The sequence below is a fragment of the Anas acuta genome, chromosome 3 (assembly GCF_963932015.1).
Source record: "Anas acuta chromosome 3, bAnaAcu1.1, whole genome shotgun sequence".
Taxonomy (NCBI): Eukaryota; Metazoa; Chordata; class Aves; order Anseriformes; family Anatidae; genus Anas; species Anas acuta.
In genome coordinates, this window is record NC_088981.1 from 44,335,904 (window position 1) to 44,480,082 (window position 144,179).

Below are 144,179 nucleotides of genomic sequence, written 5' to 3' on the forward strand. Positions count from 1 at the left end.
GTTTGGCTATAGGTAGACAGCTGGTAGACAAGCGATTCTCCCGAGTGCGGAAGGCTGCTCTGCTCAGCCCTGTCCGAGTGTGCCCTGCCCTGACTGATGTGCCACACCCTGTTTGCCCGTCCTGGTCAGCAGTCACCTCGGCGAGGATGAGGATCATCACGTGATTCTCCTCTACAGTTTTATTTCCCTTTGCAATTCACTTAGAAAACTGAACTAGGCATAGGAACTAGTAAGTAAAAGTAAAATACAGCCTTTAGCTTCTTACATTTTTCTTCACGCTCTCCTACCATTGTTTCTCTAGGGAGCAGTCACACAGCTGCAAGAAAAACTTGCTGATACTTCCAGTAAGCTGTGGAAGGCAAAAACATCACTGCTTGTTTCTACGTACACATGCCGTTACCTGGAGGAAGAAAACTCGAAATTGCAAGAGGACTTGGACAAGGCTAATGCTAAGGTATACACCATCTGTGAACAGCTTATTAGAGGTGAAGCTGTTCTTTTCTTCTAAATACTACAAGAGAAGAAATAAGCTGAGAACAAATGCAAGACAGATTTGTTTGAAGATGTTAAAAGTTACATTGTCATTAACACTCATTTTCCACTACAGCAAGCTTTTATCTGAAACATCAACAAAGCCAACAGGCTTCAGTCACGCGTAGGAGGCGATACCGTGCTTCCACAGCAGAGTGGAAGCCCTACTACTACTACTAGTACTACTACTCAGTACTACTACCCTACTATTCAGGCCCTAGAGTAGTGTTCCAGTGATCTCCTTTCTCCTCTTCCCTTCTCCCCTTTTGCCTTGCAAAACAAATGGCTCTTCAGGAAGCTCATCCTGAGACTTAGGGACAAGGCTGTGGGTCGGGAGTAGCATCTGGAGGAGTAAGAACGAAGCAGCTTGTGCTCCTTCAAGACTCGCTGTTGTTCCAATGATCTCATCCGCTGGCTGTTCTGTGATATTGCAAGGCACGCTCTGCACAACGTCTCTGGGCTTGCTTTATTTGCAAGTTATTTCTCTCTCAGTCTCGGCACAAAGATGAAGACCTCATTCTCTGTTAGTGGAGTTCTTGAGAAACAGAAGTAACCTTTTGTTTCCTGCAGCCTGGTAAGGCATGGCTTGCTATCCCTTTAGGTAAGGATGAGGCAAGGCCTCGAGCCTCTTGTGTCTTCTCCCCACGCTGGGAGGACATTCTCGCACAGGTGTGTATGAATGAGAATCATTGTGTTTCACAGGCACGGAAGTTGTATAATGATGTAGAAGGAGTTGAGTGCCTTTGCCATGAGGCCTTTCTAGAAAGAAAGGAAGAATGGAAACCGGAGCACTCTTGTCAGCAAGGGTTTGAAAGTTGTGCTTACTTTAGATGTCCTTTCCTTGGCTGAAATACAACCTGGGTGGATTTCAGCTCTGACTGCCATTAATACATCTGTCTAAGTTTCCCATAACGTAGAGATCTTAGAGCCCTCTGATTAAGGGAGATTGTTTTTCTACTGCATACAGGGACGTGATCTTTCTGCGGAGCTGGAAGTGCAACATGAACTGTTGCTGCAGCTTGAAGATGATAAACAGAAGCTGCAAGAGCAGGTGGCTTCCCTTAAGCTTCAATTAGAGACTGCTAGGGTGCCTGAGAGAATACACCATCAAAGATGGAGTAAAGAAAGAACCCAAGAAATGAGACAGAAGCAAGAACTCAGTCATCTTTTTCCGGTAAATTCATGTACTGTTTGGATCTGTATCAACATTGCATTCATTTGTTGTTGTTAGGTATTTTATTTTAGGCAGATAGTTCTCATTGGTAATGCAGTAACTTTGGCTTCCCTATAGGGAAGCTAGAGAGCTGAAAATAGGTGCATGAAAGTGCCTCCGGGTGCATCGCATGATCTGTGTGCATGAGAAATATGCTGCCTTTTCCTCACCCCCTTCAATACAGAGATGGGAAAGTCTGTTCATACTAGCTTTCACCTAAAAATAAGAGGAAGAACACTGTTTCTTCTGAAGTAAAATAAAGGAAAAACATTTAGTTGTTTCCGACACTGTTGTTGGTCGGGAGGAGGCATGCTTCCTTCACTGAGTGGGGCTCTCTTTTTTCCATTGGGTATGGGAACTGGCTGTGTGGCGTGGACATGTCGGGGCGGCAATGCCGTTCTCTTCCTGGTTCTTGAAGTTGCATTATATGTTTCAGATGCCGGCAGTCTCTCAAGCCAAATCAGAGCAAATCAACATCCAAGAAATGGCTGTTAGAAAGCATCAGGAACAGCAAATCGCAGCTCTGAAATCAGAAGTGGAGAGAACACAAAGCTTGCAGCGGGAGACTCTGCTGCAACTAGCACGTGTAGAAGCAAAAATAGACAGGTCAGACAAAAAGTGTTTGACACAGAAGGACATTAGAAGATGCCTCACAAATAAGGTAAATAGGTGAGTACAAACATTTTGTTTGTTTGTTCATTTTTGTTTCAATCTTAAACTATACAGTATTTCTCTCTTCACTGCTATTCCATCCAACATCCCTGTTTTGGATCCAGTCCGCATGCTGGATGCACAGCAGTTCATGCATGCTTCTGTTGTTTTCCCAGAGCTAATAATTTGCTGCCAGATGTCAGTGCTGAAAGGCCTCAAGAGCACCTGCCAAGCAACTCCTCAGTTGCAAGACCAGCTCTGAGAAATGCCTTGAAAACAGGAGAAGACTTATTGGGCACAGGTAAGCAGCTTTACCTTCCATTTTTCAACAGCCAAGTCTTTCAGAGATGGGATTATTGGTTGGCTGCAAGCTCCAGAATTTCCATCGCAGGCTTTAAAAAGGCCTGATGGTCAAACATGAAAACTCTTGCTTTGTGTGTGTCCCTATCATCCGTTGTTTCCCTTTAGTTGGCTTCACGTCTCTCCAGATCTTTGCACTCTCCTGTCACACTACAGAGTTTTCCACTGATTTCTTACACTTGCTCTGCTCTCAAACTAACATCAGACCCCTTTTTTCCTCTTCCAGTCACCAGCGAGCGTGAACTCAGATCTGCTGGGACTTCTCAGATAACTCCTGGCAGATCTTTAAAAGTAAACCAAGTCCAGGTTGCCCCCTTCAAAACAACACAGTCATACCCCAGTGGTTTGAATAAAGAATTTTTAAACTGAAAAAAAGCCCTCGTGACTGTGATTTTTTTTTTTTTCACCCAGCCTGCCCGGTTTTCCCATTGCTGTGCCTTCCTGAGCAACAACAGCGTTTGTCTCTTCAAGGTTTAGTGGCTGGAGAAAGTTAAGGCCTTGGAAAGCTCCTGTCCTCTTCCTCCACACTGAGGGCTAGATACAGACAGGAGAGCTCTGAGGTTCCACGTGGTTGTCAAAAGGACAAGACACCCTATGGGATGCAGGGTTCCCGCCTGCCTTGGAGGGCTCAGGGCACTTCCCATCTCTCTGCATCCAGGTCACTCTGAATCCCCTCTGCTTGGTGAGATATCCCTTCAAGGGGTGTGGGGCACACTCCTGGAGGACCAGGAGACCATGGCCGATGCTAGTGTCATTTGCCTCCAGCACCAGTGCAGAGAGACAGATGGAGATGCAATATCCCCCAAACTCCTGAGAGAGTTCCAGGCCGTGCTGGGCCTGCGAGGGGCCTGGTGTGGGCAGAAGGAGACTTGCTGGAAGCTTTGCAACACCTTCTGCCTGAGAAAGCCCCAGGACAAATTGCTGAGGACGCGGGGACATTTTTCACTGCTCTGAACGTTCCCCTGACACACTGTGCTCAGTGGGACACCAGCCCCCTGGCAGCTGGGGCTGGTCCATGCTGCAGGGAGACGGTAGGCCCATCTGGTGGCTGGGGGTAACACGCTGTGTTGGGAGGCTGGACATTGCCTGCCAGGGCCCTGGGGGGCTGTGAAGGCTCCTGGGACTCTCCTTGCCTCCAACTGGGCTGCAGAGGTGCCATCAAGGCAGCTGGCTCCAGCGCCCTTGCTTATGGGTGAGAGTACAAAATGAGGAGGTTTTGTGGCTGCATGGTCACCGGCTGCTCCCCACAGCCCTGCTCAGCCCCATGCACTGCTGGGGACGTTCCTATCCCTGCAGGCAGGCCTGTGCAGTTCCCTAGTGTGCAGCGGCTCTCAGGCTTGGCTCCAATGCCACGGGCCTCCGCAGGGCTGTTCTCCCAGGGCTTCCTCCTCAGGGTTTCTCAGACCTACATGTAGGTGCTGTGGGCTCTTGCAGCCATCACAGCTCTGTGGATGCTGACATGTCCACAGGGACACTCCTCACCCACACAGTGCCATGGGCCAGGCCCTCACCCCGCCACCTGCTGCCGGGCTGGGGGCAGATCTGTAGAAAGCCCAGGCCTGGCCCTTGCGGAGGGTCCCTGGGGGCTCTCCCCGGCACTAGGGCAGCGTGACCCTGCCCAGGCTGCTGCACCCGGCAGAGGGGTCTTGGCCCCAGCCTCGGCTGGAAGGGTTGGAACGGTTTCAACGGATACAGGCCTGGCTGGGGGCCTGCCCTCCTCAGAGGGCTTGGGCAACTCCACGTCATCCCTCCTGAGCTTCCTCTTCTCCAGGCTGAACAGCCCCAGCTCTCACAGCCTCTCCGGGCAGGAGAGGTGCTCCTGCAGCATCTTGGTGGCTCTGCCTTGGACTCCTTCAGTCTCTCCATGTCTCTCTCATGCTGGGGGGCCCAGAACTGGGCACTGTGCTCTAGGTGCAGTTTGCCCAGTGCTGCCTAGAAGAGAAAGTTCACCTCTTTTGGCCTGCTGGCAGCAGAAAGGTTCATGAACATCCCAAATCACACTCTGAGTGTCCAGTAGCCTCAGAGAGACACGGTGTGGGTGTCCAGACGCCCTCCTTTATGTCTCCAGGAACAATATGGAGTCACAGAATCACAGAATCACAGAATTTCTAGGTTGGAAGAGACCTCAAGATCGAGTCCCACCTCTGACCTAACGCTAACAGTCCCCACTAAACCATATCCCTAAGCTCTACATCTAAACTTCTTTTAAAGACTTCCAGGGATGGTGACTCCACCACTTCCCTGGGCAGCCCATTCCAATGCCTAACAGCCCTTTCAGTAAAGAAGTTCTTCCTAAGATCCAACCTAAACCTCCCCTGGCGCAACTTTAGCCCATTCCCCCTCGTCCTGTCACCAGGCACGTGGGAGAACAGACCAACCCCCACCTCGCTACAGCCTCCTTTAAGGTACTTATACAGAGCAATAAGGTCGCCCTTGAGCCTCCTTTTCTCCAGGCTGAACAAGCCCAGCTCCCTTAGCCACTCCTCGTAGGACTTGTTCTCCAGGCCCCTCACCAGCTTCGTCGCCCTTCTCTGGACCCGCTCAAGCACCTCGATGTCCTTCTTGTAGCGAGGGGCCCAAAACTGAACCAGTACTCGAGGTGCGGCCTCACCAGAGCCGAGTACAGGGGGACGATCACCTCCTTAGCCCTGCTGGCCACACTGTTTCTTATGCAAGCCAGGATGCCGTTGGCCTTCTTGGCCACCTGAGCACACTGCTGGCTCATATTCAGCCGACTATCCACCATCACTCCCAGGTCCTTCTCTGCCTGGCAGCTCTCCAACCACTCCTCTCCCAGCCTGTAGCTCTGCTTGGGGTTGTTGCACCCTAGGTGGAGGACCTGGCACTTGACCTTGTTAAATTTCATGCAGTTGACCTCAGCCCATTGGTGCAGCCTATCCAGATCCTCCTGCAGAGCCTTCCTACCCTCAAAGCAGAGGATATGTTTCTTCCAAGTAATCACTTTGCTGTACCAGGAACGCAAATATCGAGTTACCATTCAGGGTTGCAGCCCTCCCATCTTTTCAAAACTTCCCTTCAGCATCTGCTTCCTTCCTAACTCCACATCAAACAACTTCAGTCTGTTGACTATTCATAACCTAACACAGAGTCAGCCTCAGTGAACTAAAGGTTCACAACACTCAACATAGACTCATAAACTCTCAACCCTTCCAGTTAGCACCATGTGCTCTCTCTCTACACAGTCATTTGTGGGTTCAGACCCACACCACAAATGCAAGTCAAGCCCACTGTGTCCTGGGAGGAAGGTCCCTGTGGAGACTCCTCTCCCTTACCATTGAGCACTGCATCAGCCTCCCTCACAGTCTCAGGCTGTGAGGCAGCCACAACGAAACCACCAGATGGGTGCTATGATGCCCATGCACCATCTCTCTCCTGGAAGGATGTCAGGCACTCACTGAAGAAATGCGCTCATTTTATTTGCTTGCATTAAGCAACAGCCAGGCTCCAGGCACAGCACAAGCCCAAGAATTACAGTCCAAATGTTTAGAGGTGCCAGGTCGATCTCTGAGGGTTTCCTCTTTTCTCATGGTGACCGGCCACTATTGGAGAATCATTTTTGGGGAAGAAGTTGCTGCTCTTCTGCTCATTTTCAGGCCTTGCAGTACACATTGTATTTAATCTTTGCTGCCAGCTTTGTTCTCCCTATGGAGTCTTCAAATTTTCGGTCCATTTCTTCATTCTGAGCTTTAGAGAAGAGGTCTCTCCAGCTTCCAACAATGCCTGTGTACAACAAGAAGCAACAAGGACTGAAGGTGGCTATTCCTGAGAGAGAATAACACAACAGTGATGCAGACTCACTGCACATTGAGGCAAGAAGCGTCTGTTTTATGCCCCTAAGAGGGCTAATTGCCTAGGAGAGGCAAGGTCACAAAGATAAGAAAATAAAGTCTGGAGCGAGGCCACAGAGAGGCGTGCTGCCTGCACGCCTTCCCTCACACCTCCCCCACGCCAGAGGGCATTTCCAAGGTGGTTTCATGCAGAGTTTACACTGAAAAGAGATGAACCTGTTTTTGTCACAAGGGAATATGCATTTGTGAATGCTTCCTTCTGAAAAGTCAAGTTATATGGGGAAATGGAGTGAGTGGTGGAGAGATCAGTTAAATCCTTCTTCCTCCAAGGGGTTGGAATGGGAAGGGGCTAAAGCAAGCCCATGTCCACAGCAGTCAGAAATCAGAGACTCCTGAGCACTGGGGAGCAACTGGGCTACAAGAGCCCGGGCCCTGGCCCCAGGTCTATAAGTGATCACCACTATTGGCACACCTGTTGAGAGAAACCATGTTGAGACTATTTCTCATCTCCTGGTGAGGACATAATAATGTGATGCCCAGGAGGCCAACACAGCACTGAGTATGATGTTCCTGAGACCCTTGTCCCATTAGCACACCTCCTCCAAAAGAGAATTTGTATGAAGTGACACGTAAAGTCAGAAATGTCAAAAAGCCTACTTGAAATTCAACTCCAAAGACAGAAACAGCCTTTCTCCACGTCACACCAACCCATTGTTCTTCCCCTCCAGATCAACCATCAGCCTCATTGCACAACTCCTGGGCAAAGGCCACACCAGCAGACAACCATAAAGACAAACCACACAGCCCAAGCAGATTTAGTGCATAATTGCTGGTATACATGTAACCTACGTAATGTTAGCCTCCACCTCTACACCTCACTTGCCTAATTGACCAGCGTTGCCACAGGGGAAGAGAGCAACATGGAAGCAATGGCTGAGGACCATGGATAGCTGAGGCACTCCAGTATGCTACTCACAAACAGCCCCAAAATCTCACCAATGGCAGAAGCTTTCTGTACAGGATGCTACAGAAGACACCTCACCCATACCTGCCATTCACAACAAGCCTAGCAAGCTCATGGCTCAGTGACTCTCAGAAGACAACTTTAGAAGGCAGATTTTTCATTTGCAAAGACTTACCCTTACGGAAGAGGATGTCCCCAAATTTACCATGGGTTTCCTTGGATTTCTCCTTCATGGCTTGGAAACTGGTCTTCTTGGCAATTCTGTGAAAATCTTCCTCATCCAGGGAGAACTCAAAGAAGGCAGCAATCTTTTTCATTCCCAGTATTGGGTTCTGGCCAAAGGAACACAGCACAAAGGTGAAGTCAAAAGACTGGGCACCATGGCTAGGTTACAAAGCCAGCATCCAGTGATGTCACCAAGGAATTCTAAGGTCTCTCATAGAGGGGGAATCTATACGTGGTGGCCTCCGGTTCAAGGCCTTTTCTTCTCCCTAAAAGCAACTGAGTGAGATGAGACTCCCTCCACAAATAGACAAGCCTGCTCTCCTCCTAAGCCCCCATGGGCCAACCCAGGAGCAAAAGAGAGTAGCTCAGGAAAGCGTGCTCTTCTAAAGGGACAGACAGGCCTGACCCAATAGTTTCTACTTCCCCATAGTCCCCACGCGTATAAGGACAGTTGCACAGTGCATCCATCAAGGAAGAACTGGCTGAGGTACCACACCTCTTTCAGTTCCTCATAGCTTATCATCATGATCTTCTCATGGTCAATGTATTGGTTCCATTCCACTAACTGGTCAAAGTAGGATCCCCAGGTCACTGCAGACAAAGAAAAGAGAAATAGCTGTGCAGGATATATGTGAAAACAGCCTTTACCAAATTAGAGGAGTCAGCCCATACAGCTATCTAAACATGGCACCAGAATGGAGAAGTGGGGACTAGGTAATGTCTGTTGTTTCGGCTGAGGTCAATGAAGGATCCCCCAGTTCTTGTCACTAGGTTGCACTGAACCACCAGCTCTATTACGGGAATAGAAAGATTCAGGCTTTGCCACAATCTCTCCATTCTAAGTTAGAGACAAAAGTAACACTAGTTCTCTGTTACTCCGCTATTCATCCATAACATGGGCCCATCTGCCCATGACTGCCTTGGGAAGATATGCTGGGGTAAGATTCCCAAGCCCAGAATCCTGTATATGCACTCTAGGTGGAAAGAAATCCCAGAAAACACAGGGAAAAGTACATTTCCCATTCATGAAAGCTGTAAAGTACTCATCCCAGGAGGCAAAGGATGGCAGCACTGGCATGTTGTTGTAGAAGTGGTAATAGGAGACAGCCGTGTCTTTGGGGTTCCGAAGTAGCACAAGGACCTGGAGGAGGAATATTCATGATTTGGTTGTGATATGGTGACTGAGCAAGACACCATCTTCTCAACACATCACAAGTCCACAAACACCCACCAGACAATGACATGCCAGTCTAATTCCTTTGGTTTAGTAAGAAGTCAGAGCCTTGGCAGTCCACTTGCTGGCAGCTTCAAGGTGAAAAGAGATACCTTTTCAGTGATGCCCTTGGGACACAGCTGTGAACTAGCACCAATCCAAAGAAATGAGCTCAAGCGCTACAGACCAGAAGATCTACAAACAGGCTGTGGGTGCACCCATGCTTCTGTCTTAAGCAGTTCTCATCAATGATCATCTTATCTCCTGAGGCCCTGCTGGGCTTTCGACAAGTACTGGTCTTAGAGGCAAGTCCAAGCCTCTAAGCTTATCCAAACAGGGTAACTGCTTGCCATGCTCAGTTTTCTGACACAAAAATCTGGAAGCATCTTTCTGAGATCTTAGGGGCTACTAGCCCACCGAGAGAAATTAGAGTCAGCAGAGCTACTGCTGCCGGGAGAGGATGCTTATTCACAACTTCAGCACACAGCACTCTGCCTCTTCACCCTTGGAAATGTGCCTATGCATTGAACAGCACAGGTGAAAGTGCAAAAAGACATCTCACACGGGCAGAGGAAAGCTAGCTTGAGGTGGAAATGCTTTTGCAGTGTGACACAAAGAGAAGACTCACCTTAGCCTTTCCTTGGAGGATGGAGAAGGGCAGGAGATGAGGATGCAGATGGGTTGAAATGATTCTTCGGGAAGGCAGTTTCTTCATCCTCTTTAAGGAAGGTGGGAGAAATAGGACAGAAGTAGTTTATTCAGTGAAGTGAGCCTTTTCAGGAGTCATGGGTAACAGGAAAATTTAAGACCAGACAAGAGGTATCTTATCCCTTGGGAAATCCCAGGCACTGGAGGCATACATGTAGGCTTCTGCTAGCCTCTGCCACAGAGCATCACTTCACATGAGACAGGTCTGAGGACAGGACACCCACAAGAACAGTCTTACAGATCCAACCAACTGGCTCCAGGCCTGGAGCCCCCAGGCCTCCAACGCTGGCTGGTGTTCTGAGACCCTTGCACTGGGACACCAGGGGCAATAGGACATGCTGTTTGCACTGACCCTAACACTTGTTACTACTCTGAAGTCGTCTATTGCTCCTGAGATTAGACATTGTCTTTCAACCGTTACTACCTGTAGCAAGAGTATTGCCAATATTTCGAAACCCTGCCCACCTCATATATTCCAGGATCTCCAAACTCTAGACGTGGAAACATCTGTAGCTCCTTTTCAGCATTTATTCTCTCTTTCATTTCTTCTTCCGTATATTTAGCATCTGCTGATTCCAGCTCCCTCACCATTTCTTCAAGCCAGTTGGTTCCTGAAATGATAAAGATAGCAGGAGATCGTCCGTCCTGGGCCGCACATCTCCACCTTTTCCTGTCAGCCTGGCTGAGAGGAGCTTCAGTTTTCAGCCTTTTATTGGTCAGCAGAGTTTGGTCTCATACCCAGCCCCCAGCTAGGCTCCCATAACAAACTGAAGAAGGGTTCTTCAACCAAACCAAAAGACTGTCAAACTCTGACAGCATCTTTGCACCAGGCTCAGCTGTCTTGGCTTCTGCGACCTGCCACAGCTGGTATGTGAGGCACTGGGCTCAAAGAACCAATTCTCAGTTTTCATCTAACCTCTTCTGGGACGTGTAGGTGGACCCTCACACCTCTAAACTATTTCTGCCCATGCACAGCTCTGCAGGCTGCACTCAAAGTCAATGTAATAAGAATCACCAACTCCTCTTTCTGTATATGACCTGTTAATGTATCTCTCCAAAGTGATTAGAGACAAATGTGAAGGAATCCAAAATGTCCACGTGAAAGGGAACAACTTAAGAGTCCTGGTAGCATTCCTTTTTCCTCCAGTTAGGTGCATGGGAATTACTTGCATTGTGCAATGTAGTAGATCTGTGGAAACACTGCTATTCTGCCCTCGTTAGTAGGAAACAGTCCCTGTATTACCCTTGCAGCAAGTAGGGTAACAACATATTTTCCTGTACTAACAAGACTGTGTTCGGAAAGTCAAGGGATGTGATTATTGTGCTTTATCCAACACTGGTGATTTCACCACTTGCACACAGCATGCAGTTCATGCACCGAAGCACAAGAAGTTTTGAGAATCAGAGGAGGGTCCTGCTGAAAGCCCCTGAAACCACTGCGAGCTGCAGCAAGTGAAACACATGGAAAGGCTTGGGTTGCTCAGGCTGGGGAAGAAAAAAAAAAAAAAAAGGCATGGAGGAGAAGGAGGTTGGGTTAGAAGACCTCCAGAGATGCCTTACAACTTAATTTCATGATCCTATGGAGAATGGTGTCACCATAAGCTTTTCTCATGTATTATTGCTGCGTTAAATGAAGGCACATGCTTCTGGATTGTAGCATTGCATGTTTGACTATTTATCCAGTGAACACTCACCTGTTTTAGGATAGCCTGCTAGAATCACATCGTCGCTCCTGATTTCAAGGGATTTCAGAGCTTCCAAAGTTTCTGGGCTGCTAAATGCAGTAGGATACAAAATACCTTTGTAAGTAAACAGCATATCTTCTGGGGAAGTCTTTTCATTCTCTGAAAAGCAACTTTCCACTGCTTCAATGACTCTTTCTCTATTTCTGCTCATGCTTGTATCCCTGTGGAATTCTTTTCAAGCAGAGATACAGACTGTCTTTCCACAATGCAGAAGAACTTTATACAGTGTGTTAGGAAATCAGAAAGGGCATTCACTCAGAGATTAAGATACATGTCACTGATTAACTCCATTTGTACTCTGTTACCTCCTTTCGAAACTGCAGGACAGGAGACTCACAGTAGTGACATGGAGTCTCTCTGCCATGCCTGATACCAGCACCAGTAGTCTGTTCTCTGCAAAGCATTGCTGTTGGGACAGCAATTCCAGTTAATACTGCTAGCATTCAAAATATTGCATGAAATCAGGGAGAGACTTATAAGTGTTGTAAGATACTACTTTAAATATTTTTAACTGCTGAGCTACATAGTGCAATTTGCAAACTAGATAACCAGCATAACCATGAGGGCAGTGGATCTCAGCCTACTTTGGTATTGACTTCACCAATGGATGGATACCCAAGGGTCCAACTTTGTTTCAGGTGCCAGTGCTATCTTCAGCCCATTATTGTAATATTATCACTCCAGGTAATATATTCAGCACTAAGGACTTGTACCATCTAAGCCATACTTCTCATGACTGAATACTCACATTCAAGACCTTCTACTTCACCATATCCTCCAGAAGCACTGATTTCATGTGAAACTCTAATACTTAGGTTCTGCATTAACATGAATCAAGTTCACCTGTATCACATTACTTCTTTTTGTGTCTATACTTGGCCATAATTTAATCTTTGGGTGAAAACGTTCTTAGTGGGGGAGTTATTGATATTCTGGCTGCTGCCTTTTCAGAAGATAAGTAGTACTAAGATGGAGAAATATGTATCTCGACAAGTTATATCATTGCAAAAAGTCCCATTGTCCACATTCATTGCCCAACATGGCTGCTTGCCTTCTCTGTCTTCCCCTCACACACATCCTTACCCTGTTGAATGCACAGGCCCACAGAGCATCTCTAATGAAGCAAAAGCACCTGAAGTGTTACTGCTATAAAATAGATAGGGTGAGATTTTAAGGGCAGACAGTAATTGAACCCCTAACCTTGGGATAACACAGGAGAGGATAAACTACATAAACAGGTCATTGGCTGGTTTTCCATCAGATAAGCAAGGGCATGTCTACAATTTATTTCAGACCAGGTGCTTTCAAATTAGTTTTAATCTAATTAGTTTAACAGAGTAGCAGCTATACAGCATCCCTTGCGAGCACTGTAGCATCCAGTCTTTGCAGAGATTGTTCCCAGAGCCTGTGAGGCTCAATAACAACCACATACGTAATCTCTCATCCAATAGTGCTGCAATGGTAATACTATTTGAAGCTCAACTGCTTCCCCTTACTAAGTAAATGTGATACTTACATTTACTTCTCAAATCCCGGTGTGCTTGGAAAGTCTCAGTGCAAATCAAGGCTCTTGTGCAGTATCTGTCTGAAAACTCCAAAGCTGCCATTAAACTACAGTAAGATTCAGCCAGTGAGAATGAGGAAGGTAACTCTAAAATCTGGTGTGGGTACAACTGAGGAAAAAAAGTCACAAAAGGAAGCCAGACTTGATAGAGTTTTGCCAGCTCCGTGAACTATAGTGTTCAGTGCTGATTTAATTAATGCAAGAATAATTAACACAAACAAGGTCCTGGGTGCTTTTGTTCAGGGCATCAGTAAGAACATGAATAGCTAATCTGCTGTACATCGAAATACCCAGAAGTATAGATGTGGAAGGGACTTGATCTGACTTTCTAGTCCTACACCTGCATATCTGATTTATTGAGTATGCCAATCTTCTCCCCACTAGATGATTGTTTAAAACTTTTCATGGCCTCCCTAAGCAGCAGCATTCTCAAGTTTAGAATGACCTGCAACCAGTGGCTTTAACAATTACTGTCTGTGTTATGTATGAACCTCCTTTTACTGTAAACCAGAATAAGATTTGACTTTCCCCCCCCCCCCAGCACTTTCACCAAATTAATCCTTGCTGAGTGTGATTCTTCAAGTCTTTTCTCACAATTCACTCTTACTGGCTTTCCCCCATTAAGTACTTCAGCCTTTGGTTTGTTTGTATTTTCACACTTACCTTTACTGAACTTTATGTTTTCCAACCTTCTTCTTAATTTGTCATGATCTTTTGAATTGTTTCCCCATTTTCCCCAATACTGTCTGATTTCTGTTCTGGTCCCAGACCTAAATGTCAAATAACTTAAATTCATATACTATACATATACTAGTTTGTCCACAAGAGTGTTAAAATAATGTTGAATACAACCAGGCCTCTCCACTAAAGGATATTGCTTTAACTGTCCTCCCAGTTTTGTACTGATCCGGTTTACAAAGTTGTACCTTGAACAAACTATTGCAATTAGTTTCATAACAGCCATGTAAACAAGTGGAAATTCCTGCAAGTGTTGCTGCCTTTAGATGCATTTTATGACTGTTGTTTGGATTTCTAGGAACTCAAATCTACTCTCAGTACTTTAATCACATTACATAACCCATTTAAGTTGCTATCTCTACATATGAAGCTGTTGATCTAAGTTGCTTCTCTTTTGGTGTAATTTCAGAACCTGTCTGATGCCAGAATTACACAAATATTAACATCACAATTTTGCTTTTTACTAACCTTTATACAGATAGAAACATTGGTTTCAGTGAAGCAAGTACAAATTTATATATGAGAAAAAAAAAATAGGGATTTTTTTTCTGTTCCACAGAGATAATTATTTGTGGTCATATGTAAAACCAGTGCCTATGATTGGATCATGGCTGTTAATACCAGTCTGTAATTTGAATTCCAGATTGAAATTCTGCATTCAAAGACATTAAAATACTTAAAAACGCTGATCTCCATGCTTCTTTATTCTATTTCTTCTAGCTTTCATCGCGTTTGTCCTGAAGTCACAGGAAAGATATCCTTTGTCATTACTTAAGGTTGCATCAGATCCATATTTTGCTAGTTATCTTAATCATGAAGATGTTGCCTAACTTGAGGAAGTTTTGGAAAAAAAAATAAATCTCCATATACTAAATAATTTCTAAATAGTCTAGAATGACTGTTTGGCTGGAAACACAAAAGGACCATTTCCTTCCAGTGATAGCTACTGAAACAAGGCTGTCAGGATTATTTGAATATAGTTAGTTATCATTGTATTCAGCAAATAAACGTAGCCAAAGTAAGCCAAAGATCTCACATTAAAAGAAAAATAAACAAACAAACAAAAGAAAAAAACGAACAACAACAAAACAACTATTCATCACTCTCGCTGTAAAGGCTGCTGCAGTGTGATTAATGTGATTATTACAATAATTCCAAGATTCTTGGATCATTCCAGCTATCTAATATATGTTATTCAGATGATCTGAAAGTGCAGTGGAAAGCTCTTCCTATAACCACATTTAATCGCTCTTCAGGCTTTGCAGTACACGTCATACTTTAACTTCATCCCCAGTTTAGTTCCTGCTATATGTTCTTCAAATGCTTTGTCCATTTTCTCATTCTGATCTTCATTGAAAAGACTCTTCCAGTCACTTACACCACCTTCAAAGAAGCAAAGAAATTATTGGAGAAAAAAAGAAAAAACAGCACAAGGTCCTATTTTTCTGCAGCTCTTTACTCCAGAGTCAATTATGACTGACAAAATGGAAGATCAGGAAGGACTGATTAAGAATCGTCTGTCTGGAGGCAGAACTGGGTTTGTGCTCCCTTGTCAGCTTCTGATTTTATTCAGTGACTCCTTTAATGTCAAATGTAGAAATAGATTCTGACAACCAAGTTAGCCCTCTCACATCTGCATCACCTACACTGCACTACAAAAGTAGTCTTCTACTATCTTGCTTCTCTCTATTACCAATTCTTGGATCCTTGTCTTTTCTCTAACTTGTTAGCATGAACAAGGGGTTGACAGTGGCCCTTTCAGGGCACTTACACTCTCCCAAAAATTTAGGCTGAGTTTTGGCCCCTTTCTTTTAAAACGCCTGCCCTCCCCAGGTAAGCATCTGGTGGCTGAAGAAGACTCAGTGAGGAAGACTCTTGGCCCATAGAGGGAAAGTAATTCAGACACAAGACTACTCCTTCCTGCCAGCCATCTGTGGGCCTCTAAAATTTGCTGTGTGCTGTTGCTTCTCCCATGATGGCTGCAGTCCCTTCCTCACGAATGCTCCCTGACTAGTTCTTGACAGCGTGATGTTTCTGCCTCTGGGCCTCTTGGAGCTCCCTACCTTTGCGAAAGAGAATGCTGCCCAGCGCCCCGTGGGTCTTCACTGAGTTCTCCTTCATGGACTGGAAGCTGCTCCTCTCCACCACACCCTGAAGCTCTTCCTCAGTCAGAGAAATCCCAAAGAAAGCAGCGATATTTTTCACTCCCAGGGCCCGATTCTGAAAAGAGGAAGGCAACATACCACATGACATTCAAACAGCTTACATTTCTTTTTTTTTTCAAGATGTTTTCATGGCCCTGCATGCCTCTGTTAGCTGCATATATAGAGTATTCAGAGTTTATCAAGACTGGAATGGTGTCTAGTGTTTTTATTCTCCGTTACTTTTTCAGATAAGATATGAGCTGTATTCTTATATATTACAGAAGGCTGTGTATAATTTACAGTTGAGACAAATCTACACCATTTGGAGCTATAAAAGCTCCAAAAAATAATTACTGAGGATTTTGATTTACAATGATTTGGGCTGATGCTGCAGCTAAAGAGAAAACAAGAATCATGTTCGTGCACACACACAAATATATATAAAAAAGTTTTTAAGCTGGAATTTCATCTTACCCTCTCCTAAAACAATAATCTGTCTCATACTGTATGTATCATGCAGTTTGAATACACTATATGAATATAATGGTTTATTGGTTAGGAACAATTGTTCTTTGAAGTATAAAATACTTGTTACCTCAAGAGGTAACCTCACCTCTTTTAGTTCTTCATAAGTTATTGTCATAACATTTTCATCAGCAGCATACTTGTTCCATTCAGAAAGATAATTAAAGTAGGATCCCCAGGGCACTAAATAAAACAAAATAATCCTAAGATGAAGAATAAAATAATATTAGACAAGCTCCTTATTATATTAAACATTTTTTTGTCCTTGGGTTGATCCTTCCACTGTAGCCATTATGTTTATGCCTGAGTTTACCCCCTTCTGGGATAAACCCCATAAATCCCTCTTTATGGTATCTATGGGGTTTTGCTCCAGACTGTTCCAATCTCTGTCATAGTGTCTGGACCAAAGCTAGTCCAGTGTGGCTCTGAAGGATCTGCCTTCACACCAGGGCCAGCAAGGGAGCTGGGGGTCTGGCTCAGAACCTCTGCAAACACCTCCACAGAAACGCTCCTCTCTACTGTGGCTGGTTTTAAGCAAATCCTACCTTGTCTGCTTCTTTCCATTTCTGTGCAACAAAATTTCTGTGCATTTCTGTGCAACACAAAAACTGGAGAATTTATGCAGTTTTAAACTAGTGGGGTTATTTTATTCTTTTTTGCCAGTTTGGCAAGCTGGTGTTCAGATGTCTGTGTGAGCACAGGATAATGGACAGTGGAGAGGAGAAGGGGTGAAGGGGATCCAAGAGCAAGATAAAGAGGAACTGCTTCTTCCAGCAAAAATAACAGTTTGTGCAAATTAAAGCAGTTTGTGTAAGTGCAGTTCTGATGAATATCTGTCTTCAGTCAGTAAGACAAATACTGTAAAATTCACTTCAAATTTCTCACTTTGTTTCCTTAATCACTGCTCTGTTTGCTGTAAACTAAAAAAATGCAAGTGACTCTGATTTACAAAATGCAAGGTTTTTAGACAAAGTCAAAACATTGGATAATTTACATAAAAGAATATACTGTACTTTTCTCTGTCATGAAAGCTATGAAGAAATCGTCCCAGGTCTCATAGGAAGGAAGAAGAGACATGCCATTGGAAAAATGATAAAAAGATGTAGCCACATCTTTTGGATTGCGAATCAACAGCAATATCTACAAAATAAAAACATTTTATTTCTACAGTGAAAAATAACAAGCCATAGTATTAAAAAAAAAAAAATACTCTTCTTTAGAACTGCAGTCTGAGGAATTTCTAGTATGTCATACGCTATTTGCAGTAGTAAGAATTCTTTTCTAAATCCAGTAAGTGAAGTATTTTGCTTCACTTCAGTACCTTGTGAGTATGATTGCCTATAGCTATCAAAATATCTTTTCCAGATTAATCAAATTAATTATGCAGAATCTAAGTATGATTTGCCCAATACGAGTATTATTCATCATTTAGATAGAGAGGAAAAAATCACACAAATACATATTCTCTCCAGAACTTAATGCATTTGTAACAACATTGTGGAAAGCCTTCCATAGGAAGTTGTATACAAATACATTTTTTTACTGCTGGAGGTTTTGTTTTCCCCCACACCTGACTTGTGGATACTGAAACAAATGTGTCTGTGAGGATGAACTGAGACTTACTGAGATAAAGGGTAGCTATCAGTCAAGTAAAAATGGTCAGGCTAAACACTATGTAAGTATAAGAATGATTTTGAAATTTGGCCTAAAAGCACTAAATTAGCTTTCAAAAGCATTTGTAGGAGTGTTTGCTTACAAAACATTCAAATCATCACCCACCTTGGCTTTACTTTTGAAGATAGACCTGGGAAGATTGTCAGGAAGGAGATGAGTAAATATAACTCTTCGAGAAGGTAACTTGTTCATTCGCTTTATTAAGAATTGGAAGGAAGAAAGTAGACAGTTCAATTACTACAAGTATTCTGTTCCATTGGCCTGTGATAAAACATTAATTTGCTAAATTTATCAACAATTTTTGGCTGATCAGAAACACTTATGCTTTATGAGTGTTATCCTGGGATCTTAGCAGACTACCCTGAGTAGCAATAATCTTCAAAAGCCCCTGAGAATGAACATTTGGAAGGAAGATTAGCCATTACTAATTCTCTTTAGTGATAATGAATTTAATATGTTCTGCTAGACAAGGTATGAAACTGAAAGGTAATATCCAGAATCTAACCGGGAGCATGGGAAAGCTGAATAATCCCAAGAGATAAGGGGGGATAAAGAAGAGGTAGTAGAAAAGACAAAAGTCATTCTTTCAATATTTAACTTTTCATGAAACTCTTCATAAATACAGAAAATGCTACGCCAAATTTCTGTAGTGCTTGTATTTCTAATGAGTATGTGCTCCTCTCAGGCCCTGTAGAGTGTCCCTTTATCCCTCAGCATTTTGCAACATAAATGAGTTTCAGCCTGGCCAGATGCAGCCTACAGAGACATGGAAGAGTTCTTATCAAAGAGTGGAGTATTTCACATGCCATATATTCAGTGTTTGAAGCACCAAATTTTTACAATTTTAATAAGTATTCTGTACCCACCTCAAATTTCCCAGCATCTCCAACTTCAAGGTAGGGGAATTCTTCTAGGTCTTCAGCATTAACACTTTCTTCACCCTGCGTTTTCTTTTCAAATGTGGCTACCAGATCACTTAAGATCTGACCCACCCAGTTTGTACCTGGAAGGGGAAAAATACAGAATTGCTTGTAAAGCCTTGAGAAAAAAGCAGAAATGGATCTGCCAGCAGCCAGGAGGTAGGTAGTACTAGCAGGTGAGTTGCCTGGTCTTCTTTCTTGTGATACAATATCACAGCTGACTGTCTGGACAATCACCTCTCAGGGCCCTACCTTTGTGCCTTTGAAGGTTACACTTCTCCAACTTAGATGGCTAAATACATCATAAATTAACTTGTAACTTGTAAAATAACTAATTAAGGAGAAAAACCACTGCATGCACTAAACATGCATTAATGTAATAATTTTAAATTGTTACAAGTGGGAATAGGGGTGATGAACCTGTACCTCAAAACCTAGTAAATTACAAATGTTTTCTGATGGAAGGACAGGTCACAGAACTTTAGCATAGTTGCAGTACTAGATCCAAAAATTGTGCTTTGTATGCTCATTTTCTTTACCAATATGTAGTATATAAAAAAAAGTCTGAAATGTTTCATATATATATATGATATATTTTTTTCACAATGTAAAAGAGAACCCGTAGAGAACTCTCATGTTTAGTTTACTATTCCCTGACCTGTGGACACTGGGTTACTATGTCTTTGTCATTAGAGTTTAAGAACTGCATTTTAGTGTACAACATTTCTTCAAACAGAAAACATGCTAAAAAAATAGCAAAAACTTTAGAAACCTGTCAGCTCTGGCTATCTGCTGTAAGGCACTGTGAATCCTATTGCTAAAGGAGAAAAATAGCTATATTAAAATGGATATGTAACACATCCAAGAGCCAGCGTAGAGTGCTTTCAGGGAGATGCAGCAAAGATGTAGGGTAAACTAGCAACCCCAGAAAAGAACTGCTCTCAATCTCCCAATAAAAATCCATGTGGCCACTGCCACGTGTTGCAAAATAATTTTTGGTAGTCATGGATTTTACATATTCTATACATTTATGAGAAAAAAAAAAAAAAATATATATATATATATATATGCAGCACTGCATGTGAAGGTACCAATGGGTTCATTCTGTGTAGAAATACAAAGCTACTGTCTTTACAAACATAACTGCAAGAGCAGATCCTGCAACATCAGGAAATCTAGTTGCCTCCAGTTTGAGAATTACATTTTTATTCTTTTCAATTTGTGCATATAAATTCATAACTACAAAAATTAAAGATAACAAAAGCTTTACACTCTATAGCTAAGAAAATCAGGTGTTTGTCAGTCATTTGCAAAATTCCTATATAATGTCCTCATAACTAGCTTTGTTGTGTTTTGTTTTGTTTTGTTTTGTTTTTTAGAAAAAAAATGTTCTACTTTTTCTTTTTTCTCTAAAAACTGTAAGTAGAATCTACTTATTTGATATCACACAAATTCATTTACAAAGAAAGCAAGTTATATTCACCAGATTTAGGGTATCCTGCTAAAATGACATCATCACTTCTGGCTTCAAGGGACTCCATAGCTTTAAACACTTCGGGACTGCAAACAGTAACAGGGTAGAGAATCCCCTTGTAAGAAAAAAGCAGTTCATCACGATCCATTGTGCTAGCAGCAACCATTGCCTTATCTACCACATCAATAAATTTCTTCCTGGGCTTTTCCATTCTTCTCTGCCTCACACACAGGCTCCGTCACAGTGAGAAATGCTACATGGAAAGAGAGCCACAGTGTGCCTTTTAATAGGGCTTTTACTTTTTTGGGTTTTGGGGAGGAGGAGGTGTGTGTGGGGGGGTGGACCTTGTAAGCAATAATTAACTACTCTTTTTGAAACTGAAAAAAAAAAAAAAACTAACTGCAGACAAAGACCTTAAGTCACTTGAACCCTTTGATATCAACAGAATATGGATGTAATTGAACAAGAAAAACAAGCAAATGTAATTGCATCCTGGGTTAAAGGGTTTATCTAACTCAAAAACATCATATGCCAAAAATATGCAAATAATCACAGCACAGAATTTATAAACAAAGTACATCAAGATAGAAGAAGGACATGATTACAGGCTAGGGTTTAACTGGCATAAGCACATTCCTTGTGGCTGTTCTGCTCTTTTCAGCATTCATTCTGCTGGGATATTTTCTTATACAACTCCTTTTTTTTTTTTTTCCCAAAAAAAAGTAAGATAAAATGCACTGGGACTGGGAGAGTGTTTAGTGCATTATTGGCTGTCCTGTAATGGTGGCCAACTTCTCCCTCCAGCTGGTGCCCAGGAGGGCAGAAGGACCAACATGCTCTTTGATCATTGTTCTTCTCTGTTTGGATTGCAACAGAAAGGTCTGGCTTTCTGATGAAAATTACTATTTTTACATGTTCTTCCCTTAATGAGCTCAATCATTGCTTAACAGCTGATCAATGATCACTGACTTAGTAAAAATATAGCCTCAGTTATAATGATTATTATTTATAACGGACTTTAATTTATGAACTTCAGACTGCACTGATCTCAGTACAAAAATTAAAGTAATGCCCAGGTTTAACATTAACATCTTTGACAAGAGGATGGATCACAAGGCAGAGAGGAAGTAGAAAATAGTTCCTCATTCTCCCCACAAAAAAATAAAAATAAAATAAAAAATAAATTGTGCCAAGTGTCTAAATGCCATTCTTTCCCATCTCCATCTTTGAAAGCTGCCTATTGGGCAGCTCAATCAGGAGGTCCACCGATGGCTTGCCCTGGGGAATTCACACCCAGGCACTGAGGCACCCTGCAGCACTCACAGGATCACCTGGCCCTACAGCTCTTGCATTTTGATGCAAATATTGTTCAGTCTATGGAAATCTTTTGCTTTTACCTTCATCACTTCTTTTCTGTAAAAATTTGTCAGTATACATGTATAAAGCCTACCTGTGAGCAGGCATCAGCTGAACCAAGTGGACACCACGTGACTCCTGCTCAGTCCATTTCCTGAATCAGAGCTTGCACCAAAGCACATCCAATTGGCACCGTCTGCATCGCTTCACTTACATTAGCTAGAAATTACTGTACCATGAAATAGAGTCTTTGCTGATTCTTAACATGTAACCAGCTATTCTAGCAAAGCACAAAAGCTGCTTGCCTTATTTTTTTTCCTTTAGTTGGTGTTTTCATAATAGAAGCACATAATTCATTCCCATACTTCAATCTTCGCAGAACAGTCTGGAGAAAATTTGAGAGTGAAAAACCATTGGATTTCTGGTGTATATTTGCCAGAGGAGGCAGTCAGGGCACTTATTCATTGGAGGCATGTATTATACTTAGGAACTGAGCACCCCCCAAAAAAAAAAAAATAATAATTAAAAAACAGTATTACTGAAGAAAAACCAATTAGAAGACGTAAGTCATAAGGAGGGATTTGGACGGGAATTAAATTTCTTGAGTGAGAAAAAAAAAAAAAAAGGATCAAGATTTCGTAACGTGAGCCTTTGATACAGCCATCAGCCAGGACACTGTAGCTGGGAGAGGGGGGATAAACCTCACACGGTACGTCTTGCATAAGAAAGACTCTGATCCTGCCAAACGCTGAAACAGGAGACTGACGGAAAACATTAGTTGGTTTAAAGTTTCTAAAAAGCAGCTTTAAAAACATGGAGATTAAAAACAGATTAAAGGATTTGGTAATCTCCAGATTAATGGTGTTTGTTGTTTAAACCACCACTGTGCCTCTAAAGGTTTCTGACTTCCCATAGATATCAGACTTGGTCTTTCCTGATTGTGGAGTTTTGCAGAAAGAGTCTGGTGACCTTTGCTGTGATAGCTACAGGACTCTGTCAGCTGACAGTTACCCAATGAGCTGATCTGCTTGTGCAGAGCCATTCCCTGTTAAATAAAACAACAACACAATCCCCAAACGTACCCTCAAAACTTAAGGGAATGTGCTCTCAGTTAGTAGGTAAGAAGAGGTGGGTTTCCATAACTGTTCCTGTGATCTGCATTTATCTCATTCAGACTCTAGAAAAGGCTTCAATAAATCAGCCTTCCAAAATGACCTAAAAGGGATCTTGGTCCACTTATGAAGGTACCCCCCTAAACTCCTTCTGACCATGAATATGACAAAAAAAAAAAAAAAAAATCAAGACCTCAAGAGGGGAATGTTTCCTGGGATCCTATTAATCAGTCCATGAAAATTTGGGCCCCACGTAGAATTTGCTCTACAATGGAAACACCATTTGTGTCATTTTTTTTCATTTGAATAATCCAGTGTGTGCCAGATCTGAGGGGAGTCAAAGTCTCCACACAGCGACTGGGGTGGTAGGATGTTTTAGGTTATGTGGTAAAAGCTTGTCTGCCTGTCCACAAAGAAGCACAGAGACAATGGCAGGCAGGGGTGGGCAGCCCAAATAATGCCCTGTCGAGCTACTCCCAGGGCCATGACAGCAGCCATCAGCTCATCACCACCACAAGCACAGAGGAGCACACAAAGGCAGTCCAAGTCCAGGGCTCAGATGGTGCTGGGTGGGCTGCTGCCTGGGGACATAGGCACGTTAAGGGTTGTGAGGGAAGAAGGTTTCATCATGGGACAGGATTCATCAGGGGATGTTTATAAGGACCAGAGGTAGGGAAAGGAAGGGATTTAGGCAATTTGGGGAGGATCAGTGAGGGAAAATAGAGGGATGAGTGGTAAAAAAGGGACAGCTACATGTAAATTGTTGGCTGGTCAGAATGCTTGTCTGCTTTGCCCTGTACCTGACCATCACAGTATGTCCTGTCTTCTAATTAATTTCCTTTCCATCTTTTTGTCTGGGCAAGGGACTCTATTAAATGTGTACATGTGTGTAGGGCAGTCTGAGCACCAGCAGCAGGGGTCAGATCCTGTGTGGAAGGGCATCCGTGTCTGAGCGCCAGCATCTGGATTGAGTGCATCCAAATTAAGTGGGCTGGGACCATGAGCCAGAGCACCCATGTGCATGGGTGCCAGCAACTGGGGAGACCCAAGTGGCACCAAGTGCCAGTCCCTGAGCTGGGACCAGGGCTCAGAGCCTTTATGCACCTGGAGCAAGTGCAGGTGCATGAGCGTGGGTCTGAATGCTAGCAAAGGCCAAGACGGATGTGCCAGTTAAATCACCTCGAGGCATGTGTGCCTCTAACAGTAAGATTGCAGAGTGCTGCATGCCTTCTGATAAGCTGATTGTTGAGACTACCACAAGAATAAACCACTTTTTACTCATTCAGTAAAACAGATAACATTTCCTGTTAAAATCAGCCATCCTTACTCAACTGCACTTCTAGACGCACAATCTCCAGACATGCAGTCCTGGCTGAAAGTGCATATTTGTCAGTGTGCCTTGAAGGTCTGGTCAACTACCATGAAGAAAAATGCACAGCTCTACATGTCCACTCAAAAAGAGCAGGGTCCCTGAAGGCATTTTTACCTGGGTGTGAGTATCTTATTCTAGCAACTGCATGATATTTTTGCTGCTCTTGTGCTATGTACAAGTGCTATTCTGTTAATCCCCTAATAATCTTCTATGTATTAGGTGTAGAATTAGATAAAAATTAGCTTATGAAGTTTGTATAGATCTCCTTATCTCAATATTTATCAGTTCTGGTGATTTGAAAGATTATTATGCCTTACAGTTTTATGGGATTCCAGAAACATTCTTCATCTCCAGATGCATGTTTGCCATACCCTCTCTTTTAAAATCCAGGAATTATGGGTCAGTGGTATGCCCATGTGAACCCTTTTGCTGAATTCTTGATCTTGTCAACAGTTTACACCTATATTCTCCCAAAACATGAACCGGCTGGATATTTTGGGTAACTGTATCACTCCTCAGGAATACAAGACACATGTGAACAGACACAAAACAGGCTATTTACCAGACTGCATGACACTATCGCTATTTACTTAAAAATACAGGAAAATACTGAAACAGAGATGAAAAAGAATTAATCCTCAGTACAGGATCCAGGTTTGTTTTCTTCAGTACTCTACAAAGCTGTTTGAGCTGGGGTGTTATCCTCTGTAAAATTATCTAGGATCCACCTTCATCTTTTGTTTTCTTCCTGAATTGTAGTCTTCTTTGTGACAGTTACCTTTCCTCAACAGAGCAAAGCTCGTCTCACCACCAGGTTAGACAATAGTTCCTAGTCTACAAAAGTATACCCAGCCCTATCTTTCCCCTACCCAAACTTTCCCATGTGTCTCTTTTAAGCTTTCCTCTCACAGCTTTTTTTCAGCCTCGGCTTTGCTGTCTCTGGAGAGTTTCCACTCTCTAATCCCTTCTCTGGAACAAGGTAGGAAATAAGCAATTTTCCACAGCTTTCATCATCTTTATTAATTCATGGGCTAGTTGCCAAAGTACAGATGCAAAGGTTAACTATTCCCTCCATCCTGTTAATACTCCACTAGGTAAGAAGAAAGAACATCTCAGGACACACAATTCTGGAGAAATCATCTTTTTACACTAATCTAAATATAAAAGGTCTATGTTAACAGAGTCCACAAACCACCACCAGAAGAGGTTTACTCTGTTTTGTCTGATCTTTCCCATTGATATTGGTGAAGTTAACTTAAAATACATAAGTAAACAATGAAAAGTAGGAGAACTTTGACTACAGCTCTGTTACCAAGTAAATGTGTAGAAGGGAGAGTCAAGTCAATGACCTGATTCACACACAAATACACACACACACACACAAAAGTAACTCATTACATCCTAGTCTACCCATACAACTTGACATTAAAAGTAAGAGAACAAGGGGAAGAAGTGGGCAGAAGGGGATAAAGAAGAATATCAAAGACTTACAGAACATTACCTGATGTTTTGGAGGACTTTCTTATTTTGGGTAATACACTAAATATCCTACTTCCTGCAAACCTTTTATAAATCCCGCTATGGTCTACGCCTATGAAGTAGTCAAATTTCTGGAAACTTTAGTACAGAACGAATTATGTCATACAAACAAAGTGTGATGTGGCAATACAAATGAAGCCAAATATATAATGCAGAAGTAATAGATGTGAAATAAAGCTGATTAAAGATGTATATTGAAACAGGTTATTCAGATGCACACAAAAACAATCCTTTAAAAAAAATCACAGTTTTAATTTTCAGTTTATGAATTCTAATATACAAATCAGGATATTAAAGCAAACATAAATTAATTTGAATCATAGTTGGATGAGAGATTAAATATGCAGAAATCATTCTCCTAAGAAGTGGCCTGAATTGATACAGTTTCTGTGTGTCAAATACCCCTTTAGCCTTCTAGAGAGACCCGAGAGAATTTGACAATAAAAGGGAAAATATAATATTTCTTTAAGACAGCATCTTGTGAAGCAGGGACCTTAGATTACTCTGTATGAGATTAATTAAAATGCCACCCAGTAAATGAACACTCTTAGTATGCCAAAAGTCTTATGTTTAACGTTAAAATCTGACATATACTGCAATCACTGTAAAGACAGTTGTAGTATGAATATTATAACACTTATTTGCAACATTGATTTTTCTCCTGTACATCACACAACTGCTCTCCTGATCAGAGTTCAGAAACTGATTGCTTTAACAGCTCTATTTATCTCTCAGGCTTTGCAACACACATCATATTTTAACCTTATTCTGAAAGTGTTTGCTGCAAACTGTCTCTTGTACATTTTGTCGATTTACCAACCATGCTTTTCCTTAAAAAAAAAAATTCTTCCAGTCACTAGCACCAAAGAAGCAGTATTGACACTACAAGATGTAATGCACATGCTTTAATACACTATTCAGTGTATTTATTTTCTCAGGAAGCATCATATAAATCCTTCTACATGACAAGGAAGTGTTTTTCCTTGCTCTTTTAAATTATAATAAATTGGATTTCTTTTTAAACCTGAGGAGTTCTGCCAGTCTGCAGGGATCACTGGGTGAGGTGGTTGTCAACAGCTCTCCGCTTCACATATGCAATAGATGTCCCAGTCTTGGGGTACAGATGAGCAAATAGCCACAGACTAACTCCTGGGTTGTGACACAGGTGAAATAAAGTTAACTGGTCTGATTTTTGAACACTTTAATACACCAGGGGGACAGCAGTTGCACTTCACAAACTCTTCACTAGCTGCTTATTTATTCCTGCCATGACGGCTGTAACTGTAGGGTTACTCCAGTATTAGATGGCACTGACAGTCTGGAGAATAAGGCTTACAGATACTCATGGCCAGAAAAGAAAATCTTTCCAGAAAACCAATGGGCCCTCAAAAAGCTCCCAAATCTTTTTCAAAACAAAAGCAAATGCCACCTTTGAAGAAGGACTCAGTGGTCTTAATAGCTGGACAGTCCCTGTCATGCTGTCATCTACTATCTGCTGTTTCTGCAGGGGGATAAGATCTCATTCTTTTAGCCTCAGAGGGGGAAAGAAATCGTTACCATATCACCAGCTCCCTTGCTCTTCCCATCTCAGGTAAGCAGAATTAGGCAAATCAGATGCATACTGTTTCAAAAGAGTAAAGGTGTCCAAAAAAATGTGTGCTAAACCAGTTGTAAGACAGTCATTATATAACCCTTCAAGTTAGGAAATCTATTGGATTCTTCAACATTGTACATTGTGAATAGTCAGTTAATATTTATGAAAGGAAAATTAAATTTCTCTGTTCTTTTATTTGACAGGAATGCTAAGAATAGTGTTTTCAGAATGGCTAGAAAATTCACCTGTATGCAAGAGAACATCACTAAATACCACTTAGAGATCTTCATAGATTGGAAGCTACTCCCCAGTACAACAGCATGAATGTCTTTTTAATTCAAAGGGAATCAAATATATGTATCACTCTTAAATATGTATTTCAGTTGGAAAAAAAAAGTAGCATAGTAGACATTATCCAATGAAACACAGCATTTCCTCCTCATAGCCTTCCCAGGGTGTCTCTTCTTGCACCACATTGATGACAAAGTGATGAACACAGCTGTTCCCAGGACTAATTCAACAAATTACTCAAATCAGGCTGTGTATATTTAAAGTCCTATAATAATGAGCAAAGCTCATTTACAGAAACATCGACAAAAGCATGCGCTTCATTCAAAGACAGTGAAAATTGCACCCCCACAGCACTGGATGAAAATAAAGCAGATAATTGCACAATGAAATATTAGTGAAGGCTGAGTACATGGTTTCCAATCTAGAACCCACATGAAAACTACGGAAGGAACTCCTTTCCAAGTAAAATCATGCCCTTGTTCCACAAGAAAAGGCTTTAGAAGTTGTCTCCTCACTACCTAGGAAATGCACCTGGAATGATTAGCCTTGGCCATTTTACTACAAAATACCCATGTACATTTCATCCACTGGATAATTTCTTTTCAAAATAAATATTGCATATTAACCATAACATAGTTAGACATACAGATATTTACAGTTTATCTGAGTTTTTATTATCACTACTCTCTTATTCTTAAACATGCTATCATTAAATGCCAGTATTACTCTCAAAATTGGAAATAAGGTTTGGATAACTTTTAATAACCAAGAGCAATGGTGACTAGTGAAGACTCCCTTACTGACTCTGGAGTTTTCCCAAAGGTATGCCTTCAGTGCTCAGCTGAGCCAGATGAACTGCAGGAGGTCCTCAGAACTGGTCAATCTGAGAGCATCCTCATATGATGTCAGATGGTCTGAACATACGCTGCACTGCCACAATTTTATCATTCCGGCTGTTAAACAAATGAAGAATTTCCATGCTGGAAGTTTAGTAGCCACAGGTCTTGATTCATCTTCAAAGTATCTAAGCAGCTAACGCAAAGCCCTGCTGTAGGATGCTGTGATGCTGAAAGATGAGAAGCTTTCCATCAAGCTCATGGAAGAGAAGTTCTCCAGCACTGTTCTTCCAGATTCAAGATGTCCTTAGGTCACCGACCATTGGAGACTGGGAAACTATTTTGAGGAATTATCATTATATGCTGAATATTCCCTCATTATTCTTGTTATATTCTCTCAGCCACTTCTGTACATAGGATGAAGTTAAATGCACCTTTGGCCTGTTCTAGGATGGGACGCTAGGGTCTCATATTCTTTAAAGACTTCATTTTAACTTGGACTCCCCTCACTGGAGGCTGGCCAGAACCAATATTTATCATGTAATGGACAAATAAAATATCTAATCTAAAATATGTCTTCGGCTTCAATATATGTTATGTTATGCAATGTTTGTTTAAAGTGCACTGTTAAGCTCTTTCTCAGGTTGCAGTTGGTGAAAGGATCAATTTTCAGTTTTTATTTCATGGTTCTGTTTGCTTAGCTGACAATTATACTTAAAAACAGAGGATTTTAGCCATACATACTGATGTATGTACTTGTAGGGTCTGTGAATATGGTTTCATATTATTTTACGTAGAATGAATCGTGTCAATACTGTCAATCATCCCAAAGACTTACAGGTTAAGAATTTGACTTGTTGCCAAAGGCTATATTTTTATGAGAATTTAAGTGAAAATGATCTTGCCACTTTTGAGTATGAGAAAAATGGTTAGGAAAATAGTTTCTTTCTTCCTTAATATGGCCATTATGACTAGATATTCAGTGCTGTAGTCATGACTCAAGCCTTGCCCTAGTTAGGGCTTTAACAGGCATAGTATAAATCACTGTTGCCTTACCTGCCTAGGTAGCTGAGCTGAAGTACATTACTGGAGTAAGGAGTAGAAACTTGACCCCATTATTTGCCATCAGACATAGAGCATTGCATGAAAGCATTGAGCACTGCAGAGCACGGGAGCAGCCAAGAGCAGAACTGCTGAGCACTGCCCCCTGGCAATGTTGGGCACAGTTACAATCCAATCAGACATTAAATTTCTCATCTCACACTTAGTTCTTAAGGAAAATGAGTCCTTATTTCAATGTTCATCTGCAAGAAAAAACAGCTAGAAGCAATAAGGGAGCACTGACACAGTGTTTTTGTTAAGGTAGGTATTTAAACCCATTCAAGAGAAAAGATTTTCTTTAGCTAGTCTTGTCCACTCTCTATCACAGTAACAGCCTAGCTGAGGTTTGGGGCGGCCTCTGAAGAACATCTGGTCCAACTCCATTGCTTAAAGCAGTCGACTAGAGGAGGTTGCTGAAGACCATGTCCAGTTGGGTTTTGAATATCTCCAAGGAGGGAGACTCCACAACCTCTCTGAGCAACCTATTCCAGTGTTGGACCACCTAAAACAAAACAAAACAAAACAAAAACAAAAACAAAAAAAAAGTATGTATCTTTATGAAAACCCAGCTTACTTGAAAACTTTTCATCATCTGAATTACTAAGAACAGAACGGAACAGAATTGAAAGGAAAGCAAAGGGAAAAACAGATTATGGATCACATGTGAATCTTTTATTCTGAAAGAGCAGATCTGTTTGCTCCATACCTGCTCCTGTCCTTCATAGTGAAGACTATGAGGTTGAAGAAAGTTTCAGGCACTTTGAATTTAAAAAGTAAACTGGTATAAGATTGAGAATACTGCCTGGACCCAAAGACAAAATTCTGATGAAAGCATCTTGACAGAAAGTGAATAATTTTATTAGACCTTGCTGATGTAAGTAGGCTAAAAAACCTTTCACTGACTGCACTGCATTCTGGAAAATAATTCAGTTGAATGATTTTGTTTGACCTCATTATTGCCCTGAAGCCAATATTGAGGAACAATGAAGACAAAATATTTATGAAACATAAAACTCCATCATTAACTAAAAAAAAAAAAAAAAAAAAAAAAAAAAAAAAGATTTCAGTTTCTTTTCTTTCTTAGTTTTCATCATTTTTTCCCTCTGGCCAAAAGTTTATCCATCATAAGGATATCCAGTAAAATATTACCTTTCTTCTTACAAATATTCTTCATCTTCATTTATATAGATGACACCATAATAACAAGACTACTACTAGTGTTTTTAAAATTCCACATCTTTGAAATAAATCCTGTCCCAAAAACTTTATTTTTATTAACATCTTCATGGTTAATATCACATGTTCAAGAAGACAGTTACATACTGGTATGTATCACCAGATACATACTGGTATGTATTGCCAGTTGTATCTTTGGGAATTTGTGTTTGCAGAAGAGAGAGTATATTCATACTCTCTTTGGCTTTTCTCAACATTTTTTCCTAGTCCAGACGTTATTATTTTCAGCAATAGTCTGAATATATTTCCTTTTTATTAAGAACACCCTGAAAAATCAACTATTTTTTGACCCCCAGAATCTGTTTCTAAAAAGTAACAGGTGATACACTGAAAGTTGTTGGCATTGAACATATTTTTTTTTCCCTTGGTATTTGGACCAGTCTGATGCCAGAAATATCTTTAACAGAGTTATGGGAAATTCAAGTATACTTTCCAAAACATTTTAAAGTAGTTTGAATGTTCTCATTTCATATCCCTGTTTTCACTGTGAAAACAGAAGCTCCAAGATATTAACCAGACTGGAGCTCAGAAATGCTGAGCACACAGAGTGTTTGTTTGCTTTACTGGAAATCACAGAGAGCCAGTACACTTCTCACAAATGTCTCATGAATGACAGGATTCTGGCAAGATCAACACTATCTTTACATCATATAAAGTCCCTTCTAACTAGTTGCTTGTCCACTATCTTTTTTTTTTCTTTTTTTTTTTTTTTCTTTTTTTTTTCTTTTTTTTTTCTTTTTTTTTTTTGACTAAAGGAGCCATTGAGCCATTCAGGAATTTTCAAAGCTAATCACATCTTACTCCATCCTTTTCAGAAACAAACCCAGGTTTTCCATCAGCAGAGGAAGACCAGAAAAAAAACATATACTTGATGTCCAGAGAAACTTTGGTTTCTTCTTTCTTCAAGTAAATAAATTAAGACTTCCCCCTTTTTCGTCTTTCTTGGTATCATCTGTGTTAGATGTATGAAAATGGAGCCTCTTTGCAAGGCCTGGGTTGGTCTCAGAGTTAAGAGACTGAAGAGAATAACTGTATCTGTGAAACTGAACTCAATGCCCAAGGGAAGGAAGAGAATAGCTGATGCTAGAGAGACAGAGATGATGAGTTTTCATGAGGAGTCTGAGAAAACAGATATTGGTGTCTGGCGACAGTGCAGTCGTCTAGGGTGGTCACTGCAGGAAGGAAGAAATGGAACTGGGTCAGTGAAGCAACCTCTTAATAAATATTTTGTTATCATCAGAATTCTATATATTCATCTATAGGATACATCCATCTTCTGTCTCAACAAAGACTAGTAGCTTAGAGTTCACACAGAATGTCGGGTGACTGGAACTAAGTGACTCCTTTATTTCATGCATATCTTCTCCTCCAGCTGGGGCTACTCACAACAAGAAAATCGCTTACAGCTTTGTCATCTGGATGACACGAGGTAGATAAACCATTGTGTGTCTTTGTCCAGTTTGGACAACCATAAACAATTTACATTTGGGTAGAGCAGGCCAGGCAAGGAAAAGCAAGCAAAAGACATCCTAACTGATAAGTGTTCTCTTTGCCCAGAGAAGCTATGGATGCCCCATCCCTGGAAGTGTTCAAGGCCAGGCTGGATGGGGCTTTGAACAACCTGGTCTGGTGGGAGGTGTCCCTGCCCACAGCAGGGGGATTGGAATTAGTTGTTTTTTAAGGTTTCTTCTAACCTAAATCATTCTGTGACTCTATCATTCTGCCGTTCTAATCATCAAATAGTCAGTGGTAGAAAGGATTAAAGGTTGAGATCACCACATCTGATACCCTGCTTAAGATCAGCCACAGAATTCCACCTGGTAGTTCTTGTGCCCTGACATCTATCTTATATTTCAGTGTATCTGTTAAAAATCCCATATGCCACACATGTCCTTCAGCAGGAACAAGCAGCTCCTCACCACGGGAATTGTGTGGCGAACTGCTTTCAAATAGAGCGGAGGGAGGGGATGGACGTTTTTTTCTTCCAAAAGCATAAATGGTTCTTTAGCGCATAACTCTCCATGACAAAGACATCCATCTTTTTAAAAATTGCCCTGTAGTTATTCAAAGCTCTTCTGGTCACTAGTATTTTTCTTTGTCACTTTAACATTAATCAAAAGAAGATAATTAGGAAAAATTTAGAAAACAAATCATTTGCAATAAAAGACAAAGCATCTCTTATGGAGCGCTAGCCTAACATTTTTCAGTGCTTCCTAATTGATGGCCATAATACTTTTTCTATATGTGTTTCTATATCTGTTACATTCAGTTGCATGACTATAGTAAAAATATGACTGAAGGAAAGGAAAAGAAGTGTATCTGATTAGTTACTACTGCTGTATCTGACAATCTATGAGCAAATGACTGTATTTCCTTTGAGCTATGAAACTTTTGATAGGCCAGAACTGACACATGCGTATGTTTTCCCTCCACAGTGAGTTAAACTTAGGGCTTTCTTTGTATAATAAAGTTTCTATTTATACCATCTTTAAGATGCGGGCACAAAGATTAATTTCAGTAGATATCATTATGAAGAGTTATAGCATAGCTACAATTCTATATGTTAATTTTCTAAGGACTCCATTACAGTCTGATGTGACCGATGTGATGTTACCAGTGCCACCTAGTCTAGCTGGTGGCCAGCACACATTACAAGCACAACTCCGAAACTCAGCCAAGGTCACCTGATGGGCCATTCATTGATGTAAGAAATAAATTGTGTTCCTATGTAAATGCATCTTTACTTCAGTACAACCTCTTTGTCTAGCAGCAATCAATATTGTCCTACTTCTTAGTCTATGAATATGAAATGAAGTCAGAGAAGTTCCTGAAGACTCATCTATCTCAAGATGAACAGCTTTTCCAAAGTTCAGCTTGTAGATGTTTGAGGGAGGGAAGCGCTGTGAGGAAAATCTGCTATAAAAAGTTAACAAAATTTAAAGCAAAATAGGCAAGAAATTTTAATGTTACAGTTTTCTTGCAAGTAAATTCAGTTTTGAAACCAAATTTGTTTTAAACATTATTATTTATTTTAGGATTATTTATAAACTATAGTTAAATAACATTGAATATTGTATTATAACTTTAAAAAATATTCTCAGCTTTTCTTTGTTCAAAACTTCTTACAGGTCATATAATGTACAGATTGGCTTACAGATTGGCTATATAATCTATGGTAATACTTGTGACTGCTGAAAGAAAGTTTCTTCCTGCTGTGGAGGACAGGTACATGTTAGTACCTGGTAGAACACTTCCTCTTTTCCTGTATTAATCAATCCTAGTTCCTATCAGTGAAGTTTTCATACTGTACCGAACACACAGGGAGACTGAATATTGTATTGTTAACATTGATGTTTCTATATGATAGAGGAGAACATGATTATGCAGATATTTTCAATGATAAGCCATCTGTTTTCTCAAATACAGAATGTCTTAGAAGACAATGATGTACATTAAAGTTACTTTTTTTTTTCATTATTATATCTACTTTAGTATTTCCCATCTTATTCCTCTGAGTTTTTGGCTATACACAGTGCCCTGGCTAACATCACATTTCTGTATCTGCTGCTGCCCCCAATGGAGAGCTGTTTCTGGTCTTTCCCCTTCTTGACAAGTCCTTCATATGTAAGAAGAATTATTTAAAAAATAAATAAACCAAAAAATAGACATAATAAATAAGATTTCCAAAGTGACATGTTCATATGTTCCATGTTCTCAGCATGGGTATTATGGTACAAGCTGACAATCACAAAATGTCACTCAGAGCTCTAAGACTGACTGTTACAATTGCATCAACCCCCAACTCATATCTTTTACGTCTCAAAGCTCTCATTATCTTTAAGCCTGGAATACAAAGCTATATATATATTTTTTCAACTTCACATACGGACACCAGCCAAATATCTAGGGGCTGTTATTTTGATGTTCAGATGTGCATTGTGCTTTAAGCATACTGATATTCTGTATAATCAGCACACACCCAACATTTCCTCTTCAGATGGTAATGGGAAAAACCCTAAAACAACTGCAGTTAGTTACCTCATTCATTGCTTGTTTTGGAAGACAGTTAATTATCATGCCAAGAGGCATGCCATGAGACCCAAAAATGATGTCCTGTTCCTTTTGTGGACAACTGAAGCTATAAAAGAATCTCAGAATAAATAACAATAATAATAATTATATATATATATATATATATATATATATATATAAAAGAAAACCCCAAGGAAATACAGTAGAACACTTCTGAAAAAATGTGTGAAACGTGTATCTCCCATTCTGTGAACTACACTCACTTCTCCATTTATGTGTATGTTTTATAAAGGGAGTTATTTTTACTATTGGACTCACCTATTCCTTTCTTAACTCCTTTAGGTGTAAAATTTCATAATTGCAGCATTATACTACTAAAGTTGTTTTTTGTTTTTTTCTTTGACAGGGATGGGGTGGAGAAAGAAATAGAGAAAGACATATCTGATTGGCTACATGGCTTTCTCTGTATTTTGTTTTAAAACCCTTTGTCCTTCTAGTTTTATACTACACTGAATAATATATATTTTATCCTTTGTGAATACCTGGCATCTTGGTGTTTGTTTTTTCCCAACAAGGAAGAAGACCATTTATGTTTGTGCTGTACCAAACAATCTGTGTAAAATATTTTTTATATTCATTTTAAAGAAGTATTATCATTAAATTATAGGCTTTAAAACCTTAAAGATCATCTACATCTAACCTCTCTGCCATGGGCAGGGGCACCTCCCACTAGACCAGGTTGCTCAAAGCCCCATCCAACCTGGCCTCAAACACTCCCAGGGATGGGGCATCCACAGCACTTGATTTCCTCCCAGACCTTCCACTGCTGGAGGTACTCATTATTTCTCCTAGTCTCTACTGAGTCTATTTATTTCTACAGAGACTTCCTGTTCATATAATCCTGAAATATCCTGAGCAGGAAGGGACCCACAAGTCCAACTTGTGACCCATTGAGTCCAACTCTTGGCTCCACAAAGGACAACCCAAAAATCAACCCACATGTCTGAGAGCATTGTCTAGACACATTGTGAACTCCTTCAGGCTCGGTGCCATGACCACTGCCCTGGGGACCTGTCCCAGTGCCTGACCACCCTCTGGGTGCAGAACCTTTCCCTAACCCCCAGCCTGACCCTCCCCTGTCCCAGCTCCATGCCGTTCCCTCGGGTCCTGTCGCTGTCCCCAGAGAGCAGAGCTCAGTGCCTGCCCCTCCGCTCCCCTCGTGAGGGAGCTGCAGGCCGCCATGAGGCCTCCCCTCAGCCTGCTCTGCTCGGGGCTGAGCAAACCAAGGGACCTCAGCTGCTCCTCAGGCATCGTCCCCTCCAGGCCCTTCACTATCTTTGTAACCCTCCTTTGGACACTCTCTAATAGCTTTATGTCCTTTTTATAGTGTTGTGTGCACAAAACTGCACACAGTATCTGAGGTGAGGCTGCAGCAGCACAGAGAAGAGCAGGACAATCCCTTCCCTCAACTGGCTTAGCAATGCCGTGCCTGATGCACCCCAGAATATGGTTGGCCCTCCTGCCTGCCAGGTACACTGTTGATTTATATTCAACTTGCTGTCAACCAAGACCTCCAGATCCTTTTCTACACAACGAATCTAGTCTCAGTAGTATATAAAACTCATGCATTTCTCTTAAGTCCAAAAGGAACAGTTCAGTATCTGGTCTGATCACCTATACAGACTGGGGAATTTTACCTAGTGTCTTTTGTTAAGACCAACAACTTGCTGTGGACTGGACTTCTGACAGTGGTCACCTAGTTCTCTAATTTTATTTCACCAAGATGTAGTTTGAAAGATTTGTTGCTGGAGTAAACCATGAGGATCTCTGACACAAACCATGGGGAAGCAACTGTCTCAAGGTGATATCTCAGTACCCTACACTCACAGCCCACAGCAATGTTCTCCTCAGTGGCCATACCCTTCACACCTCTTTCAATCCATAACTCTTTTTTCTGTATGGCTGTGTGAGCCTGTGCTAGCAGTGGCATAAAGGGGCACTTTGGCTAGCTGTTTCTCAACGAGTAAGTTAAAATAAAAATAATAATAATTAAAAAAAAAAAAAAAAAAGTCTTATATGTTTATAAATCAACTATGGATAATTCTAAGGACTTGCAACAAGTTCAAATGATTTTGACCCCTGTAGCCAGAGTACAGGCAATGACACAACCCTTATCCTGATACTGGTTGGATGTACTGCATCCATGCAAACAGCTGTCAGCAAACACTGAGCAGGAGATCCACCTCACACTGTGAAGGAGGCCGCAGTGATTCCTTGGTCAGCTGTGTAAGCATGAAAGCCAAAGCGTGGATTTATTACCTCAGATATGATCCTGCACCAACGATTTTGGCAACCTGTTGTCTCTGCACATCATCACAGTGTATCAGGTAGATGCACTAGCTTGGGTTAATGATAGCTCTAGTGTTTGTCCATGGAGCTACATTACCCACATCTCTACAATGATAGTTCCAGGAGCTGGAGACAGGCTGTAATGCCACCCTTGGCATCCCACAAAAAAACAGAGGAATGCCACACTGCTCTGAAAAATGCCAGGAGAGTTTTTGTTGGGAAATTCTGGATCACCATAAATTTTCACAAAGATTCACTTGCTGCAACAAAACATTGACACATAATTTTTGTTAGGGAAAGTTTCTCAGCTCCAGAATTAAACATTTAAAAAGGAAAGACACAAAGAGACCTGCCCATCTTGAACAGGCTAATGATTAGGACATCCAAGGTATAGAACCTGAAAAAAGGACATGGGAAATCAGACACAAAGGAGTTAAGCATAGTCTCTCTTATAGCTTGGGTGTCACGTAATACTGGCATGGTAATTTATTGCTTTCTGGAAGGCTGCAAAGGCTTTGTTTTATCTCAGGGTAGAGTGAGAAAAGTCTGAACTTGAAGGACATGACAGCTACAAAAATCACACTGAAAAAAGTTACAAAGGTCTAGGTGGGAGCAGAATGTTTGTAAAACACTGGAATCTACTTTAGTAGATAGCATATGCAAACTTCACTTCGGAGTTGCAAATGCATCAGTATAAATAGCATTTCCTTCATTTCTTCCCACACACAATCCCTGCTGGATTTTGAGCAATAAAGCTGAGGCTTTTTTGCTCTTATCCTACTCGCCCTAAAACTCTTTGGAGTCTTATCCCTAATCTGAAAGAAAACCAAGATGTTTTCTTACATCTTTGCGCCATCTACTGTCTTCCACAGATCTTAGCATCCAACTCAATTTTATTTTTTTTTTGCTTGCTGCTGCTTAGATGTTTTTATGGAAATGTGGATTATAATTGCATGACCTCGTTCCTGAGAGGTAACAGTCAGCTCAGAACCCCACTTTTTTCTACATGCGATGGAAGGTGCCATTATCACAGCCAGACTGACCTCCAGTAGGTTACAGCCTATTCAGAATTTCCCTGAACTATTTTCAGCCCTTCAATAGGTGAACTCTCTTTGGTTTTAAAATGTTCTAATGCTTAATTATCCCAGCTTCCAAAAAGTATGCCTTGTTGCTAATGACTTCTGTCCCCAAATAGCATACTGTTTTTCTCTGAGATGGAAAAGTCTTTAAGGAAGCAAACACAATGAAAAAATAACATTCTTTGTTTTTCCACAGAGACCCTACAAAGTAGTCAATGCATTCCCAGGCTACTTCCTGGATGTGAAATGATATATAATTAAACACCTTCCTTAGAGCTGAAGAAAGGACCAGTGTCTAAAACTGTAGGCCTCCAGCTGCTGGATACCAAATGCTTTGTTAAAGAAAGGCTCCTTGCCTGAAGGGTAGAGATGTTCAGCTGAAAGCCCCTTCTGAGAACAATCAATACACAGTGACAGGAAGCTTGAGATGAACAAAAACATTACATTTCCAGATTTGCTTGCTTAATAATCATACAGGACACTGGATATTAGCTTAAAGTGATGCAGCCATAATGGTAACTCATTTACCTTTAAAACTGCAGCCCACTTGTATGTTGATAACGATAAACAAGTGCTTTTCCAATCTGAATTAAAATACTTAATATTCAATACTTTAAAAAAAATGCTTTATGGGGAGGAAAAAAAAAAAAAAAAACTATCACAACAGCCATAGGGGAGAGAGCAAAAGTGCAACTAGCTGAAATAGATTTCTGTCTGTAACTAATACTGGATGCTAAGTGAAAAAACATATGAAATGGTGCAATCAGAGAGTAATGCTTTCCCCAGTTTATACTCTCATTCCTCAGCCATCAGCAGCTCTGGCTTCCTGAGATGATGGATGCACTCCAGGTACATTTAACAGCCACCAGTGAACAAATCTTTCATGACTTTTCTAATTCTCTTTTGTCTAAGTATTTGAACTTTTGTCTCCACAGCATCCTGTAGCAATGAGATCCTAAATTAAATTTTGTATTGTACAAAAAGGATTTTTTTATACTGCTTCTTCACTACCACAAGCACGATAGTATTTCCATCACCTTATAAAGACTTCTAGGCAGAAGGGTAGCTAGAAACTCAACTTTCTAATGTAAAATCCAATAAAGAAAATAATTGAAAATAATATATATGCCTTTTACAAATCTATTTTTAAAAGGCAACATTTAATTCCTTTATCATGAATTCAGAAAGCTAAAGAATGACAGGAAAAACATGCTACCAGCACGTCATGATTAAAGGGATGCAAAACACACCAAAGCCACCTTGTCCCTGGCTTCACCATATGCTGCTCAGCCTTCTTAAGGATGGAACCAAAGTGAATTACTATGCACATGCATAGTAATGTGCATAAAGTGTTTTTAGGTGAGGTTTTGTTTTATGGATTCAGGGCAGACTTGAAAACTTACCTTAAAACTTACCTTACTGTGTGTGCTCTAATGCCTCTTAGGCATTGACAGTCTTTAAGTGTACTATGTACAGCCTACTAACTGCTTTCTGTATCAATATACAAACATATATCAGATAGCCATATATGCAAATACATATAATACTAAATTTTTCCTTTTAATTTTGTAGTTCTGAAACTATTCTCAATGCAATATCATTCAATGCCCATTACTGCAAATCAAAATCATTCATTTCAAGGTAAACAGATAAACTGCTATTTCCCTAAAAAGTCAGCTCTAACAATTCCACAGATTTTCTTGCTATTGTTATCCCATATTTAGAACTATGCATTTTAAATGCCAGCCTCCTACACTTGAACACAGCACATAAAGTATATTTCTTGCAACATTAATCATGCAAAGGTGCCTTTACTGGTGCCTATAACTGAATTTATACAGTATATGCAAATGTATTTTTATGTTGGTAAGACTTGCCAGATTTACAGTTTTCATAGTACAAAACAACGATGCCACAACACAGCACTGAATGGTTGAAAATGGAATATCTTTTATTAGAATATGCTGTTTTCTTCAAAACAAACTGTATTGAAGGACCCTGGCAATTTTGATAAAAGCAGTTATATATACTTTATGTTTACTCAAAACATAATATTTGGATTGACTCGTTTCTGGAATATTGCCCTGACTTAGTCCTTTCATATTGTTTAAACTCACTGGTAGTTCATTAAGATAGCATATGTGTAAACTCACTGATAGTTCATTAAGATAACATATGTGAAATACATTTGTACAGGCAACTTAATTTTGTTACTTCCTAACTTTAGATTACTTAATTTACCAGCTTTATTCAGGTAATAAATATTGAAGTATGGCTACAAATGGAACATTATAGTTTAGTTTAATATAATCTATTTTTTTTCCACCCCTGACTAAATTTACCTTGCCCTTGTCACTACATAAATGATAGGCAACTATGGCTTTTTGCCCACTTACCTCTGGTTAGATGTGGTGCTGTCTGCTACTGTGCCATTAGATGTCACTCTGGACCATGCAAAAGACCAAGTACATGAACTAGCATCAGCAGCAGAAATAAACGGTTTCAAAATAGGAAATACATCTTCCAAGGCTGCACCTTATCCATGGACCCTCTCCAGTACATACACCTTCACCTCCACCTTCACGTTCCTCTGTGACTACTGGCTGAGCTGACACAACAGCATGTACTGGAAAGCCAGTTAGGCCTCACCTAGCACAAACTTGGTACTGTGCTCCTTTCATTCCACAAAGTGACAATTTCTAAGGGCCAGAGTTTTCAATCACACAGGGGTAGAGAACCATAAGAAAACACAGCCGTGGGATGCTTCTTGGAGGGATGAAGGGCAATGCCAAGCATGGTGTCTGAGCCTAGGGCAAATAATCCAGCAAATGGGATGTTTGGTAGATTGGATCTGAAGCCAACTGATTAACTGCTCTATTCTTGCATCGCTTCTTATGAGTTCATCTTCCTTTCGTCTTTTTGGTTTGTTTGTTTGCTGTTTTATCTTGACTGAGTTGTTACCAGCAAAGCAGTTCATCAGTTTGTTGCTACTCCCCCAGGGGAAGTGAGGAGTTATGGTAACTTTGATCTTGGAGGAGAGATAACAGTGGTGAGGTAAAGCACTCCCACATCAGTGGGGTGGATTCTGCTGATGCTGAAATCCAGAGAAACACTCCCCACACACACTGACTTCTTGTGGCAGCATGATCACAGTCTTAGTGCCTTTACAGCTTTTATTATGTTCCCAGCTCTCTGGTCTAGGGCACCATGACATTTTATGCAGAGCTGCCACGTGAAAACAGGACAAATTCAAACTATCCCCAGGTTTTCTGCTGACACAGACAGCTGTGGCATTTGTGGTCCATCCTGGAATTTCAGCCAAAGGGAGAAGTCCTGCTTGGGATAACACTTTGCCCATTGCCATGTACTTCCACTCATTCTAAGCAGTTCACAAACAGCTCAAGGTGGGGCATCTTTTAAGTCCCTTGTAATCTAACCATATTTATATGTTTTTAGGCAGAGTACTTGTTATGTCTCAGCAAGACAGGATGGATTAATTTAAAATTAAATGAAACAGAGAATTATAAAAAAACATATTACACTCTGCTTTCTGACAGCAGCAGCATTTAATCTTCTAAGAAACCAGACTACACACACAGGTGAAAAGCCAAAAGAAAGGGGGTTCTGGGCATGAGCCCTGTGTGTAAGGGAGAAGCACAGCACTACCAGGTTGAGAGTTCACAGACCAGAAATGAAAGCCTTCATTGGAGAACTTAGCCCAGAAACCATGAAAGCAACTCTTTATCTCTCCTCCAGAGATAGGTATGCAGAGATCAAGCTCCTAGGGTTCACACCACATGGTTGTTTTGGGGGGTTCCCAATACATCTGAGAAAGATGAAGTGACAAACCTGAACACAAACACCAAGGATGGAGCAGAGCTGAGAAAATTACTGATGTGTTCCAAGCCTAGTCTGGTGTGTAAATACTGACCTGAGACCAGCATCACGTGAGAAGTGGTCTTTGGGGTACAAGTAAAGCTGTTGCATTTCATTGGTGGGATACCAATACTCTTCAGCTTCTGACTGCCCACCACCTTCACCATTACAAGGGGCAAGCTGCTGCTCTACATGATGCAAAAAGGATGGCTGAAGTTGCACCACTGCTGTTCTTCAGAAAACCTGCTGTATGATTCAGCTGGTGTCCTTACAGGGTTTGTCTGAAACAGCTGTCTTCTCAGCTTGCAAGAGAGCAAACGGGTTTTTGTCCCATTTTCCCTCTCTTCAGCAATGTTAGAAAGAGAAGTGAGCATCTCCTCCTCCATAACATCCTCATCAGTCTCATATTTCCTCAGTTTCCCACATTAATCCAAGGAACAACCAGAACTTGATCCCAGCCTCTGTTATGGCACCACAAAATAACACCTGCCATCTCTGCATGTCACCTTACATGGTGGGGAGAGCAGAAAATGCCATTCATTTCAACATTGCTTCCAGAGGACAATAAAGACAAAAACTGCCTGTTGCTACCTTAATTCGATTTCCTGGGAGGGGTGGATTACTGTCTGCTAGCCAGGATGGATTTGCAATGGAATACGCTCATTAGCAAACAGAAAATGTACACAAAGCAAATCTAGTCTTCCAAATTTTCTCTAGGAACAGCTTTACAGGATTTACACAAGAATTTGCTTGCAGGAAAGGAGATTTGAGCATCTAATTTAAAACATCCTGTTCTGTGAAGTATTTCTTTGGGTGCCCACACATGTGGAGATACTTTGTTTTTTGCAAATGTTTCTGTGTTTGTCCTTAATCTGTACTGCAGCTGGTAGATCAGTGTTGTTTTACAGGTATTAAAAACATCCAGCAGGGTAGCTGCTAGCTAAGGTTTCAGGCTCCTGATAAGAGATGGCAGATGTTCTTCATCGTAACAATGAGGATAGCAGCTGCCCCTGTTTTGCAAGAGAGAGTAGAGAAAACTTGATCCACACTGATGCTTGGACAGAGGGCTGATTTTAGGTCTTCTGGCATACTTAATGAGGTTTAGAAAATAAATAAATAAGCACTAGTGTATCACTTAAGGTCAGAGAAATAGGGAAAAAAGAAATCTACCATGCTTCAGAGAAATAGGGAAAAAAAGAAATCTACCATGCTGTGGGGCTGGGCACTAACTTCTCCAGCTTTGCAAGGTAAATTTTGGATTTCTGCATTGAGACCATGCATCTGCTTTGCTGAGAAAGAGCTTTTAAAAATGGCTCTATACAGAAAAGAGAGGAAATTTGTCAGTGTTGCAGGGAAGGAGAATCTGAGAAACAGGAATGGAAACAACCAGATGGATAATTTCAGCTCAGCAAAAGTGATGAAAAGAGCCTCTGCCTCTTGATTACGCTTTAATCTACAGCTGCTGCAGAATGTATAGAGGTAAGAAAGCTAGAGTGTCCTTCAGGCAGGCTTGCACAATGAACTCAGGGGATGCCCAAGCTATGATGCAGGGCCATGAGCTAGCACCACAGTACCAAACAACGTGGGCTAGAATGGTGCTGCAGCACAAACGGGCTCAGGGACACCATTGCAGTGACACTCACACAGTCCTGCCAGAACCTGAAGGAGCATCTCTGCACATATAATGGCATCGGTGTAGCAGCTCATTCCATGTCTCCAGAACGGCACAGGAATGCCATGGTCAGTAAGACCAGAAACGTGCCCATTGCAATAACACACAATTCCCTTTGTCAGTGGAAGAAGAGCAGTAGAAACTCTTGCAATTGCGCTGCTCCCACTCCTAATGGAAGCATGTCTGACGTCCAGAAAACCTGTTACCAGTCATAGGAGACTGTTTTACAGGCAATAGGTCAAGCTCAGACCCAACTTAGTTGCCTGGACATTTTTCAAGCTGGATTCAGGTGTACTCAAAGTGAACCTGGCTTGAAGCTTTAATAGACAAGATAACTAATATGAAGGAAATACTGAGTCATTACCACACAACATTTTCCAGCCATGACTGGAAATGCACTCTAGTATTATTTGTGCTTCTCCAGGATTTAGAGAGGGGCATCCCGTGGGAGAACTTCTCTGCTTTATCAGTTTTGATGCAGATTTATATTGGCATTCACTTCACATAGTCCCTCCTCAGTTTTGTGAGCTTCTCAATACCTGTCCACTCAAGCAAGTCCTGCACAACACCTCTGAAGCTGAGTATAAGAACATTCAGCAGGAGGTAAGACTCAAGGTGCTTATTTCCTAGCCTGGCACAGGTGGGAAGAAGGAATACCTTGTATCACTGCAGCCAAAAGGACAGTAAGGCAAGTAAGAGATGCCTTGTAAGCTCATGTTCTTACATCAGAAAGGCACGTGGAAAGGTCGTATGAGTCTGCTGTGGTAAGGGAGAATACATCATGTACTGTAGTATGTATTTTACATCAGATCATCTCATGCACAATTAACTGGTACTGTTTTGTCTCTTTGTTTGCTGATATTGACATCTGCTACTTTGAGTGATTTTAAGAACCTAGTATTTTATAAAATGCTCTGGTTACAAATTGCTGTCTTCTTTCTTCCCCAGGTGTGCATATGGCAATGTACTTTGCAATCAAATCAGTCTAAAAAAAATGCAATTAAGAACATAAACAAGGAATCCTCTTGGGCACCTGACAATAAATACAAATTTGCTGAAGAGCAGTAAGTTGAAGTGAGGACGACATGGTGAAGTCAGAGGGCATAGATAACATATGTGCATGTGTGTGCTCTTTCACATCCTGTTCACAGAAAAATTTGTGAGCAGCAATGTTAAACAAAGCACAAACGCCACAGCCTCAGTAGCAGAGGAATTAGAGATCAGCTATGTGTCTCCCATTCTTCTTTTCTGTCCTGGAATGTGCAATATGTGCTTTAGCCCATCCCATTGCTGAGCACACAGCCGCTATCTCAGCATGCTTGTAAGTTTTCCATTTGTTTTTCACAGTTCACTAATGACTTATAACTGCCCCTGATCACCACCCTGCTGCAAATGATGAATTTAGCAGACTCCACATGTGAATGGCAAAGCATGAGAGACGATGTCAGTACTGGTATGCAACCAAGAGTTTTGCAAACCTGCTGGTGTTGCATGGTATGCTGAAAAAATAGATACACACAATAAGCACCACCTTCCTGCCAGCACAGCTCTTCTTCAAATGACAGGAGCTGCAATATCCTATGAACAAAGAACCATTGTCTGTAAAATAATTCAATTTTATTAAGTAGCTAGGTTTAGTTAACCTTTATAGGAAATAAAAAAGTGAAAGAATCATAATTTTTTAGTTTGCTACTGCCCTATTTAGTCATGAAAAGTGAAGCAAAGGCTTTGTTGATGAAAAAGGTTTCCATAATATTGCTCCACAGATGCATTCAGCAATACTGCAGTGATGTGATGTACACCAGTAACTTTTGCCCATTTACAATGCTGAAGTAATTTCTGCCGTGGTTTTATTACTGACCTACCTACCAGAAAATGGAGATGCAATTGAAGCTCTGTGAATTATTCTTTCAGGGTAGACTCAGCAGAAAAGCATGCTCCCCAAGGCATGTTTCGCACAGTGGGTCTCCTTCTTATAAATAGAGGCTAAGTAATGGCTGAAACAGAGGATTCAGTATGTGGGTTTCCATACAGTTCCATCCTAGTGGAATTAGGATTTAACATCATTGGAATGAAGCAAGGAATTTGATAAGGCTTTTTCTCACATCTCATTGACTTGCTTCTATGGGGATACACAGAACTGCATTTTTAATAGAAGTCATTTAAGTGAAAACATTTCCCAGTTGCCACAATGCTCAGTATGACTCTTACACACCATCATATCAATCTTGTTAGCTTACAAAACTCACAAACATATTCCCACTAACTATACATGTCAGAGAAGCAAACTGGGTCCGTCCAATTTGCTCTTTCCTAGAAAAAAGAAGGCATTTCAAAGGATGCCCAATGAAATTCGCAGCCCTCACAAGTCAGCAGGCTGTTGGCTTTTGTTGTTGTTGTTTGTTTTTTATTGTTGAAAGAATCCAAACGGAGCAGACCTTTTAGCATCCAGCAAGCTAAGAGTGCATTATCTGAATGCGTTCAATTCCTGTTAGTCAATAAAAGTACATTAGCATGTCATCCTCTGCATTGCAGTCTAACCTCCATTACCTGCACAGATCTCCAATGCAAATAAATAGAAACATCAGCTATATCAGCATGCTGTAAAACTCTAAGATGAATTCATTTTTCTTTCTTTCTTTGTTCCTCCTGGAAATCTTTAAGATAGCGGATCTATTTTTAACAAAAGACATTTCATTCTGTATGCTGTGATCCAGAATGTGCAGAAGCATTTGGCAAGATTAAAAGTAGTGAGTCTTAGGCTTCAGTTTAGCAAGATATTACAGCATTTGCCTGACTTTAAGCACAGAAGTAGCACTATTGACTTCAGTGGGACCACTCACCTATTTTGAGGTAGATGAGTGTGTAAGCATCCTGCTGAATTGGTGCTTTTCTAACCATACGTCTTGAAAATTTTTGCCATCCTTAAGTATGCTTGTCAATACATTACTATGAAAGGACCCAGCTTTTCTGTTTTTGTTTTTTCTTCTTCTTCCCTGGCATTGAGCTTTATTCATGCTGGGAAAAAAAAAAAAAAAAAAAAAAAAAAAAAAAAGATTATTTTGCAACAAACAAACTTTAAATTTTCATCTGCCCTGAAAAAATAGGTAGTGCCCTTCATTTATAGGACTTCAGAGTAGAATTCTGCAGTAGGGCAGAAGGAATATTTATACTGCAGAACTGCACGTTGATGTTCAGTTTTTCCTGTTGGAGATACATTCCTTTTTCAAAGAAGTAAAGTAAGAAGTAGGCTAAGGAAGTAGGCTAAGGCCTTGCACACAGCTGTTTTTGCTTTGTTTTTCAGAAAAGTATGGAAGTTTGAAAACAGCAAGATCATAGATCACACACACAAACAAAATGGTGAAAAGATAAATCCATATGCAAATGCTAGTTAAAAATCTGATGTGATGTGTCCAGTGTGAAATATGAAGCAATGGAACACAATTCTCATATTGGTATAACTTTAAAGGCTTTGATTGTTCCATTTATTCTGAATGCTGGACAAGTGAAAGGAGAAAATTGGGGTCCCTTGGACTAGAAGAAAATGAGAATAACAAATGATTAAAACAACATAATAGCATAGATTCAAAATATTTTTAGAAGGCACCTTTTCAGTCCAGAAGTACTCAATATTATATTATTATACAATTATATTATATAAAAACATATTATTATATAATATTTTATATTATATTATGTAATATTAATGTACTAAATATTAGCAGAAAGACCCATAAATGAAGCTTATAAGGATGGGAGCAGACCCTCCAATGATGAATCATGTGTAACTTGGAATAACTAGGCATACAAACAGAAAAGATGTCAGTTTGGATACACAAACATGGTCACCTATGCTGAAAAGCTGTTGAAGGGAAAGGAAGTAAAGGGAAAGTAAAAATGAAGAGCAAATGAATGGAATTCTCATTTATTATTAATGATCAGGAAAAGAGATTTTAACAATATTTTAACGAAATCTCCAGGTGATATGAAATTGCTAAGCATTATGAATGCTAATGAGGGCAGAAAAAAAATGCTGCAGGGCCTACAGAAATCAGGAGGACAGGAAGAAAATATGGTTCTGCTGGGAAAAAAAAGTAAAAGCTATGAATTTCTCCACACCAAAAGATGTGGAGAAATAATCATTATTCTCCTCAGCCAGCCTGACCCCTTCCATCAGACCACAGATGAGGTTTTGAAGTGATGGGGAAGGGCCACTGCTCCTCTCAGCAGCAAGTTACTTATAGCCCTTCTTCAAGAACTGCCCTACCCCAGCTCTGTGGGACAGTCTTCTGACCCAGCTCTCCACTCCATGGCAGAAGCACTCAGCAGCTGCTTTTGGTGTCTCAATCTTAAAGAAGCCAGATGAAAATCTTCACTTACTTCCAAAGAGCATTAATACCCATTTTGTGCCCAGTCCCGTGAGCAGGTGGACGTGCAGTGACTGAGCGCTGGCCCCAGCCCAACTGTACTTACCATATGCGCCCCGGGCACCTCTGGTTGCAGTCTGTTATAAACTTAGACCTTGGTAGTTGAAACAATTTCCTTGTGCTTCAGCTTCTTCTCGGTTAAATGATGGTAATGCTTTCAAGATCTCTGCCAAGAAGCCATGATAGTGACACAAAATCGTATCAATTTCTTCCTGGTTTCCATTCTCTATTATGCTCCCACACCTCCCATTCTTTCTGAATCTGTTTCCTGGCTTCACTCTCAAGCTTCTGGCCCCAGACTCATCCTAGCTATTCTGTGCCACTCCTTCTGCCTCCCTGGATTTCTGGTCCCCACCATCTTCTCCATTCTCCTGCATGCTCGTGCTTCCTGGGTCTGCATCTATGCAATAATTGCTCACGTTCTCCTGTTTGCCATCTATCCACAGATTTATGAACAAACAAACATTTTCACATGGTCCAAAACAAGGCCTTTTAGACAGGAATATTTAAATTGGAAGGCATAAACTGGAAAGAGGCGAGACTGAATGCTTTCATGCTTTCATGGTTTCCTGAGGGAAACCTCCTCCCATCCCTACAACCCCCACCACTGTGCTGGGAGCATCACAAGAGAGACTCAATCTGCAGCCTCACAAAAAATAAACAGAAATAATCACAAAAACAGATGGACATCTCCTAATCCCCAGTAGCTGAAGGCAGGATTTTACTCATGTTTTCAGAAGATTCCTCTCTCTAAAGACCACCATCAACTCAAATCTGTTTTTTGTAGCAGAAGATGTATGTCAGCTGCACTCTTGCTTCCTCTTTCCTATCCATTACCCTGTAAGCTATAGTTCAAAAAGTCATTTTTTCAATTCAAATCAAATTCTCTGAACTCTCTAGAAAGAGACCATCTCACCAGCGATTTGTTTCTTTCTAATTAAATAAAGTAATCCTTGAGATATCAGCCTTTAAGAAGAATGTTTTCAAAAGCAGCTGCTCTGCTAATTAGGCAAAATGCCTGGATGAATGCAATTTACTTACAGTCACCTCACAGAGGCACACACAATACTATGCATTCTCTGGCAAGCAGTGCCAGCACAGAACTAACACTGCCCAGCGTAGGCAACATGAGGGTTTAATCAACTTTCAGAATGCTCTTAATGCTGAAGTTAATGTTTCCAGAAAATGGCAAAAGGCTCCATCTCACTTCACGGCTGAACCCCATACTTCTGTGTGGTGCCTCAGTCCTTCTGCATTGAAGGATATGCTTAGCACACGCCTTCTTCGGTATGCAATGAGCAATGGTGACATACAAGAACTACACTTCCACATATCATGACTAGGATAGTGGCTTCTGTTAGTTTTGGCTCAATCCACGTCTGACTGCTCTGCATCCTCCAAATAACCTCTTCAGCATCTGCCAGATGTTAACAGCTTGGAAGATTCCTTTAGGCACTACCTCTCCATCAGACCTTTAGTGGAATCAATGGCAAGAGGTTTGCAGAGCATCTAGGAACAACAGGACAGAAAAGGGACAGAAAAGGGGATAGAAAGGCTGGTAGTGTGAGTGTGCTGGTGCACCCATTGAGTTTCCATCATGCCAAAAGATAGTCCTAAACAGCACTGGATTAATTTCTTCCTCAACTAATGCTACACGTGCTAGTGCCAACTCAGGCCAAAGTCACAGTTAAAAAATACACAGGCCAAACCTTATACAGAGAGACTCTGTCTCTTCACGTGGTAATATTGCCAAAAAGATTCTGAATGATTTTTCCAAACAAAACATAAGCAAATGTGGGAAACAAACTGTAGTTTCACTCTTGAAGCTGCCTGTTATTACCACTGTATTTTGTGTACTCTGGACTTCATCCAAAGTAAATATTCAACTATTTTCCTTTTAAACACATCTGGAGGTCAATACAAATTGTCTTACCATTAACATTAGTCCCACACAAACTGGCTAATATGCACCCACAAAACAGGGAGTGAAGTCATTTTTTGTGGTCAAATTAACGATGCAGCTTCACTTTCAAGTCCTACCACAGATTTCCTGTTCGATCCTTGGTTAAAGGGTTAACCTCTTTGTATATCTCCATCTGCAAAACAGGGTAAATAACACCTGCCTCCTTTCTGGTATTTTATGAGGCTCTGAGGGCATTTCTATACCACAGGTGCAAGGCACACCCAAGCTAGCTCCATATGAGGAGCACTAACTCTGTTCCTCATTTTTCTAGGGATTCAAATTCAAATTAAAATATGCAGTATTCAATTTACTAAAGTGCTGAGTGCTCAGAACTGCAACTGAAGTCAAAGGGAACTCTGCAATTTATATATATTGACAATACGATAGTAAGTACTCTGGAAAAATTGAACCAAAGGCATCTCCAATGGGCACCTAAAATGAGTAAGTATCTCTCAAATGAAACTTAGCACCTCAAGTCTCGTCCTAGAAAACAAAAACAACTTCACAGCTTTTGGGACATCATAAAGACATTATGAGTTCCAACTGTAAGGTACTTACAAGCTAAAATGCTAAGTACCATTACAAAAAAAAGAGAGAGAGAGAAAGAAATTCTGTCATTAGTGTACAGCTTCAGTAATCTGCAGTAAATAAGGCATGAGGTTGGAGCATGAGGGAAGAGGGTGTAGAGTAGTCACCCACTGAGTATGCATCTTACATTGTACACATCTTTCACACTGAATGAGAAATAGACCGGGGGAACAACATTGTGTAATCGTATCTTAAAAAAGAGGGTCCAAAGTAATATTATGTAGAATAATTGTTATTTTTTACTGGTTTGGTGTCTGATTTTGCAGCTACATAACTCCCTTACTACAGGTTTCTCTTCAAATGTAATTTATGCATGACCTCAGAATCCGTTGATGGAAAACAGAAGTGTCAATTTGACTCTCGTATAAATTGAGAATAATGTCTTTGAAATTAATGGAAACAAAGCAACATAAGTGAAAAGTCAAAACTTCTGGCTCCTGAAAAGTGCAAGTTACATTTCAGCATTTAGATTCACTGTACTAAAGCTAGGCAGCAAAATGGGCTGTTACCTGTACTCTTCTCCCCTTCTTTCAAGTCATTCCTAAAGTCTAGTGAAACTTCACAGAGCATCAGCATTGAACATTCTTCTCTGTCAGTCATCAAGAATTGTGGAAGTTTGATCATTTCCTACTATGAATCTTTCACCTTTATCACTACCATTGCCCCATATAATACCACAGCTTTAAAACTGGTGGCAATTCATACTTTTTACTCTTTCCACAACAAATCAGATAGCACAAGCTATTTGTGGAGTTATCTGAAAAGATTAAGTGACATCACATGGGTTCCGGGGAAGACTAATCAGTGCAACACAGGGGATAATCAGGAAGCTGATTAAAATAAAGATACTGCTGTGATATAGCCCATTTGGGATTTAATGCACAAAAAGATAAAAAGATGAAAGAAAAGGAAGAACAAAGTGCAAGGGATAACCGTTCCTTGCAAAGGAAAGGAGAAAAAGAAAGATATATGACCTTAGATTAACTAATTCTCCTAGGAAGTAGATACTAACTGGTATTTGTTTCGGTGACTTGCATTTGGTCATGTTAGAACACGGTTTGAATAAAATAAGGAGCAGTGTTGTATTGTCTGTTTTAACAAGTGCCAAGACAAGTGATTTACAAAAACGCTTCAGCTCCTCATACCTGCCATGGCATTTTGCAAGATTCTTGCCACATGCTGCACACTACTGGTTGTCTGCCACACTCCACCCAAGAGGTGACAGTATTTCATGCTGTCTTTTGTCAGCACCTTCAGGAGCATCTTAGTTTTTGAAGGCAGTTTTTCTTTCCACTTCATAGATTGAGCCCAGTCATCTTGGCTCTGAGGCATTGCTTTGCACAGGGAATTTTAGTGGGATGGATAGGAAAAGCAACAGCAGAAGTACATTCATCAAAAAAAAAAAAAAAAAAAAAAGCCTTAGATAATATTGTTCATATTGTACCCCTTACACACCTTAACCAATCACCGTGATCATTGGTCATACTGTTCCCGCAGTTCCATCTTATATGTGAATATTAGAACTGTGAATATTTGCATACAACTTGCCAGAACAGGATCTCTCTAGATCCCTTCTGATGTAGTTCATTTTTTTTCAGGGTAAATACAGTTCTGAAACCATTAAACTACATGATGAAGTCTGTGATATGGTGAAAGTAAGGCTTGGTCCTGCTGTTAAATAATGTGTTGTACCGGAGGTGGTGTACATGAATAACTTGGTGGACATGGTGGACATGAATAACTTGGCCTCCCAGCAGGTGCTGTTTTTGACATTACACTAGCGCATCTGGTACTCCTACAGGGGCCGCAGCCAGGAAAGCTAGGCTGGCTGCAGGCTTGGAGGCAGAAACAGCCACCCACACATGGTGTTGAAAGAAGGCACTTGGTGAACAGATGACAGAGCAACTTGTTCCCACTCACCCAACTTGTGTATTCCAGCACAAAGTCAAGTGGCATTCAATTTGAGGTATGCTAGCTTTTAAGGATATGCCAAACGGGCAGAAGGAGGTGACCACAGACAGATGGGCTGTATGCATTGTGTACATTGCCTCGCAAAGAATCATACACACTCCTGAAACTATTAGAATCTCCTTGAATGTGACAAAGTGATCTGAGGACCTGTGGGATCCAAATGCTTCCTATTTTGGTGTAGTCAGAAGAATATTAGTTTTGTGTTGTACGGTCTCCACTGTGTTCACCAGAGTCTTGGTATCAGGGTTTCTTCTCACCCTTTGCATCACTATAGACTACATATTAGTAGTATACACTTTATTAGTATATTCATTATATTAGGATATTCACTTTCACATATTAGTAGTATTCACTTTGCTTTTCTGCCTGATAACTGAGCAGCTCCTAAGAAGCTGTCTTGGAAGCTTTAAATGGCATTTTCTGGGTAGCGACAGCAACATGACCTTGGATTTCTGTGACCAACCATTTTCAGACCCCATTTAAAATAAATCCTGAGCCCTTCAAGTGACTTTGGGAGGCTGAGACACACCTCAATCTCACAAAATGACTCTCTGCCATGCTTTTAAACCAACAACAAACAATTTAGCACTAGAAAGTGAATGGCCATGATTAGATAACACACTTGGGTTGGTTTCCAGAGGGCAAGGTGAAGAGTGCTAGCCCTGTGTGTGTCTGACATGAAACCCTAGCAAACAGGGGAAGGGACAGCGTTAAGAGAACCGCATTTTTCGTGAGGGAAATGTTCTACCTGTGCACGCTCACTGCACCAACATCCTCGCATTATCTTCATATGCAGGGGGCTTCAGCACGACGACGGGCACGGGCGCACTTTGGGCATCGCAGAGGGGTAAATCAGATCCGTCCTCAGCCCGCAGGGATCTGAGCAGCCTGAAGAGCGTCAGAACCCAGCAGCGTTTGCAGAGATGCTCCGGACAGAAAGCACCCCCATGGGGCAGGGGCAGGGGCAGGGGCAGGGGCAGGCAGGAGCCTCCCCCTCGCGGGGAGGAGGCAGCGCACCGCCCCGAGAGGTGGCCCCGGCGCTGCCCGGAGCCGCAGCCCTCCTCCCTCCTCCCCTCCTCCTCCTCCTCCTCCTGCCGCTCCCTCCCCGCTCCCCACCTCTCCTCCAAAACCTGCGGAGCCGCCGCGGCCCGGCTGCAGTCTCCGCGCCGCCCCGGGGCCGGCCGCAGCCCCGCCGCCTCCCCGCCGCCTCCGTGCCATGGCCGAGCCCGCGGCCCAGCGCTGAGGATGCTGCTGGGCGCCCCGCGGCCGGGAGGGGGCGGCGGCTGGGATCGCGGCCGGGTGGGCGAGAGGCTGCAGGCGGCCCTGGCCGGGCTGCGGGAGCTCCAGGTGCTGCGGGAGCAGCAGCGGGACCTGGTGCGGGCCGCCCTGGCTATGCCGCAGCGGGGCCCGGCCGCCGGCGGCGAGCAGCCCCTGTGCGCCCGCAGCAAGGAGCGCCGGCTGGAGGCAACCCTCAGCGCCCTCAAGGAGCAGCTGGTAAGGGACGGGACGGGGTCCCGGTGGTCCCCCGGGGGGCGGAGGGGAGCCGTACAGCCCAGGTGGGGGACAGCGGGGCTCCTCGGAGATGATTCCAGCTAATGGCTGCGCTTGGTGTATATATAAGAAAAGGAAAAAAAAAAAGAACTGAAAGCGTTTATTGCCTGTCTGGGGCCACTGGGTTAACAGCAGCACCCGGTGACCTCTGGCCGTAGCGGCTATCATTTCTTCCTTATGTCAGCTGGCGTGCTTTGGGTACTGGTTTGTTTATATACATCTCAAATAAGGTCTGAAAATAGAAGATTATCTCGTTAGGACTTCGCTGGCACCTCGGAAGGCTTTCAAGGACACGGGAGAAACTAGCGGATAAAATGGAAGGGGCTGGGATTAGATTTATTTCCCGGGACGTGCGGGAGCTGGGAGGGCGGCAGCAACTCGGCTCCACGGCGGAGAGGGACGGGTCTCACCAGTAGGTGCCAGTGCAGGTTTGGGAAGCATCCTCTGGGGGTGCCTGCAGCTTGCGAGGGACGGCTCCGAAATGTCTAAAACCGAGGGTCGGGCTCCTCAGCCACGCTGCGGTTGTGCCAGCGCCTGGAGCTGCGGTACAGCGCGCTTCCGACGGACCTGCGGCTGCTGGAAGCCTTCCAGCAGGGCATACCTGCTAGCTCTCTGCTGTTGGTCTCTTCCCTGCAAATTTCAGACGTATATTTAAGCATAGGTGCAGACCTCGGCTTTGCATAAGACTAAAATAAAGAGAGAGATAAGAGGCTTTTCAAAGTAGGATTTCACACATCCTAGGAACTCGGAGACCACAGGCTGAAAAAAGTTTCTTGGTGCCTTGTGGACAGGACATTGCAGTCAAACCCCTTGAAAATGGTGTTCACGATCACAGGAAGTTAAGTTAAAGCTAAAAGCAATAGAGAATGCAAAGCACGGCATTGCTCAGGGAGTGTTGTGTCTTCACCAGTGTTGTTCTTGGCCCAGGGATGGTAGAGTCTGTGATCACAGCTCTATAGGCTTTCAGATGGAGAAACTCATTAACAATGTAAACGTGGCTTTGCCTTGGAGTGCATCTTGATCCAAGTTTCACGTAGGGCTGTAGCCCTAGGCTTTTGTGTGGTCATAGCTGCATTCATAAAAAGTTTGGTCCTTGTCACATAAAACGTGGAAATTGTATCAGATGGAGCTGGCTCGAGGCTTCTCAGCAGTGGAAGCAAGACAGATGAGAGTCACACCAGGTTTCTTCTGTGCTGGGAGGGTGAGTAACAAGCACAGAAGCTTCCTGAGGTGTCAAATGCCACCAGCAGGAATGGGTGGAGTGGAGCTATCAAATCTTTTAGGGACCACTTGCAGATGCCACTCCAGCATCCCAATCTCTTTCCCAGCAGCGGGTGCTCGCACCAGCCAGCCACTGACCTTTCCAGCAGTCTGCTGTAGGCAGCAAGGCCACAGGCTTTCTGCTGCCCCTAGCAGGCACATCCTTTTTTGTCCCTAGTCAGTGGCTCTTTTTGGTGTCCAGGGGCTCTTCTGGCAGAGCTTCAAGTTACCGCGGTGCAGGCAGCGAGTCTGTAGCAGAGACTGGGAAGAGAAGCAGAGCTGTGATGCTATCTACCCTCAGTGATCCCAGAGGTGCTAAACAGGTCTCTCAGCCAAACTCTTTTGTGGTGACCTAGAGGACAAAGAAGAGGTGCATATTCAGGCTAAGGCAAAGGAAGAATTCTATGACATTTCCACTAAGTGGGTAGATATCTAAGGCAGCAGCATACAGTATCGTTCATGTTTTCTCAGGGAACATATTTATAAAACCTCATTGATTTAAGTCCAATGATCTTATTTTGCAAGCTTTTGTGTGGCTTACAATGTTGTAAAAATGTGGAGAAGGGACAGAAATTATACTGAAGAGGAAAAAAAAATGATTGGTACCCTGCTTTTTGTGCAGATTTTTTTTCCCCTTTAAATATTTTTAAATGGAAGAAAACATCTTTTACATCCTGGAGATTATTTTTTTTAATATATATTAAAATAACTTAAAGTTTTTCTCAGCTGTTCTTTTTTGTTTGTTTGTTTGTTTTTTCTCAACTGAGAAAAATGTGTGCTTCCAGAAGGGATTCGTGTCACACCAAAGTAAGTGTCTGAAATATGTGAAATTGACCTTCCTCTGAAACTGGCTACTTTGCAGACTCAGTTACAAAAAGACCCAAGGGTGAATGGATTTTAGATGCACAGACCTCGGTAAGATTAGTGTTATCTTTTGTCCATTCCAAAATGCAGTTGGATTAATAAAATTATCAGGTGCCAATCTACAACCACAGCAAGAAACATCAAAACCCTCTTTAGCTGAAGTGAGCTGATTAATAGCAGAGCGGAGTAGTTAAGCATGACCGGTGCTTTTTGGTACCTTGTTCTGGGGTGCCAGTTTCTGTAGATTCAAAGGAACCTGCTTTTCAGAGGGTGTTCTTCTGAAAAATGGATGGTGTGACAATATTTTTGGCTCCCAGAAACCATAGTCCATCAATAGCATGAGTTGATTTGGAAGTCTGGTCCTACTTTGTGCGGTGTGCAGAAGTCTTCGCAGCTGCATTGCCCAAAGCAAACAGATGGCTTCACCTGCAAGGTTTTGTCTCATGTAAAATTCATGTTGTGAATTGAGAAAGAGCGTGTTCAGGGTTTGTTGTTCTGGGTGCCGCTCGGTGTGGTTATTGGAACAATAACAACCTCAAGCAGCACACTGGAAAAGCCGTCCTTACCCAGCCAGAGTGAGACGTGCTTGTTGTCTTGGAGAGCAGAAGGAGTTAACTGAAAGATCAAAGCTATGAAGTCTGCCAGAAACATGAAAACCCAATGGTGTGAGGCACCATAAAAGGGTTAAAACGATGATGTAAATCATGTGTGTTGGTTAAAATGCTGTGAAAGCGCAGACAGAACCTGGAGGTATAATAAATAATCTTTGAATACCTGAGAGCCTTGTGGCCTCTCCGTCATTAATCAGAAACCACAGACTGAGGGATTGGCTGGCGAAACATTAATCATTAAGCAATTAATTCCAGCCGTGAAAACAAAACTTTGTGATTTCCTGAGTAGGTGAGATTGAAGGAAGCGTGGCATGTCTTTGCTTTTTCACCATAAAGGAAATACAGAAGTACTGAGGAGGTCATGCATTCATCATTCAGACGGGATAGAAAATGTCCTTTATTATCCAGGTCTTCCTTTTGTTTGTAGGAAACAGGAAGAGTGAAAATCACCACCTGTATTCCTAGGGAGCAGTAATGAGCTTGCTGAGCTTAAACATTTCTAGACGTGCAACGCTGATAAAATGGGGTTTTACTTCTTGTGTGTTATATGTCCCTCCGGTTCCCTAAAACAGTGCTACAAATACCTTTTAGTTTTCCCAACAGCACCAACAACTGTAACAGTTGTCTTGTGAGACTTGAAACATCTGTCTTTTCTCTCTTCTTTGATTTTCAGTTTCTAATCACTTACCGATTAGCTCAGGATCTTAGCTTTCCTTGCATTTTGTATTTGTAGCTGTGGAGAACCCTAAAAATGCAGATCTTAAAAGCTGAATAATGATAACACAAGGAAAGTAGAGCTGAAAATGCATACATGTACATACTGATTTTAATTTTGTGTATGTTGTTTAATGTTGTATATACTTTAATTAGTTAGGGGACCTAAATATTATTTATTTGAGGTTGGAAATGCTGTTAGAGCTGCACTTTTATATGTGAAATGTAGGCACAAAGAATCTTTTTCAAGAAGAGTGCCTTTCTTGCTGTTACTGAACGGAAACCTGGCCTCACAAGGGCTGCGAGCACAACTTTACAGCCACCCTGAAGAGAATACCTTTCTGTGAAGTACTGTAGGATGCATGGTTAGGCATGATATAATTAGAAGCTGCCTAAATAGCGGCTGGGCTTACATAATTTGCCAAGTGCCATGTGAGAAGTTGGTGACAGAAACCAACTGTGGTTCTTTGGCTGGTACCCTAATTCCTGGCCATCTGTCCCCCTACGCTGTCCGTGTAAGTGTTGGGGGGAGCAACTGCAGGAGCTGTTACCACAGATCAGTCTGGTCAGTGACCACAGTAGGCAAAGGCCCTCGTTGCTGGCTTCTAAGGGGGTTATTTGCAAGCTTGAAGGCACCATTTTTTTTAAATACAGACGTTTCCACAAGAAAATTCAAGAGACACATTCTTCTTACTTATAATGTGCGGAAACAGCTAGCCATGAGACATGCAAGGGAAATTTTCAGCAGCAAAGATGGTGTATTTCATGTAGTGTACTCTTCCTACTGTAAAGAGATGCTACCAGAGCTAAGGGCTTTGCAGAGTGCAGTAAGCTACCTGTGCGTCGTGTGGTGATAAGATACCTCTACACACAGTCATTTTCTTCCACCAGAAAGTATCTTTGAGTTCACTCAGGCAATCCATAATGTTTCTCTCATCCTCCACCCAGAGGCAGTGTATGGCAAAATGCAGTACATATATTAGTATGATAATTAGTCAGGAGATTGCCATCCTCTTTAGTTAGTCCCTGCTATAGGTGTAACAAAACAAGGGAAGTTGAAGTAGCATATTCAGTATGAGAAGTTCTGAGAAAACATTCAGCTGGGCAGAAGGCAATATATGCTGAGAAACAAAATGTTTTGTACTTGCATGTTATGTCAGGCTCATTACAGAGATCCATTTGCAACAGTCCCTAGCTAAGCAAAACATTTCACGAGTGCAGAATCTGTCCGGCACAGATGGCCTGAATTCACGTGTTGCTGCTGAGATTCTAACTACGATTATTCTTCATTTTCCCCTTCTTTCCTTGACTTGCAAATCAGTCTCGTTTGAGAAGACAGGATGTCGGCTTGAAAAGCCACCTGGACCAGCTTGACCAGCGAATAAGCGAGCTGAAGCTGGATGTCAGCAAGACCTCCAGTGAATACCTGGACAGTGACAGCCGCCCCAGCTCAGGTAACGTGCACCCTGTCCTTTATTTCCAGGAGTGTGGTGCCAGTAGAACTGAAGGATGTCAACCACTGAGCAAAACTCTGTGTGATGTTTGGTCAGAAAGAGTGCCCCAGGGCTGAGGTGGAGAGTAGTGATGTGGCATTGAGCGCACACACAGAGCTGGTGAGAATTCGCCTGCAAAGTGGATTTAATTGGAAAATGCTGTTTCACTCAACAGGATTTTTTCTGGAAATTTTCAATTAAAAAATAGACATTTTAGCCACTAACAGAAGGAGAAGACAAATCTATTTATTAATTACCATGTTCAGTGCAAAATGGCCATTGGCAAAAGGTCTAAAGTACTTACTAGAAGCGAAGGAGACCAATACCTTAAATCTGCAGTCTTGAACATCAGTAAAGCCTTAAAGATCACAACCACTGCAGTGCTCTGACCTAACGAATGTTTGATCATTTGTATAAAAATGAGTTAATGAATAAAGCTCTATTAAAAGACACTGAGAAACAACACCCCAGCAGTCTGCTGAGTAACGTTCTCATGGACAAGAGAGAGACGGAGTTTCAGGTTTCTGTTGTGATTCACAGGGAGAGCTGAACTGAAGTCTTTTATAGCTGGGATGTCTGTTAAAACCGGTTTCTGTTATCTAGTCTGGGACAAAGGGAACACCTTTTTAAACAAAATTTTGAAAAGCCTTAAGTCTACCTTGATACAAGGAAATAATTTGTATTTTTTTTTTAATCTTGAAAGCTTGCACAATATGAGAAAATATTTTTATGTCTTATCTGTATCTATACATTGAATAGTAATAATTTCCTGAAGCATTACAAATAGCTGAGCAGGAATAAAGCATCTTACCACTAACTACTTCTTCCAACAGTTTTGTTCCACATGCATTTATGTGGATATGCATACGCATTTGCAGGATGATACTTACAATGTGTATAAAAGTTCAAGTTTCCATGAGTGTTTAAGTTCAAGAGTTATCCACTTAGGCACATACACAGTTCAAAAGGAAACAGCATCCTTTTCAATTTGCTTTATATAGAGAAGAATTATAAAAATTCCCACATTGAACTGACACAGAGCCTTATTTCGTAGTTCCATAATTAATTAGCAATGATGGTAGGACCTGGAGAGACAAGATAACCTCCACTCTGTGCCCTCAGATATTCCAGCTATCATAGACTTCGCAGCTCTGATCACAGGCTGGTTTTGCTCTGCTGTCCCAAATGAGCTGTGCTTGTATGCACCTAGCACAAGTTACAACATCGTATGATGGCTGTTTTACACCAGTTGCATAATAGTCCCCAAAGATGTTCTTCGATAAAGAACAGAGCATGATGGTGCTGCACTTCACCCCACCTCATGCTCAGAACTAAGTGCACATGTCCGTGCTGAGCTGGCTTAGGGCCTAAGGAAATATGCAGAAGCCCAACAAAAGGTAGTTGAATTAGTTGAATCGGAGTATGCCTTTGCAAAAGTTACCCCCCAAAAATGGTGACAAATTTAGACCTGGGGCAAATAGCAAATGGAGATTTATCTTATTCTCTGCACGTTTCTTCTACAGACCATATTTAGTAACTGTAAGTCGGAAATATCTTCCTATTTATTTCACCTCTGCAGGCTTCTACGACCTGAGTGATGGTGGTTCTTGCTCGCTCTCCAATTCTTGTACCTCTGTGTACAGTGAGTCCATCTCCTCCTCCCACACCAGTCTCTTGCCCAGCTCTCAACACCCTAAGGCAAGGCTCAGTGTGTTTGATTACCGACCCAAGTCTGCAGATGAAACTACTGTGCATACCACCAGCTTCCAACAGCAGGACAGCTATGCCAGCGATGGATGTCGGATTACAGCGAGCACAGACGTTTCTGGGACTCCTGCCAGGTCCAGACCGAGGCCAGTTTCCACAGGTAATTGATTGCAGAGCTGGGTACTCATTCAAGAGAAGGGCAGAGTCCTGGCTATTACTCTTAGAACCTTGTACACCAATAGTGTAATCAATACATAGCATTCATTTTAAATGTACAAAGTGAGAATTAATTGAAACCACAGAGCCTTGCCATTTACTGTACAACTTTCACTTGTCTCAGACTCAGATACTTTTAAATAATAGCAAATATGAGGAGGTATGCAATTAGAGATGGGAAAGTACTTAAGTGCATGAGGTAAAATTGTAATGAATGTCTAGTTATTTTTTTAATTTATCTGTTTGAGAAATCAGTAAAATTGCATACTTTAAATGTCTTATGTAAAAGTACAGCGATGCCTGAAAAATATAGGGTGAATTCAGTATTAGAACTATTGCATTTTACTGAGAAAGATTTTCCAAGAATTTGAAGGAGAAAAAGCTATTTCCAGACTTAGTGTCTGTGTTCTCAATCTGCCCTGAAATAGCATGATAAGACTTAGCTTGCTAGCCATATTTACTGAAAGTAATGTGCACACACGATATTCTTCATACTTTAAAATGTACAGTTAGGGATAACAGACACCAAAGGTTAATCACCTATCTATGAACTGCTCTTGAGCCTAATACTGGACCAAATGTAAATTTGCCTCACACCTTTATGCATAATGGACAAACCTACTAGTTCTCTGAGTCCCTTGTTCATGTAGCTGTGAAGTGCCATCATATTATTTTCCATTTTGGTCCTTCCATATCCTCAGAGCAGCCTCGTGCTAGTACAGTTCTTAGGGTGACCCAGTCAGACATGTTGCTGTTCCATTTTAGAAACAGTGGAGTCACAGAGAATGTCTTTTCAAGTACAGCATCTCTCTGGAGTCATTCCCACACCTTCCTTACCTGAACTAGCTCACGTCTGGCTTGCTGAGAGCTGAAACAAAGACCCCCTGTTATGTACAAGTCTGTGCAGACACACCTGAAGTGATGGTGGTAAATTACAGTATAAAAACAAATTGTTCTCAAGGCTTCTCAGATGCTGGGGGGGAAGAAGTGTTGATCTTAATGATCCGTGGCTTCCAAGTTCAGATTACAGACTTGGTATTGTATCAGGAACGTGCAACGTTTTGCTCTTAGCAAATGTGGCTTTATGCGCGTAGGGTATGGAGATAGATTAGCAGAAAAAGGGATAAGTAATGTTAAGAAGAGGTGTGGGAGTGAGGGCACAGACCTCCTTTAGTCCTCCTTCCCCTTTTATACATCCCACTCCTTTCTTCCTGGCTACAACCTCTTACTTCATTCAGCGTGAGAACCATAAGTGGTGGGATTGTTGCCTCTGTGGAGAAAGAAACAATTTCTGTGAAGCTGGCCATGTTGCAGAGAAGTGAGTCAAGATTTTAGTTCAGAAAAGCATTGTTTGGAAAGGAGAAAAAAATTCTCATTTTCTCCCCCTAGCTTGTTCCTGCTGAAAACTGCAGGTACAAACAGATTTCCTGTTGCCACAGAAAGAAAAGGCAAGCTTGGTAAAACACCACACACGCACAGGATTCTTTTGACCCCTTCCTGGTTTGTTTGTGGTGGCTGAGTCACTGCTCCTTTGACTGATTTTTTGCATAGCTGTTCATTTTGTAGTAGAATAAGTGATTTTTGTTAAAAGCTTGTGATACTGATCCTTTTTCACCTCACTATAATGAGTCTGGACTACTGTTACACGAAAGCATCATTCGTTTGAGCTAGAACATGTGCTAGAGTGTCTTCCCTTTTAACATAATGTTGGGGGAAAATCAGTTTGTGGTAAAACCATGTCCTTTTTTGTGGAATTTCTATGCTGTGCACAGAAGGTAAAAAGCAAAGGGAAAAGAGAACACTGCTACACACTGCCAATTTCCTAAAGAATTTTCATGTTGTAGTTATGTTGTTTGAGACATCATTATCCTGAACTGCTGAAGCAGTTCTTTAAGTGCCTTAGGTAGGACAGTGCTGACAGCTCCAAATTTTGAAGTCTCCCAGAAGCTTCCTTGGACAGGAGAGAGGCAGTCACTGTAAGTGAAATACCTGCTTGGATTTAATGTTTGGGTTTCCTGGCGGCATGAAATAGCCAGGAAAGTAGCTAGCTGAGGATTTGTTGACACTGCAGCCTGCACTGTCATACCAAGAAATCCAAGCAGACTGCAGATGGTTCCAGCACTCTTGGTATCTATCGGAGGTAACACAGCACCATGGTGCTCTACCGGCTGACTTGTCCAGATGGAGCAGTCCTGCTCCTGAAAAACAACCTGGCTCTCACTGAGCAGATGTTCCTGAGAGGAAAGTCCAGCAATCTGGTGTAACTTGCCCTTAGTTTTTTTTTTTTCTTTGTCAAAATTAAAAGGTTCTCTAGCCCATTTTTCTACACACTTAAGGTTGACATTTTAAAAATCTGCACACATAATTACAGCAGACCTGATTTTGTGCCTTTTAATAAAAGCTCAGAATATTTTGTTCTGAAATTAAATGCTTCAAGAAGTTTGGAGACTTAAGGAAGGCATTGACTGGTGATGTTGTCAAATAGAATTAGAGATTCAGTTAGGAGTTTTTATTGGATTTCAGGTTGAGGAAAAGTAGAATCACTTCATTGTGGCCTGTCAAGACACCTGAGTCTTAATGTCTCTGCACTGTAGGTTGAGTGCCTCTGTTCAGTAATGCCTTACTGAAGCATGATGCAAAAAAACACAGCTACAGCTTGCAACTGTGAAGAGTTTAAGAAATACCTGGTGTCTGTTCAAGTCTTCTTAAGGAAGCTGGTTGAGTACTGTAGATTTTTCTAAAATGCGTGATATAAAAGGGTTGGAGGAGAAGCTGGGATTCAGATTTCACCACTTTTAAAAAAATAAAGATACTGTTGACTGGTAGACTCTTGCGTGCTGGAAATTCCAGGAATTTCTTTCTAAGTTATAGGTTAGTTTTTTTGTTTGTTTTGTTTTGTTTTTAAAGCTAACAAACAAAAAGTTATTTAGTCAGAGGAAGTCTTTATCCCATCCTGGGGGAAAAGTATGAAAAAAAATATATCTGTTGAATTGGATAAGTCTGGTTTGACGCTTCAGGCTTAAAAGCTATTGGATTCACTTTTTATCTCTACTAAGAAATAAAAATAACTTCTTATTTTTGGTTGATTGGATTCCTGTTGGTCTGTGTTGCTTGAGAACATTTTTATATATACACAGATTTACTGTCATCCAAGTAGCACAGTTCAAATTTCCTGCGAAGGCATCAGTTTTATCATTGGTGTTAAAAGGCATTCTAATCTCCATTATGCTAAGGTGAATAAGAGCCCTGAGCTAATTCAGTGTTCTTGGAGGACTGAAAGGCTTTCTGCATTCCTGCTACTGATTTTAGTATAAGTTAACACATCCCTCTGAAATAACACTTTTAATATAAGCCAGCTTGAGTGTAATTGTCTGTGATTTAATTAGGTTATTTATTTTCATCCACTGTGTAGGTGACTTGGAAAGACTCATTCCAGCAGACAGTAGATTTCAGACAGAGACAGATCACAAATCCTCATTGCCTCCGTGCCATGCAGACTTGCAGCTGCACAGCGTGGACCCCAAGTTCCAGAACGATCTGGTCTCCAAGAATGGCATCGATGTGTACCCTTACCCAAGCCCCCTTCATGCGGTGGCTTTACAAAGTCCCCTTTTCTCCCTGATGGGGACATCCCCAGAAGCAGACCTCCAGGCTTCCCCCAGCAAACCCATGCCTAGTGTGACAGGTCCCAGCTTGATTAGGACTAGGCCAACCGCTGAGGCCAAGCCGGGGGGTTACATCAATAAGTTACTGCAACTGACGAGATGCAAAGGGAACAATCGAGCTGATGCCAGTGAGCGGGTTTCGACAAAGAGCCAGCCAGCCACAATGCACCAGAGACTCATTATAACCCCCAGCGCTGGTGGAGTGAAAATTAACAGCAGCGGTAGCCAGCTGGAAAAACAAGCAAGTTCTCTGGAAAGTAACAAAGCTGAAGGAAAGCTGCAGAGAGAGATGCCGGAGGGGGAATGTGCCAAGCAGCAGGAGACCATGCGCTGTGTGAATGAGGAACAGCCGTCCACTCTCCCTGACACAGAGCCATCAGCTGTGAATAGTTGTTATCCTGCCAAGTCAGCGGCTAGGGGCTCTCCGCTGGCAGAGGCAATGGAGAGCAGTGCAGAGTGCAGTTCATCCTGCTCGCAGCTGTGCCAGGAGGACTCCAGCCTGGGCAACTGGAATGCTAAAGCTGTCCCTCCCAGAAAGCTGCCCCTCAAAAGAAGTGGCAATGCCAAACAGGGTAGCACTGGAGGGCATGAGCGAGCTGCACGAGGTGAGTTTGTTCACGCCCAGTTTGTCCCTGCAGAATCCCACCAAGTCAGAGTCAAGTTTGCCAGCTCCAAAACAAAAGCAGTGAAGATAAAGAGGAGGAACAGCGAAAAGGTGCTACGTCCTGGGAAGCAAGCCTTTTGTGTGGAGAAGGCAAGAGGGGCTCATGGGGCTGCCAGGCTGCCTGCTGAGTGGAATCAGCCCCAAAGACCACACGCAGCAAAGAGCCTCATCCGGAGACCTTCGTACTCTGGTGATGTGAGTGGCAGGTCGTGCTCAGAGTCTAGCCTGTTCCCTGCACAGGTCAAGCTGCCCACCACACCATCCAGGTCTGAGCTCTACAGAGCTTCTGCCAACGCGCTGTATTCCCTCGAAGGAGCTTCTGTAGACACAGCCAACAAGAAGAAGCAGCAGCGCAAGTGGCAGTCCACGGTGGAGATCTCTGCCAAGGCCCACGGGGCCAGCTCCTCTGGCCTAGGGGCAGCAAAGCAGCCAGCAAGGAGAGCCAGTGTCCTGCGCACCCTCAGCATGAGGGCTCGCTCCAAGAGTCATCACCACGGAGCTTACGCCAGAAGCGAGTCAGACCACTCTGAGTACTCTGCGGAGTGTGCTTCCCTCTTCCACTCCACCATCGCAGAGACCAGCGAAGGGGAGGTCAGCGATTTCACAGCTAACCGTTTTGGGGACAGTGAATCCAGTGAAAGTGACTCGGATGGCAGCAGTAACAGCAGCAGCCTCGCACTTGACTATGATGAGGGGGATGAAAGTGAGCTGATTTGGCCCGAAGGTTCAGTCAGACAATCAGGGACTGTCCAGGTCTCTTCCAGGCCTCTTCCCCCAGTGCCCAAAATCTGTCGCATCAAAGCTTCAAAGGCACTAAAGAAGAAGATTAGGAGATTCCAACCCGCTTCTCTGAAGGTTATGACCATGGTTTAAGGGAGAGTGAGCATTTGTTTCTTTCCTTGAGACATCCTGCTGACTCTCATTTGCAAAACAAGAAGACCAATGTGCAGAGAAAAGGACCTGTTTAAACGAACTTTTAACAATCCCTGAGTCAACACAAGGGATATTTTTGTTTGTTAATGCCTGGACATAAATGTCACTGTATCTAATTTCCTCTTTTGCCATTTATTCTGTAAATATGGATCTGTGTATATTGTGTGATGCCTTTTTTTTACTATGCAGAAGGGTCACCATGGTAAAAATAAAATGCCAGGAAGAGATGACATGTTCAAACAACCTCTGCCATAAGATTTTGCAGGCAGTCTCTTGTTGTACATATGCACCCACAGTACCAGTCTCAGACATAAAAGCCTCCTAAGAAGAGGGGCTCTTTCCAATTGGAGATTTGGGAACATCCCTCCCTCCTGTAAGTAATTCTGTGCAGTCTGAAGGAGCATTAACCACCCACCTATGGAAAAGCACTCAGTGCTGTCTGTAGTTCTTTCTTTCATGTCAACCATTCATGTACCATCTCCCAACCACAGGAGGACAAGTCTGTTCTTCAATAGAAACATACCATGCTTATTCAAAAGGCAGTGTGTTTGTAAATGAGAACAAGACTTAAGTCTGTTTTCAAAACTGAGAGAATAGGGTTTTTTCCTTCAACCCCTTCTCTATATGATTTTCTATGTTATTGTTCATTTATTGAATGAGTGAAAGAACATGAGGGCTCAGTACCATGGTGTGTGGATAGCTGGGACTGAGATTATAGCTTTGCCCCTGAAATTGCAGACTCAATAAATACTATTTAATATACTTGCAAAGGCTATACTTGTCTGACTTTCATGTCTAAAGAAAATGATTCTGAGAAAATGTAAATATTCTAACATTGCATGAGGCAAGCAGGAGGAGCGGTCTCTGGTAGAGCAGATATGCATTTTCGTAATCACTGTGCCGGAGGGGTTCTGTTTTATTTTTCAGAGGGTCTCTATAGCTCTGTAGGAACCAGGGCCCTTTCAGCCTCAAGAAACTTACCTCAGCATCTGCTTCTGACTGAGTGAATCTGAAAGCAATATTTATACTGAGGACAGAGTGGTGTTTTAACTGTCTCACTTATATTGATGCAATTTTGCTACAAGACACTCCTCGTTTAAAAGGTTTATGTATGTATACACAACAGATTTTAAACACATCTGAGGGCACCTATCTGAGGCTTTGAATCAGTTGCTAAACTGATGAAGTGATTTTTTTTTTGGTGTGTTCAGACAAGCAGTCCTAATTCTTTCCTCCAAGCACAGGAATCTGGAAGCTGAGCTGAAATTCACCCCGTGTTTACCAAAGATCAGGTATTATCCTCCTACCCTGAATACATTCCTGGCCTAGGAGATGTAGGCATTACCTCATTCAGCCCATGTACTGGGTCTGAAACAAAAGGCAAGTGCCTTAGCAGAAACTGGGGGTAAAAGAGTGTTTGTTTACTCCAAGGATTCATTAGCAAACAGAAGTATTGAAAGACTAAACTTTTAGCCAATGCCTTCTGTTCTTTGGAAGCTATATTATGTTTTTAGGCCACTCTATTTTCAAACCATGTTTTGAAAATGAGGTAGGGAAAAGTAAAAGCTGCATGAAGTAATTCAAATATTTGGAGCTAGTGCCTAACACCATCCTTTATTTTAGCTAGTGAAGTGTTATATTTCAGCCAGTGGAGTACATTTAAGTGTTTTTTCATGGTCCCAAGAATACTTGGATGTAACTGCTCCAGTAGGATTAATGGGAGAATTTCACAGGTCTGGTGGTGGTTTCTTGTTCAGCATGTCAAGCAACAGAACAAACAAAATAGTGATTTATGCCATGTTGACTTTCTGCACTACAAAAGGATTCTTTTTCCCATTTACACAAAAGGTTTGGTTTGGGGGAGTGTGTCAAAAGTTACATATGAACCTTTAATCCATGGGTTTTCTGTGCTCGGGTGGGGTTTTCTGGTTAGATGGGAACTTGAAGGGTGTTTTGTTTTTTTTTTTTTATGGGGGAGGAAATTGTTCCTAACTAGAAAACTGCTCTGGGTAGGAGCATTCTGAAACCTAATAAACACCACCACCCAGTAGCTCCCTGCCTTTTTATCAGAGTAAGCTCAAACAATAAGTTTGTGATCACACAACTCAGTAAATCCTGCTTTAGGGTTGTTAATACTCCGTCAGAAATGCTGCCAGACACATGATGAAAGTGCTGATCCAGAGTGAACTCACACTGCCAATTCAAATAAAGAAAAATGATGACTTAATTTAATACTGACAGGTTTTATGCCAGATGAGGTATCACTGCCTCTACTGCTCACACCTTCTGCCAGGTCAGATAACGTCTCTCCTCCCAGAGCCAGCAAAAAGCCAGCATAAAAGCATAAAGCTGGCACAAACTTCATCATCCTATGCCCTAACTAATTTGACAGAAATATGATTATGTGCCTACACTTGATCCAAAGCAAGCCTGGAGAACCCCAGCTGTGCAGAGGATCTGCTGTTGCGTGTTGAGGTATCACCATATATGATGCCTCATCATGCACTGTGATGCCACTGAGCTGTGGCTTTCTGGGAAGGATGGCACTGGTGGTGTTCAGGGCAGGGTGGACAGTAGCTTTCCCACCAGCCACTGCTTGTTCTTGCTTCCCAAAGCTCTTGGTACAATGGGGGGCTGAGTGCTGTCTCTGGGGAGCTTCATCCCACAGTGGTGGAGATGGTAACAAAGTCCCTTGGAAGGAACTTGGATCTACTTCAGCCGCCTTACTCCAGGAGGAGTAAGGCCTCTCCCTGGCACTTCCTTTGGAAATTCATTGGTTTCCTCTGCTGGAGCAGATACTGCTGGGATCTGAGCCCTGGAGGCAAGAAGTAGGACAGCACAAGGCAAAGTGGAAGACTCAGATGGCCAATACTGCAGCAATACTGGCAAAAAAATACAGTTGTGGCTCCATACGTTGATAAAAAGTGGTATATTTTGGTGGCACATACATTAAGAATTTAACTGGGTAAGAGTGTGATGCCTATTGGTGCTCAGCCCATCTGAGACTGTGGGCTAACTGCTGACAGCACTGAGGAATACCTACCTCCAAAGCAAACAGATCTGAAACATATTTAAAAACAATAAATATCTGTAAATAATTTGATGCAATACTATTTTATATATGCATGCTGAACATCACAGAAACAACTTTCAGCTCCATATGCAGCCTAATAGTGAGAATCAGGGATGCCCAACCCCTTACTGATGGCCATGGCAGTACACAACAAAAATGTTCCCCACCTATTTTCCCTTTCAGAAACAATCCACAAAATCCTTTTATCTTGCTGTGACAAGGACTATAAAGGCCTGAAAGAATGCAAAAAATGTCAGTTGGTGATTCAATTAAAAGTCTAGCACCAAACCTGACACACTTCAGGAGTGAGAAGTTTAGCACTTTTGCTGCGACTTGGTTAGCAAGTGTGCAGTTCTGACAGCTATCTGAGAAATGGCTTTATGCAGCATCCCCATTGCAGGAGCTAACATCTGCCATCATTGCTCCTCCACGCTCTATTGAATCAAAATCATCCACTGCTGAAATGTGTGCATCATACCAGCAGTTTTCTTCTGTCAAAAAACAATGATAAAACTTTGGTTTAGAAGCAAATTGCTCCTTAACCACAAAAGTGAGAAAAGAAACTGGGAGAGAGAGAATAGAAAAGGCATTAAGGAAGCTTTAAGAGCAATTCGCAGAATAGATCAGCCTTATGATTTTCAAAACTTCATTAATCCTTTTATTACTCTAATAATTTTGGAATTTGGATGATTACCAGCCTCCTTGGCTTTGACACAATCTCAGCTTTTCTAGTCCACATGCATTACCCAAGGCTCAAGGGGGGCATGCAGCAAAATGAGGCATCTGTGACCTTTGTCTCAGCCAGGGGACAGGAGAGCAGCTTGCCAAGGAAGGTCTGATGAATTGTTACTCTGATGCAATGGTGGCAGTTTTCAGTTTCAAGCCCCTTTGAGCCCTCCTCAACCATTCAGGGACTGAAGGGATCACCTGGCATATGTTGAGCATATGTTGACTGGGAAGACAAGCACTCCAGTTTCTGCAGCATGCCTGTGAGGAAAGCAAACCTACAATGACCAAATATTTCAGAAGCAGCATTTAGCCTCATATCTCATACAGATGTGAGGGACATCTGGGATGCCACCAATAGCTGTTTTTCTGTACAGAGAGCTGCTGTGGTACTTCACTACAGGTGAAGAGGAATCAACAGGAAAATGCTCAGCTATGGGCAGTTTCTTCATGTTTGTACATTTCAGGTTCAAAACCACTGTGGCAGTGCAGAACATCAGCAAGGTAACAGCCTCAATGAGCAGAAGTCCAGCCATCATCAATTCTGTTAATTCCGTGTGCTATCTTTACAATGAAGCCTGGAGACTATTGTTAGCTAGTATTGATCTTTTTCAAGCATTCCAGCCTTTTTGCTTTCTGTCCCTGTCTCTGCATTTGTAACTAGGGATGTAGTGCATTGAATTCACCCATTACACAATTTCAGGGAAGTCGCTGAAGCTACCCCACATATGCCATTATACCCCCATGCCACTCTCAAGATGTCAACAAGGGGGATGATTGGGAGTGACAGATGGAATATATAAGGAGAATTTCAGACCTTGCTTTCATTCTTGGCTGGGCTGCAGGCTGTGGAAGTAACTGTGTTTGTGGCTTGTCTGCCTGGGAAGAATCATACTACAGTGGTACATCTGTGTTAGTGGGGGAACAGGAGCAGTGAGTAGGGCTGTGTTCAACAATGGCTTTTCATGCTTACTCTGGATTCAAAAAAAAAAAAAAAAATTGAAAAGAGTATCAGCAATCTAGTGATCCCTGTCCCTATAAAGCTATATTTTAAGAGAGAAGACAGTGCATAGATCAGATTGAGCAGGCAATATTGAAATCAACTGCAGATTTGCAAGCCCCAAATTAAGAATGGCAATTTCAGCAGAAACCTTGAGTGACTGGATGTGCTCAAAAGCTCTGTCAAGTCACTCTTGGTGCCTGCTTTTCAGCATCCAAGACAGAAATGTGAGACTAACAAATTGCTCTAAGAAATGTGTATTACTGTAAATCTTTACTCCTACATGCAATACTTTCTCTCCATTCCTAGTACCCCAAAAAGAGTCCAAAAAGTCAAAGGTTCATGTAAAGTGAAAGGTTGACTCAGTGAGTTATTACATTCAAGATTCTGTACCAAACTCTTTTACAACCTCCAAGACTGAGCTATATGGATACATTTACTCTCCAGACCACTGCATGTGCCCTTCATCAGAAAACCAGAATTGAAACTTTCACCCACACAACAAGATGTAGCACCAAGAGCTTTATTATTCAATGTACAAATGTTTAAGACTTTGCATTGCAATGGTCCAGCATAAAACACAATTAAACCTTCATTATTGTAAGATTAGTAGCTCACTCACTAATGAAAGACAGAAAGTTCAATTATGAAAACAGTCTTTGATTTTGACAACTCTCCAGGAATACAGAATTTGACAGCAGGATAGCTTTTTATACATATTTTTTTCACTTTTCTACTTAATTTTCCTTAAAGAATAAAATGAAGAGGAGAAGGAAAAAAAACACATGAAGTTGAAAAGACAAAAATTAACTAAAATATTCCAAAAGGCTTTGCTTAGGCTTGACTTTAAGGTAAAAGTAGAGGCTAAAAAATAAATTATTTTGTTAGAATATAGCTGCCCATCCTTCTATGCAGTTATTTGGAAACTTTTTCTCACAGTTTGTTTTCAGGAAAGAGAAGAAGACCTTTAGGAAAAAGGCAGAAGATGAAGAAAAATACAAGTATTCTGTTTTCTTAATAAGCAAAAGCATTACCTCTTCAGCCAATGCAGGCTGGCTTAGGAACTACCATACAGCCTACAGTGCTGGGTCAATTTTAAAAAGAAACCAATACATTGCAAAATCTGTTCAATCCTGAGGTTCTCAGCATGTGTTTCTTAATTTGTGCCCTCAGCAATTAATTTGTTTCCAGTCCTTCCTATTAACATGAAGAATGATGAAAGTTCATTTTCACATTCTTCATTAGGAAGGTCACCTGACTCAACCCTGCCTTGATGCACTGGGACATGCAAAAGGGCAAGAGCAGAGACAATTGCAGTCAGGATAGAAATTGGCTGTCTTAAACATGTAGTGCAGAAACCATTTTTTAAACCTATTCAACAACAAAGAAATGGAAGAAGTTAATAGCTAGGGCATACCCAAAATCTCCCATGCTGAGCTCATTGGAATTAAACAGATGCCTTATCTGCGATGCATTTTATGGGAAAGGGATAGTGAAGAGAAATTATTTGAAAAGAGAAGATTTTCCTCATTGTACAGTGTGTTCACTCGCTGTGTGGCTTACCATGCTTCAGAATGTAACCAGTTCAGTATCTCTTGGCTCCCCAGTATGGCTATTTCATTGTGGCATTAATGGAAGAACAGAGCTCATCAGCTGCACTGATTGCTGGGCATCTCACCTTAGCATAGAAATACATATATTCTGTAAGGACTGAGATTTATGAGGTTATTTTTTAAATGGAAATTTGCCATACATCTTCATTTCATTAGACATATACGAAGATATTTGGAAAGAGGCAGTTCAACGGATGGGTGGATGCAATTATGTTCACAGACATTGTCTTGGAAGTGAAGAAGAAAAGCCTTTGGGCTACGTTGCTGTTTCTGTGTCTTGTCACAGAGTGACTGTATTTTCCAAAGAAAATAGGTCTTAATAGAGGACAGGTATTGAGAATAAAATACCGCTGATTAAAATTAGTATTGTGAATGTTTCCTTTTTCTTTTTTTTAAATCACACCTGCAGAACCTAATGAGTTGTCTCTGATCTGACATTAGAGTGGGCTGAGTTCCTTGAAAAAAAAAATAATTCCATGATGTTCTTTGTTAAGTCGAGATGTCTGGGGAAGCTTCAGATGTGCTTACTTGATATGTGCCTGAGTTATGAATCACCTAAAGTGTACTCATAACTACCTATCTGATAACTCTGCCCCAAAAAGGCACGTATATATTGCACAAGTACAAAGTACCTCTAATAAAATGACTGTGACTGTAGAAGGGCTTTTCTAGTACTTCACGCTACATTTAGATCCTGTGGTTTTTGTTTGTGTTCTGAGTCTCCTTTGTTGCCACTGTGGCATTGGAAATGATATAATACTTGTATGCCTACAGCCACAGCTTTATAACTAGTATTTATAGAGCACGGTCTGCTTCTGGGAGGTCAGAGAGAGGTAACTGTGAAGAGTAAGCCTAATGCCAGCAGGCTTAGCTTCTCTGTACCACAGCATGAACTCTCATTTCAAATTTTTCAGAGCTCACAAATCAAAAAAAAGCCTGAAAACCACATATTGTGGCCTAAATGTCTGAGAGAAAGAGGACTCCCAAGCAAGGAATCCATAAAGCCAGGACTAGGAGGAGTTCCAGGAGAGCTGAGCTGAGAAAAACAATTTCACAGTCTGATGAAAAGTTATGGCAAACCAAGGGGAAAAGTCCTCCACAGATGGTGTTAAATAAGTATAGACGACAGAAACAGGCTGCAAGACAGGCAGGGCAAGTGATAAAAAGGGATGCTTTAAAGCCTGGTTATTACAGAGGGGTTAATAATTTTCCAGCTCTGTGGTTAGTACCTAACCACAGCAGCCTCCCACGCAAGGTACGGCCGGTGAGGCTGTCAGGGAGGCGTGTGTGCCAAGGAAACACATGGGGTTGGGAGCTAAGCACCCAGCGCTGTAGAGGGATGAACGCATTTGCAACACCCTCGAACACCCAGCCAGCAGTGCTGGTAGTCCCTTACCTCCCACCCATGTCACTTTCCCAAGCGCTGCGAACTGCATCTGCAGCCAGAGAAGAGAGAGGGGATCAAAAAAGACAAGAAACAGAGGATCCGCTGTCTTTTTTCAGCTGCATTTCAATGCAAGGAAGACACCATGCATGGTGGGCTGCATCCAGCCCGCATTGAGCAGAGTGAGTGACCCCACTCACTGCACCAGCACTCAGAGTCCTCGCTCACTGCATCACTTTAGCTCCTCAGCACAAATATACAGGAGTTTCACCTTGACAAGCAAGAGGAAGATCAAGCCCTGTGTGGCTGATACACATTTAAAGTTCTGCAAACAGCCATGAAAATGAATAGAGATGAAATATGGCTGTTTTCATACAAACTTTTCTCTACACCATCATGTATCATTAGGTAATATGATTACAGAGCTAATGTCTCTCACTTTCCCCCTTACAATCCTTTCATGACTTTTTTGAGATGGCCACAGCAGCCTGTTCATGTATGACATGCGCTGTGACAGTCAGGCTTCACACCTTTTGTGGTGCATTGGTCCTAGTGCGCAGTCTCCTCTATCTCAATAGAGTTTGCTTAATGATTTGCTGATGAAGAGAGCTATTTTTTGTGTATTCCAAGACTAACTTGAGAGCAGTTTGCCTTCAATAAAACTGCACTCTGTAAGAGAACCCACTGTGATGATGTGGTTCGCAACAGAGTCACTGCTTGTTCCCCTGCGGATTCAGTTCACATCTACTTTCCAAGTATAAGAAGGCCAAGTCTGTATCCAGACTATAAAGATTATACTGTAAGCATGTAATATAAATAAACAGGCATAATAGGACTACAAGGGAGGCAGCAAGGATAATTATTGTCTTCATTAGTCACATATTGATAAGACAAATCCACTGTATGAACACAGAAATAAGGCATCCCTTGTAAGGTATAATACAGCCGTTGTACGTCAGACCTGTTTGGCTGCATAATGCTACATCACTTTTAATTGCTCCCATTTACTCAAACACCCCTAGGAAAGCACCCTTTTCCTGTAAAGTTAAAGGTCTTTCCCTGAAACACAGAGCCTACTGTCTATGGCTTACCTGGCTGCCTCAATTAGCAGACATTCTGTTATTCCTTTAATAAAACAAAAAAATGCATAACGATTGTGGTTTGCTTTGAATATTCATCTATGGAGTTACAAAGCTATGTCTGGAGAAGCAAACAGATGATTAAATTTTCCTTGAAACATATTTTAAAGAGACTCAGATATCAAAATATCTTTGTTTTAAACTCACCTCCAGCATTTAATAAGCACTTATGAGTTCAAGCCAGACCAAAACAAATCTCTACAAGAATATAATGCTTTTCCTAATCAAAAATTAAGAAGATTACAGTTAAGTTGTGTTTTGCCATGAATTTGTTTTCACTGGAAATTATTCCATTATTTCAGTAGAATTCTCTTTTTGCTATAAAAATGATATTTTCCATGTCATTCTGAAAACAAACAAACAAACAAACAAAAAACTTTTTCATCTCATTTATAGTCTGTGGCTTGTACTGTGCAGGAGATCAGACTAAATACTCCTGTAATCTTTTTGAACTTTAGAGTTTATTACCTTTCATTCTGTTTCCTACACTGTATTTCTGTTCAAAGAGGAGAATATTCCTTAAACCACAAAGGAATTTTAAAATTTCCCAGTGAGGGAAAGAAAAAAAAAAGAAAAAAAAAAAGTATCTTCCAAATCTTCCAATACCTTAGAGGCAAATATCTATGGATTTAGGATGGAATTTGCTACGTCTATGGTGAGGCATTTAGAATTTAGGAATCTGGGCTAAACCAGTCCTGTAGGCACCTCATATTGTCAGTGGACAGAATGAGTAGCACCTCCAGCAGCAAAATTATCTCCTTCCAAAGAAGTTGTTGAATCGTTTTCGGGAAGTACCAACAGCAAAGGAGCCGAAATGACTCACTTCAGTAGATACCAAACTTTTGAATATGTAACATCAGATTAGACACACTTGATTTCGGAGGGCGTGGGTAGCCACTGCTGACTGGTATCTGTCATTGCAGATATCTAAGGAATTGTTAGAAGAAATTGAAGGGGATTTATACATTTTGTTTTTTATAAAGGAGTTATTTTAGACAGTACGGGTAATGCTGGTAACAAGTTTCAGGATAGGCACGGCATTTAAACGTACAGATGGTACAAGTAAGGGCAAGCCATAGCACATAGACAGCATACAGCTGTGACATGGTTGTAAGTGATATCCAAACCCTGGATTAATCTGAGAATAAAGAAATAAAACAGGAATCTATCAGTCAAAAATTGCTACATTAGAAATCCCTTAAACCTGTGCTTTTCTTTCTTCTTCTTCTGAAAAGATGATAAATTATTTTTACTCCAGAGGACACCAAAGCTTGAACAGACTTGCAAAAATACAGTAAGATCTAATAATGCCTGGAAAGTTGCAGAATCTTCCTTTTTATACATCAGCATGTAACCTTGTGTTCCTCCTTCTTTGGGACTTTAGTTACTGTTCTGTTTAAGAGTCTGTTCAAGATTTGGTTTAATGTTCTGTTTAAAAATCAAAGTACGTTACCATACCTGTGCAGCTTATGTAGTCACTTAAACCTAATCAAATAGAATTTGCACACAACTGGTCTTCCACAGGTTTCGAGAAGCTCAGCTGATTCTTAAAATGACCATTTTTCATATGATTTTCCACTGTTCCAAGGACAAAGGTGTGAAAACTTCTATTCTTCCCACAGACAAAAGAGCTAAAAGAGACTTTCTGAATGACAGTTAAATCACCAAACAATCTTTAACTCAGAGCAAAAGAAGAAAAAATTAAAAATCAGTATAAATTCTTCATGAAAGCACATGAAGAAAGAGATCTACAGCTGTGTCAAGGTTGCCCAAAACCTAAACCCAAGACATGGACAAAGCTTTGTTCTCCACCTGCACCAAACTGCTGAGTGGAAGCAGAGAGTGTCTTTGGTAGCCTGGATTCCAATTCCTTCATATTTTTGCTGTGTTTCATATTCTGTTTGCAGTAGTCCGAATTGCCAGGTGCAGGGTAAGAGAGAACAAAGCCATTGCATCTCTGCAGATTTACCTAAAGAGTCACAGGTGATGAAGCCAGATCTCCTATTACAGACATCCATGTGAAGAAAAAAAAAAAGGTGGGGGGGGGGGGAGGGAGAGGGGCTATAAACATGAAGTACTGTATCTCATTTCATTTGCTGATACTAACTTGTAAGTAAATAAAACACATTGATTCAAGCATACACACAAGGTTAGTTTTTGAAGACTTTTTTAGATAACTTACAGTAAAACAACAACAACAACAAAAGCAAACTTGGAAGAAAATAAGTTTAAAGGGAAAAGCTTATGGCTTCAGAGACAGGGTTTTTCCCAGCAGGATACAGAGTTGGGTGGGCTGGATAAAGGTAACATGCATTCTTTTTCCCTTAGTAAGAGGTGCACTTTCGTAACTCTAAGGGAAATTGCTGAATAGTTTTGACAGTTGCACTGCTGTGTTTGGTTCAGCTCTGGAATGTAATTCAGATATTGTTTGGGAGTTAAAAAAAAAAAAAAAAAAAAAAAAAAAAGAAAAATAACAACAAACTTCAGAGTGAGTTCCCACAAGCTCCATGAGCTCTTCGTGTACATATGAATGGGAAGGGACAATTTTCCTGCATGCCAGAGGAGAAGGGCAGCTTTTGATGGTGGGTCATTCAGCTATAGGGTGCCACGGGACTTAACTGTATCTTATGCAAGAGATAGCTTCCTCTGGTCTTAACTGAAAGCTTCCTACCCAGGGGGTCTGGCAGGAATCTCTGCAGCATTTCCATTTTGTTCAGCAGTCTGTATTTGGTTGACCAGTTCAAATGCACCTGTTTTCATAGAAACTGCTCCCTTTGTTCAATGTACATTCCAGCACAGTGTTAAAAACCATCAAACATGGTCAAAAGGTCACTGTTTGTGGCTCTGCTCAGCTCTGACAACTGCACCATTTGGTCCGAGACCTGCTATTTCTGGAGTACCCTGCAGAGCATCCAAATCACCATAAGGAAGCTGCACAAGCCTCTATGGGCTGGCTGGGGAGGAGCAGCCATCTCATCAGATGCAGGGTGTCTGGGATAACCAAACCTTAGCCCAGACAGTTATTTATCATCACGTTGTTATTCTTTTTATGGCTTTCGGCTATCTGTTGGTCAAGACCCTGTTCTTCTCCAGTTTTTCCAGCTGGTATGATTTCATGCCAAGAGTCAGCCAGCCTTGTTGGTTTGTTACCCCACAAACATGCTTCCCCACTTCCAGATAAACCTACCTGGGGTTTCACTGCAAGCTGTTCAATACGCCAGGCCCAGTTAACTCTCCGATCTGCACTGACAAGCTATGTGGTGCTTTAATCACATAGGCAGCAAGGGTGGGAGCGAGATTTTCTGCAAAGCACAACTGTAAACAGATTTTATAGGAGCACTATCCATCTATTCCTGTGCTCTGTAGCTACAAATAACTCCACAAATGACAAATGTCTCCACACCTAACCTCAATACTCGCCGAGACAGAAGAGCTCAGAGAAGTGGGTTTGACATTAAAAGAGAAAGACCTAGTAAAACAAATGACAGCAGTTAAACTGCTGTGCACCAAGACCCTCCTTTGTCAGGGCTGATGTGATTGCTCTGCCCTACCCAGCACTTCCCCTGCACTACAAAAAAAAAAAAAAAAAAAAAAAAAAAAAAAAAAAAAAAAAAAAACTCCTTTTCTGAAACACCTTTACATTGCAGTCTCCTTCAGATGTTTGCTAAATATTTGGCTTCCTCATTTTTGTTGTTCATTTTCCCAGCATCTGCCTGGGCTCTTCTGTTTCATGCTGTGGATGCTGTGGGACAGAGACCCTCTGTGGACTATGCCTGTGGCTGACATGTTCATCCCAGTGAACACCCACTTAATAAAAACAATGCAATTATAGCAAAAAGAGATTTGCTGAAGGGAAAAGAGAGGCTGTTAACAAAGTAAGTGAGCATACCAGACTTAAATCTCTCTTTCTGTTTCACAAATACTTGGTCTGGTAACACGATCCTTGATTTCATACCCATCACCAGCAAAGAAACTGCTGTGACGTTTAAATACAGAAAAAGAACTTCAGCTGCAGTTTGTCAGTAACAGGCAAATGGGAAGCTTCAGGAACTCCTTTACATGTTGTGCCTTCATTCTGTGTCCACCACACCTATTAATTTATTTGGTATCTTTATTTGCTGCCACTACACTCCCGTTTGAGTTCAGTAGATGGATGAAGTCCCTGATAGTCCCATTTCGACAAAGAGAGGGACAGAAAAATCCTTTAAAATAACTCTGAATCTCAAAGTGGACACAGTTCACCTCTAAGCTGTCGCAGAGACTTACTGTGCAAACACTAGACAGTCCCACCCAAGCTAGGAAAGAAAGGTTCGGGGCTTTTAATGAGAGGCATGGCCATTCCTTCATTATTTGCCCACTCACAGACAAACCCAGCCTTTTTCCTACTTTCTGGTGAGCTCATTGTATGTCTGTATGGCACAGAGTCTTTTCCAGTACATAATGGCATTGTTAAATGGATGCCTGGTTGTTGTTCATAAATTAAGCACCTTTTGTTTTTCCACCAGGAATCTTGGAGTCTTGCACTGATTGTCTGTTATCTGTCAAGGCATCAGTCAGCAACCAAGCAACTCTCTGCTGGAGACTGCCCTGCTTATGCAATTAGCAATAAAAAGCTTTTGTCACTGCACAATGATGCCTCTGAGGTCTGGTTGAGGGTTTCAGGAGGATTTTCTTAATCAACAATAAGATCAAAAACATACATATTCTGTTTGCTTTAGCAGTGAATTGGAAAAGAAAATATTTAGCTCAAAAAGAATGAAACGCTTCTACATACTGGAGTAATTATTCTGATGCATTTAAATAAGGCTTTGGAACCTTATTTCCTACTTCTTCACGTCGCCTTTTTTTTTTTTTCTCTCTCTATTGGTTTTAATGTGAAATGTTTTGAAGTACAGGTCTGAAAAAGACATGAATAACTGAAACTGTAATTTACACCATGTTTGAAAGAAACTTAAGTAGTGCAAGATCAGCTTTGCTTCACTGAAATGTGTTACTTGCACAAACAAGACGTTTAGGAAAAAAAAAAAAAAATCAAGCACTTAAATGGGCAAGCTGGATACAATTAAGGTCACTTGATCCTTCTCTTAAGTGATACTAAAGTACACACACACTAATCATGAACCAGTCAGGGTCACGGGGATAGCAGTGTTAATCCTAATTATATATAGTTTATCTGAGTACATTAAAAATGTAATTTAAGGAGGCATCTGTCAGAGCAGTGCTAGGTAAATTACTGGTTTATATATAGCTTTACGGCATCTCATTGCTGTCAGCTCAGGGAACAGGATATACTAGATATTGTGTTTGGCAAAATACAAATATACAAATTAAAATTCTACTGTTAAAGATTCTTTAATTTTGTGAAAGCTGCAAAAAGGTGTAACAACAAGACTGAGGTTAAGAAGGAATATGGAAATATCATGAAGATCAGTATACTAAACCTTGTAAAAAAGATATACAGTAGGAAAGCGTGAAAGAAAACAGTAGAAGAGGAAAGACATCTTTTAATCTAGAAAATGTTATACACTAGAACTTGTCAGAATAAAAAAATGGTCACTTTTTTTTTTTTCTTTCATACTGACCTACAAAAGGAATAGCTACAAAACTTAATTTTCATAATATAACCTTTTCAAATCTGGTCCAGGGTTTATACATCACCTAGAAGGCTAGAATAACTCATCTAAACGTCTACAGAGACCATTAAAATATTTGACTTTCATGGGAGTACTGCACAGAAATACAGTTTATAAAGGAAATTAAAAAATGTTCCTCACACACGATGCAAAGTTCTTTGAAACATCTGTCCCTTTTTATAGATTCCAAATTCTACCAAAATCCCTTGTATTCCATGCAACATTCATAGAAAATCATGTGAGCAACAAAATTGTAGAATGCACTGCTGTTGCTCAAATATAAAACACCCTATTGGGATTATAATGAGTTTCCAAGAAAAATACAGCAGCTTCAAACAGCAGCTGCAGTTTTTAAATCAACTTGACAGAGAAAAGCTTTTATTAAACATGGAACCTCTCTTTTAGATATACTGCCCATCTTGGGCCAGAGCCAGCACTCATTTTCTAGCTTGCAAGAGTTATACGTACATATATACATATATGAGTTCTGCATTTTAATACTTACTGTTAAGTGTTCAACACAAAATTATTCATAGTTTCCAAAGTATTTATATGTGTAAGGCAAGTTTATAGACATAAACTACATTCTGTTTGTTTGCACAAAGTTTGTTCTCCCCAAGTAGAGGAGGAACAGATTGATGTTATTTTGAACTAAAATAGAATGTATAGAGCATTCAAACTGTGTATTTCATACCAAAAACTTTATCTTAGTAAAGTTTCAGATGAATTTGGTCTCTTTTATTATGATTTGCCTCTATTATTTGAAATTGTAAATCACATAAATAAGATTTTCCAACATAATCTCCAGTTACAGGCCTTTCGGTGATACATAGCATATGATATTAGTTGTGAGGCTTCTTACAAAAAATACTAAAGAGTATCTATCCTGTGTGATTATGTTTCAGTAAAACTTACCCAAGCCAACAATTCTAACATTAAATGAAATTTCATGGTGGAAAAAAGCAACATTTGATCTGCCTCAGGAAAGGACATGCAAATAAACAACTAAATCAGTATGAGTATGCCAATTTCACACAATTTTTCAGAGTAAACAATTCACTTTGCCTTCTGAGGTATTTCTACCTTTTCAAGTCTGATAAACATCCCTGCTTTGGTCTTCAGGGAAGGAATGAGGGATGTTAGGTAGAAAACAGAAACCCTAAAAGGAGGAATCTGTACAGGACGCTTCAAAGGCCCTGCAGGTCAAGATTTTTAAAATACCTTGCAGTGGGCCAGCCAGAGTAGCTGTGTTTTGTGCCTTTGTAAAGAGGAGTCCCTTCCCTGTGATATCCAATGTGATATTATTTGAAATAATTCAGCTACTACCCACACACACTTCACTGGCTGAGAATGACCTCCATGCCCAAAGACATCCCCAGTTTGGCAGATGTTTTGGCAGTCATTTTACTTGGTTTCAAATAAACTTAATCAAGAGGTATTTAACCTTAGCTTTGAAAAAAATCAGGAGGTTTCTGCAGACATAGACAATCAGGAATACCTTCTGAAATGACTGTCTTTCCCCAGTGACAAACAAAAGTGTGGAAGATAACTAAATCAGGCTGCTTACCTATCTTTTAGATAGCTAAAAACTTGTCATTGATGAATATGTATTTCTCTGCAGTCGCAGAAAAGTAAAGATTGAAAAAGTGGATAGAAACTAAACCAGGAGCCTTCAGTCCAATGTTTGGCCATCCTCACTGGAGTAGCACTACATGTTCAGGTGGGAAGTTTTACTCAAGGGAAGCTTGTACTCTGTCAACACGCGATTGCTCTTGTGTGATTACCCCTTGGTCTTCAGAATGCCAACAAAATCATGCCCAAGTAGACCGTATGGGATTTACATGCATTTTTGTATGGGGAACCATTTCTTTCCAATGGGATTTAAGCACCTTGGGGTACGCTTGCACTGTCAGGTAAGCATGGCTACAAACCTGACCTCCAAATTGGCCTCTTTTATTCCCCCCACTGAAGACCTTCAAGCCCTCCTTCTTCACAGGTGTGTGATACAATAGTACAGCCCTACCTCTCCTCCATGTGGCCTGGCAAGGACATGTCCACATGTATTCCCACACAGATAAATGATAAATACACCCAGGTCTACTTTTCCTTCAAACAATGTGAATCCTCCAGTCAGGAGCTGCAAAAGCAGAAGGGCTCCAAGAAATTTTAGACCCACTTTCCATGTCCAGGTGCAAAAGCAGCACAAGTTTCAGGCCCTTTAGGATGCCTCCACATAGAGGCAGATTTTTTAATAGCAAATCATACTGAGTACTGATGAAACAGGGATACAGCGGCCAGGGTCTTTACTTTGTGTTGAATGGCTATGAGGTAATTTGAAGAGGATGTGGAGGCGTAATGATGCCAGGGCTGCCTTTGCAGCTGGGATTACCCAGGCATTTTTTACAAAGGAGAACTACCTGAGGCTGCTAGTAAATTATTAACTAATAAACAAAAAGCATTTTTTGAAGTAGGAAGGTGAAGTATTGTCACACCTTTCAAGAGGAAGCCATTAGGCAGTTGCAAAAAAAATAGTTTGAGACCAGAAAGGAAGAATATGGTTGTGACCAGGCCTATTAAGTGAATGTTATGATTGGTATGCTAGATAGAGTTCCTGAAGTTCAGAACAGACTGTTTTAATTGGTTAATATAATTTTAAACTCACACTCCTCTCTCTTTTCTCCTTTTTTTTTTTTTTTTCTTTTCTCCTTTTTAACCTAGTATAGCAAAAATTCTGTTCTGAGCTGTCCTGAGGGTCACAAGAGACTTGTGTTTAAGATTCTTTCTGAAATTCCTATCGCAGATCAATCAGATGGTTTATGTAAACTAATAATCTCACTTATTTTGCATCCCCTGGCTGCAGTCCTCCTCCTGAAACTCAAGTGTCTCAGGTTACACTTGGAGCCAAGTGTTTTGGAGAAGACCGAACAAGGCTGTTCTAATTTGCTAGTGTTATGTGTGAAGAAGTGTTATCTGAGAAAGACATAGAGCAGACGCACCACTGCTGGTTCTGTGCCCTTCCGTAGCGCTTTTCTCCATGGCATGGGCTGCCCCTTTTTCAACTTGTCTCCATCCAATAAATAATAAATTAAGGGATGAGGTTTGGTTGATCAAACATATAAACATGAACTCTCATTCAGTACCATATCAGGGTAAGTGAAACAGAAAAAGTTAATAATTTCATTTTATTTTTAAAGACTGTTTGCTTGTCTGTTGTTTCTTTTCATAGCATAATCACGTTTGTTCTTTGGTTGTGGATGGCTTTTGTGGCTTTTTCAGGTAAAATGGGGATGTGCAGAATGCCTGATAAGCTGGTGGCAAGGGCACTCCCATGTAAGGTTAAGGATTTGGATTCAGGATCCAGCTATGAAAAAGGCAGCTCAAGAACCCGAGTCTGTCCCTCTGGTGTCTGTATATTGCTTATCCTCACTCATCCTGGGGCAAAGTCCAGTAATTGTTAGTTTTGGTTAAGTTAATTCACTAAACCACCCTGCCCTCAGCCAAGGTGAGCACTGTTACTCCTGGCCTATGTCCTGATCTGGTGTGTTTCTCCTATATCCAGTTTGAACAGAAAATGTTTTTCAGTTTTAATAAACCATCATCTTTATTTCTTTCAAAACATTGTCAATTATTGTGTGGAGACAGCCTGCTAAATGCAGTTATGGGCCAGACAAAATACTATCATAATGTGCAAGGCAAACTCACTGCTCTATTTTTGGCATTTGTACCGTCCCCTGATCCTGACAACAAACTCAGGGCTCTGGAAGGGCCCATGCAAACTCTCATCTCTGACTAGACAAAAGCTTTCTCACCTAAAGGCTGTGATTGTCTTTGAGAAGATGATTGTTCTGATTGTATTAAAATGGAGCTGGACTAAATGGTTTTTCAGCCAGACTGGTTACTTAGAGAGAATGCACAGTGTATTTTGCAGAAGTACCATTTTTTCTTTGCATCCTATCTCATTTAATGGAGTTGTCTGTGGGTTTTGAAAGGTTTCAAACGCTCAAGAACACCTGCAATTAAAATGACAAATTTTATGATTGTGTTTAATAATGCTTTCTAAGCTGACCCACATAGATGCAAATAATTCTGTCCTCACAGAGCACGGATGGCTCTTATCTCCCTTTTTTGGAGTATTTAGGTGCTCAGGGCACGAGAAACAGCCATGCAATTCATGCAATTTATAGCGGAAGTTAATGTCCCTGGCATACCCTATGAGAGTGTAGCCTGTTGTTAAGGGATTATAAAAATGAGAAATGTTCCTAATATATTCAGCCTACCTTCAGTAATGGCCTCAGACCTTGAGAAATCTACGATCTGCTCCCAGAGAGCTTGCTGTGAAGCAGCACAGCAGCTAGGTCCTGTGGATACACTTCTTTCATTTTCCTTCTTAGGAATTGTATGTTTTACATTGACTTACTTTCCTTTTTTCTTCCTTCTGCTACCAATGTTTAGCAAGTGGAAATTCAATTGCCTCCTTCCACCTTTCATTTAAATAATGACAATATCATTTCTGTATCTCAAACCAACCTACCAGGCCAGAGTGTGACTATAAATATACTCTGGATAATTTATCTCTCCTGTGATAACACTAAAGCTATTATCTTAAGAATGTTCTTTCTAATTTCTCCCTCTCTGCACAGAGAAGGTGAAGAGGAACAAAGACTGGGCAGTCCAAGTCCTAATATTAGTAAAGATTTGTGTGTGGACTTGAAGTCACTTACATAGTGATCTCACTGGAGCAGGACACTCTTTCCTGGGTCCACTGGCCCGCCCTGGCTATTGCAGATACCACTGTTCCATAACCCCCTACAAAAGCACCAGATTCCCTACTTACTGCTACTTCCACACAAAGCTGTTCCACCTTTTAGGACTCTGGTTACCCCTTTATCATCACTTACCTGGTCTACGTACACATGTCCTTGTGTCAATATTCCCCCCCACCCTTTTTTTTAATAGGCATTGGGGGATTACTTCTAAGATTTTGTTAGTCCCTCAGCTTTCCTTGGGGGGGGGGGGAAAGTTTTATAAAAAGACAGCCTGGATCAATAGTGTGATTATCTTTTAAAACACACAAGGAAGGAGACATTTCTGCATCAATGGTAAACTCTTACAGTGCTGCTAAAGTATTTCTAAGCTCACATTTTAGGTCAAGTCAGACTACGCCCCAGTATGCTAAGTTGAGCTTGTTTGTAAAACTCTGCAAGGTCAGTACTTCAGTTGTTAGGGGTTACAGTCAAGACAGCAAACAGAGAGGAGAGGAAAAGTATGAATTAGGGCACAGCTTTCAAAGTTATTCAGTGATGCAGCTGATGTAATGCAGCTGAACAACCTGATGACTTCCTGTGTGCATTAAGGGTCTGGGAGAGGTGTCTGAATAACCTGGAGGAAAAGTCACTGTCAGCGGGGCCTGCCAGGTGTTTTGTTTGTGTCTCTGATTGTTTGTTGGTTTTAAATTACTGCTAAATCACAATCAATTATGTCAAGCTTGTAACTGGGTGAAAATGATGACTGGCCTCTCCCAGAAAAGGGTAGGACACACAATGTGGAGGGAGCATGGGACAGGGCTGTTCAAAATAGGCAATTTGGACCTGGACAACCTGCTTAAGAATAGAAGAGTTGAGCAATATGGCCCCAGTCATGTGTCCCTTACCGTTCACCTATGAAATATAGCTACCACATAACTAAGTTGTCATATGTTGCATCAGCTATCAAAGTCTTTCTTTTCCCATTTATGACTATATTTTTCAAGCTAGCTGCTTGACTCAGCAGCTTCAACTGCCTATGAAAACATGTTTATTGTTTGGATTCTTCATTTTTGCAACTATCTGAGTTTTGTAAACCATGCAAAACTGCCCTGAAAGGCTAATTTGGGTTTCTGGTGTCTAATTGCAGGTACAGACCTGGAACATGAATTTGCCAAGTTATTTGTAGAGGTCACTCTGAGGCATGTTGCCCTCCTGTGCTGTGTAAACCTGCAAAAATGCAGAGCAGGCCATGTTAAAGCACTGAGACACTAAGGCAGTAAGGTTACACTGTAGGCAGCATAAAACCACTCTCCATTCTTCTCTTTCTATGTAATAAATCATGCTTCTTTAAAGTATTTATATATTAAAGGAAACTCATCTGAACTATGATTACTCTGTTCCCCTATTCCATTTTATTTAGAATCACTCAAGATTTATCAAATTATGACTGAAATTCTCAGTTGACCATTCATTGCATCACACATTTCATGTGCATTATATTCACATCTTCTCCCATAGATCCCCTCACACTGCTGAATTTTGCTGCCAGTTGCACACAGCAATAGCTTGTGCTCATACTGGTGAAATCAATCATTCTGCACTTCCTATTACTTTCTCTTAGCTGTAACAAGATAGATTTTTATTTGTGAGATGAATGTTTTCTCAAACTTTCAGCTAAAAAGCTCTTTAACTCTTCTCATTTAGGGAGTAGTGTAAGCAAGCTCACAAGGTTATTCATCACCTTGTAATCTACCTATCTGAAATACTTGTGCTGATATTTTTGTGGTCCACAATCACAGCTGCATATGAGAGTCTTGCAAACTTTGCTGTGCAACATCCCAATTACCTGGGAGCTGTTATCCTTCCTGTTTTAGAAAAATGCTCTGAGCTGTGTCCAGTGTTTGACTGGCAGAAGAACAGTCATTGTCCACACTCTGAACCTAACTGACAGTGCACAGTTACACTGACATAGCTCCAGGCCCAAGTTTAATAACCTGTCATTCAACAGGGATGCAAACAATTCGGGGTGCCCCACTTGTATGCAGCTGTATTCTATCTGCATCTCTGGAGCTCCAGGCTTAGAAAGGCTTTCACCTCCTAGAAAAGACCCCATTTAAATACAGCTGTTGTGTTCCTCTAGACTCAGGGTTGTCACTGTGGCATCAGAACGTGGTGCAGACTAGCAGAAAGAAGCTGGGTCAGTTCAGGCTGTGGCAGAAGGTAGCTGCTCCATTTATCTCTAATGAGGGATAACTTTGGCTGCAGCTGCCCAGAACACCAGAACAGAGCCCGGTATATTCAGTCACCCAGAAATGGATGTTTCCTATATGCAAACGAAGTGGAAAGCATGTCAGTATCGTGGGAGCAAGCCTGGGAGTTAAAACAACAGAGCCTGTCAGACGGAAAAAGCGTCCGTGAGGGGAGTTGTGCCATTGCTCAGCTCAGACACCCGCAGCTGGGCTGGCTGGGAGCAGAGCACAGCTCTGAGGCTGGAGAACACCCAATGGGTCTGCTCCTCGCCATCTGCTCCCCATCCATGCTGCAGTGAAGCCCACCTTGCACTGGAGCCAGTGCCCTGGCAATCCATAAGTCAGTCTGTAAACTGAATATTGTTAATTTGAGTGTAGTTTTCAACCAGACATATTTTTATATAAATTTTATACCCCAAAATATTCACTGTTCAATTTCCATGCTGACAAATACTCACTGTGAATTACCTGCAGCAGCAGCATGGCTCGCTTAATTCGGAGCAGCTCAGCCCCTCTGCACCCCTCTAAGGAGTCTTCACATCAGCCTTGGGTTGCTGCTGGGGAAGGCACTCAGTAAGATCATTGGCTCTGCATCAGCTTGGCATGGCATGAGCTTGGCATCCTTTACATGTTCTTCCCTCCTTGATTAAAAAAAAAAAAATACGTGAGAGGTGGTGAGTGTTCCTGCTAATTCCATTCTGCACAGAGGTTTATGGGCTGCAGTCATCAGCACAGATAACAGCACAGGCTGGAATTTCAAAGGGCAATAGGAGGTGAGGTGGCTGCTCCTGGACATCTCTCCCCCAGCCCAGGTATGAGCCCTTGAGCCATGGGTGATAGGCTCTTTGGAGAAGTGCCAGTCTTCTTCATATGTTGATTCCCTGACTAATGGAATAGCCAAAATGTAAGTTCCTTTTAAGGGAAATGAATCAGTTGAGACAAAGAGGGGAAAAAATAACAGATTCAATTTTAAAATTGAGCTAAGGGAAGATTTTTTAACCACTAAAATAGTCTCAGTTCATAGTGTAACTTTGTTTTCCATGTTCTCTGTGAGATACATTCCCTCAGCAAGCAAATCTGAAACAATCAATTCAAAAACTCATTCATGAGAAGACAGCAGAGGTGCTACTGCAACACTGCTACTGCACAGTACCTCTATTAACTGTAAATATGATCTCAGGAAAAGAATATCAAACATTTCAAAAATCTCCATGTCAGAAAGGGCTCAGATATTTCAATAGGAGAGACGTCTCTCTCCTACTTTTGCTGAAATTATGTTTACTTCAGCTAATGGAAATAGTGGAGCTATGCGGGATTTTCATGTGCTGGGTGGTAAGTGTGCAGAGCAACAGGGTCAGGGTGCGCCTCATGCCTCTTCCACAAAGTGTGTCATTTGTTTATACCATATTTCCAAATGATTTCAGGGAAGCTGTGTTTGTGTGTCTGACATCAATTGGGACAGCCCTGTCCCAGAGTGATCCTCTGCCATTAAAAATCATTCTTTTAGGTGTCAGACTACAGGACAGCCTAGCAACTCAGGACAGCCCTGGAGGTAGGCACTTTCCTCCTCATTCTACACCATCTGAATCACCCTGATTTAAGGACATCTGCATAAGTATGTTAGTGTCACTATTATCCAAGCTGAGATTTCCAAAGCTAGCTCAGATGCCCAGGGGCCTTTGAAGCATGCAGGATTTGCATGACAGGATTTCAGGGGGACTGGGAAGTGCCATCATTTTGACTCTTAACCAAACATCAAGCACCTCCCCATGCAAGTTAACCAGTGAATATTGATGCTTGTTGGTAGCCACCATCTTACATGTGGAATTGAAATGTCCATACAACCAGGCAACGAAAAGAACTGACATGAAAGCAATGCGAAATTTGTGATCATATTATCAGGCCTAGTCACTCTGCAAACAAATGGACATCTGTGTCCTCTCTCCTGAGGCTACTTGTAATCATTACGTCTGCAAACCCTGTGTGATTGTCGCAATGGCTGTGTAAAGAGCAGCCTTTTTACATGGTATTTCAATCCTCTGCTTTCAGTCTGTGTTGGAGCAGAAAGGAGGGTGGAGTGCAGGGAGTTGCCTCACCTCTTGGGAGACTGGGAGGGTCGTTTTCAATGAGGGTTCATGCTGAGGTTTGGGATGGCTGTGGGGAGGAAGGAATTTGTTATCATCTATGGTTAACTTAGATGAAGAAATTTCTTTGCACATCTTTAGTGTGCTACTTGCAAGGTAATTTGTCCTTTACTTTTACAACTGCTTCATCCAACAGATACAGTGACAGCTTAAAAGAGAAAGAGTACTGCAAGCTCCTTTCAGAATGAAAAAAAAAAAAAAACAAAACAAAACAAAACAAAACAAAACAAAACAAAAAAAAACACAGAACTAGAACTTTATCTTGTACTGCCCTGAAGAGCTCCAGGATGCTGTTCTTAATGCATAGTTCTTCAGCAGCTGCCTCCCTTAAGCCCCTCCAAGGTTCTCAGAGAATGCCCAGCCCCACCTGGGCTCCCTGCTGCAGACGGTTTGCACATGCACTGTTTTCTCCAAATGTCCAAGCAGGAAACTCAGGCATACAGGCTGCAAGGATTTATAGCACACTCCATCCAGACCAAGATCTAGATGATAAAGAATGACAGACCCACAGTCTAGATATAGCCAGAGACAAGTTTATGCATGTCTCCATTTCACCTGCACTGAAAATAAGAACCGTGGGACCTCATTATCAGCAAACTAGAGAGAACTTTCCTCATCTAGTTCCAGGAACTATGTTAATGTGAGATAAAAATTATAGACGAACATTTTTTCTTTTTCTTGGTCAGTGTACAGTCTATTTAATATTAATACCTTGGGTCTCCCTCTTGGGACTTGCTGTTCTCCATTTGTGTCTCATTCTATCACTCATGCAGATATTGGTAAGATTTATGTCCTCTTTTCCAGTAATTAATTTCAGCAGTACTGCATGCCAACCATAAACTTTTGCATGCCATAGAAAGTTTCAAATGCCAGCTTTTCTATTTTCAGGATTATAACAACATGTCTAACCTCCAAAACACACTGTTCTTAATGTACTTGTGGAGCCTCAGCCAATGCAATCAGGCCAGATCCTTTAAGGATAAAAAACTAATTGAGGGGATAGCTTCATCAGCAAAGATAGCTGATAACATAAGCATGTGTATATTAAGCTCTGTGAATAAATGTTTCCTGTAGAATAGCCATGCAAGAAGATGCTTGGTATTGACATACCTTTACCAATTTGTATGGCTATATGCACCAAATTTGAGACCTTGTCTATGAAAGAGATTGATAAATAAATGTATAAAGATATCTAGTTGAGCCACAGTAAGATATGATGTTTGGTCATCATTTTACTTCAAGAGAGACTTCTTCAGCCTAGCTTGCATTGGTTCTTACATGTAAGCGCACTCTTCACAAATAAATAAATATTAGTCATATCAGAAAACTGTGAGTTCATAACACACCAGTTAAAACACCTAGCAGAGATGCAACAGGCCAAGCTAAGTACCTTCCCTGAATCTTAACTTACACAAACTGCAAACAGGCTCAACCAGGACAGAGTATCCAGCAAGGCAGAGGTGAAGGTATGCCGTGCAGACATGAGAAATCTGGATTCAAGGTCCTAATTCAAATTGGGTAGAATGGGAATTCCTGCACAAGCTTACTTCCTCATGAGCCTTCAACCTGTAGCAGGTACGTCTCTTTTCCTGCTGGAGCAGTTGACGTCTCTTTTTCCTTCACTGGAGCAGTGTGTTGAGGAACTCCTGGTAGAGGCATGTGCCTCCCCCACATAGGCCAGTGCAGTCATTGCCAGCAGGGCCAGCTCTCCTGTCCTCCCCAGGTGATCTTGGTGGCTCATAAGCCACCCCTTCATTTTGAGGCACTCCAGGTGCTCTCTGCCATGCACTGCAGCAGCAAATGAACATTACCCTGACAGACAGAGGCACTGGGCAGCAGGGCACTTTTGAAAACAAATTGTTTGACAAGAACTAATCCTCTCTCCAGCTTCTCAGCAAACAGGAGTGAAAATAAACACTTGAACATTTGCTGACCGGACTCAGACACTAGCTCCACCTGTCCTGCCAGCAAACACTGGGCCTAATGTGCTGAGGCACTTGAGGATGTACAGCAGTAAAGGCCGCCAGCCTTTACGCCAGCTCTTAAGCTGCCTAACCAACATGCTGGGGATGGGGAGCGCTTCCAAGTCTAGGACACAAATCATGAATAAAGTGGTTTCAGAGACACTTCAATCAACTTTCCTATATGGACACCCTGGTGATAAACTGCAATGGTTCACCAGTGACTGCAGCCTAGAGTCAATCACTTCTGTCAACCTTTTTCTGCCAGGGGAGGCAGCAGCCACAGGCTGTAATTTCCAAACACCTTATCCTGGGGACGGCTTTGCCTCAGGCCACACCCTCTGCCTGGGGGATAGGCAGCATTTCAGCTGCCTTTCAGTTCAAAGATTAGATTGAAAACTTAGCTTTTGTGAATCGGGTTATTTTAGCTGCCCGTTTTTTGAATACAAAGCTCTGTGACAACATGTGTGAAAATCAACTTCCTTAGCCTCTGGCCCCAGCCAAGGCACCCATGTGAGATGATCAGGTGGGCATCTGGTGTATTTCTGTCTTTCTGACCCAGGTTAGCTTTCTTCAGACAGGTTCTTAACTTAGTCCTTGGAGACAAATGTGGGGGATAAAAGAAGAAAAGGAAAAAAAAAAAAAAAAAGCCTCTCCAGATTTAATCATCCCCAAGGGTAAAGCAATGTGCAATTGGTAAGAAAGGTCACTGAGGGTCAAGAGGATTCAGGGAGGAAAGTGCCTTTCATGAGGAATTGCAAATGTTTACTTTAAACAAGTATTTAAAAAGTCAAGATCTTGAAAGAAGCCATATGTTTTGATTTTGAGACCAATTAGTCTGCCTCATCTGCAGTTTATTCTGTGGATTTTTCTCCTTTCACTTCTTCTGAAGGCAAGGAGGCTAATGTGCCCACACAGCCCCTGAGAGGCAAGAAGCCGGGGCAGCTGCCTGAAATGATTTTTAGAGATGCACTTGAGAATGCTTTTCAGAAATTCTGCACAAAGAAAAGAGGAGTTAGACAGTGCCTCACTGGACTAGGGGAGCTCTGGCAGTCAGCACACCACAGCACTGATCTGTTCGTTTTTGTTTATACTCTCTGGTATGAGAGTCCTTAAGAGTTAGTTAGGACTTTGTTTGCATATCTATTTATTCTACTTTCAGTCTTTCCATGAGGATTTATTTTCTTTTTAATTTCAGGAAGGTGCTTGTCAGCACACATAATATCACAAGAAAATAAAAACATATCATGAATAACTGATGTCACCCAAATGAATCCCACTAGCAATATTTTATTTGATATTTGGCCCTTGTCAGAACAGGTAGCCTCTGGAAAAAATAAAAAATAAAAATAAAAGCCAATATGAAAGAGTCACCCTCTTCATGTATAGGTGTTTCTATTACATTTTTTACCTTGGTCTCGGTTCATGCATACCACAGTCAATGCTAAATGCCCCAGGAGGTGGAATGAGGACCAAAGTATTCATCTTCATCAGTTCAACAATACATATATGCCATATAAATGTGATGATTTGCACAGCAGGACTGGGAAATGCCACAACACCAGGTATTTAGGCACTCAGCACCTTCTCCATTTCTGCAGCCAGAGTATTCTAGAATTGAATGGCAGTTTTGGTTACAAGTCTATTAGATCAAGGGGTGCCTGAATTCAACCTCAGTCATGTTAATTCGTCAGAATCCTCTACATAAATTCAGATGAAACTTGGAGTTAAGAACAGAGAGGGTCTGGTCCTAATCAAATCAACAACAAAGTGGAGTAGAGTGTGACCAGGGTTTCATTCAGCATCCTGCTTTCTTGACTACCAAGCACATGTCATAAATCAGGCTGCATTTTATCATTCAGAACAATCACCAGAGCAGGGACAAAATTTATAACAGAATCTGAAAGCTCAAGTTTTAACAGGCTTGTTGATGGTAGAAGAAGTAAATACGAATCACTCAATAATTTAGGGGAGAAAATATGAAAAGTCTTGCTTCTCTACTGTTTGGAAGTGAAGATATAAAACCTTACCAAAATTTGTACCAGTAAATTGAATGTGTTTTATAGGGAAATAAAGGGTGGTGATTTGTCTGAAATATTACAGTTCTCATGAAGCAGGAATCCATATAAACTAAAAGAAAAAAAAATAAAAATACTTTGTTTCATCATATTAGAAAGAATAATAATAATAATAATAAAACTTGATTATTCAGTTCCTAGCAAATATGTCAGACATACTAGCTTCTCCACTGAGAACTAGCCTACATATTTTTCATCTGAGGAATTCTAAACTCACCAAAGCTTAAAATCCCACATGTCTATAAATTAATAGATAAAAGAAGTCTTCCTCTAAAACTGATATTTATTACCTGTATAAAGACAGGAAAATGGAACTGAATTAAGGGAACAGCTCAGTCTAACATTAAAGCATATGGGATTTCTGAGTGAAGTTCAACTTCATACTTTACAGAGTCTGACGGTATTGAGAGCTGAAATGAAACAGAACAAAGTATTTGTATATTAAAATTCCAGAGATGTGGATGGAATAGTACATTATCAACTAGCCATAAGCATGACATGAAAATAGAGACAGACAGTCTGGAAATGGAAGGAATTCTCCAAGACCTCCTGGAAATGACATATCATGTTTAATTACAGGATTTATTTCATCCTAGATTCTCTCATCTTATACCTCTGAGAGCAATGACATATCTGAAAGTGGAAGAAAACACCATCTCTTTGGATAAAAGTAACTCACCCCAAAATTCTTCTTTAAAAACAGATGCTGACTTCAGGTGTTCATTCATTAAGGTAAAATGGGATAGATGATTTTCAGTTTAATTGAAAAATTAAAACAATTTATTGCAGACAGATACTGTTATTTTTTAATTTGCTCATTTAATAAATCAAGAATGAGAGATTATCTTTCTCCCCAAGTCACTTTAAAATGTGTTCTGAAGCTTGCCCAGTTCATGAAATCTTGTCATAGAACTGCCACTGCCAATTCAAAGAACTGAATTGCCACTGCAATTCAAAGAAATACAACTGCCATACAACTGCCACTGCCAATTCAAAGAAATGCTATAGCATCTGCACTAAACATGATGGCTCCAGATAGTGCACAGCAGCTACCAAAAGCAAAATGTCTTAAGGGCTCATCCATTTGCCATGGATTCTGAAGAGAGATGATGAGGTTCCCAAATGAGAGATTGTATTTTGGACCACTTTCATTGACAAAAATGTTTCTTATCCCTGGACTACTTGGTGGATATTTCCACATGCCTGGCCTTACTTTCACAATATTTACATTAGTCTGCACAGATAGGCACTATATGTCCAATCCTGTAAGTTATCCAAGGTGGATCTTGGTGGCCCTTCCACGGTCACAGGAGGTTTTCCCAAGCTAAGGGTCATTGTATCTGGCTCTGTAATGCTTTCAAGGGGCTAACAACCCTCACAAGAGAATGTTGTGGACAATTACCCATGCAAACTTGTGATATAAAAAGATGCAGGAGAAGAGAATGGGAAGCATTGGCTGATTTGCGAGTTATGTTCATAAATTTAAATGAGTACAATAACCTTGGGACTTGAACTGTGATCATGGCTACTTTCCTGTTAGGACTGAGATTGCGGACCAGGATGGTTTCTTCCCTTTCCTGACCTTTTCAAATTTTATTGCAGAGTGGACACTCCAGAAGAGGTCAGCCAAGCAGGCCTTTATCTCTGTGGCTCCTCCTATCTCTCCCTTTCATACCCATCAGCAACTCCACCTCCTGTGGCAGCTGAGCAGTGCAGACCACAGCCCAGACTATGCGTACAGAGCAACCCCTTGTTATGCTGTGGTCCTTGGTCCAGGACTGTTGGATGTCCATCAGACACAATAGCCAGAAATCAGGAGATCTGGCAGATCATGAAAAAGGGCAGCATTGTTTGTTTTTTTTTTTGACTAAGAGAAAATGGTAGCTGGTAAATGTGGGCAGATAAATATGTTACTAGAGGCTCCAGGCTCTCTTCATGGCCAAAACTAGTTGCCTGAGGTTAACAGCAATGCCACCAAGTGCCAAGTGCTTGCTGCCTCTCATCTGATATGACCCTGTTGTAACCACCTGCAGGAAGAAGGAGCACAGGTCAGAGAGATCTCTGGTCACTGTGAAGGCACACTGGATCGTGCCAGATGTCTTAGCCCTGTGGGTACTTTTGCCATTCATCTTCTCTGGAATATACATCTATGTGCACTGATTTGCTCTCTACATAGATACCTGAAGTTAATACTGTCAGTTCTTACAGAACTCTCTCCTGCTTCATAGCTCAAAATACTTTACAAATAAAACAGTGTTATCCAATTTTACTTAATGAGGCGCGTATGGGGTGAGGAGGTGCAACAAGCTCTTCCCATCACTGGCAGGGGGGAAATCAACCTTTCTCCTGAGCTGTAAGCCCACTGCTTTCTCTGCTAGACTCGTGACAGACCTCATCTGCCACCTCCTGCACAGCTCTGGGCAAACCCAGCACGAGCTTCTTTTCCTCTAGTGACTCCACCCTACAGTCCATTAGCTTGACCATCAGTCATATTCCTACCCTCCAGCTTCTATTGGCTTCCCCAAACACTTCTGAAAATGTAGGACCTACTTTCCCTGCTTTCTCCAGCTGAAGAAAGGTCATCCACTTGGAGTGGTAAAGCTGTTTCGCTGGCTCTGCTCTCTCTGCCTCCCCCAGTCACAGAGGCATGCCAGGCACTTCTTCATCTTTCCCTGCTGTTCTGTTAGCCACATCTTCCCCACCCCAGTGTTATTTATACAATAAACTTGCAGCCAAGGGTTTCCTTGGCAACACACGTGTCTTCCTGTTATCTATTTTACAAGCAAGCTTGAATTGTCCTGCAATAGCTCAGAGGCAGCAATTTAACACAGCTGGTGGCACAATACTTCTATTCTGAGTACACGCTTCCTTCACCAGAGGTAACTCCTTTGCTGATAACTGAGCTTTTATTCATCTGTAATGGCAAGTAAAAGGAATGTGTTATGGTGAAAATAGAAGTAAGGAGAAAGCTTCATGATGGGAACAGTCAGAGAAAAGCATCCCAGGAGCTGCACTTATATTGTAAACTCTTACTAAACAGCAATAACTGAGGTACTGAAGAATTTTACTTCTTTCTGTGCATGAAAGAAGATATTGTGCTAACTCAGCTTTCACAAGGGCTTGACAAGACTGTATTGGGTGCTTATGCCCCACCATTCTCAATAGTCTTTAAAATTCTCACAATTTCTCTTTCCCTCTGTACCTTTTTTTCTAAACAAATAAATGTTTACAAAAAATTATATATATATATGTATATATTAAGCTGGTTAATTTACTAGACACAATAGAGAACACACTCATGCACATCCTAGCAAGCAGACAGAAATATGTTGCCACAGACTGTATTTTGTCTCCAGTTAATCAGTCCCAGAAACAGACATCACTGAAGTCTGAATATGGGTATCCATTTTATCTATCTTATAATCACTGAAGCTGGGAAGAAATGAAAGCTTTCAGGGATCACGAGTGCATATGCAAGCTGCATACTTCAGGTTCCTGTACCTCAGTGTAATTCTTCCTTAAATTGGAGGCAGATTTGGCTGTGATAAAGCCATACATCTTCACCAATTCTCCAAATTAGCTCTTTTCCTATACTTTCTCCATTTCTCTTGACTTCACCAGTTTTGAAAGGATCAAGGAAGCTTTATCATACTCCTAATGCTGTTTTTGCAAAAGCCGATTTAACAAATGTAGCTTTTTCCTCTAACACATTGCCTGAAAACAACCTATATTGCTTGCATTTAGAAACCCATAAAGCATTCCTTCAGTAACTTTTCATGAAGAACAACTGCAGCTGATAGCTTACAAGCAAGCTAGCTCTTCAGTGATTTTCACTGTTGCCCAGCATCAGGTGCCTAGTTGCTGAAGCTGAGTAAATTGTGATGCCAAATTTTTGAGGCTATTGTCTACAGTATTTCCTGCAGCCAGGAGTGAGTGAGGGCTGCTGGTGCTCCCAGCTGAGCAGAAGCTGTAAAACTCTGGTAGCACAGCCAGCTGGGGCTGGAAAGCCTTGCTGTAAGAGGGGGCATCTCTAGCCAGGTTCAGCTTATGTGCCAATCTGAAGCCATGACAGAGAAAGCTGACATTTGGCCACAAAATATCCTGGATTGATACAGGTAAAAGATTTCAATTACTCAAATTCTGTGCAATTACTCAAATTTTGTGCAAGTGCATCTACACAAGTGCTTGCAACACTTCTAAATGTGTTGGAAGGATTGGGAAGATGTGGTAGTATTATTCGTGAGCAGACATGTCCTTGTCTCTCTGTTATAAAGACTGCCAGACCTCTGCAACTTGGGCTTTCTACTTGTTTTCTTGAGTAAAGCCTTGGCACTAGTCACCTGAACAAGTGGCACTGTATCTCTTTGGTATCTGCTTGATCTTGCAATGAACATAACACATTCCTGTAAGTGGAAAGTTAAAGAAAGTTGTAAGTACCATCAAAGCAGTAAGCACCATTTATAAAAATATTCCCTGATGGGCAGATTTTGATTTCTGCATACCAAGAATTCCCACTGAAACCAATTCTACGAAAAAAAAAAAAAAAAAAAAAAAAAGAAAAAAAAAAAGCCAGGGATAATACAGCATAATACAGCATAAGGCAACTCTAAAAAACAAACTTTTATATGCTTTAATATTGAATCAAATTATAGGAGAGATCCAAATAATGACCAAAGAGATGGAATATGTTTTGTTTCCAACATACCCCTTTTGGATGCATTGGATTTATAATACATCCCCACCCTGAGGACAGAAGTGCATGGAAATTTATTGGTAGCAATTAAAGCCCATGATTTTTATTTCATTTGTTTCCAGACCTATAGGAAATTCAAATAGAGGTCTATTTACTTAAGGGACATGTACACTTTCTAGCAGCATGTTCAGCTGGTTTCCCTTCCTCAGAATGATAAATCTGCTGAATGATGGAGTCATCTCTCACTGATATCAAAATACACTTACAAGCAACAGATGTGCTGTTCTGAGTGCCAAAGGTGGGACGCTAATAGTTTGCAGGCGAGCTTTTGCGCTTGAGAAGAGATGGATAAAAGTGAGAGCTGATTATTAAGAACCCAGTGCAGTGCTTTAAGAACTTGGATCTGCATGAAAGCCAGGAAAAAGTTCTCTTTGGCTGAGCTGGTTCAAAAAGTCATTCCTTACAGACTTTTGCTTTTAAATCACAAAAGGTATGGTTTGTTAGGCAATAGAGAGCATGCAAGTATTTGAGGGTGTTTTTGCCTCAGAGCAGTTGGTATTAAGAAAATACAGTAAATCTACAGAGGTCTATAGAAGTTCTTTGACATCACTGGGGATTTTGCTGTTACCTGGCAGCAGGAAAAAAAAAAGGATTCTCAGGCTCTTTCTGGACAGAGACATCAGCTCCAGGAAAGGTTTGTAGTTACAAAGGAGGAAAATGAATGGTGAAGAGATGAACCACAAGACATGGCATCTTGTGCCTGTGTGGAAAGCTTTAGCCATCCCTTTTCTACAGTGGAAATAACCAGTAAAAACTAACAATGCCCAGGAGATCAGCCCAGGACTGGCAGACAGCATGCCCTCCACTCACAGGTACTGCACCACTTCATCCTGCTCAGAGCCTACCCCTCACAGCTGTGCCATCTTTCAAGGCCTGTGTTCAAACAGACTCAGGCTGTGTCTATACTACTAAATACTAAGCGCTAGGGGACACAACTGGGTAGTGTAACTCAGAAGTTCATAGCATTAAATTGTCAGAGCAACCCTTGGGCTACATGTGAAATGAAAAGAGCAGTAGGGCTCTATTTTCAGGGTTTCTTAGAACAAAACAGTGAGGCTCCCCCATGCTGAGCAGAAAGGAGGCAGACAACAGCTTGACAAAATCACCTGGCCACTTGGGTTGTTTATCAGTGCTCTGGGTGTGCTGTTTTCCCCAGGCAAGGGCTGCTAAAGCACATCAGGAAGATATCTTTCTCTGTTGGTAATGACATGATCTGAGACCGGCATCATGCTGATATTCAGAAGGGTTAGTAGTCAATGCTGGTGTACTTTATGTACTTTCTCAACAGGTAGGTACAAAGGTAGTGTAAAGGTACTCAGGTAGTTTAAGACAAATGACTTAATTATCTAAGTACATTGAAGCTCTCCAAGTTAAACATCGCAACATGTAAGTAATAATTTTAGTACTTCATCTAAAATTGGTTCTCTTGAAGAACCAATTTTAGAGGGAGGAGATTAAATTGGGTCATCCTGAACCATGTGTAGGGCTAAGTCTCCCTCATGGCCATTACTGCCTTGGCAGGCAGTCCAAAAATGAGCAACATGCACAGTGTTTTATGCCAGCACTTCACCACAATACCTTCACTTCTGAAAAAGAAAAGCCTACAATAAAGAGCCTTTACCCCTTTCTTCTCTGAGTGCTGCTACATAAATTGGTCATTCCCAGTCACCCAAGGCCACAGAGGCTACTTCCTTCTGGGAGCTGCATGACCAGAAGTGTTATGTTGCGTGGTGTCACTGTCACCCACACTTGCCCTGTGGCACACCCGCTCAGCCGGCGCAGAGACCCAAGCACCTAGCTTGGGGGCCAAGAGGATCAACCATGGCATAACATTTGCCTGCAAAGTGAGTAGGAAGAGATCGTGCTTGTGCAGTCCCATAACCCTGAGCATGGAGGGAATCCATGTCTATGTACTTGGGAAGCAGAGACCCTCCATGCACGCTCCCTGTTGTTCTTTGTGTGGTTCTGCAGCATAGCCACAATGAGAGTAAGGCTAAAGCAACATCTCTCTACCTCCCTAATTTACAAGTGTGTGATCTGAAAGGCCAAGGAGAAGAGAACAGGAGAATAAAAACTCTGTTTTTCATCACACAAAGTCTGTTTCAGGACTGGCTTGTCTGTATCACAGCCAGGGATCTCTGTGGCAAAGGTGCTTTTCTAGGCATGGAGGAGATCCCTGGTCTCAGCTCTCACTTGCCAAGAAGCTAGAAAGGAAGAAATCTGTCTGGATGCTCCATGTGGATCAAGACCAAGAGGCACATGTTTGATTCCTGTCTCTACTGTGAATGTTGCCTGGTTTTGCATGAAATAGGAGTGCAGGTACTGACCCACTCCAGGAACAACGCCTAGTCTGTATTCTTATTGCCATGTATATTCAGAGGCGCATACCCCGAGGCTTCAGTCTCAATTTAGAGCTTAAGTGTTCCTTCATGTAAGAACAAATCTAAATATAAATACAGGAAAAAAACACATGAATTTGCACAGGTAATAGCTGACTAATAGCAATTCAGTTTTGTATGAGACCAAGTGTCAAACTTACACGGTTTGCCCTTTTGTTTTCTTATTCTGACTATATTTTGATCACCTACATCATATCAACATCTGACTCACCCTGTTTTTCAGAATAAAAACTTGCTTTTTGAAAATACCTAATTGTGAATCATGGACATGTTTATGTGGTAGTCTCTAAAAATAAATAGTGGTCTAGCAGTCAACAGTTGATTCTTCACACACCATCTACATCAAACTCTGAGCAGAAACTGAGAAACTGTCAGCGATCAAAGAAGTCGTTTAGAAATCAATACACCTCTGAACAAAAAGGAACAGGTATACTATTTTCTAGCATCTTGTCAGCAGACTGTGAAGGTAAATAGATCTAAAACCCAAAAATGTGTGAAAATCACCCAGCAAATAAACATGGTGATAGCAGAAGGAGCAATTAAAGATCATTGACTGATGCCTAGAGCACATGGAAAAGAGTGTTCAAGACACGTTTCAATAATTTTTCTTTAGTGTCAGACCAGCTGCAGAATTTAAGCCTGCATGGCAGAATTTATTTATTTATTTATTTATTTATTTACTTATTTATTTATTTATTTATTTTACATAACATTTTTCTTGCACTGAAGTCTGTCTGAGTTCTGAGAAATGTTTCCTGTTTCATGGTGATCAAAATTCATTTGAGCTTTCCCAGAGAGGTGCATTAGAGCAGTACACTAAACCATCCTTCACATTTTTGCTTGCGGAAAATATAAAAGAGAATTCTCATAGGGAATAATGAATGAAATGTAGCCCTGGCTACACATTGCTGGAATTTACAGAACACAATTCTGTATTTTTAAAGTTGGATCTCATATATTGGATTTTTCATTGACAAGCTGTATTCCTCGGGTTTAGATGTAGAGCTTAGGGATATGGTTTAGTGGGGACTGTTAGTGTTAGGTTAGAGGTTGGACTCGATGATCTTGAGGTCTCTTCCAACCTAGAAATTCTGTGATTCTGTGATTCTGTGATATTAAACAAAAGGGAAAGGCTCATAGCGAGTAGCATTCTGCCCTCCAAGCTTCCTCACTGACTGTATGAGTCCTGCCTAGTACTACTGATGATGAATGAAACCCAGTCTGTGGGACAGGTTCACCCAGTCCCGCCCTGGCCTGGTAGAGACACAAATATGCACTTGGGCAGCAGACAACTAGTCATGGCTCTGGTTACTTCACCCAGTTACTTCACGCTACTGCTTCAGACCAAAGTTTCATTCCTAGCTGTCACTGGCTATATGTGTTTCTTCAACAGAGGAAAGGAAGAACAAAATCTTCTGTAAGAACAAAAAGCTCAGGGGAGTTTTATCATCTGAAGCTGTGATTGTACTGATTCTCTTTTTGAAAGAGCTCCAGACATCAGAGGACAGTTCTGCTTATGCTGTGCTAGTCAGCAGCTTTATCTGGGGAAAAATATATATTTTGACTGTTTTTGCACTACTCCACAGTTCTTGATGCAGAGTACTGAAACATCAACCTGTTTGGTGTGAGTTACAGGTGTAGAGGGTTTCATAGTCATGAATAAATTTTAAATTATTCTGGAAAAAAAAAAAAAGTGTGGGGAGGCTTAATTTCAAGATCTGTGGGGTTAGCAAGTTTTTGTTATGAAAGGTTCTAGAATGACAGCCCTAAAAACAATTTTTATTCTCTCTTCTAAATGTGGGAGGTGTGAGGACTGAGATGAGCTGTGGACTTGCATGGCTGATGCTGGTATCATGCAGCCTTGTTCTGGGAGATCTATTCCTGGAGACAGAGGGTAGCTTGTGACAGACTGACTGGAGGACTTCCAAGGATTATAGTTGCCCTCAGGGTCTTTCATACCATTTGGACTTGTAACAGCTAGAGGATGGGCAGTGGCCACAGACCTGTGCAGACTTCTTATATACACCAAACAGAGGTGGCTAAACTGACCTAACTCATTTGCCAGGAGTCATTTCAGAAATTAGGAAGAGCAAAGAGCTGGTCTGGTATCTCCACAGTGAAGCGATTTAGTTTGGATCCTTCATCTTTCTCAGAGCCTGTGGTTGGAGGCTCTTGAAATGCTTTGCAAACACTAAACCTCTCGGTCTCACCCCTGTGCCTGAGGGTTCAAGTTTGCTGCTGGATCTGACATAGGTTTCCAAGATGACTCCAGGCAGATAATTTTGATGTGTTTGTCCCTCACACATCGTGTATGCAATAGGGATAATACATGCACTGGGGATTAAAACTGTGAAGGTTTTACTTTGAGGCAAAAATAACCAATGTTAGTGATACATTTTGAGAAAGTACCACTGCAAGGTAGGAAGCGGACACTTAGAGCAGCATAGGAACAAAGGGAGGAAGTGTTAACAAAGCAAGATAATGGTGAATTGAAAACCCTCCAAACTGGCAAACTTCCTCAACTCTCAAGTACTCTTTGAATGTGTAAAGTACATATCTACATAAAAAGGCAAATTATCAGGTGTAAAAGAGTGATAAAGCTGTTACCTGAATTGCATGCCTATAGGCCAGCTAAGCCCTTGGCCCAAGGTGTTGTGTGTGCTGGAAACTCTCGCTTCTAGTTTGTAACTCCAATTTGTCACCCCTGTTTTAATCCTGGCATTCCTTAGAGTCTGAACACTTCCCATGTCACATATTTTGGATGAGGCATGAGACTTTTACAAGGCTGCAAAGGCACTGAAACACTTAAATTTAACTATTTTTAATACCTTAACCACCAGTTCTTCAAAAGAAGACAGTGCTTTACATTGTCTTTTGCTGTTCTTTGAGCATCAGACACTGAATTAGCTTTGCTAAGTCTATGTCACCATAGCAGTAGCAAAGCAGCTGGTTTGCTGTTACCTTTCCTACTGAATTCAACAGAAAAGCCTTGTTTGTTTTGCCTCTCTGCTGTTATTACCCTACTACTGTCTTTCAGTTAGGCCAACAGCTCCTTTGAGGTGCCTCTGACTGTAGGGTATAACAATGAGAACACAGGTGATCACGCCTCCCTCAGGAACTTTAAGTCACTCCTGCAATAAAAGAGGAGTTTTCAGTCTTGAAAAGGCCCTTATGTGCCCTGAGAGAGGGTTAGATGCCCTACAGATGTGAGACAGTTATTTGCACCTGGCTACCACCATACCAAAAACCAGAGAGTGAAAAATGGTGTGTTGCAGTGGAGGCACAGCCATAACTCACTAGGAGAAAAGGCTGTTTCCAAACATCTGCTCCACTTCTGCCTGTGTTCCTCTTTCAGAGTTTGTTCTGATTAAGTGGCAGTTGGAGTGGATTATAAAACATTAAGTGTTAGACAAGAGAGGATGCATTGCATCCTGTAAGTGCTGTAGCTGCTGAGAAGTTCCTGACAGCAGCATGAGCCCATCGCTCTCCCTCATCAAGGTGAGGTGGATAAAATTGGAGGTGACACACATTCCTGGCACTTGTGGTGCCCTTATGGATCACAGCACTACTTTGTAGGCACCCTCCTCCTGTCTTCCTGCTGCTATTATATGATTCTCATGTTTTTGTGAACTGGATGTAAGGTTTCACGTGGAACAAAACTACTAACTGGCACAAGCCTAAACTATCCCTGGACCATGTTATGGATGTGTCAACTGAGACTAACAAGTCCCAGGGACCAGATGCATCCTGGCATTTAGTGACGAGGAGGGACACAGCCCTGGAGAAGGGCAAGGACAGGAGGTGGGGAAGAGGATCTCCAAGGCTGTCATCACCGTTGCTGTTACACTAGCAGCCTCAAAAATACAGATGCAACAGCAGCCCTAACTTCATTACACAGTCAGACACATTTTCCAGTAGAATTCACAACTGAACTCTACTGAAATACTTGCAGAGGAACCATTTTTAATTACTTTACTCCTTTGGGAACATGGCTAGAGGTTCACAAAAAAAGCTGATTTCACAAGTACTTTGAAGAACCAGAAAATAATTCCAACATCAGACACAGACCTGATAAAACTACAAATGCCTACAGAGGGTTTTAGATGAAGCAGTTTCAGATGTTTTACAGTACTGAATATTTTTTCCATGGAGAAGTGAATTCCTTTCAACAGTAAGAATATTTAGTTTCCATTTATCTCTCTTTCTCTCCCTCTTTTTTCCTTAGATCTTAGAGAAGTTCACAGATAGGAAACACTTGTGTGTTCACAGGTCATGTGTGCTGTGTTTGGAGAGGACTAAACACAACATGTTTCTACTCTGGCACCTACAGTGTATATGGCGCAGGAATAATCATGATCTTTTATTTCTAAATATGGAAGAAAATAATGTGATAAATGAACAAATAACATCTTTAACACACTATAGCATTTCCTGTTTGGCACTTAAATTTTTAATAAAGTTTAGTCTTGATTTTATTATGCATTTGGTCAGGTTTGACATGCATATGACACAAACATACTTGCAGCCTATTTTATGTATAGAAATATAATGTAGACTAAGCATCAGCCCTTGTCTTTGCTGAGTGTGAGGTAGCCTCTTCTTGAAACTTGCCTATTAAGTTGGTTTGATAAATTCAGACTTCTTAAGAAATGTTCCATGAGTAGCATTTCAGTAGCTGTCTGAGAAGAGTTTATTTTGTTGACATACTTAGCCCAGTCTGACTGAGACCAGTAATTCGGTTGGGTCTAGTTGTGTACAGAAAGCAAGAGTTGACCCAGTGTCGGGAAACTGTTGACTTGTTACTACACTCTATACTGTAGCAGTGTACTGCACCTCAAAAGTTGATGAGTATGGCTTGGGAAATGGTAACCTGAGATGAAGTAAAATCATTTTGCAAAAGAACCAAATAATTTGTTGACATGAAGAGATCAACAGGACTTTTAAGACTTTTCAGGTTTCTTTTAACAGACTTCTAGTCTAAAGAATGCCTCAGGTATCTGCCAACATAACTTGGAAGGAGCTTTGTCTCAGATCAGTTTTACAACTAATATAGTCTTTTATTCAATCAATTTTCTTTTATTGTATGTTTCACTGGAAGTTCACAACACTAATCATGATTGTTTGGATTGTTTCAGTCTCATAGCTGAGAAAGGATATTTCTCTCTGTATTTTTATCTTGCAAAACAATTTAGAGAAACAAGTAATCCACTTCCACATCAAAAAGCTGAAGAATGATCTGATACTTATGACACAAGACCTATATAATTTAGTTCATTGCTGGTTACTTGATTTGATTTCTTGTTTATTTTTTTAAAAGTATTTTAAATTCCAGATGTTTATACTTAGCTGTCTCTATCCTGTTTTTTTTTTTGTTGTTTTCTTTTTTTTGTTTTGTTTTGTTTTGTTTTGTTTTTTTCCATCTCTGATGTGTGAGGACTTCAGCTGTTGCCTGTAGATTTGGGAAGTATCAATTGATTAGGAAAGCAACATAAAATTTTACTCTTCAAAAGCTAGAAACAGCTTTTTCCTTCACTGATGTTGCCTCTGGAGGCAACGACACTGTGAAACTGAACTTCTAAAAATAAAAGTTCCACAAAGCTGTAGAACTCTGCAGCTCAGAAACAGGATTTGCTTCTGCAGCAGAGATATAAACACCAAGAACCTCAGCTATAAAATAAATTTAAAACTCAAAAATAAATAACTTAGATTATAGATTTTTTTCCTAAGCAAATCACAGAATCACAGAATCACAGAATTTCTAGGTTGGAAGAGACCTCAAGATCATCGAGTCCAACCTCTAACCTAACACTAACAGTCCCCACTAAACCATATCCCTAAGCTCTACATCTAAACGTCTTTTTGTGTCATCTTTTTTTTTTTTTCCTTTTGTTTTTCATTTCAATAGTGAAGGTATTGTCTGAAATTGGAATATAAGCTGTGAAAAGCCAGTCCTCTTCTACTGCTTAATTTCCAGAGCCAGAATTTCACTCAAAACCTCTGAAATAATGTGCTCCTCTGAAATTACATTTCCTTGTTTTCAATTTACATTCACTGTAGGAGTGCTGTGACCAACATACAGCATGATTGTGTGAATTGTTTCTCATCCCACTGTAAATAAGAAATGAAATAACTATGATACATGTTAAGGTATGGTCTACTTTCCCTGAACAGCTTAACAACACCCAAAATATTGTATTAATTTTATTGCACCAGAGGACTCAGTGTTTCTTCCAAAATCATCCCAAATCATCCACATTACAAATAAAAACACCACAACCATGATGGTCTAAAAATACAAGTCAGTGAAAGTCTGAGGTTTGAGGCAAATCCTTTGGTCTAGGTGTTGCCTCTCCCTGCAAATTTGCTTTGCTTTAACTTATCTGCTTTCTTTTCAAAACACCTGCAAACTTTTTCTCATCACTTCCATCACTTCCCATCAGAAGCTGTTGCAATTATGGGATGTCATTAGCATCAGTTCTGTCTTTCTAAGATGTGTACTGTGGTGTTAACCCAAAACACAGCACTTGCAGGGCCGTTTGCTAAGGGTTTGAAGATTTGTTTTTTGTGGATTTAAAAAGTACTCACAAATCCCCTTGCTAATTGTCCATTAGTATGCTATTTTAAACATTAAACAAAACCTTTTATTTACCTTCTCTGCTGCCTGATAGTCCTCAAGAGGCAAAGCTGCTTCTGCCTTAGCGACTTGAACCTATGTGACCTGAACAGTCATTTGAGATGTTAATTTACTAAAGAATGAAACTGAACAATGATGGATCGAAGAATTTCCCCCACCCAGAAGAATACATGGTTGCATAAGCTTTGTGTATTGATCAACTAGGTTCAGTTTAATTCTCTCCAGAGCCTCAGTGTTAGCCAGTTTCTGACACAAAGGGAAATTGTAATCACTGGTATTTTAGGAAAGAACTCTGATTTACTGTGACAGCAGTCCAGATAAGGGTCTTTTCCCTGCAAGTGTTGCCAGAAGTGCCAGGCCCATGTGCTCTTATGCATGAGCCTGTAGCTCAGAAAAATTATTTAGTTTCTGTCTGGCTTGCAGAACTCTACTGATTTTCCCCACAGTGACTTTTCTGTCACCATGATGAGATCACAATACAACAAAATCCAAACTTCAGCTCTCCTACTCCCTCCAGGTTTCTTAACACTGCAAATAGAACATCAATGAAACAGTAAGTCCTCGGGAAGAAGAAAATGATGCTTGTAAATGAGTACTATGCTACTTGGCTGCTTTTGAGTTTTGAAGGTGGGATCCTATGGACCTCAGCAGCAAAATTCACATTGTTTTTATTGAATTACATCTTTACCTAACACACTCGGCCAGTATAAAACCAAGTAGACTGTATAAATCACCAGAACTCTTTGGAAATGTGCTGAAAAGTCCCAGTTCACCACAGGTCAGAATATGACCCTATCTGCTTTAGTGGTCAACATTAAAACCTTGCTGAAGTCTGGAAGTTGGATCCTGCTCCTCCTCACACCCAGCTTATTTAGGGACCTGAACCTGGCTGATGGTCTTGCATCTAAATAGGTGTAATGAGGAATGAGATGATTTGAAAAACATAGTGAAACTGTAGCTAACTCTTACTGGATGAAGATATTATCCTTTGCCATTTGGTAACTTTAAAGGGCCTTATAGACTTATAAGTTCAGCAGTAACCCTATATATAGAAAAAAAAAAAAAAAAAAAAAAAAAACCACCATGTTTTTAAAAAACTGTGTATGTATGAAGCTGGCTTCAGATGAGCAGCATCTGATGGCTGCTCAGCTGATAAATCAAAACCACATTAGGAGAGTGCTCAGAGATGTAGCATCACCTTAATCCCCAGGCGAAGGCTCATTTCTCTCTGGATGGTGCAGTCCAGGAGAAGCTAATGGAAATGTCCAAAACACTTTTGCTTCCCCTGCTGCAGCCATGGGGGGGCACAGCCTCTGCACAGCCTCCCAGAGCCCTGTGCCTCCTCCTGGCACACACTGTCAGGTAAGAGGCCTCAGATCAATCTTTGTGCAAATGGAGCATTAGGTGAGGTCTCCAGTGGAAGACTCAGAAGCAGGGAGAGAGAAAGGATGTGGCTCAAGTATATATCAAGCATGAACTTTGAAAGCCAAGTTTCCCTCAGGAAGGAATCTGAAAGCCAGGAAACAGTACTAATTAATGGAAAGTTAGTGCATTGGCATTCTTCAGAATTACAGCCAGCTTAGCTGTCAAGGGCAAGGGTCCACCATGGGGTCCTGGGCTGATGGCCATTATGTGTGGATAGGTTGGAGCATGCTCCCATCCCTCACAGCCCAGGCACAGGTGGGTTCTTCTGCATGGGGAAGGTGGTGCTGGGGAGAAGGGAGAGAAGTGAAGGAACTGAGTTGTGCTCTGACCTGCCCTAGCAGGGGAGAGGGACATGGTCAGGTGTCCAGCCTGCACATGGGCACAAGGAAACATTCCCTAGAATGGGAGAAAGCTGTTTGGTTCATTTATTCAGAGCTGTTTATCCCAGTGTAAAGCTTTTTGTCTTCTTCCCCCGTCTCTTTACTGTATATTCAGAGCAGAGTAGCACCTCTGTTTATAAATCCCCCAGTTCAATTTATAAATGCCCACTGCAGTTTATGAGTACCTTAAAATTGTACTGATGCAGCATTGCATTAATTAAAGTAACATTAAAAACAAGACAAATACAAACAAACAAACAAACAAACAAAAAGCACTACAAGGCAATAAAGCTTTCTCACAGTCCCAGCTAGAAATCCCTCCATTTTGGTGAGCTAAGAGAGCTCTAACCAGGCTTTAACAGGCATACAAGGGCTCTTTCTTCCCCTTCTCCTAATGTCAAGGGACAGGGAGGGTAACACAGCTTCAGCTCAGCAGCAGGAGCTCAGGGTCCATTTCCCTCTGCCCTGGGATGTCTGTCATCCCAGTAAGGGGTAGCAGGCCAGGGAGCATGTTCTCCAGATTGAACAGGACTGACCCCCCGGTAATTCATGGCCCCATGCTGTGGTTGGCCTTGTGCATGGATCACCCTGGGTTCCCCTCTCTGTGAGGCAGGCATAGCCTCGAGTGGTGGTGGCGGTGGGGAAGCCAGACTGATAATAAGCTGGGCTGGGGGGGCTGGTGTCCACAGGGCAGCCTTTAATTAACAGGGAGGGTGGAATTGATTTTTCACACTGACAGCCTCTTTGAGTCTTTCTGTGATAACAAGCACTGTTCAGCCCACGGGGCTATGAAATTCGGGTGGCAGGAAAGGAGGAGGAGAGGGAAAGGAGCCCAGGTCACCAAAGCTCGGGCTCCATTGTGGCAGGAAGAGGGCAAGGTCCTGGGGACCCACGGTCTGCCCTACCTCGCATCAGGTGAGGTTTATGTCCAGGAGCCTTGCCTGGCTGCAGGAGATGGGTAGAGGCTGATAAGTGGGGTGAACTGTGTCCAGAGGCTCACTGGGGTCAGCTCTCCTGCCAGGAGGCCTCTCCATGGAATAGGGTGGGAAATGGGTCTCTGAAGAGAAGCCCCAGGGGCCACCACAAGACACCCACTGAATTAGTGCTGTATGGGCTTGTTCCCCTTGATGCCTCTCCAAAGACATCTGGGTTGTAAAATATAATGCAGGCTGTACAGAAATAACAAGTGATGCTTTAATTTTACATTTCTCCATACATGCCAATAAAGTTATATCCTTAAGGTAGGTCTGTTACATTAAGAAAATGGGAGTTTAAATTCAGCCTCTATGTGATGTTCAGGGAGAAATAATGGAAAATAATGGCCAGAAAATTACATCTGGTGATGGTGAGGGTGACAACAATGGCGTTTATTTTGTATGCAATGTTTACAAAAATACGATTGGCATCTTAATGTGCACATAGACACCAGGCAGTGGTAGAAAAGAAAGAAGGGAAAGGAAGGCAGAAGGAACATCGTAGTGTATTGTCAGTGGGATTTTGTGATAATTCACTAATACAAGGCATTTCTTAATTTCTAAATGTCTCTTCTTCATCCTGTTGACCTTTATATTTTACGAAAGGTCAACACCATTTTATATTCTGAAGACACTAAATAAAGTCTCTTCAGAACATCTACACTCAGTTCTATTTCTCCATACTTTTTTCCTTCTCATTTAATTCTAAGTACTAATAACACATAGAAATAATGTTCTTGTGTTAAGTACCATCCTGTCTTTCCAAAATTATCTCTGCCAAGGAAGCAGATGACAGCTTGACTGCCATTCAGACAGCATATTTACTGCAGAGCTTTTCTACATTGATGAGGGTCAATTGCTGCCTTGCATTGTTTCCTAAGTAATTAAAGAAAAATACAGATCTTCATGGCTGGAGGGTACCCCAGGCCTCTGACTCTTTTAATGGAGAAGGAAAAAAAGTACTATAAAGGTCTATTACAAAATGTATACCTTACTGCAGTCATAACTATGTGTTATATAAGGAAATGAAAAATCCTGACAGTGGAAATCATTTTCCCAATCCCAGACAGGGGTTAGCATGGTGCTTAGCTCATGTCTCAGAGTCAGCACTGTTATAAAAATGCAGATCTTTCCAAGTTTTCATCCAGCTATTCTGGTTATTGATATTATTCTTATTATTCAGTTTGACAGTCTTCCAATATGATTTGCCTTAACAATATTTTCTGAAGCAAATTCGGCAAGTTCATTATACACTGTGCATGAATAGCTCTTTTTCTAGTTTAGAACTGTTTCTCTTTAAACACTGCCAGATTCTTTTCTTTCTTGTTATGAAATCTGTATTAAAAACTGATGATCATTCCTTTATTTCTCATGAGTCTCACAGCTTCTGTTCCTTCTTATTAATGTCTTCATTGATCTTTCTTAGTATCTGGAAGGATTTACATGTTGGAGATTGTATCTTTTGCTCTTTAGAAGGAACTGATTATCTTTCCTGGCTACAATTTGATGAGGACTGTCTGACTACAACTGTAAACATTATTAAAGGAGGTGATGGGGACTGAGATATGACAGCCTTAGAGCATTCTGCCCCATTCTTGCTGCCCCTTTCTTAATACCATCAAAACCCTTTTGCTTTCATTGGCATTAAGCAGAGGTTTCCTCTGGGCCATCTGTAATAATGTGCAATTCGTCCTCTGAAACTGTTATCACTTCACTTAGAATACAGTCTGACTCTTCTCCAAATTTCATTCTTTCTTTTAATGCTCAGGACTTTGCCCTTGTTTATAGTAAAAAATAAAATAAAATAAAAAATGCTGTATGTCTTAATCCCTGACTGATCTAAATCACGTAGCATCATCTGCAATTTTTTTTATTTTTTCCTGCCATCAGATTATTAACAAACAGCCTCCATCCCAAAAGATACATTGTGAACACTTCAATATTAACCTCATTTCTAGATGAAAGCTGGCTCTTCATCCTATGTATTTGCTGTCTCTGAGCCAGTTTCCACCACAAACAGAACATTACCTTTTAACTTCTAGGTGCCTGGTTTTATTTAATAGCCTCTTTGATGCATCTTAACAAAAATCTGAATAATTATGTCTTCCAGTGCTTCTTTACCAGCTAATTTGTTGACACTTTAATGAATCCTTCTAGTTAGAAGCAAGTTTTTCCATTGGCATAAATCAGCACTATTTCTGTAATCATCTAATTTTCATCTAGGTGGTTTTATAACAGTTACTTAAAATAGCACACCTCCTACCGACGGTTCATCAGTCTGCTATTGCTCCAGCTACACCACAAATTTCAATTTTAAATTCACTACTCTCCAAGCCTGCCATTTAGCAATTGATTTTAATGTTTGGCTTTTTTAGAAGCTTAGTAAATTATTTTACAAGGTTCTCTGCATTTGTAGATGATTGTATTTCTAGTCATATTAGTTTCAACTTGTCAATATACGAATTCAACTCCTATCCTGCTTGATTCCCTTTTTATGATATATGTATTGCTGTGTGGAAATTCCCAGAAAGAAAAAAAATAATATATATATATATATATATGCACAATGTAATGTCCATGTACAGTCAATAGGAAGCTGAAAAATTATTCTCAATAACACGTCAAACACCTTCTTCCTCAACTAGAGTTTTTGTCTCTGTATTCTCCATTGCTAAAGTCTCCATTGCACTGACACCTTTCTATCAATATCATGAGTGTTCTGGCAGAAATGCATCTCCCAGATGCTGGATCGCTTCCTGATATCTATCCATATGTTCCATAAGGAAAGTTCCATCTAGTCTCTTCTGTAACTTACTTTACCTTCTTTTCTATTGCCTCTAAACATAACTCAGCTTATTTCAATTTATGTGTAAAACTAAAGTTTCCAAAGCAGTATAAAATCTCATTTGGTGCACTTATAAATGTGATTATATTTCATTGCTGACCATGATAGAAAGGGGATGAGACGTGATGAACAAGGATGTTTCTTCCAGTCTGGTACTCAAAGTCTGTGTACCCCTAATGGCCACATCTTACTTTTTGCTTACAGCAGTGCATCCAGTTCATAAACCACAGGCTTCAGGAGTCTTTGGGCCAGAGCCTGAATTATTACATTCTTCTTTCAGGTCTTAGATAGAATGAATTGTGACACCACTATCAACAGCAACTGTTCCTGAAAAGGGATTGGCAGATTTGGCTCAAAACAGTGAACATTCGTTTCTTCTTTTTGTCTTTTCCCTAACCTCTACCTTGCAATGCCCAGTCATGCAGCAAACCCAACAAGCTAGCCAGATGAACCCCAGGGCTTTTCTCCTCAAAACACTTCCATAGGGACACTTGTAACAGCCAAAAATTGCTTTTTAACACATATCCCTGTGGCACACCTCTGAGCAGAGACTCTTCTAGAGGACCATCTCTTTTTCCTGTCATTGTTTTCCTGTCACAGCAGATTCCTCCATCCTCGGTCACCTTCACTGCTGGCTGCACACACACGTGCTGCAGTAGCACCTGATGCAACTTTCAGGAAATTTTACTGCTCACTGTTCTCAAGGGTGCTTGTATATTCCAGCTGAATTCCCTTTACATGGCCCATAGGCCAGGCAAGATGTAACCTCAAAGCCATTAGCACATTCCTTTTTACTCGCACATATCATTATTGTCTTCATCTGGACATTTTCCAAAACCGAGGCCTTTAGATGCTGGGGTGAGGTAAGACAGTATCCAAGAGAGCATATTTATATTTTAATGAAGGCCAAAGGGCTTCATGCATTATAAATGAACAGTTCTTTCTTTAGTTCTGCTAAGCCTTCTTCAGCTGATCTCTTCAACTGTTTTCTTGCCTCCTCTTACTTTTTAATGTGAGGTTGATTTTGGTTCTCCAAGGGTTGAGGATGACCCCATTTACTGTGGACCCAACAGCTTTCAGATTAAAATTTAATCGGTGACAGATATGCTACAAAATTTTAATTTGCTGCTGTTCATCTTAGCATCCTGTCATATTGTGTGTGTAGGAAAAAAGAAAAAAAAAGTGCAGAATGTATATAAAATTTTAAATCAATATTCTAATTGCTTTTATTTGCCTAAGCACAGCTTTTGTAAAGGGACACTACATTTACTTTATAGGTATTTTATACTGAAGCAGAGAGATTTTTCTGACACCTTTATGCACATCAGTATACATGAACCCATGAGTAATATTCTGGTTTTGTTTCTTGATGACATTTTTTGGCCAATTCAAGTATAAAACCATTGCAATCTCTTTCTACCCAGTCATTTTGCTGAAATTTTACTCACTGAAATTACGTTTCTTCAAAATACCATCGTGTACCCTTGGAAACATGGTATTCCTAAGAGAAGAGTCTCTGAGCTCAAATGCTCTGTTACTTAGTAAACTTGTTGAATCCACTTAGGAAGGAGACACTTTGAACTGAAGTATCCATCTTCTAAAATGAGATGTGATATGTTTCCTTGCCTTACGCCTGTAAATTTAATCCACAAAGTTCAATTTTTATTCACTAATGGGAATGTAGAGAGAAATAGTTTAAAAAGTGTTTCAAGTCTTCCTGGCTTGCAGAAGAGAGAAAATCGATGTAAGAAAAAAGATATGCTAAGGGAGTTATAAAACTTTGATTTCTTGATAGTGGCAAACAAACTTGGAAAATCAATGGATTCATCCTCCTAAGGAAATTAAAATCCTCCCTTATTCAGGACTGTGTTGCTGGATGTTATTGAACATAACTTAATTACTTGCATTCTGTAACAACAGCAATCATCTGTAATGTAAATGTATTCAATATTGCATTATACAAATAGCAATGATTTTGGTTGGCAATCTCTAAGTCACCCCAGCTGTATATTCTCAGAGAAACATGTGTTCAGGATAAGATTTCAAGTCTTGACATCTTACACTCTGTTTAATTTGAGACTTGACTTTAATATTATTTTGTATTTTTCTTCTGAATTTCTCTTTAAAAACAAACAAAAAAAAAAAACACTCAATAATACGATGCTCAAGGAACTTGATTTAATGGTTTATTTAATTAGTTACTTTATATCATATATACTTATATGTTATATGTAAATACCATACATGTATGTATATGTATATCCTTGTATATAAGTACATTTGTATACATATATCTAACTAGCGGTAGCTGTAGGCATGGAACTTACACAAAAATGGGCCAGAATATGACATTATCAATTAAACCTAACTTTAAACAATACCTGTGATGATAACTGTGGCCAAAACATACATATTAAGAACTAGAGGAGAATAATTCTCCGGTTCTGTAGTGCCCAGGTCTTGTTGGGATGAAGATCCCAGAAGGGTGCCAGGAATCAAATCTGAGCTGATAATAGCTGGAGGATTGGGGATAGCGGGGAACAAGCCACAGCTGACTGTTATCTTCTTACCTGTGTTCTTGGCTCCTGTTGGCCACACAGAAGATACAGACATCTGATATGGCCAGTACTGCTTTTTATGTGATTTTATGGTCCCTTCCCTATAGCATGTCTCAGACTCATTATTCCCTTAGAGTATTTGCTTAACCATGTTCTGGTTCAACACATTCTTTTCAAGACCACACTTCTTAATCTGTTCAAGGTCCATTGTCACTTTTGTCCCCACTTCATAAACTCACATATGGGAGCTTGGGACTGCAACAGTCATATTCCACAGCTCCCTGCTGATTACTGTGACATGTACTTCATTTCAGTTTTTTTTTTTTTTTTAGCTCCAGCTTTCCTGCTGAAAACAACTTGAGAAGATCAGTCACTTAATCAAACTACCAGTAATGTGATAACTTCCCACTTTGTTGTGACATCCCATGCTTTTCTATGATTTTTTTCAACAAGAAATCAGTCACACAAGTCCCTTTTTATGATGCCAGTGTAAAAACAGCTCTTGCTTATTCTATTTTGTCATTTCTGCCCACTTCTCTAATAGTTACCATATAATATTAACATCTTGTCTGGACAGGTGGTAATTACAAAATTAGAGTTGCTTTATTCATCTAGGAAAAAAAAAAAAAAAAAAAAAAAAAAAAAAGAAGACAATAGTGACATGTCACTTCCATGTAGCTCTCTGCTATTCAGGAGTGCAGTTGCAATCTTTCTTTCAATGGTATACAGGAAAATAAAGTTTCACACAAAACACTTGAGTATATCTGAAGTCCCCTGTCAGCTAGCTGTACCCATTTTAATATCACCAGCCCAAATCCACATTGGTTCTGGTTATCCTGTTGACCTTATGGGTGAATTATGATTTGAGCTAAGAAGTTCTGACACATATGAATGTTCTCCGAGAAAGGTTTTCACCATTTAAATGCCCTTTTCCAGGGTCTCGTATAAGACTATCCCATGGCCAAAGGGGCCTCCACTGTTACCCAGTTCCAGTGCTAGCAACTATGGTGGCAAAACCACATCTCCTTTACAGTTAAAATATGTGTTGCAAGGGCAAAATTTCTAGAGAGAGTTGATAATTTTAATTCGATCATCTTATCTCATTGGGTAAAACAGGATTGTTTTTTTTTTGTTCTTCTACAACATTTTCAGTGGTGTTGGAGAATATGGCAGAGTATAAAGTTTCTGCCAGGAGATACCCAGCCTGGCAGTAGAATCACTCTTAGGTCGTTAACTCATAGATGGTCTGGCTAGGAGTCTGTACAGCAAATGCATGAGGCATTGGAACCTCTTGAGGTTATGAGTTTCAGACAGTCTGAATTGTTTTTTCAGTATAAGATAATTTGTGTAGTTAAGAGTGATTAAAACAGTGTTCTTAAAATAACAAATAAAATAATATATATTAAGAGGAAGAACCTTATACATGAAAGGAGAGAGATCTTCATGCATCTGTCAGGATGCTTTCCAGGACAGCCTCTTTGAATGGCAGGGAATGTCCCTTGGGGGACAAGACACCTTGCACAACCCCCTTTGCAAACCACAAGGTTTATGCTCCTCTTTCTTCAGAAAGAGAAAAATAAGGAAGATTTCCTCCTTTCGTGTCAACTGGGAAAAATGCACAGACACTCACATCACTGAATTAAAAAATAACTACAAGACCAAAAACCTGAAACAGAGAGATTTTATGTCAGTGACAAGAGAGTGCACCCTTGATATCTAAGCAACGCACTTGAGCAGACCTGATGAAAGTGCTGTGCCATCTGCCTGTGTTTCTGTTGGCTTCTGGAGCTGCAAACCTCTGAGGTAGCTCTCTGGTAGTTTCCAAGGAGCTAGCTGGGAGTACAGCAGAAAATTTGCCAGTGGAAGAAGCACATCTCCAGGAGTGCTCTTCACTGTTTGTCTTCCCTGCAAGGCAGCCGCTGCCTAATCTTGATCTTCAAAGACTGGCCTTAAATATATCATCAGCCCTTAGCTCTTAGTTGTTCATGGTGCCTATCAGGAGCTCAGCTGCTATAGCAACACGCTAAAGCATGATTTTCTTAGTTATAGTGAATGGAGGATTTCCCTCTTGCTGACAAGACTTTTAGGAAATGCTGGAGCTTGCCATCTGAATTGGTGCTTGTTTGCTCTTCTTCCATACTAAAGAGGTTATCCATGTACAAAGGGTCAAGTTTTGTTCTATGCCCAGGAACTCTCTGCAAACAAGCTACACTTTTTTAAGCAGTTCCAACTGCTCTCTGTAGTTAACAGCAAACATTAAAGGTTGTCAGTCTGCCATCCTTTTGTCCTGTCCCAATACCCAGGACCAAATCCAGGCTTAACCCAGAAAAAGACAATGGAAACCTGTTGTTATTACCATGAAACACTATGCTTGATCTCAAATGTAAGGTGTTTCCAAGACCTATAAAGATCCTCACAACTGCCTGAAAGAGGTATTGGCATATGTACGTATACAATGGAATACTTTGAATTTGTTATCCATTGTTCTGACAAGCCTTAGAAACACAGGCAAACCCAGCCTTTGAAAGACCTGATATTGACTTCAGAAAGTCATTGAAATCATTGGTGTAAAGGATATTCTTCTTGGTATGTAGATAGATAACAAATTACATTCCTTTCACATAAAGGGATAAAGTATTCATTTTAATACCAGCTGTATGGTAGAATCTCAACTAGCTCTGCTAAAACGTATTTAAAGTGGGAGGATGGAGAGCTTGAAAGCCTGTTCCAGTACTCATAGGAACACTGCCTCTGATCAGTCCTTAACAGAAATTGGGTTAATAAATAAAATAGTGTGTTACCATAATATGATATTGAAAACACACTACTGTTGTGAGAACATAAGCTCTCACTTCTGTTGACTATCACAAAAAGCTTTGGGGAACTTTTTTTTTGGAGGCGAGGTGGGAGGGAGGGATAAATTAAGAGAGCCTGGCCAAGATGAGAGTAAGAGATGTGTAAAAGTCTATAGTTTTAAGAGATGAAAAGTGTATATGATTGAGGTGATTAAAAAAAATAAATGGTTCAGAACTATTTCCACACATGCTTGTCATTATGTAAATAAAGACTGAAAGGACATAAAAGATAATATGAAAATAGACAGCAAATTACTGGACTCCCTGGGTCCCTGGGAGATACTTGCTATAGGTACTCACTACTTCAAGGTCTCATTGTGTGTCCAAACATTTAACAGAGCTCAGAAAATAATATTGATATTCATAATCACAGAATCACAGAATCACAGAACTGAAGGGGTTGGAAAGAACCTCAAAAGATGATGAAGTTTTTCTGCATTAGACCAAATAAAATATGTCACGGGAATAAGGATGTTATTCCTCTTAGCACAGGACAATTGTCACTGCTGAGATATCTTCTATGAAAATACCATAGCATTTCAGAGAGACTTGTATGTTGATTCAAACATTGGCCAGCATCCCAGGCAAAACTGTTGGACCATATGTGCATGAGGACTATCTATATGTTCACCAGTATTTTCTATCTGGTGACCGTTGGAAACCACCATTTAGCCATATTCCTGAGCCAGAAATTTTGAATAACCAGGAGAAGAAATGACTGCAATGGTGAATACCTACCTTGAATCAAGGGAGGTTTGGGTGAGTCTTTGCAATAAAAATTCATTTACTTCTCTTCTCGGAAACTTTGCAAAACCAGTACACCCTGCTTAGTCCAAGTATCAGAAGTGCCATACAGACAGAAGCATCATGGCTCTAAGCAATCTCTGCATCTTGGTGTTGTTCTCCTCAAGAGTAGTGTGACACTCCTTACAGTATAAGATGACAAGCCTTAGGTATATTTGTCCAAATCAAAGCAATGCTGTTGCTTTATTAATGCTTTGGGAATTTTAATGGGTAGTTTGTAATGAAACAACCTTAAGGTTTTTCTCATTAAAGAAAATGGTGCTTTCAAAATAAACTTATTTTTTCCACTTTGGAGATGTATTAAGTATCTGTATTTACAAGATTAATATATTGAAGATTAATATATTGAATCTACTTAGATTAAAATTTAGCAGTAAATTGATAACATTTTTTAAACATTCATTTGTTGGAAATCTGATTAGTGGCCTTATGATAGTGATGCACGTATTGACTGCAGGATCTTCTTTAATTAGATTCACATTTCACATCCTAATCACATTTTAGTATTTTGGGAGGCATGTCATGATTTCAAGAGACTATGGCTAAATAATGGAAAAAAAAAAAAAAAAAAAAAAAAAGCTAGGAAACATGCCAGTTTGTTCTTTGGCTGCTTTATTAAACCTAACATAATATGGAAAGTAATTATTCCTTTGAATTTCTTTTTTTATGATGTTATAAGTATAGTTATAATTATAGGAAGCTGGAACTGCTGTCTGGGTATATATAAAAAGGATCTATCTAACCAGACTGTCTTCACAAAGACCTGAGCAACTGATTTTGAAATGTTTGGAACTCCTATTAGAACCCTCAACTTTGCAATAGATACAGAAACAAAAGCAGAAGATACTGGAAGCAAACAAAACAACTCTGACACTCATTTAAAGTTAATTTTAGAAAAATTCAAAGCATTTTAAACTTCATCAAGTTTTATATGCTGCTAAGTAGCACTGTCATCCAATAAGCCATACTTAAAAAGGAGTTTACCCCAGGTTTTCAGTGTTCTTCAGAAAATCATGTGTCTCCTTGCCCTCAGTTGACTTCAGCTTATGTTCCCTGAAACATACTATACATCCCTTTTTCTTTCTGGTCAAGGCAAACCCAAAACCCTGTTTCATGAGTGTGATGCTCATTAAGGCCTGGAATACATAGAAATGGTATCCTTGCAGCCATGTTAAATAGAGCCTTTATGGCCCCATCTCCTTGGGTGGATGCAGGCAGACATGAACTAACTTAGCCTGTGCTCCAGGCGGGTTGGCCATGGTCCAGCGTTGGTTTGAAAGTCACACAAGTGCATGAGCTTCTCAGCAAAGCAAGTCAACCTGGGCACAGCATCAGTACAGTGCCATGGTTCCTGAACCAGACCTAGTCAGAGCAAAGGAACTTGGACCTGTTTACACCTATCCACGTGGACCAGTTCTGAAAATCCCAGTGAGTCACCTATTCTTGTAAATTGTTTCATCTTCCACTCCCTTTGAAAATACAAAAGACCGTTTCAATTGTTGTGCTTCTGTGCTGTGCCTTTTGACTTCTCTTTGTGTAAATGCAGAATGAAATACAAAGACCATCATTTGCAATGAGTCTCAGCTCTTGCAGTGCCACCATGGCACCAGATGGGAACCTGAACTGCAGGTTGGAAAGTATCTGGTAAGCTAATACGTAATTGGAGGCATAAGCCCAGTTCAAATCTCAAAGTGTAATTGTATAATTTTTGATGTATTTTAACTTTCTTTTTTCAATTCATACTAAAAATAACATGAGATATTTACGATATTTATGATCTTTATGAGGTGTCACTGCTAATCATCACTTGGCCTCCTTCATTAAGGTGCCAGAACATTTCTGCCCTAATTCAGGTTGCAATTCACATTGCATTTCTTCAGCACAGGACTACTCTCTTATCTAAAGCAACAACTATCCAAAGGCCCACTCAGAATGAGGATTCCATCACAGAACAGAGCAAATCATTGCTTTTCACAGAATCACAGAATTTCTAGGTTGGAAGAGACCTCAAGATCATCGAGTCCAACCTCTTTTCAGGACTTAAACCACCAGGGGAGAAGAGATGCCAGCCAATTGGAAAGCCTAACATGGGAAAAAAAAAAAAAAAAAAAAAAAAAAGATGCAATGAGATGGAAGAACAACTCTAGTACTTCCTAGCTCTGGGTGCTCTTCTGAGAACTGACTCAATGTGTGGAAGAGTTAGATGATGGGTCAGTGACACCTGCAAGCACTGCTTTGCTGTATGTGAAGGATCCATTATACTCTCATCACAGCTTCAAACCAAGGTTGTAGTCAGCATATCCCTTGCTCTTAGAAGCCTCATTCCAAGTCTTATATGGGAGAAAGCAACACTTGGTGTGTGAGGTGCCAAAACATTTTTGCAGCAGGGATAGAGCAGGGGATAAAAGAAATTCTTCTGCAACAACCCAACACCAAAGACTTCTTATATAAAGTTATCTCCCTTTTCCAGCTCCCAACACCTACTCAGTTGCCTCACACCATCAAGCACAAAAATGTTCTTGGCTTTTCACAAACAGCATCATCCAGATTTCATGCCTCGGAAAGTCATGACCTTCAAATCCAGTCTCTGTGCAAAAGTCCAGCTGATAAAACACCCAGAGACTACAAACACTGGTTAAATATAGCCAAGGGCAACATCACAGAGTGGACTGGTTTGCACAGTTAGGTGGGTCACTTGAGCAAATGCTCTATGCAGAAAAAACATCTCAGAGCAGAGGATATAAGGTGACCATAGTATTCCCACCTATGTTTTGGAAGGCACTAGCTTGGAGAGGGCAGTAAGGATGAGAATCAACTGAAAGGGAGCTCTCTCATGGCTCCCAACAGAGAGTTAACCATGTGCACACTAAGTGTGGTTGGTGAATATCTTTGGAGAGGAGCGCTACTAGGTGGCCCACTGCCGCAGGTAAGTTGCAGCCCATGAGTGCTGACATGAGGAATTCTGATTCCCATCCTCAACACAGGAATAACGTCATTACAAGCTTCAGAAACTGAGACTCCAGCCATGACAGATTTAATCTCAAGACTTTGTTGAATAAGCTGTGATGAAATAATTGACTGTTACTATATCTTACATGCAGCGTTCCTCTTTCAAAGATTTATGCTATGAAATTGGTAAGAAACTGGCTGGAGTAACATTTCATTTAAAAACAGATTCACAGAATTAAAACCAAAAACACACCACAAAAGAAAAAAAAAAAAAAAAAAAGGAGTCAGTGCTGATACAGCCAATGCACATGGCTTTGTGAGTGCACAGATACGGGAAACTCAGTGTACGTTGTGAAAATCTGTCTGGTGTAGAAAAAAAGTGCTGACAACACAGGACAATGAGTGAGATTTCAAAATCCTATTGTTTTTAAAGTTCTGGTAAATGGAAAAATTGTTAAATAAGCAAGCACTCTGGAGAATCCACTGTTGACAACTGCTCAGTCAATATGACTGCAAGGAGCATGGATGCTTTCTAAAAAGAGAATGTGATTTTTGCAGATAAACTGTTTCAATATACTGCAGCTTGCTGCTGCCTTCATCTGTTGCCTCTTGGTTGAGCTTTGTGTTAGAGGCATTTTTATTGGGAATCAGTTTGCCTTATTTTTTGTTGATTTTTCTTCAGGGCCAAACAAAAATAGGGCTCTGGTCTCCCGCAGCTACAATAACACAAAGAAAAGACATTAAGAAAAATCAAAGGATGTTTAGGAGCCACTTTCTGTGCTTGTGAATGACTGAGCAAACACATTGATATTTGTACTGTTATACTTTTTTTTTTTTTTTCATGAGAGTTTAAGATTTTCTTACTAGATAAAAATCAAACAGAACAGAAATGTACTTTTACTACCTTAGTTTTGACTTTGTTCTGTTGATCCTGGTTAGGTGACAAGGTGAAAGAAAGGCAAAGTATCAGGAAAAAAAATACCTGTTAACATCCTCCAAAATTCAGAGATCCAGAGCAGGCATGTCAGTAATGAACACTATTCAATAATTTTCTTTTGTGTATCACATACATCAAACAACAAGTGTTTAACTGTGAGAACAAGTGACAGCAGTTCAACGGCAAATGCTACTAACAACAAAAAATGTTGTCTGAAGGGGTTTGGTAATGCAGCTGGGATTCTTTTAATTGATGTATTCAGACACAGTAAGGTAGGTTATTATACTTTCAGCAGTAAAATTGTTACACAATCTTTTTAAAAGGAAAATAGGCTGGATGACAATACCTAGGACTTATGTGCTGCCTGCCATTTTAAAAATACTTTATCTGCATCCAGTTACCACACCCCTGCTAGGTAAGCACCATCCCTTCTTTTAGAGCTTCCTTTGTTCTCCATGGTTTTTGCTGTTTAACTTCCTGTACCAACAAAAGTTAAGCAAATGAACCCCAAAAAGCAACGGTAAGGCTGTAAAGGTCCTGAATTGCCAGCCCTGTCTTTACCATTGATCTGATCTGCGTTTACAGCTTCCCAGGGAGATGGACAGGCAGGTATTTAAATGGCCTTTGCCATGCCCTGCCACACACACACACAGACACAAGGGGGTTCATCCCCAAATGTGTCACTCCTAGTGCTGCCTCTCTCTTCTCCGAAGCAGCCTGCTGCTGCTCCCATCTGCAGCAACGTTTGCTTTGTGCAAGATCTCTCCTACACAAGTAAGTATGCCTTAGGCCAGCCAGTCAGTATGCTTCCATGATTCAGGATTTCCTATAACAAGGCTGGGGAAGAAAATAGGAGGGGACTGGTTGTGAGGGGAAGAGGGTTAAACCCCTTCTTGCTCATGACCAATGAGCTTTTCCAAGGACAAGTATTTGGTACAGAGGGCTTATGGCAAGCCTTGAGAGGTAGTTGTCCCAGCTACACCATTTCCATGTGAGATTGAGTATTTTCAGCCTCTAACTCAGTCAAAAGCACCAAAAAGAATAATCCCTCCAGCAGTAATTTTGCTCTTCTACCCCCAAAATTGGACAATACTGGGGCAGAAGCCCCTGGCATTGGCAGCCCCCTCCCCAGGATCGTTTCCTGTTCTCCAGGAAGACAGGGGTAGGTGGCAGAGGAGCCTGCTGAAAGAAAACACAAGGAGCCCCCTGTCACTCTGCTCTGACCCTGTGCAGGCTCACCACCCACACTGATTTTTGCAAGCCTCCAATGCCAACTAGAGTCTCTTCCCTGACAGGGGTCTTCTGGACTCCCCTTGCCATGCGCATACCCTACAGTAAAGTGTAATATGTAATGCACAGACCCCAAGTCTGGGAGGCATAGTTTGGTTATCCTCTCTGTGTTCCTGCATACTGAAAGCCATTCATTTTTATCCAGTCGCCACATATAAAGCAAAATAAACACAGCCTGTTCAAGCTAGCTGTGGACATATGTGAGTAATACAGATCATGGGTGTTATTCCATCAACGCAACCTGTTGAGCGCTGGAGACTATTCCAGAGCCTGTGAAAGTTAACAGGACTCTTTCCAATGTCAGACTGCATGTTTAACAATGGCTTTCAACAGTAGATTAATGAGATTAAAACAAAAAGAAACATGACTAATTATTTATATACAGCATGCTGCTCGTTTCAAAGGATCTCAATCAGTATATTTTAATTTAAATGACAGACATTCCTTTGATGTCTAATTAGAGAACAGAAGGGAAATCTATGACTCAGCAGAATATTAAGAAATTTCCTACTGAATACTAATTTTTGGTAACAAATGCATTTTCCTTTGCAAAGGTTTTCAGACAGCAACTCCTGGCCAAGTGTACTTTCTGCACCACTTAAATTCCACGTGTTAAATAGAGCATAAGTGGTTGTCAGCACAGGGGATAGCTGTGTCCTTCCTGAACTGTGAGCTGTTACTGCTCTGTGTATTTTGTTTATAAAACAAAAGGCAGAAATTTAACAGTGCTGTTCAATCATTAATTTTTTGATAGATACTTCGTTCTCAATTTGTCTGTAAGACCAGAGACATTCTCCCTTTATTTCTACTGTAAATGGAAAGCTTGTGACATTCTGTACACACTTGTAATAAGTAATCATTGCCAACTGTCTTGTGGCAGAGGACTATAAGCAGGCTACTTTCCTGCTTATTAAAGTGTGTTGATCAAACAGTACAGCTATTAGAGTCATTAGGATTCTTCTAACTCCATAGTTAGGCCTATTTCTCAGAATAAAGTAGCCATCTCTGTAAGCTTGGTTTGTGTTTCAAGAGAAGAGAGAGAGGAATTTTCAATCCAAGTCCAAGTCTCAAGAGATGGAGGCACTCCTGCCTTCATGACATCTTTCCATTCTCCACACCAAGAAGCTTGGCCATCGGTGGACCACTCATCCCAGATACCATGGTGAGCTGCTTGACTGGGTGAGCTGCACCAAGCACAGCTACTTGTGTGTCTTCCTCTAGCTGGCTCAGCCTTGTGGGTGTTTGACATTGCTATCTGCACATCCAACAGGTTAAAGCCATCTGTGCTTCCCCAAATGCTTTCCTGAAGATGCTGCTTTTTGAGCTGCTCAGGTGCTCACTGCACTTCTGACATCTTTTTGCTCTAATCTGATGCTTTTGATACTAAAGATATTTGGGACAAAAAGGCAGTGCTTCAAGGGCTGTGTGAAGGCAATTTTAGTCAGATCTCTCCTAAAAGCAGCTGTCTCATTGAAACTTCGCATCACCAGAAGGAAGGGAACAGAGCAGGGATTCCTATGGGTCCCAGTGATGCTTGGGGGTAGGAGCAAAGGGGTGACTGATATAGAGGTTCACAGGACAGAACCTCTTAGCAAACCTAATCGAGCCCCTTTGGGATTGAGGGACAAACATGGCTTAAACCGCTCATTTTCTGCCCTGGTGCAAGTTACTTAGATGACTAAATAAGTGTTTGCAGTCAGATAACCTCAGTATTTGAGATATTGGAGGTATTTCCTACAGTAAATACAAGGAAGTGCTGAACAAGGGCATACTGAAGATACTGAGGAAACCCTATCTATTGATCTTAGGTTCAAACGCTTGAACGACACCACTCCGTTTAAGTCACTTCCGCCAGCACTCTCCTTTAAAGATAGGGCATAATTGCTCTACCCTCACATCACTTTTACAATAAAACACTTTTTCCTGCTCTCATGGGCATTTTGTCCCTTCTTTCTCTTAAATCTATTCCTTTGTCGTGGGCCAGAGGAGGGATACGACCCGTTTCCTCCCCACATGGTGCCCCAGCATCAGCAGCTGCAGGACCAACAGCTCTGGCTGCAGTGCTGTCCCTCCTCCCAGCCAAAATACTCCCTCCCTGCCTCTGCTAAGACTCTTGAGATGGGTGGAGGATGCCCACCGTGCACTTTTCTCCCAGGTGTTGTCAGCGGGGACCATCGCTAATTTAAACAAGCTGTTCTTACCAGAGGACACTAGCTGGCGAGGACACAAACATAATGTGTGACATGTCCCCCAGTGCGTCACGTTTTATGGCACTGAACTGTGACCCCCGCACACAGTCGCCTTTGCCCCAGAGCCTCCCCGTGGCCTGTCCTGTTTTGACTGACGCCCTCCAGGCCCCTCTCCCCCAGGACACCCGGCACCCCTGGCAGCCATAGAGGGCATGGAGGGCTGCCTCTCCTTTCACTTGCTGCTCAGGCGGCCCCTTTGACACTTCCACAAAGGGAAAAGCCAAAAGAAAAAAGGGTTTTGGCACAAATTACAAAGGGCGGGCTGAATGTCCAGCCAAAGGCAAGGCATTCCCAGCTCCCAGCCCCTGTAATTCAGGCTCAGCTTTGGGGAGGGTCAGCCAGAAGCTGGGACAAGAGGCCAGTGACAAGATGCCTGCTGCCTCCCCTGCTCCTTGCCCTCAGTGAGGTACAGCTGTTTGATCAGCTGGTAATTGCATTACCATATGTCAGGGGAGCTGGACACCAATGAGACCCTTTATTTTCCCTGCTGTTGTCCTGATCTGCCAAACTGCTTCAGCCCTCTGGGATGCCTACTTTCAGGAGGTTTGAAAAAAAGAGATCAGGGCATTTGAAGGGTGGTACCATGGCAGCCTGGAGGCGAAAAGCAGAAGTGCCATGCTTGTGCAGCATCATCCCCACAGCAGAGCACTGGTGAAAGGGATGATAAAAGACCAGCCACGGCCACCAAGCTATATAGAAACTGCAAACTTGTGTTGCTGGTGAGAATAGAAATCATTTTGTTTGTCTGGGAGGGATACAAGACACTGAGTTGTCTGCTGGCCAGACATTAAGAACGTAGAAATGTTCTACCTCAAATTAACTGAGTTTTGAAAGACCTGGAAACTGGGTGGCATCTTCTGTTTGAACAAGGGAAAGCACATTAAACTCCAGTTCCAGCCCTTCTCTTCCCATCTCTCTGCTGCACTGCCACCAACCATGTTCAAGGCTTAGATTTGGGGCTCATTTAAATGTTGGCTTCATTTATTAAAAAAAAATGATCATTAAATAATGCTGCCTCTGTTCTTCTTCTGCACTCACAACCACATTGCAACCAAGTGGCAACACTATTGTTTTGCATTTCAATTGGCTTTATTAATTCTGGCAGGTGTCCTCCATCTGCCCACCAGCCTGTACAAGGGTGCTGCGGATGCCACCACACACACTACTGCCAGCCCAGCTCCACCTCTGTGACAGCCAGGCTGCACAGGCCTGCAGCAGCAGGTCTGGCTTCAGAGGCTTTTTTTGTTGATTAAACTGTCTCTTTTTCCACACGTGGAAAATGCCAAGTGCAGTCATAACAGAAATGACAATTATGATGAGTGAGAGAGCTGCACTGAAGACCCATGACAATTCATCCACAAACTGCCACTTTTCAGTGTCTGAGGCTCTGGTTTCCCTTTTCAGCAGCAGGGTTGCTTAATTAGGCTTAGATGGCATCTGCCACCCCTCTAGAAGCCATCTTCAGCTGAGGATTTCCTCCTCTGTGCCACTACCTGCACTGTCCCCATGCAAGTATGGTGCAGGTTTACACTAAATTTGACAGGGAACAGGGACAGTCTGCAGCTAGACTAGGCCTTAAAGACATCTGCTCAATTGCTGTCTAAATCTGAAAGCCTCTGAGATGTCTGAATACCAAACTAATTTTTACCTAGATGGTTTTTAGCAAGCCCAGATATTTGGCTTGGAACCAATACTGCTGTCTCTCTGGATACAGCCCCCTTCACATGAAAATGGACTGTAGGCACTCTGAAGATGAAAAAAAAAATCTGTCCTAAAGCCAGACAAGTGTGATTACAAAACATAAATTAAGGCGGCTTTCTCTGTACATGAAACTGAAGGGTTTGTTAATCCTCAGGATTATCCCCAAACAGAGCATGGCAGAGTCCACGGTGTGCAGCCATCCATGGCGAAGCACTTGAGGAGGGTGGAGATTAGGGCAGTTTAGGCTTTAGAGGCCTGCTGCTTGGTGAGACAGGTCTTCAGCCTTGGCAATACAACCCTTCTCATTAGAGATGAGTCAACCCTTTTCAGATACAGCAGTGCATACAATCGTACAAGGAGGAAATGACTGTCTACCATTTTCTTACCAGTTTATAGCAGGAAAGGCAGATAACTAAGACATTTAAAAGCTTATGTAGAGAGAAAGGAAAAGAATGTGCCTCTCTGAGATTCAAGTGCATAGTGCAGAAATAAAAAGGTAAGTAAAAATGTCCTTGTAACATGGAAGCTGTTAATAACAGTCTATGCTAGGAGTAGCACTTCAGGATCCTGCCTAAGCAATGGTACACTAGGCTCTGTATATCACAGCACCTTTCCTTTTTTATCACAATACTCAACATAGAAATAGGCAGAGGAGTGAGGACACCTATTTAGTGGTGATCACTGGCTGTGCCACAGCTCGTATATTCTGTTATGGATGTTAATAGCACATAAGGTTAGAAGTGTAGAAACGAGGAATGACTTAAGAAACACAGTTGTGGAGAAAAGTCAGTGAAGTGAAATTGGAACATCTGAAAGGACTGAAGGCAACTCAAGACAAGTGGTGATAGGAGTTAAATATTTTTATTATGGCTAAGTGAGAAAGAAAAAGGATAATAAAACTTTTTAATTATTTTCAGAGCATAGAACAGCCAAGACACTATTCAGCACAGGGTATAGCTTGAAGTATTCGGCCGAAATAGCACAAAGAAAACATTGGCTCAGTGTCAGCTGGAAAAAAATTGAAGGGTCAGGTCTATTAGACTGCGGAGTAGCCTCCTGAGGGAAATGCGGTAAATCTATTGCCTGTTCTTTTTAAATGGTCTGGACAATGTGATGAGAAGTGCACACTAGGGAAAACAAATCTTGCCTCAGCAAAAAGAAAAAAAAAAAATAAAAAGGAAAGCAAAAAAAAAAAAGCCCCAAAACAAAAAGCCTCCCTAAAATTTCTTCATTTATAGTGGTTCTCGCTAATCTAGTTCACTTCTAAGTGTTGCAGAATGGCTTGTCTATCTTTCCCAAATTATTTTTGATTAATTTCCTGGAACAAGGCTGGAAGTTAACTGTAAGGAGGAGTTCACTGGTTCCTCAGACCCTGATCCATAAATGAGTGCACAACAGCAAAATGTTCAAAGTTATGGCAAAATATATTGCACTGTATCAACCTAGGCCTACAGCACACAAATACACAAAATGGTAACACACAGCTGTTACCTTATTTAGCTTCTCATTATGTTGCCTGACAACAGTACAGCTGCACACATCCTCAGTGTCATACAACTACTGTCAGTGATTGTGTCCTGTTCCTGTGTCATCTCAGAGTTCTCCTGGCCCCTATAAAGTCACTTCCTCAGAGTCACCCAATTCAACAGACAATTTAAGCACCTCTCCATATTCCACTGAAATCAAGTTCAACTCAGGGATCTGTTACATGCCCAAGTGCTTTGCCAAGATGGGAAGCTCCTTCAGAGAGAAAAATAAAAACCTAGATAGTGTTTAGCCTCTTTGACACAAATAAGTGTAAGCCTTATCAATATTTGGGATCCTCTGGCATCCAGAAGACATTTTAAAGTTGCTTGTATCATTAATAGGAAAAAATAAAAAAAAAAAAAAAAAAAAAAAACCAACACTTTTAAAAATCACCAGTACGACTTCTATGTGTTTTTGTTGTTGTTGTTATTTTACTGTAAGTTTGAGAGAGCCAGTCCCAAGCTCAGCAATTTTCATTTTTTATTTTTTAAAGAGTATATATCTTCCTTTGATGCTCAGGTAGTTTTCCACCAATGAACTTGACACTTAACTGATCTTTGGCATACATTTTGGGGAAGTTAGTTATTTGATTAGATTCATATACAACAGGTTATTGCAAGGCATGCAATAATATTGAGCATATTTATGAATACTTGGAAACATTAGATGAGTGCATATAACTCATATGTTAGAAAAGTGGAATAAAAATCTGTTCTTTCATGTAAAATGTCTTCATCATGGACAAGCTAGGATGTATCCCCTTGGAGTGCATAAATCTATTGTAATTGTGGAAAAAAAAAATGATTTGAACCTACCAGATCCTCTCCTAGGGCTTTAATCTGTTAGAAGGTCATGGAGACTCAGTCCAGATTACAAGGCAAAGACAGGCTAAATCAGTAGTTAGAAACAACCTTTCTGATTAGATTTATTGTACTTGCTTAAAAGGTTGAGAAAAATTTAGTAGTTATAGCCTACAGTTTATCTCCCACTTTGGCAACCTTGCAGGTGCAAGGTGGAAGTCTATCAATAGTCATCTGAGGGGAAAAAATACATTTATTTCCACAAGAAGTGACCTGAAATTAGGCCTTTTCTGTTCTCTGCAATCAAAATGCAGGGCAAAATTTATTCTCCTCCAGGCCCCTGGCACAGAATTTATTACTTGTGAAATTCACAAGAAAATACCTAATTCCATCTTCCATGCTGGCACAGTAGGCATCAGAGCTGCAAACAAGGAGTGCTGATGACCCTAGCAGGGACTTGCCATTGACTGCACTGTCTTTTGGGATCAGCTGTGCACATATTAATGTAGACCTGGAAAAAAAAAACACCACTCACCTTTATGGGTTTCATGGGCTCCTTTACTTGCAGAAACACCTTTATCCTCAAGTTCTTTTCCATGAGACACAAATTTTACTGTTTTCTTATTCTTCCACCTTTTGAAGTATAAGGCAGTCCTGCACTGATGTTTTCACCTGGACAAAACCCAAGAGCCTGTAATACTCAAGAGATTTTGTCTGTTTCCTCCATGCATAGATCCCTGTATAGATTTTTAGAGTGGTTGCCCATCACAATGTTTATAATACTGAGGGCTAATAATAGCTCCCAGCCTTACTGTTGTCAGCTTGTGATCTTTTCAGAATTAACAAAGTACAGAAGGACAGAGAAGGTGGAAAGCCTCCTTGGATTAAAAATAAATAAAAAAATAAATAATCTCTAATCTTTTAACTGAGAGCTGAACAAAACAATCTGTGGAAGGAGTATTCTAAAGTAATGCAACCTAAGACTTCAAGGGGATTTTAAGCAGAAGAAAAAATCATTTGGATCAGTCCAAGACACTGTTCGATTAGCTCATTTTCAAACTATTGAACCACCTGATAATATTTCATCCTTTCCTTCTGTCTCTAATAATCTCTAATAACAAATCTATCTCTAATAATAATTGCTTTAGTTAAAAAAAAAATAAATTAAAATCTGAACTTTCATTGTTAAAATATTAATTAAACCTGTTTAAATACTTTTAAAATAAAAATGTTGACATTTTAAAGAAAAAACATTACTATTTAGAAGCATCAAAAACTAATTCTGTGAATAGCTCTTTTTCTCTCACAGCAAAATTCCACATTCATGAAAACTCATTCTCCACAAAAGGTAAGGAAAATATTGCTGTTCTAAGCACAAAAGTGAGAGTAGCACATTCCCCTCTGCATCTTCACAAAATCACTGTCCCAGCATTGCAAGAAGGGATGCAGCAATGTTGTCAATATTATGCTAAAATGTAAAGACATCTGTTCCTAGAGCTCCTTGTAAAATCCAGGAGTCTCGGTAAACAGCTGGGAGTGAGATTTTTTTGTATGTTTGTTTTTGTTGTCTTTTTTTTTTTTTTTTTTCCCTAGCCTCTGTGTGGCAGAGAAACCAATCAGATACCAAATAGGACTTTCTGATCCTTACAACCAGCCAGGAAAATTGTAAATTTGCCTTTGGAGTTAAAGTTGCATCCAAAGAGCTCCTGGGGCACAGGCCCCAGGATAAATGATACAGTTGGGAAAGTCTACATCTGGATTTAACTGTGTCTACAATGCATTTGAAGTTGTGACTCTAGCTTTTGTAAAAATATCCAAGGTGCCTACAGTAAAGAGAGCAGAGAGCAACAATGGTAAAAACAGTCTGTAACAACAGGATGCAGCTACTCTCTATAGTCCACGAACAAAATTACTGTACAGAGAAAGCAGTTAGGGCCCATTTGCAGATCTTTTTCTGGTAGTGATCAAATTTTACCCTGCAACCTATTAATTTATGGGTAGTGAGCAATTAGTCTCCAGTGATTTCACCTAAAAAATATGGTGGTTTTTTGTTTTGTTTTGTTTTGTTTTGTCACTATAATGCATTCCAGATCATGAGAATCCATGCAAAGCCTGCCACCTCCACAATAATTAATTACTCTGATATAAAACTTAGCAGGCTGAAAACAGTTTTTAGTGAAAACAGCAGACAAAGCACGTGTCTGCTTTGTGGTTTTACTACAGAGACATTTTTACCTGTCTAGGAACTCTCTACGCTGTGTCAGAGAAGTCATTAAATCAAGATAATGACATCGCTATTCCACCTCCTTCATCCACCTCCTCAGTTACTACAAGTGACAAGCAATCAGTTTAACACTGTCTGCTTTCTAAACCTGTGCTGCAATGTTTGTTTTATAAATACAAATCTCCTTTAATTGTACTCTGTGAAAGAAGATGGGATGAGATGTGAAAATAAATTCAGTAAAATTTAGCTACTGGCTTACAAAATATCAAGCATGCATTTTATGTTCAGTCACCATATACGTTTAAAGGTAAATATCCATGCTACACATTTAGGTCAGTCATTATTTTAAGGCATGGCTTCACAAGCAGCAGTGGACTGCTCAGGCTGCAGTTCAATCAGAGATCTCACAGAAAGCAAGCCAGCAGGGCTGACAGAGCAGCAAAGCTGAGTTCACACGGCTGGGCTAAATGGGTGCAATGGACTTCTTTTTCTCTGAATTATTTTACTTATCCACTCCTTTCTTAAACTCATAGTTTAAACTCATAGACTGCATTTTTAATTCTCAGTGGAACCAGAACCACAGAATTCAAATTCAGTTTTATTTTTAGATGTCTCATTTCTACAAAACTTCGCACATTCTCATTCACCTTGTCCCTTGGTTTCCCTGTCTAATTGACTGAATATTTTAAATTCAGGCTAAGTTACTCAGTTGTGACTAGCCATTTATATCAGGTGCAGTCCCCTTTGTTGCAATTAAATGACATTTTTAGATCAAATATATTTTAAACAAGCTTTTAAAAGAATTTTGCTCAAACAGACAAGAACATTACTCTGATCTTTGCTCAAATCATTTTTGCCATCTGTGGTTACCTTTCAGATCAAGATTCATGCTCTTAAATTTTATGACTACTAACATTCATTGAATACAAGGTGCAAAATCTGCTTTATAAATATGTACAAAAGCAGACTTTAAAGTCTACATTATTTTAAATACTAAATTATGGCTTAAATATTGAGCTTCCAAGTCCCAAAATATTCCAAGCAATGTATTTGGAACTCTAATTTATTTCTTTTTTTCCTATCGCTTTGCATATTTGCTTTTAATATTTGCTCCACAGCTGGGAGAACTGCATATTTTTACTGAACAGTAAAGATTTCACAATCATCTGACTTCATCAGCTAAAGATTTATGCAAATCACTTAATAATAAGACTCATAATAATATCTTGGCATTGGTGGCACTAGAGTATGAATACTGACTGCTGATAATTGATCCATGGTGTACTGAGTGAATAATGACTGCACTAAGGGAGTCACTAGAATACACTCCAAGATACAATGTCATTAAAACAATGGCCACAGTAGTCCAAGGATTTAATGCAAAAATAGTTTGCCTGGCTCAAATACTTGCCTACCAGAATTAGCTATTTGTAAAAGACATTGCCTGTAATAGATGAAAGAAGCTATTCAAAGTTATTTTCAGTTATTTTCCTCCAGTAACAAAGAAAAACACCAATCTCTTATTAAACAGTTTTTCACATCTCAAGACTGGTCACCATTTCCTGAGCACCTTCAATTACTCCATCTTCCTCCTAACTGTCCCTCCTCCTCCCTGCTGCTCTGCTTTTACCCTCTTTGATCCGTGAGTGAACTTCACTAGCATCCCTCATCTGCTAAAGCCAGCTCTTTCATTCTTTCTAGCCAGGCCTCATGTGATTTGCCCTAGGATTGTCTTTGTCACCCATCTGAGCCTCTGTGTGACCTCTCCAATGAGTTTCCTCAGTGTCTCCTTATTTTTCTTCCAGCTATGCCTTTTATCTCATGTTGCCTCTTTGTGCTCTCTGTTCTTGTATCATGTCACCCTCTGGCATCCCAGCTGTCTAATCTTTAATTTTTGGGTTTCTTCGAGATGTCCCCACTAGTTCCTACTACTCTTCCTACTCTTTCTTCATCCAACTTGGTCTTGTGTCCAGGTAAGACTTGGGGTGGGGAAAGAGTGGTAGAGTTAAATGCTGCTTCAGTCACCATTGCTGTATTAAACACCTTGAAATAGCACAACTGGTTGGCTGACATGCAACCAATGTGTTAACTGTGTGTAGAGGTGCACATTTGTGTGATTAACCAGACTTGCTTGACAATATTTTATTGGTCATTAATTTCTAATTAATTTCTTCTTAATGACCCATAATATCCGATGTCTGTCATGCATGTTCCCAAAATAACCATGAACACCCGCATGCACTCTAATATGTATACTATTTTGGACTGGATCAGCAATGTAGGCTATGTATTTTTTCCTCCTACTGTTTGTTACCTGAAATAACAATCTGACTTTGAGCTGACTATTCAGCCTGTGATAGGAAGTTGTGTGTACTTTCAGTGAATCCAAAAGGGCTTTCTCATCCAGTTTAAAGGTAATGTTGGCAGTCTGCTTGTCCTCATGCAGTGGTACTACCCCAATGGCACATCATAGGGCAGAGATTTCTCAGGCTTTTGAACACAGGTCACTGACACCCTCTGAGCAAGACAAGGTGGATGATCCCCTCATTTCTCAGGACACAAAAAGCAACCGTGATGACTTGATAATAGAAAACTTCAGGCAATTTAGATTTATCTTTTGTATGGATGGGTTAATCTTTTCTGAGTCTGAGGATGATTCTACCAGCTACCCATTGAACTGAGAAGACTGATGAAGAGGTGTGCAAGATCACTGGGGTGGTGGTGCCAGATCTGGAAGGTGTGCGAAATCTGAAACAAACACAGGAAAGTATCAGTCACTACTTAGATCAGTCCAGACATGCAACCACAGAAGGAACCAAAGGTCATGTCTATTCAACATGCGTAAATTAAATGTGTCCAGAAAGCATAAGCCAGCAACAAGTTTGTTCCACACCTCCACACGCCTCCAGAGTACCAACCTTTTGGCCAGAGTATGGGATTATAGTTGACCACAGCATAAATATTTCAGAATCCATTGGCATGGGAAGGAAAAACAAGCATGAGCTCTTCTTTCTGTGGGATACCTTGCACCAATCCTTCATTGTCAGAGCAATTACAACCTTTTGTTTGGTTGCCTCATTTGCTTTCCTGCAATGCTGTGTCTTAACACCACATTTACCTGATAAATTGGCCAGCTTCCCCATCTGAATAATGATCCAAGGCTTTTACATGCTCTTGTCATAAAAAAAACAGCAGCTCTGCTGAATGCCCTGGCTGCTATCAGTAAACACAGCCAAGAGGCTGTGCCTGCAGCGCTGGCAGGAGTTACGACTCTGAAAACACCAGCCAGCTCAGCTGCCTTAGTCACTCACTCACAAGTGGTGCTCACACATGGTCCCTCAGCTAGCTTGCTGGTGACTGGATGGATACAGTGACAACACAGATGAAATTAACAGCAACTTAAAGCAAGTTATTATGTTCATATTTATAAGTCAAAATAGATGATACAGCCCTTTTACTGCACTGAACACTGACTGAAGGAACTATTGCACTGACAAATGTCTGGCATCTCTTTGTGGGCTCTCCAATAAGGTCAACAGCATCTGAGCAACCCTTATCAATGCTGGAGTAAGAGAAGGCAGCAAAACCCAGTCAAGGCAGGGAACTCTTATACAAAAACATTGTTGAATATTGACTTTTATATTGGCATTTCCAGGATCCAAAAGACTAAGGGAAATGATACTATGTCAATATTGCAGTATAAAGACAATGGGCACTTTCATTGCTGGGTACGTTAAACTGATCTTCCGGCCCATCTGGATCTTCAGTGGAAATGGGGCAAATCATTCCAGGTTCATCTTTCATTACTCATTAGTAATGCTTTTTCTTCTTTTTTTTTTTTCTTTTTTTTTTCTTCTTTGTGGGAAAGAAAAAAATGTACAACGAAGCTGTGATTTTTATTTTTTTTTTTGGTACCAACGATCACTTTCTCATCTCAGAATGGCTCCAGGCCTTTCTTTAAAAAAATAAAAAATAAATAAATAAAACACAACACTTTAACAACTTCAGGGAAAAAAAAAAAAAAAAAAAAAGAGAGAGAGAGAGGGAGGGTAACAAAGGTAATGAATAGTTTCATTCTTTAAAAAAAGCACAACGCTTTCAAGCTCTGGTACACAATGACTGCCCTCTCCCCTCATGCTGGGAAAAGAACCAGAGCAGATGCTTCCTCACACATCCAGTGTGCCTCATAAAAGTGTGGGACTCTTCACAACAGAGCAAAGTATTGCTTCACTAGTGCATCGCTCCCTGCAGCGGTCTCCAGGGTATTTGAAACCTACTAATGGAGCAGATATACAGACAGCTAGAGGACAGGAACAGTCACACTGAATAAGACTAATAACACATCTAACATTGTTTTTTGGTTTCAGAGTCAACCACATCATGCTGCCAAGAGGTGTGCTCTCCTAACAGAGAACTGCACATTGACCTGCTGATCTGAGTCTGGCTCTTGTAACGGCTGGAGGATGGAGACCTGCTCCTTTTCCCCTGTCCCCAAATACAGGTCAATTGTGCCTCACAGGATGGACTTCTAGAAATAATGGATATGATTTGTTTTGTTTTGTTTTGTTTTTGCAGGGGAGGTGGAGGGGGGAGGTTACACTGAGGTCCTTGAATGCAACATACTGCATGATGGTGACATCCAAAATAACTATATTTTTTTTTCTGAAAACAAGCCATCAGTTGAGCAGCTGTGTTACCAATGACTCATGTCCTGTAGCCTTCAGCTTCCTCTGTAAGCACCTGAGCAGCCAAAGCCCCCTCAGCCACCTGAGGTCCCTCAACAAAGCCTCTTTCAAAAGCTGTGGTGTGGGGATGGGGAAATGACATTGTTGACAAAGCCCTATGTGGACAAACCAAGTCTTTTCTGGGGCACCATTTCACCAAACCTCTGTTCTTAATAAAATCTGTAGGAGTGAGGTATCTTGGAGATTTCCTTTGGAACAGCAAATTCAAAAGTTGTTGTGGTGGAGAGGTCTGATGGATCTTTGGACAGACAGGCCAAATGGGTGATCGGACAAGCCTCTTAAAATAAGAAAAGTGCAGCAGGGAAATCATTTAATTCATTTTTAATAACTATCACACCTTCAGCTACCTCACAGCACTGGGTGAAGACTGGATGTACCTGGAATTGTGCTGGAAAAAGTGCCTGAACAGTTAATCTGGAATAGTTCTGTGCAGTCAAGCCCTGTCGTATGTATCTCCACCAGGCCTCTTGTAAGTCTTATTTTTCTTTTTTCTTTTTTAATATTTTTCCCCTATAAAGAAATGTTTGCATCTTACATATTCACTTCAGTATCAGTCTTATTTTTCAAATGCATAAGGAAATTTGGAAGACCGTGCTCCTGATTGATCAGGCTGTGCTAATCTTTCCTCTCCCACTGATTGTTGTCTTCAACTTCTGAGCCAATTCTATGCCTAGAGTTGCAAAACATTTTTCTCATAATTTGCAGCTGCAAGCTTCTTCAGGACAAGAGACTTGGCGTTTGCAAAATATCCTCTACTTTTGTATCGTTTTCCAAGATATTTGCATATCTAATAACCAGTTTGCCTGGCTTGTGGTGCTGTAATTTTTAAGCCTTCCAGAATTCATAGATTAATAGCACATTCATTCCTGCTCAGTTTGTTCTTCATTATTATAAATGTGCCTTCATGAAGCTTTCAGTTAAGACCAGGATATTCTCCCTCCACTAAATCTTTCCTGTTACCTAAAACTTGGGAAATCATGCCCAGAGGAGACCATTAGTTATGCAGAAGAGGGAACAAGTACATGGATCTGATGAAACAGTCATGATATTTGGGCTGCCTCCTAGCCTGTTCTTCCAATTTGTTATTGCACCTGGAGACTGCTGGTTTTTAGTCAGTCCCAAAAGGATGTATATCACGGGCTGGCAGGGCTTGCCTAGACTTCCCTGCATAGCCTTGCCATCAGTTCTCTGCTTTCCTCTGGAGCAAGTGATTTGGAAAATATGCAAGGGAATAGCTCAATCTCTGTTCTAGGCACCCACTCAAAAAGTAACAAAAAAGGTATTGGATTTGGAGATGTCCTATATGAGAGAGGCTAAATATCCAACAACAGATCTTTACCCACCAAAGGACATGAACCACTGGCTACTCCTAAAGTCTTTGCATATTTGTGAGAGAAAGCACAGGCTTAGAAAGCACAGACTAGCACCACCCTGTGCAAAGCCCAGTGACGGGACTTCCAAAGCACGCAGCATTTCATCATTCCATCCCTCCTGCTGAGCTTCTCCCTGGGTGAAGGAGTGGAAACATCACGGAAGCAACTCGCCCTGAGACACGCTGCCAAGCAGCTTTCTTTTACAATTACTCCATACTAAACCACATTGTAAGGTAATTATTTCATTAGCTGTAATACATGTTGGGACAGAGCTCTCTTGGCCATCTCCTTTTCATCTCCAGTTGGGAACAACATGGGAAGAGCCGCAGAGGAGAGGGAAAGTCTTTGAATACCCGCCTGTTTACTTCTCTTTAATAGCCCTGAATCCAGAGAAAGTTAGGAAGTTCACTGGCAACAGTTAAATGTTCAATAAATTTGACCAAGAAATTCCTGAGCCTTATACGATTTATCTCACTCTGAATAATAAAACCACATGGAAAGTTGAATGTACCAGCCTGCTTGACCAGCTGCGATCAAGCATAGCATTTTCAATAATTGCAAGGCTTATCCATTACCACTGCACTCTGAAATGCCAGTGATCACACTGCTTCACCATCACTCATGGTAGAGAGAGAGAATCAGACTGAAGCATTTAATATAAGCAAGCCCAAGGCACCAATCAGGACAAGATTAAAATCTTTCAGAGAAATGGATTTTTGCTTTTCTGATGGAAAAGATAAGATCCTTCATAGTTACACAATTGGAACTTAACTCTAAAGAACAGGGAGACAGAAACACTGGCAATATTACATCTATTATCTGAAAAATGAAACCCCAAAATAAATACGTTTCTGAAAATTGAAGAATCTTCATCATTAATTCTTGAATCATGCATCTGTTTAGCCTTGACAGGCACATTTTGGAAAGGAAAGTCTTGCTGAGTTTTGTACATGGAAGAGGTTAGTGACAGTTACAACTGGATCACAGGAAGAACTGAGGGTTGCAGCGAGTCTTGTTTGTGCAGGTGGTGGTAGACGCCTTCAGTGCCCCCCCCTTCCCCCCCCCATATGCCCTTCTGCTACATGCAGTTTGCTAGTCCAGGACCAAAATCCTTCAGAGTTTTCCTGAGCTTCATCAACATACAGGCTGCTTGCTCATCTTCATTTGAGTTCCTTTTCCCTTTTAATCTTTTAAAATGAACTCTTACATCTACCTTTTTCTCGGCTTTATTCTTATCATTATAAAGAACAGTCGTCTCAGTGGGTATTGATTCTCAGCACTCATGCATATGGAGAGGCTTGATTGCTAATTGAAGAGGGGTAAATCCAGGAAACTGTGTAAGATTTGCAGTGTAAAGGGAAAACTTATTAAAGAAAAAATATGAACTTGATAGACAATACATTTAGAATTAGTTTCCCCTCAGACCATTAATACAGTTGTGACTGGTATGTGATCAGCAGAGGTGGCTGTTACAGAGATAAAAGTTGGATCCAAACAAGACAACAAAAATTAATAAATAAATAAATAAATAAATAAAACTACACAACACAAATGTATCCCAGAAGAGCTTCATTTTCGATATTCAGTCAAGCCATCTGAACAGTTGCCACCAAATCAATAGACCCACAATTAAGCATACAGTCTCACAGCTTGGAGATGAAAAGCAGTGAGAGCTAGAGAGATCGATATATGGGGTTGTTTGTTCCAGTTGTTACTGAAACACAAACGCATAGACAGTGTTCCTGCTGAATACAGTGAGCTAAGTTCATTCTTGGGAAAATGCCACTGAGAAATGGATTGGATCTAGTGATTAGTTTGACCCTTTGTGTCCCACTGCATGTTCATGCTCTCACCACAAAGTAGGCAAAGGCATGAAATCAAAATGCAGGGTATTTGATATGAAAGAAAAATAAATCTGTGCTGGATCTCTTCCAGAAAGTGAAAGTGTTTCACAGCATCAGACCCCTCCCTTGCTTGAATATTTCTCTTCTCCTGAACTGTCCAGACATTACGTGACTGTCACCTTCCTCTAATCAAAAATGGGGACAGCTTACTTTCCAGAAAAGAAACAAGAAAGAGGGAGGGAAAGAGAAGAAAAAGAGGCAGAGGGGTGATCCAACGAGCCTACAGGTGTGTGCCCTACCACCTGGGATGCCTGCACTGCACCCGACTGCTCTGCAGTGGTCTCATCCCAGTCCAGTAGGGCCAAACCTCCCAGAAGCCTGCCTGACTTCTCGCAAGAACAGCCAGACTTTTTGCTGCATCCAGCTCTACCTGCACGATGAAAAGACCAAACCCATATTGATTAGATCAAAAAAGAGCTTTTTTCAAACCCACTTGAGAGGGAGGAAGAGTTTAAGCTCAACAATATTGACCACAGTGAGGCCTATATGCCTGTCAGTTAATGGGAGTTGCAGCTCCCGATACTGAAGGCACTACACAGGGACAACAAGTGCTTTTCCAGTCTCATGTAAAGGCTTCCATCCTATGAATGGAACTGGTTTACTTGCTGGTAAGCAAATGCATTCAGCATGCATTTATTTCTATTCCCAGTTATAAAATATTATTTCCAGTACCAGTTCTCAACTCCTAGTTCCCTGTCAGGTATATCACCAAGAGAATAGGGTAGTGCAAAAATTAAAAATCATAAATCTTGCAGGCATCGCATATTTCCCTAGTGTAATGTGAGTGGGGTTTTACCAAAAAAATAAGCAACCTTTAATGAGTTAAAGTTTAGTTTTGTGCAGTTCAACCAAAGACACCTAGAGCTGTACCTTGGGCTTTGTTTATCCTCATGCTTAGTCTTAACTTCAAGGGCAAATTTTGACCTCCAGTAAATAAGCACATGCAGGATGTGTCCTCGTTCTCATCAACAGCAACCCTAATCACCTCACAGAGACTCTGTCCCTAAAAGCATCCCTTGCTATTAGCAGCATAAGTCTCTAAGAAAGATGACAGAGTATGTGTCCAACTTGCTTCCTGCTCACTTCATCTCTTTGTTCCTAGTCATCACACTCAGAAGTGCAAGCACGTGCTGGCATCTTTTCTGAAAAAAGTTAGCCAGCACAAATTGAGACATTAATTTCCTGGTAACACTACTGACACATCCTGATTTTAATCTTAGCTGTCCATGCCTATTACATTTGTATTGCATGCATGCATTTACTGTATGCTCACCTGTCTGGTTAGTTACCCATATGATTTTACCATGGCTCATTCATCTTTCTCCTTTTGCCCTCCATTTTTGATGATCTTGTCCATTGCTTCCTGTTCCCAATTACATAGTAAACTGATAGGGTGGAGAGAGTCTTCTCCTGTTGCCCACATGGCACTCAGCGCTGCATGAACCTCAGTCTATCCCTAGGGCAAGCTGGTACTTCCACAGCAAGGGGTAATAAATAACAGAGAGAAAGAGCAACTGAACCCAGACTTCCTTGTGGTTGCAGCATTTTGGCTGTTAAAGCTTTGTGATAAGACTCTCTGGCTTGTGAACAGAGGGGAAAACATAAAACACCTGCAACTTTTGAATAGATTCATATTATTTCTATAATAATCAGCGACTTATTAGAGCCTAGACCCTTAAAAACCTTTGGGTTTTGTGAGTGACCCAGAAAATGTTTTTGGTATCAGATTTTCTGGCAGTTCCTTCCTAAGTAGAAGTAGCACATTTCAAAACCTCAGTGTCTTGTGATGGCCTGTTTGTTTTGATTGCAAGGGACTGAGTTTCATCTTGCTCAGTACACAGTAGTTGCTTTTGGAGTGATGGTATCTTTTTAAAGTTGTCTATAATTAAAGTTGTTTTATAATAATGCAAACACTCCCAGTTAGGATAGAAGTGATGTTTACGAGTTTAGTCTCTTTCACACAAATTTCCGCTTGGATGCATATGCTGCCTAGAGCTAACAAAAGAAAATCTTTGAGTAGAAATGAACCGGTAAGGGCAAACAATAATTAATTAAACAGACCCATGAGGAGGCCAGAGAGTGATTATTCACTGCTTTTTTTTTTTTTTTTTTCAATAGCTTTTATTTTTCTTTTTGTTCTACTTTTACTCTTAAAATATAAAATAAAAAAGTTTCCTCTTAATCTCTTTCTTGCATAAAAAAAAGGGGGGGGGGGGGAGGGAGTTGAGAACATATTCAAAATACTTTTTAAGTGATGTAAGTATCTGAGCATCTGTGTGAGACTTTCTGCTGTGCTTCCAGAAACACAAGGGAGAAACGGTGTTGTTCATCTACCATCATGTTTCATGGATTTGGGACATCTCCAGAAGATGACATGAAGAGGGAATAAACCACTGCATACGAGCTGTGCAGATCCTGTTTGCAGATTATCTACAAGCTCGGCAGCATCAGAGAGCTCCCAAAGCTGAGAACAGCACAAACTCAGCCCTGCCCATCTCTGGCATGCCCTTGCTGTCAGGGCTTGAAAGTGGATCAATACAAAACAGATTGTGATGGCCTAATTTGTTTCTCTGCCACA

The 144,179-nt window shown here is 41.0% G+C and overlaps 3 protein-coding genes and 5 long non-coding RNA genes across 9 annotated transcripts in view; 4 read left to right on the plus strand and 4 right to left on the minus strand.

Moving 5' to 3' along the window:
• Positions 1-1,041: 1,041 nt before the first annotated feature.
• Positions 1,042-3,669, plus strand: LOC137853976 (uncharacterized). Its single transcript, XR_011094854.1, has 3 exons — positions 1,042-1,705; positions 2,181-2,696; positions 2,982-3,669. It is a non-coding gene; the product is annotated as an uncharacterized lncRNA (long non-coding RNA).
• Positions 3,670-6,176: 2,507 nt separating this feature from the next.
• On the minus strand, positions 6,177-11,654 carry LOC137853979 (sulfotransferase 6B1-like). The gene is made up of 7 exons (XM_068676880.1): positions 11,369-11,654; positions 10,140-10,285; positions 9,595-9,684; positions 8,768-8,894; positions 8,250-8,344; positions 7,704-7,860; positions 6,177-6,496 (listed from the first exon to the last, which is right to left on the minus strand). The coding sequence occupies exons 1-7, from the start codon at positions 11,568-11,570 to the stop codon at positions 6,366-6,368; spliced, it is 948 nt and encodes a 315-aa protein (XP_068532981.1). The 5' UTR covers positions 11,571-11,654; the 3' UTR covers positions 6,177-6,365.
• Positions 11,655-14,658: 3,004 nt separating this feature from the next.
• LOC137853978 (sulfotransferase 6B1-like) lies at positions 14,659-20,742 on the minus strand. 2 transcript variants are annotated; one of them, XM_068676876.1, is made up of 7 exons: positions 20,468-20,742; positions 18,931-19,067; positions 18,170-18,259; positions 17,385-17,530; positions 16,479-16,593; positions 15,785-15,941; positions 14,659-15,104 (listed from the first exon to the last, which is right to left on the minus strand). In XM_068676876.1, the coding sequence occupies exons 1-7, from the start codon at positions 20,667-20,669 to the stop codon at positions 14,974-14,976; spliced, it is 978 nt and encodes a 325-aa protein (XP_068532977.1). In that variant the 5' UTR covers positions 20,670-20,742; the 3' UTR covers positions 14,659-14,973. The 2 variants fall into 2 exon arrangements, with proteins under 2 accessions (XP_068532977.1, XP_068532978.1); XM_068676877.1 differs by having other exon boundaries at positions 16,479-16,573; positions 17,404-17,530; positions 20,468-20,740.
• Positions 20,743-24,280: 3,538 nt separating this feature from the next.
• On the plus strand, positions 24,281-27,773 carry LOC137853981 (uncharacterized). Its single transcript, XR_011094856.1, has 3 exons — positions 24,281-24,418; positions 27,345-27,428; positions 27,635-27,773. It is a non-coding gene; the product is annotated as an uncharacterized lncRNA (long non-coding RNA).
• On the minus strand, positions 27,652-53,900 carry LOC137853980 (uncharacterized). Its single transcript, XR_011094855.1, has 3 exons — positions 53,601-53,900; positions 46,747-46,921; positions 27,652-30,161 (listed from the first exon to the last, which is right to left on the minus strand). It is a non-coding gene; the product is annotated as an uncharacterized lncRNA (long non-coding RNA).
• A 112-nt stretch (positions 53,901-54,012) lies between these two features.
• Positions 54,013-67,292, plus strand: DACT2 (dishevelled binding antagonist of beta catenin 2). Its single transcript, XM_068676875.1, has 4 exons — positions 54,013-54,346; positions 59,174-59,306; positions 60,925-61,212; positions 64,681-67,292. The coding sequence occupies exons 1-4, from the start codon at positions 54,098-54,100 to the stop codon at positions 66,468-66,470; spliced, it is 2,460 nt and encodes an 819-aa protein (XP_068532976.1). The 5' UTR covers positions 54,013-54,097; the 3' UTR covers positions 66,471-67,292.
• Positions 67,293-135,767: 68,475 nt separating this feature from the next.
• The window catches only part of LOC137853982 (uncharacterized), a 70,735-nt gene continuing 62,323 nt past the window's right edge, over positions 135,768-144,179 (minus strand). Inside the window, exon 3 of the long non-coding RNA XR_011094857.1 lies at positions 135,768-136,327. This is a non-coding gene — a long non-coding RNA (uncharacterized lncRNA). The remainder of the gene's footprint in view (positions 136,328-144,179) is intronic.
• Positions 136,323-144,179, plus strand: part of LOC137853983 (uncharacterized) — a 9,668-nt gene continuing 1,811 nt past the window's right edge. The window contains exons 1-3 of the long non-coding RNA XR_011094858.1: positions 136,323-138,080; positions 138,668-138,793; positions 143,903-144,179. The exon at positions 143,903-144,179 is cut by the window's right edge and continues 1,811 nt beyond it. This is a non-coding gene — a long non-coding RNA (uncharacterized lncRNA). The remainder of the gene's footprint in view (positions 138,081-138,667; positions 138,794-143,902) is intronic.

Excerpts from the sequence above, each read along its gene's own strand:
- LOC137853978 (XM_068676876.1), bottom strand. The coding sequence starts at position 20,669 with ATGGAAAAGCCCAGGAAGAAATTTATTGATGTGGTAGATAAGGCAATG. Across the intron at positions 18,260-18,930 it reads GAGATGCTGGGAAATTTGAG|CGAATGAACAAGTTACCTTC; the intron begins GTGGGTACAGAA and ends TTCTTAATAAAG. Across the intron at positions 15,942-16,478 it reads CTTATGAAGAACTAAAAGAG|AATCGGGCCCTGGGAGTGAA; the intron begins GTGAGGTTACCT and ends TCCTCTTTTCAG.
- DACT2 (XM_068676875.1), top strand. The coding sequence starts at position 54,098 with ATGCTGCTGGGCGCCCCGCGGCCGGGAGGGGGCGGCGGCTGGGATCGC. Across the intron at positions 59,307-60,924 it reads TGACAGCCGCCCCAGCTCAG|GCTTCTACGACCTGAGTGAT; the intron begins GTAACGTGCACC and ends TCACCTCTGCAG. Across the intron at positions 61,213-64,680 it reads ACCGAGGCCAGTTTCCACAG|GTGACTTGGAAAGACTCATT; the intron begins GTAATTGATTGC and ends TCCACTGTGTAG.
- LOC137853979 (XM_068676880.1), bottom strand. The coding sequence starts at position 11,570 with ATGAGCAGAAATAGAGAAAGAGTCATTGAAGCAGTGGAAAGTTGCTTT. Across the intron at positions 10,286-11,368 it reads AGCAGGCTATCCTAAAACAG|GAACCAACTGGCTTGAAGAA; the intron begins GTGAGTGTTCAC and ends TTATCATTTCAG. Across the intron at positions 7,861-8,249 it reads GCTATGAGGAACTGAAAGAG|AACCCAATACTGGGAATGAA; the intron begins GTGTGGTACCTC and ends TCCTTTGGCCAG.